General features: G+C 45.9%; 4 protein-coding genes and 1 long non-coding RNA gene across 10 annotated transcripts; 1 reads left to right on the forward strand and 4 right to left on the reverse strand.

Moving 5' to 3' along the window:
* Positions 1 to 10,177: 10,177 nt before the first annotated feature.
* Znf22 (zinc finger protein 22) lies at positions 10,178 to 14,202 on the reverse strand. Of its 2 annotated transcripts, none has more exons than XM_013110261.3 (2): positions 14,052 to 14,202; positions 10,178 to 12,355 (listed from the first exon to the last, which is right to left on the reverse strand). In XM_013110261.3, the coding sequence occupies exon 2, from the start codon at positions 12,267 to 12,269 to the stop codon at positions 11,556 to 11,558; it is 714 nt and encodes a 237-aa protein (XP_012965715.1). In that variant the 5' UTR covers positions 12,270 to 12,355; positions 14,052 to 14,202; the 3' UTR covers positions 10,178 to 11,555. The 2 variants fall into 2 exon arrangements, with proteins under 2 accessions (XP_012965715.1, XP_012965716.1); XM_013110262.2 differs by lacking the exon at positions 14,052 to 14,202 and adding an exon at positions 13,821 to 14,022.
* An 8,005-nt stretch (positions 14,203 to 22,207) lies between these two features.
* Rassf4 (Ras association domain family member 4) lies at positions 22,208 to 58,697 on the reverse strand. 4 transcript variants are annotated; one of them, XM_005066092.4, is made up of 11 exons: positions 58,576 to 58,697; positions 46,590 to 46,683; positions 43,516 to 43,591; positions 32,970 to 33,112; positions 31,312 to 31,403; positions 30,530 to 30,687; positions 26,980 to 27,081; positions 26,715 to 26,766; positions 25,549 to 25,670; positions 24,774 to 24,871; positions 22,208 to 23,623 (listed from the first exon to the last, which is right to left on the reverse strand). In XM_005066092.4, exons 2-11 carry the CDS (start codon positions 46,649 to 46,651, stop codon positions 23,563 to 23,565), a joined length of 966 nt encoding a protein of 321 aa, XP_005066149.1. In that variant the 5' UTR covers positions 46,652 to 46,683; positions 58,576 to 58,697; the 3' UTR covers positions 22,208 to 23,562. The 4 variants fall into 4 exon arrangements, 3 of the variants coding, with proteins under 3 accessions (XP_005066149.1, XP_021080447.1, XP_040593696.1); XM_021224788.2 differs by lacking the exon at positions 58,576 to 58,697 and adding an exon at positions 56,193 to 56,312; XR_005873849.1 differs by lacking the exons at positions 43,516 to 43,591; positions 46,590 to 46,683; positions 58,576 to 58,697 and adding an exon at positions 35,494 to 35,703 and having other exon boundaries at positions 24,698 to 24,871.
* Depp1 (DEPP1 autophagy regulator) lies at positions 35,838 to 37,930 on the forward strand. Of its 2 annotated transcripts, none has more exons than XM_013110517.3 (2): positions 35,838 to 35,993; positions 36,838 to 37,930. In XM_013110517.3, exon 2 carries the CDS (start codon positions 36,843 to 36,845, stop codon positions 37,455 to 37,457), a length of 615 nt encoding a protein of 204 aa, XP_012965971.1. In that variant the 5' UTR covers positions 35,838 to 35,993; positions 36,838 to 36,842; the 3' UTR covers positions 37,458 to 37,930. The 2 variants fall into 2 exon arrangements, with proteins under 2 accessions (XP_012965971.1, XP_005066148.1); XM_005066091.4 differs by having other exon boundaries at positions 35,840 to 35,993; positions 36,841 to 37,930.
* Positions 58,698 to 62,107: 3,410 nt separating the features above from the next.
* On the reverse strand, positions 62,108 to 98,912 carry Tmem72 (transmembrane protein 72). The gene is made up of 5 exons (XM_005065965.4): positions 98,580 to 98,912; positions 82,443 to 82,509; positions 78,823 to 78,894; positions 77,320 to 77,459; positions 62,108 to 75,995 (listed from the first exon to the last, which is right to left on the reverse strand). Exons 1-5 carry the CDS (start codon positions 98,647 to 98,649, stop codon positions 75,517 to 75,519), a joined length of 828 nt encoding a protein of 275 aa, XP_005066022.1. The 5' UTR covers positions 98,650 to 98,912; the 3' UTR covers positions 62,108 to 75,516.
* Positions 98,913 to 115,823: 16,911 nt separating this feature from the next.
* On the reverse strand, positions 115,824 to 120,686 carry LOC121136658. The gene is made up of 3 exons (XR_005873702.1): positions 120,391 to 120,686; positions 119,776 to 120,020; positions 115,824 to 115,911 (listed from the first exon to the last, which is right to left on the reverse strand). It is a non-coding gene; the product is annotated as an uncharacterized LOC121136658 (long non-coding RNA).
* Between the last annotated feature and the right edge of the window lie 22,842 nt (positions 120,687 to 143,528).

Raw genomic sequence — 143,528 nt, forward strand, 5'->3', positions numbered from 1 at the left:
ACCTTCATAACAGGACTGCTTATATTATAGTGGTTATGAAGTTAAATTTACACTTAAATATTTAATTTACTTTGGATAACTTGCATTGTAAGTGGTAAAGCAAATGAAACACACACACTCACGCACACGTGTGTGTGTGTGTGTGTGTGTGTGTGTGTGTGTGTGTGTGTGTATCTTGTGGAAGGATTAGTAAAGGGAATAAGAACAAAAAGAAGGGAATTCATTACCATAATTTGGAAAGCAGAACCTGAAGAAAGAATTTGAGTGTAAGGCCCAAATAAATGAAAGACACTCCATATTTACAGATTGGCATTGTTGGTTTAGCAATGTTCCTCTTGACAAATTAATATCATCTGTTGTGACTGTATGACAGCAACCCTAAGAGAAAGTTCTGGTACTAAGTGCCACATTAAAAACTTTGAGAGGTCTCGTATTAATAGTTTAATGACACACTTGAAGGGTTAAATAAAACAAGAAAAATAACTCCCACAAAGAGTTGATGGGAAGAAATAATCAAACTCTGGATGTATTAATAAACTAGAAACAAACACTAACAGGAAACAATACAAAAATCATTGAAATGAACAGTTGGTTCTTTTTTAAAAATCAAGATTTGAAAACCTTTATCCAAATTACCTATAAATTCTCAACAAAATACTTGTAAACTGAATTTAAGAACACATCACAATATTACCTACCATCATCACATTAGTTTCATCCCAGAGATGCATGAGTGGTTCAACACATGTAAATTGATAAGCATCATCTTCAGCCTAAACAAACTAAAAGATCAAAAACATAATTATCTCATGAGATGCAGAAAAGGCCTTTGACAAAATTCAACATTCCTTCATGATAAAAGTCCTAGAGACACTATGGGTATGAGAGACACATCTCAACATAATAAAAGGCATTTACAACAACCCAGAGCCAACATCATTCTAAATGTACAGAAATTCAAAGTATTTCCACGAATTGAACAAAACAATATTGTCTACTCTCTTAACACCTGTTCAGTATAGTACTTTAAATCTTAGCTAGGGCAATAAGACCCTTGAAGGAAATAAAGAAGATGCAAATAGGAAAGGAAAAAGTCAAAGAATTCTTATCACAAAAATTATGGTTTTATACACAGAAGACCCTAAAGACTCCACCAGGAAACTTATACAGAAGATAAACACTTTCAGCAAAGTAGCAGAATATAAAATCAACACACAAAAATCAGTAGCCTTCCTAGACACAGATGACAAACATACTGAGAAATAAACAAGAGAAAATGGCCAGGTGGTGGCACACACTTTAATCCCAGCACTCATGAGGCAGGGGCAGGTGGGTCTCTGAGTTCCAGGCCAGCCTGGTCTACAATGCAAGCTCCAGGACAGTCAGGACTTCACAGAGAAACCATGTCTCAAAAAATAAAAGTGGGGGGCAGCATTTCATAATGCTCTCAAAATTACATTTTGAGTTAAGTGAAAGACATATAAAAACTTCAAATCATTAAAGAATGAAATTGAAGAGGATATCAAAAATGGGAAGACTGACTATGTTCACAGATGAGTAGAATTACAATTGTGAAAATGGCTGCCTTACCATAAGCAGTTTATAGATACGGTTCTGTCTCCACAAAAATTCCAACACAATTCACACAAATTGGAAAAACACATCTTAAACGTCATATGGAAATGTGAAAACCCAGATTAGCTAAAACAACTCTGAATAGTAGAAGAACTGCATCCCAGATGTCAAGTTGTGCTACAGAATTATACAAATAAAAACAGCATGGTATTGGCATGAAAACATTGATCAACAGAATAGGATGGAAGACTAGACTCCACATACTTATGGACACCAGAATCCTGCCCCACCAAAAAAAAAAACCCTCACAAATACACCCCAGAGAAAAGATATCATCTTTATGAAATGGTACTGGCTAAATAGGGTAGCCATATGTAGAAGAATGAAAATAGATCCATAGCTAACACCCTGCACAATACTCAACTCCAAATGGTTCAAGAACTTCAATGTAAAGACATGAAACCCTGAATATGATCGTGGAAAAAATAGGGAATACGCTTAACTCATTGGTACAAGAAAGAACTTTCTGAACAAGACCTGTTACATTAGTTACCCTTTTATTGCTGTGATAAAACACCATGACCAAGGTGACTTACAAAAGGAAGGGGTTATTTAGGGATTTCAGTTCCAGAGGAATAGGAGGAGCCTATGGCCATCAAGGCAGGCACCTTGGCAGCATGCGGGTAGATGTGGTGCTGGAATAGCAGCTGAGAGTTCACATCCAGAGCCACAAACAGGAAGCAGAGAGCATAATGGGAATGGTAAGAGTTTTTTTAAGTCTCAAGCCACTCCCCAGTGGTACATCTCTTCCAATAAGGTCACACCTCTAAATCCTTCCCAAAGGGGTTACACCAACTGGGGACCAAGTACTAAAATACATGAGTCTAAGGGGACCCTTCTCACTCAAACCATCACACCTGGGGAATACATGCATTTCAGCATTAATAAATATTAGGTTCACCAAGCTCCAGTGGAAGGCCACAGATCTGTAACAGGTGGATAGCACTCATTGTACTTGGTGTTTTTTTTTAAGACAAATTAGATGAGTGGGGGATGGAGATGGATCAGAGAGGGAATGGAGATAGAGCAGAGAGGAAACAGGATAGGGGATGAATATGCTCAAAATACATTGTACAAAATTCTCTAAGGACTAATGAGAAAGGGAGACTATACACCAGGACCAAATAATACGTGTTTTTTTTTCTTTTTGAAAAAGATGCATTAGTGAAGCACTTTTTAGCATTACTTACAGAGAAAAGTGGAGTTTTATTAGGAAGATGCTATTTGGGGTAATGGTCCAAGATATTATTTGGGGTACCAGCTAAGAGATTCATACTGTTAGAACCAGAAAGCAGAGAGGGAAATGGAGGCTTTTATCACTGTCCACCCATCATACCCAGCATGGATGTTCTGCTATCTTATCTACTGTTCTGCAACTTGGTGCGGTGATAAGTTGTCTTCCAAACACAAAGGAAAATAATTTAATAAGTACTAACAACATACTTCTTGCTCATTATACCACTTCTAGCCAATTACTAACTTTCCACTTGTAGTGCCTCCAAATTTTGGACACCAATATTACCTGGAGAATTGTAAAATCACAGGTTTCTTGGTTAAAACTCAAGAGTTTATTTGTCTATATATGGCCCCCAAGAAAACCCATTTAAAACTATTTCCTATGGGAGAAATAGCTACTAGCCATAGAGAGCCTGTGCCCAATTTCATATTCCTTTGGCACTCATTTCAGTCCCCTTAAGTATAAATCAGTCTTTCAAGAAGATTAGCCACGAAGGAAACCAGGCTGAAGAATTAATGAAAGTCTTATGTTCGGGGACAAGGCAGGACATAAACAAATCAAAACACAAGTGGAATGTGTAAGAGCAAGCAGTAGGGCTGCTTGCAGGAAGTGTGGATTTGAAAGCATGAGACAGAGGAGAGGGAGAAGCCAACTTACTTTTGTTTGTTTTGTGCCAATGGCTTCTGAAAACCACGAACAGTTAGCAGTAATGGCAATGGAACACCTTAGGGAGTCAGTGCCATTCTCTGGAGCTTCCCAAAATCCCATCACACGATGTTTCACCTCCTAGTCACTACAGTGTGGTTACTCAGTGGATAATTAATCCCATGGGAGCTTTCAGTACTTAGTTTGACTTCAAAATGTTTTCTGTGAAACTCACACACCTTTGGGAAATCATAAAATTTTGCCCTCATCATTTGCCAATACTGTAAGTAATTAGAGAGGAGATGTAGTTACTAGGTATTTGCTAAATTATCTTAATGAATCTGACCTCGAGGTGGACTAAGGCAGATATATAAGTATTTGACAGTACATTATCAGTAACACCTAGTATAATATATACATGCTATTACAGTTCTACATATGATGAACTAGTGTTAGGGCTTCATGGAGGAAGGAGAGAAAGGGAACATCAGAGGTGTAAAAAATGTAAGATCCAATACTGGGTACAGGCAAAGGGTATAAATAAAGAATAAATGAGTAAGTGCAGGAGTCGGTGTCAGGAAATATGGAAAAATCATTTTTGGATACAGCTATAAAACAGAATGTATGAAGAAGCCACTAAAGCTTTTGAAAATCAACAGTAGTAGAAGGTTTGGAAAGAACAGCAGAATCAGAAATGCTATCAACTTAGTTGTAAGTTGACAATGGTTTCATCCTATCCAAGGACTGGATGAGGGCACAAACGGGCAGGAAGGAAGAGAATTGAGACCAGTTTCTCTGCTACAGCATGGTAAAGGGGGAACACCAGGAAGTTTATGTGCTGAGAATTAGTGATAAGTCAGGAAAAAGTGTAAGCAGTGCAATCATGCATGACTGAGTAAAGAGGCCAAAGCCAAAGAGAATAATGGGATTAATACACAACCAGTATTGTAATCTTTCCTCTAGGTCAACTAGGCTTTAGCTATACTAAGAATGCACTTCAGTATTGCCTGACTTAGAGTCACTTCTGCATCTCAGGTTTTGAAAATTGGGCCTAATTAAAGTAAAAAGACTATTGGGACTGATTTCTAGACTTCTGTCATTTACACCCCTCCCTACTCCCTTACAACATGATATCAAATTAGACCTACTGAGATGATGGATGGTGAGCCCATGTGCACACTGGGTGGCAGTATGAAATACCTATCCTGGCACTATGGGACAATGGGCAACATTGTAAAATGGTTAATCATCAATATATTCAGAGGATATTTTTTCATAGACAAGTGGAGAAGTCATCAGAATTGAAATAAGGTCATTTTGGGCATGGAGCTCTTTCTTGTATTTGGGAAGCTGAAACATGGGGTTATGAGTTTAAGGACCGGGGAGGAACTAGGCTTCATGATGAGACCTTGTCTCAAACCAACAAGATGGAGTTGTTTATGCCAGCTCTTCCAAAAGTAAGAGAAACCCAAGAAGTTATATTTAAAAACTGGTTCTTATACATGGCTACCTGACATTAATGAAATACTCAAACCTTGGTCTCTCCTTGCATTTGGTACCTCTTTGCATTCTGTTATGTATGTTCCAGATACAGGCATGTTCATCTCAATATTGAGGTTTTAAGACATAATAAAGACCTGTAACTGGCCTGACAGAAATGAAGATAGTCTAAAGACACACATGTCTTCCCAATCTGGTTATTAAAATAGTGAAGCCCAAGAAACAGCAATTGCCTAAGGAATCTCATCCACTAGAGGGCGAATATGCCTCTCAGCAAAAGATTTCGCATAGTTCTAATAACTTGTATTAGACCATGTAACAGGGTTTGATTGAAGCCTAGAAGATGATGGAGAATGCAGGGTGGGACCACACTTTAACTAGGAATGCTTAGATGCATATATCCCTGCCCTCCATTTAAAGTAATTGGTATTTCAGAATTTCATATATGCATACAATATGCTTTGATCAAAAGCACATCTCACCTCTTCCCTCCAGGTTCTCCCTATACCTTCACCACTATTCCCTCCTTATTTCATGTCTTCTCCATCTTCTTTAAAACACAGTCTACTTGGATCTGCCAGTGTGTATAGGTGCAGAGCCATCTACTGGATCATGGGCATCCTTGCAGGCTGCCAAATCCTTTAAGAAAGTTGACTCTATCTTCCAGAAAAAAATGATTGACAAAGCTCCTCAGCTAAGAGTGGGACTTCATGATCATCTCCCCAAAGCAGGCGAAAGAGTCAGAGATACTCACACCACCACAGTAAGGAGTCCCCCACAAAACAACAAGCCAACAGCCATAACATATATGCAGAGGACCTAGTGCAGGCCCGTGCAGGTGCCATGATTTCCACTTCAGTCTCTGTGACACCCCAGGAGCCTGCTTAGTTGATTCCTTAGGACATGCTCTCCAGGTGTCCTCAACCCTTCTGGTTCCCACAATTCCTCCTCCCCCTTTTCTGTTGGGTAACTAGATCTCTGAGGGGAGGGAGCCAATGAAGATCTCCAATCTGCTGCTCTCTCTCTCTCTCTCTCTCTCTCTCTCTCTCTCTCTCTCTCTCTCTCTCTCTCTCTCTCTCTCTCTCTCTTTCTCTCTCTTTGTCTCTCTGCCTAATGTTTGACTGAGGGTCTCTGCATCTGCTCCCATCAACTGCTGGAGGAAGTCCCTCTGGTGATGACTGAACCAAGCATCAATCTATGAGTGTAGCAGAATATAATTAGGAATCATTTATTTATTTACTTGTCATTTATTATCTATTTATTTATTTAGGTCAGTTGTGTTTGGTTCTACTCTCGGTCTCTGGGCTGTCCAGCCTCCAGTTCCTGGTCATCCAGGCAATATTAGGCATGGGCTCCCTCTTATGGCATGTGCTGCCTCAAATTGGAGTCATTAGTTTACCCCTCCCACAAGTTCCAAAGCACCATGGCCTCAGCACATTGTGCAGACAGGATGGATTGAGGGCCAAAGGTTATATGGCTGGGTTGGTGTCTCAGTGTGACCTTTGGAAGCCTTGCCTGTGTCGGGAAGATGGCTGGTTCAGGTTCTGTATCCTTCATTAATAGGGTTCTGTATCCTTTGGTAGGGTCACCCTCATAAATTCCATTGCCCTAGGTTTCCATATCACCCCAAAATGCCATCTAATTCCAGCCTTCTCTGCCATCTTCTCTCCCTCCAGCCTCTGCAACCTGGCCCCTCCTGTTCCCCTCCCCACCTGCTCCTAGTCCACCCACAAAATCTACTGTGTCCCTCCTTCCTGGAGAGATCCATACATCCCTACCAGAGCCTTCCTTGTTACCTAGTCTCTCTGGGGCGGTGGATTGTAGCATGATTATCTTTTACTTAACAGCTAATATCCACTTATGAGTGAATACATGCTATGTTTGTCTTTCTGAGTCTGCATTACCTCACTCAGGATAATTTTTTCTAGCTCTATCCATTTGTCTGAAAATTTCATGATGTCATTTATTTTTAACTGCTAATACTCCATTGTGTGATGTATCACATTCTCTTTATCCACTCTTCTGATGAGGGACCCACTTTTATTTATTTATTTATTTATTTATTTATTTATTTAAATTAGAAACAAGCTTGCTTCACACTGTTACTTTTTAAAAAATGTGTGTGAGGAGACATATGCAAAGAAGACAATTGTAAGATCAGTTCTCTCCTTCCATTGTGTGGATTCTAAGGATAAAACTCAGGTGGTCAGGTGTGGGGGTTAGCTCATTTACCTAATGAGTCATCTTGCCAGTCCAACAACATTTTTTTATAAAATGTTTCAAAAATACAAAATTATCTATGGTATTGAAAACAAACAGTAACAATAAAACAGTTCCATGCATCCCAGGCTGGTCTCAAACTCACTAAGTAGCCAAAAGTGACCTTGACCTTGCCTGGGATTACAGTGCTGAGATTATAGACATTTGGTACTTTTTACCAGTGTACCAACCAGTCACGATCACAGCCCAATAAGAATTTTCTAAGGTCAAAATCCAATGTACAGTGAAACTAGCAATTAACTCTGTGTCTAAAGCAACTAGCCTTTAAAATGCTATTCTGCTCTTAGAAACATTTATTTAAATGAATTCTTGGAAAATATTTTATTGCTTATTAAAGTAACTGCTGTTTCATGCTAATTTTGCCAGGCTTTTGACAACTCAGTAAACTTATCTTAAAAGTCTAAGTTCACTTAAGTTATCTGCTTAAGTCTCCTAGACGGCTAAAACAACCGTTTTAGGTGATTTTCCTACATTTAATGCCATCTAATAATGTATGTATCTGTGACTGGAAATGTGTAGATATACATATTCGAGCTTGATATGGGAGTTTACAGAGTTAAAGACATGTACTGAATGCAAAGTGACACATAACCCCATTTTATACAACAGGTCTGTCTGGATTTTGAACACATAAAATAGACAATGGATGCCTTTGACCGTGTTTGCTTTTGAGACAGGATCTCACATACACTAGGCTGGCCTCAAATGTGTCCTGTAGCAGAGAACCTTGAGCTTCTGTTCTCTTGACTCCACAATGGGTGTTTGACAGTACTTAAGACACTGCTCTTTTCAATTTGCTCCATTTGGATAAAAATAAAGAGACCGAGCGCGAGATAGCAATAGCAAGAGAGAGTGTGTGTGTGCTGCTTGCTATTTGAAAACCTGGCCCCCATCTATTTGCCTTTGTTTTTTGTATATGAGGCCACCTGTACGTAAGAAATTAATGTTTGTGATCACCAGCATTGGTCCCTGATTTGTAAGCATCCTAAGGTTTTGGTTTTCATCAGTGCTGTTGATTTACTAGCCTACTAAGTTAAAGAGTATGTTTGCTTCAAAAGCATACAGTAATGCATAAAGGACTTCTGTGTAGTTCTGTGTAATAATGCTGTAGCTGCCGCCTCCTTTACTTGCTTGTGTGTTCTACAAGCCTTCTATGATACAAAGCTTGGGACTCTTTACCAAGCTGGTGACCTCTGAACTAGAAGTGTTAGTGATAACATTACCCAGGTCCCTGTTCATTCATTAACTCAAACTAGTTTTCTTAAATATTTTTCTTGTTGTTTTATATGCCCCCGGTGAAACTTTCTAACTGCTGCTTGTTATATTGTGTAGAAGTACTTCTATCAAAAGGACTCAGCAGTATTTTTTTTTTGAGTTGTAGGGTATCACAAACAGGGCAGAACTGAATTTAACACCAGGCTCCAGGTAGACAGTCTAGCAGTCCTATCTGCATACCTCTAATATTTGCATACCTCTAGCTGCTTGAATGTGGCATTAATTCCTTTCTTAGCATCTGTTACCCTCCCACGTGGGACCAGTCTAACCAAGGTGGAGCTCATCCCCTTGACAAGGGAACATCTAGCTCAAGCTACATGACTAATCATTGATGTCTTCACAGTAAAGTGTTTGGGAATAGTGGTATTGGAGTCAAAATGGAAGTCATGCTGGCCCTGGCAGCACTCACGTGCACTTCTGGCAGCTGGAGGGCTCAAGCAAGGGAATGAATTTAAGGACAGCTTGGGCTTCACACCAAGACCCCACCACAGCACCAACAGAAACGGAGTCGGTGGAGCCAGCTGAGACGCACGGCTACCTCAGACTTTTAAACTACCTTCCTGTTTCTATTCTGTTTCTGCCCTTTGATTCAAGCCAAGCCACTCTTAACTCCACGCCTTACTCCCTGGGAAGAAAACATTCTGGGCATACTTAACCACCACGGAAACCAGAAACAAAACCCTGGAGCTTGTCTTGTTCTCCTAATAAAGTATGAGGCTAAGGAGTCTGATGGATGTGGGATGTGGCTCGGTGGCAAAGCGCTTCCTCACCACGCCCTAGGCCACTGTGGGTTAGATGAAGACGTCTGCAGCATGACAAGAATGGTGTTGAACACCTGACACTGGAAACTCAGAAAACAGGGGTTGAGGAGCACACGTTTTTATACAATGATGCTACATTCTCAGAGGTACTACCTACTAGACTCACATCGGTATCCAGTTTCTACTAGTGTATTTCCTTATTAACTTTACACAGCTGTCACCTTTCCATTTTATTAGTTTCTAAAAAGAAACACAGATACACTGGCTACCACCGAATACTCATAGAAATCACTGTCTTTGTTACCCACCAGCTTCAGGGTTTTCAGAATATATACAAAGCAAGTGGCATTGAAACTGACGAGTTTAATAAGGAACATAGGTAGATCTATTAGGTAAGGGTGTACGTTATCAAAACTAATAGAGAGGCCTTAGTGTTGCCGGAACCCCATGGTTGGCATCAGAATGGGAAATTCCCAGAACTTATGAAAATGGTGTAAATTTCCCCCACAGAAACTATCTCAGAGACAAATCTAACATTGACAGACACACCATAGGGCCCCATGGCCGTGCCCCTGCTATAGTGATGTGGCTATAATAGGACATCAGGGATCAAGTCTTTGGAAAAGATGACTGCAATACCTTTATACTTGTAAGACATTTTGTATATCGTGTTGGATATAACTATTGTCAATAGGCCACATGCTATGGCTCTCCATTTACATGCACAGGGGCAGAAGGGAGGTGAAGTTCAGATCTGAGGAAACCAGAAAGAGCAAACAAATCTAAAAGTGACTTGTTTTCTAACTCACTAAAAATAATTTCTCTCAAGAAAAACAGAAGATAGTAGTATGCAAAAATATCTCATTCTTTATTTTTAAGGATAATTGTCATCAATACAGGAAGAACTGATATTATAAAAATCAGAAAAACATTAGCATTCAATGAAGAAAAATCCAAGCTCAAGGCTAATCAGGAATGCATGTTTGGTATTGTTCTGATGGAAGAAGGGTGTATGCTAGTCTTCTTAAACAGCTGCTATGAAGTTATAGAGGTAAATTCTAACGGCTACAGTACGCTGGCCAGTAACTTGGGGACAAACATCTGCTTCAGACAGTCAGTATTATTCAAAGCGCAGTCTATGACATTGTAGATCTTCAGCCAGGAGCAAGCTGAGGCTTTCTTGGTAAAATACAGTTTATTCATGCAGGTGCTGTGTGTGTAAGAGAACAAGGGAATGCCAAGAGGCCACAGGCATGACTCAACGTAAGCCCAATCCAATGTCCAGACAGCAAGTGACACAGCAATGACAAGATCACAAACAGTATTAGGATGGGAGGTCCCGTGGTCTCTCATTTTGGATTCTTTAGACTCTAAGAATATGACAAACAAAACAAAAAAAGTAAAGAGAAGCCACATAGGGACCTTTTGTCCCCTTTACCCACAGAGTAGAAGGGAAAAAACAAACACAAGTGGGCTGTCACTAAAGCCTTCAAATGCTACGATAAACTATTATTTGTCCAAAAACAACAAAATCCTGTTTGGAGAAAAATGGAAAGAACTGGAGATCACTGTATTATACAAAGTCAGTCATACTCAGGAAAATAACCGACTACATTTTCTCTCATTTACAGCGTCTGGGGTAAACATCTTAAATGGGAAGGGAGCTGGCAGGAAGGAAGGCAGCCAGGAGGAGGAGAGGGTAAGAAGGATGGATACGATCAAAGCACCTCATATAGATGCGTCATACACACTGAAGAAAACAACTCTTACCTCATACAATATGCACTAACAAAAAAGAAAACTATGAACTTGAATGCATTTTATGTCAAATACTGAGTCAACACTTATACTAATGGTTAGTAGACTATAAAACATTAAAAAAAGTAAAATACAGTCTGTCCCAGAACTTGAAACTCATTCCTTCTTCATTAATGATTTCCTACAGAAATTCCTAAGAACAGAGTAATCATTGGCACACTTGTGAATCATGAGAACATGATAGTTTTTATCAAAACATAAGGGAGAAATTTCAGCTGAGGCTGAGGATATTATATTCTCACCAAACATGTTTTTCAGTTCTTTGTGCCCCATGTCACGTAAATGCATTATTATTTTAAGGAAACGAGGGCAGCCCCATGTCATGAAACCCCTTCAAGGGAAGGATCCGTATCTAAGTGCTCCACTACAAAGCAGCCTTTCTCAGGAGAGAGCGCCGGCCTCCCTCACTTCTTCTTTTTAAAAAGGCCTGAAGCAGCACCCTTCCCCTGGCGGAGCCCAGCCACCGCCTTTCTTCCTTTCCCAGCTTTCCAGGACACCGGGTGAGTTTTGGCCCTGGCGTTCTTCCCTCTTTTATGTGGCTTCTTTTCTTTGTGCACCTTCAAGTGCTGCCTCAGATGCGAGCTCTGGCTGAAGCATTTCTCACACTCCTCGCACTGGTAGGGCTTCTCCCCGGTGTGCGTTCTCTGGTGCTGAATGAGGTGGGAGCTCTGGCTGAAGCACCGGCCGCACTCATCACAGCTGTAGGGCTTCTCTCCAGTGTGAATCCTCTGGTGCTGGGTGAGGTTCGAGCTCTGCTTAAACCTCTCTCCACACTCATCGCACTTATAGGGCTTTTCCCCAGTGTGCACCCGCCGATGCTGGATGAGGTTAGAGCTCTGAAAGAAACTTTTCCCACAATCAGCACACTTATGGGACTTCTTCCCGGTGTGGATCTTCTGGTGCTGAAAGAGGGTGGAGCTCTGACTGAAACTCTTCGAGCATCTAGTACATTTGTAGGGCTTCTCATCCATGTTTCTTCTCCCTCTACTCAAGCCGGAGTCGAATCGAATGGTCATCCCCCATTTCTGCCGCTGGCGGGATGTCTTACGCTTGGTCTCATAGGCTTTGCCTTGGTTTGAGCTTCGAGAAATACCCCCTTTAGGCTTTCCTAACCTCATGGTGAATGGCCAGATGTATCGTCAAGAGATTCTATTGTCTTCTGAACTAAGGTCTCATATCCTAGAGGAACCCAGCTCAGAATTTTCTGCATGTAGAAAAAAGAGATTCCTGTTACTCAACTTAACACCTCTTCAGTCTATCAAAATTGCATCCATATTTAAATCAAAGCACACCTAGTACAAATAAAAATGCAATTTTAAGAGACAAATACCTGTCAGATAATTCTGACTCCACAAGTTAAACTTAAAAAAAATCATCAATTTTCAATTTTACTGTGTTTGGGCAGGCAAAACAAAGGGTGAAGAAAAACATAAATGTGTTAGGGAGCAGCAACACAGAGTATTTTGAAGGACTAAAAGGTAAAAACAAGACAAAGTTTCAGTGGGAATAGAAAAGTCACTGCAAAAGACCGTCACACTTTCTACCACTGAGTAATTCGTTTCAGTGTTGACTGCTAAATCTCACTTAATAGCAGCTACCTAAGACGTTCAAATTCGAAAGGAATGACAGATCATACTACTTTACCATAGATTCCTATTTGTTTAGCTATTTCTGTTGATGATAACCTAGCAAACTGTTGAAGATGGAAGCTACTCTGCAAAAAGAATAAAAAGTAATAGGTGAGAAAAAAAATCTGAAAAAACGACCTTACTCCTCCTTTCCTAGACTGCACAGAGCCAAGAAAGAAGGCACGATTCTAAGTTTTAAATTAATTTTATTTGTTTACATTTAAGGTTGTCTGGAGGCTGTTTAAAATGTCAAAATAAACGCCCCCCCCACTCCCCCGCCACACACAAATTCCAAATAGGTGGCAATGTGGGAGGAGTCGGGGCTGCAAAGCAAAACCTTTATTGTGTCTTGCTTGGGTTAGAAAGCCTACGCTTCCAAGTCAGTTATTGTCCTGAGTTTCTTTGCATACAAGCATACAAAGTAAATAAAACACAAAAGACACCCCCCCTTCATTGTTGTGTAATAATTCTCCAAGCGTTAAGAGTGAGCAGGACTTTCTCTGGGTGTTTAAGAATTTTTATCTGCTGCAGCTGCAGCAACAGAAAGAGCAAACTGCATAAAACACAAAGCAAGAGCAATCGCTGGCCGTTAACTGTCTCAGCTGTGTACAGACCGCCTATTACACAGGAGACACTGCGTGGGGTACACGGTACTCAATAAGTAGCTATAACACTAATCATCCATTTTAAAGCGCATCTTTTTAAATACTGAGGAAGTCACAACTCATTGGAAACTGATGGATACGGATTACCAAATCTACCTATGTACATTTATTGGGAGGGGGTTATACAGCTTTATGCCGTCATCTCCCTTTGTGGGTTTGTAAACACAGGCACAAAGCTAGTTAGCACACCCATCCCAAGCCAGGAGCCGCCTCGGGGGCCTGATTTCTCACTGGCATATCTGGAGGTCCATGGCCCCCTCTTCCAACACCAAGTCCGGTGTTCTGGGTTCTCCAGTAGGAGAGAGGCTCGGTAAAGCTGGGCGATAGAGCCCCGGTGCCGGAAACCTGTCTAGCAGGCATGCACCTGCTTCCTCACCCATTTATGAGAACAACAAAGAATCCACCAGCTCCTCTTAAGTCGCTCACAAAGGCCCGGTGCAGCCCAAGTTTTCCCACAATGGAGTCTTTCTCCGCGACAAGCGGAGGCTCCCGGGCCGAGGCTGACGCCAGGCCGAGGCCGCTCGCCCTGGCCGCTAGCACGGCTCCGTGCCCTGCGCAGCCTCGCCGGACACCCGGCCAGGCCGACCCTCAGCCCAGGCGCACTCACCGCAGGCCGCCACGGAGCTCGCTTTGCTCCTCGCCCGCCGGAAGTGCGGGCTGTTAGCGGCGCTGCCGGCCGCTCTAGGAAGCGGCGGAGAGACCCTCTATGGTCCCTGGCACACACCACCGCGTTCTGCGGATTCTTCCGGTGGTCCTTTTGTATTCCTCTCCCACCACTCAGGAAGCCCCACTCCGGGACCGCCAGGCCTGTTACCCGCTTTCCATGTAGTCCGGTCGACCTATACAGAACCTGGCAATGTTAGGTTTTTCTTTTGTTTTGGGATTTTTTTGTTTTATTTTTTTTTTCAAATCAACCTGTCCAACTTGTAAATTGCTTTCTTAGTACTGAGTATCTATCTAGTATAGAGAAATAACGTCAGCCTAAGTTGTTGTAGTCATGTTTTTCATGGGTCACCTTATATCACCAAAAGACCCTGTGAAATAGAAATTCTGGAGGCATTGTCTGCAGAGGCTGATTGACTGGTTAAAACTGCAGTGATGAAGAGTTGGAATGTTGCAGGTCCAGATCCTAATTACTATTTATCTTGGGCGGCGTTTGGCCCCTTACACATCCATTCATTCCCCGCCTCTGCAGAAGTACGTGTAACATCCTGACAGATAGAATACCTTTGCGGTGTATTACATAAGATCCCATTCTCCAATCAAAAGGCTAAGGACACTAGCAGAGAACATCTACAGCTGAGATTTCTCCACAGGGCTGGAACCCATCTCTAGTGTTTCCACAGATATGTTTAAAAGTGTCTTGACTTAGGACTTTCTTTGTTCTGTTACTTACTATAAAGCATTCACAAAAGGTTGGAACGTGAAATTTAGCTAATCTAAATGGTGTTCCCTGGGCCAGGGTCACTTGTGTTTGACTCCAGGGTAAACTGCTGAAGGCCTTTGAAGTCGGAGCAGTGGTTTTGCATCATCCACTCCTATCAGAAGGGAAAAAATACATTCAGTTTCCTGGGCAGGAACCTCAGCTGGGAAGGAAGCTTGTTCAAGTTCACACTGTGAGTAAACAGTCTGGAAAGGCCGTTTACCTCCTCCCCTGGGGAGTCCTTCCATGCCAAAGACTTCAGGTCCAACACGTGCTGCAGACTCCCTCACTGGCGCATGAGCTCAGGACCCCCAAGACCCAGTTCTCAACACAAAGAAGATTTATTTACCCTTAGAGGGACAAAGGACAGAGGATAAGAGACAAAGACAGGAGATAGAGGACAAGGGAGAAGGGAAAGGGAACAAGGGGGAGGGGTACAGGGATATTTGTCACAGGGAACAAAGAACTACCTCTGGATAGAGGGGAAATAGTTGTGTCCCACAGGAAAATGGCAGTTTATAAAGGTAAAGGGAGAAACCCTGTGTTAGGATGAGGTGTTTAATTTTGATTGGGCATGTTAATTAGGCAAGCCAAAGTGGGCTTTTGATTGCTGGGTTTCAATCCTTTGATAGCTGAACCTTGGTAGCCAGCCTTCTGCCAAATAAGGGACTATGAAGGGAAACTAGTCCATTAGAGCATGGCTCTGGCAGACCTCGCCCTTCTCCTCCATTCTCCCTCCAAGGTCTACTCCCTTATTTGGCCACTTCCTCCTTTTGTTGCTGCCTACCAAAGTCCAGCTCATTCATTCAGTTGGTTAGCTGCTGGGCCTCCTATTTGCATGTTCAGTGGGTATGACAAATCTAACACCTCCCCCCTCAATGGCCTTTAGCCATTCTGTCCTTTCAGCTACACAAGCCAAAATCCTCAATGTCATTGTTGTTCCTTTTTTCCCCCTCACTCTAAACTTAACAACCCTTCTGTTACCATCTAGGGCTCTTGGTTGGATTCATTTTTCTCACCAATTAACTAATTAAAATACAGCAAAAAAAATCTCAGGCACAATAGGAATCAACAAAAAAGGTAAGAAAACCTTTGGTGTGTGTGTGTGTGTGTGTGTGTGTGTGTGTGTGTGTGTGTGTGTGAGTGTGAGTGAGAGAGAGACAGAGACAGAGAGACAGAGAGAAATGGGGGTAGGTGTACAGAGAGAAAGACTCTCCACAAGGTAGAAGGCAGCAGGAAGTGAACTGGCTTGAGCTTCTGAGACCTCAAAGCCCACTCCCCAATAACACACTTCCTCCAACAAAGCCACACCTACTCCAACAAGACCACACCTCCTAACGGACCAAGCATGAGTCTATGGGGGCCATTCCTACTCAAACCTCCACAGACCCTGGGGTGTTTGAATGTAATTGACCCCCATAAGCTCACTGGGAGTAGCACTATCAGGAGGTGTGGATTTGTTGGAGGAAGTGTGTCACTCTGGGGGTGGGCTTTGAGGTCTCTCCTATGCTCATGCCACACCCAGTGTGTTAGACCACTTTCTTTTGCCTGTGGGTCAAGATACAGGACTCTCAGTTCCTTTCCCAGCACCGTGTCTGCCTTCATCCCATATGTTACACCATGATGATAATGGGCTAAACCTCTAAAAGTGTAAACCACGCCAATTAAATGTTTTTTCTTTATAAGAGTTGTTCTTGAAACAATAGAATGTATTTGCTACACTAGAGACTATGTAAAAAGCACTCAGAACTCGGGGCATGGCGGGGGGGGGGGGGCTGAAAACACTGAATTTTTAAATTCCTTGTGTTTCCAAATATGAGGAAGTTGCTGGTTGCTTCCTGTCTTTGAGGTAGGTTGGTTGTTTGACAGGCAGGATTCTGCCCTCCAGCCCTTTGAATTTAAAGGCAGTCTGTTAAACTTCAGGGTGCACTCAGCACCAGATGACCGGCCATTTACACAATCTGTCATATTCTAATCTTTAATAAAACAAATGATGATCCTACTATAGCAATGATATTTAGCTCTGAGACAGTGGAGAGACTGTCTCCTGTTAGACATGGCTCTTAACATCCATTAAAACAGAGTGCTTCTTTGTGATGGTGTATTTGCATATATCAGTGCCACTGGGGACAGTGTGCCTGCTGATAATGGCACTTGTAATGGTACTGCTTCTAAAGGTAGCAAAAAAAAATTCAGGTGAAGTACCAGAACTTTACAGACTCCTTACTCTTTCCTCAGTCACTGTGTTTAATGTTTGCCATCTCATCACTGGGATAAAGAACAAGAATCTTTGGGAACCCTGCCTTCACAAAGACTTAATTTTAAACACTTTTTCCTAAAATTAGTATCCTGATGCTTTCTAAAAGAAATACTTTATAGACTTTTATTCCACAGCAAAATTTCTAAATCTGTACAGAAACTTACAAAATTGGACTTATACTGGCGATTGTTTTGTAAAAGTCTTATGAATTGTGTATAAATCTCTGGCATTTAATACAAATTTATTTTAGCTCCCCTCCCCACCAAATAGCAACACTAACTAAGAGAGACTCCTTTTCCTAAGTGCCTGTCTCTATAGATCCTCATCCCTTACTTCACAGATGAAATTCTGTTGGGCCTGTATTCACAATATGTTCAGGATCAAGCCCCTTTCAATGCTCTACTCCTACAACCACCACAGCCTTGGTTCCCCAAGTCTGAATACTGCATTTGCTTCCTGACAAATGTCCTTTCACAGCTCAGCATGAGCCTCTAAAAACAGAGTTAGATCATGTCCTTCATGTGTCGGAATCATTCCAAAGTCTTCCCATCTCCAAACAGAAGCTGAGGACCTGATTGTGGCACACAGAGTCTGACATGGTGTGGAGCATTCTTTGTTGTGCCCACGTCGCTAAGAACTGTGCTCAGCAAGCAGCAGGTTCTCAGTACACATTTGTCCCAGGAAGATGCTTCTTCGTTTGCAAAATGCCTTTGTGTCAATTTTTTCTTTGTTCATCTTTTATCTCCAGTCCCACAAACCTGGATCACCATGTCTGTCATGGCAGATAGCTAAATGAAAGCCAGACAGTTGCTTCAGTTCTTATCCCTAGCTAAGGAGTTCTTGTTAGCAGGGAGAGCTGCTTCTGCAGATGACAGTCAACTGAGCTTAATGATATGTGCATCATGGGCATGAACGAAGTAATCCAGATACTACCTGGACTTTCTTAAAGATGATATGAAAGGTATGGCTTTGTCTTCGTTAGTTTTAATTGCCAAGTTGGCACAGTTTAGAGTCATCTGAGAGGAAAGATTTGACTGAGGAATTGGCCTGTGGGCATGTCTATGGGGAATTGTCTTGATTATTAGTTGATGCAAAAGACACAGCCTACTGTGAATAGCCCCATTCCCTGGGCAATGCTCTTGAACTATATAGGAAAGCTAGCTAAGAACAGGCCTGTGAGAGAGCCAGCAGGCAGCATTACTCCCTGATTTCTGTTTCAAGTTCCTGTCCTGACTTCCCTTAATGATGGACTGTGTCCTACTGGCCAACATAAACTCATTTCTCCCCTAAGTTGTTTGCAGTTAGAAACCGGGTCAGGAACTTTGCATAACAAATGAGAAACATGATCTGTTGTTAATTTTATTACTAAATTCTTGTTACATGTCATTGGTGCTGGTGGTGAGAGGAACAACAGCTGTGGGTGATGATGGGGTAGGAAAAAATTCAAGAGCAAAAATACACTGGAAATACCAGCTGTGAATTATAACTCTTTCAATGCCTCACTTAAAGGTAGATTATTCTTTTTCCTGCATAGGAAAACAACTGGACCAGCTACAGAAGACCCATAGGGAGTCAGTCAAAGGATGATGGATTTTTGAAAGGAGAAAAATGTCAGGAATGAAATGAACAAAGTCCATACAAGTGGGTAGAATGGGAGGTAAGCCAAGAGAGAGGCCTAGGCCAGGGAAAGACATGGGAAAAGGGAAAAGTTGAATAGAGCTTGAACAATCAAGGTTCTATCCCCTTAAGTCATGTGTTAGTGTAACAATAGTTTATTGTGTGCTACAACATGAGGAGCTATATTAAATGGTCACAGCATTAGGAAGGCTGAGAACCTAGTAAGGGATGTGTGCGTCTGCAGATAAGGACATTGTGAGGGGACTTAAACTGGCCAAGAGCAAGAATGGGTGCAAGGTACACAGTGCCCCCAAAGCAGCCTCGAGACACATGCTCCTGCTGTCACTCTGCTCTTTCCCTCTCCTTCAGTAATTGCATGGCCCAAGGAGCTTGGGACACAGGATGAGGACAGGTGTGGAAGTGAGTCACACGGACACACCATGGCCACAGTATAGTCCTACAACTTTTGAAAGAAGTAAAGTCTCTTGTGCTGCTGAGATTTCTGGCAGTGTTTGTTACATAGTAAAGCTATGACTCTCATTACCCTTGAGATAAGAGCTGTTATTACCCACAGCTTACTGATGAGAAAAGTGAGGTAAATAACTTTTGCAATATAGGTTTCAGTTCGACATGACCATAAGCATGTTCACCATAACTACCATGTTGCCTACCAGCTGACCCTGGCATACATCACCAGCCCTGTAAGACAAACAAAGCTGTTAAGATGCTCAAGCCTTCTGGCTTGTTGTTGGATAATCTTTTTGCCAAGGCACCTTCTGATTGGTTTAATAAAGAGCTTAACGGCCAATAGCATGGCAGGAAGAGGTTAGGACTTCTGGGCAGAGAGAGAACATGAGATGATGGAGGGGACACGGAAGATACAAGATAGAAGAGAGGTAAAAAGCCAGAGGCAAAACATAGATTAATATAAACGAGTTAATTTAAGTTATAAGAGCTAGTGGGATAGGCCTAAGCTATAGGCTGAGCTTTCATAATTAATAATGTCTCCATGTTGTTTTTTCGTGTGTTGGTGGCACAAAGAAAAATCTGTCGATATGTGCTAGTCACTAACCCAATATTTTTTCTTAGCTGATACTGGACATGTCAACAGCTTTGGAGAAAGACCTGGTATACACTGGCTAGCTGCAGCCCATGCTTATCTGGAGTAGTGTATAAACTTACTCCTACTTGAGAGAGGAGGGTTCCTCCACCTTGCTGCTGCTCAAGCCATGCAAGCCTTAAGTCTGTGACAAGTTACACTCTCTACTCCTGGGTCTACCTGTGCCTTTCTGTAGTTTCATAGCGCCTTCTGCTTTTGGCAGCCAGTTAATACACGAGGACCAGATTCTGTGAAACACCCAGATGTACGCATATACAGAGTTATGTTAAGTAAACTAAATTATGAAGAGCAGTGGCATGTGGTACTTAGACAAAAGGTAAGGGGACAAAGGTTAAGAGGAGAGGCCACAGCCCCAGCACCCTGCAGATCTTTCTGGGGAGTCTTGGTGAGAGAAGCTGGACTCCTCCGCGGGCTGTGGCTTCTCTGGGGAGCTACCCCAGAGGGCTCACTCATCCAGAGTGGGCTGGATATTTGAAGAGTTCATTCCAGAACAAAAAGTCTAGAGCAACAACACCACAAGCTGGGAAACAGCCTACCTAGCAAGGCAATGTCCCTTTCCTATGGTTTTGTTCCTTGGACCTCGTTTCTTCACATGTGTGTGTTCATGCACACACAGGTGCACATGCATGCACACGGATACGCACTGTATCACTGTGGGTGCTGCTGTCATCGGTATGATTGATCCACAGTCCAGATGCAGCGGGCTTGGTCACGGATGGCCTCAGTATAGGAACAAGGTCTGTTTATCCCAAAGTGGGTCTTTCCACACAGGACTCTGAACAATGGCTCTGTCAGATAAGTCTGAGGTGTTGTTTTGTTTCCTTTGGACTGGGTAGAAAAGGAAACTCTGGGAATTCCCCACTCCCCGCCCTGCAGAAAACCTGTTAGAGCCCTGCTGGCACGGACACTCCCCACCCCCAGGCTCTGTGAGGCTCCTGGCATGTCAACAGCTGGCTAATACCCAAGTGCAGTTCTTGGGGCCTAAATATAGTACCTGGTTGTTTTTATGCTTGCCACTTCTTGGCGGTGACCTGACAGGCTTGATGAGCGGCAGAGCCTCTGGGGGCCTGGTAATCACACGACCCCTGAAAAGGATAGCCCATGGCCTGCCCTAGCTGCAGCTGTGCCCGCACAACACGGTTGGCATAGCTCCAGCGCCTACCAAATCACCTGGGTAGATACATGAGCCCCTTCTCCTTTCCCTGGGATGAAGGAGCCAGATGTATCCTGGGAGAAAGGCTCTGTTTTGTCACTGAGAAAGTCTAAAGGTTATCGCTTTAGAAAAACAAGTCTCTCCACCCCCCACCCCACCTCACTCTTGTTTTCGTCTGTTTGGTCATTTGTTCTGGACAAACAGCCCTGTTTGTCCTGAGTTTGGAACTTTTGTAATCATGCAAATTTCATCCTGTACTGTTTTTATTCTGGGCTCTGAGGACAAACCTAACTTGGAAGACCCCCCTTTCTGACTGGGATCTTTACTTTGTCGCTAAATACCTTTACTGTCTGAGACAGGGAGGAATGCAGGAGAAACACTTTGAACTCCATAGCAGATGATAGCTCTAACGCGCTGTGAAGCCACAGCTTCTGCAATGTCAAGTTCTCTTATTGCTATGCCCTGGAAATGGAGTCTTCCAGTTGCCTCCAAAGAGCAAGTGTGATACTGTCGGTCTAACATTTGTGAATGCGTCACAGGATGCAGCAGAGGACTGCTCTCCTTGTCTTTGCAACTTGCTAGAATTTCTCCTGACTGTGTTATTCAGAAATGAGTTTTGATATTTTAAAAGTAACTCATAAAAGGGAGCTTTAAATAATATTTTGACAGCTGTGAAATGACACTGCTGGCTGCTGCTCCCAGGGGTTTCCTGTTCCAGTGGCTCCCCCAGCCCCAGTCCCTGTCCTGCCTCGGGGATGGAAGGTGTCTCAAGACTTTCAGTAGCACCCAGTCTTAGCTATCTGTTCAACATCTGGCCTGCTTCTCAGGTACTTAACTTTCCTAGAGTCTGACTGCTTCTCTGGAAGAGGAATCACCATGGTTCATTCTGCCTTTGTTCCTCCAGGATCCAGTACAGGCCTGGCATAACACAGTCAAGTTGGTTAATTATTTCTGAACAAAGTACAGACAGATTTCCTAGACCCTGAATCCTTACAGAGCAGCCAGGCCTCTGGCCTCACACCGGTCCTCAGCCCGTGCATGAAGTAAAGAAGTTCTGTCAATGTCAAGGGGTTTATGGTTTCTCTGCTATAACTCTTCATAGTGTGGTACAAGAGCTTCAGGGATTAGGAGAGTGGGTGAAGGCCATAAACACAAAAGGAAAAAGCACATGCAAGCTTAGCCCTTGCAGCTTCTGTTCAACACAAATCTTTATTAAGCACCTAAGAAAGTACAGTGCCAAAGGGAGAGAGGAGGCAGGAGAATTTAGCCAACTGTATCTCCATGAAGACAGAGCTGGGTCTGGGAAATCCAGCTATGACATCTACGCTGTCCAGTGGTTCCACACTGCACAGCTGTTCTCAAGCTCCACTCTTCAGGGCTCCCATGTGCACTGCATTGGAGATGGGGCTCCATCTCTGCAGGCCTTCATTGTACTTCTCTTTAAATGCTCTGTCCGCAGACCTCAGAGGCAGAAGCTGGTCTTCAGTTTGTTCTGTTAGACAAACACTTCCATGGCTGATGTAAATGGTTGCATAGTTTTACAAATGAAGTTTTCTCATTCTTTCCAGAAATTTCCATCAGTCAGCAAACAAATTGTTCTGTATCTGACCTGGGGAATTAGAAGTCTTTTGTCCCCAAACAGACATTTTCCATTATTGCCAGGCCTTTATAGGAAGCATTGAGAGCTGTCCCTACTCACTAGAGAGAAGCTCAGTCCCAAAGAAGGCAAGGGGCATGCAGGCATCCATAAGATGGCAGAGAAGGCGACTGAGCACTGCCTTTTGGAGCCCCTGCCAGCCAGTATTGTTTCAATGCTACACGGATCTACTCTGCAACATGATTCAATTGACATGTCTCTTGAAGACAGCTTCTTTCAAATATTTCTTTGGATCATACTCAGAAGTCAAGGCTGACCTCTGCTAAGAGCTGATGGGATATTGGTAGTCCTAGTCCTGATCTACCTCTAGGTCAGGACTGTTGGCTATGAAAGGAGGTTTGGAGGCTGGGACACCATGGTGAAGCAGTGGTTAGACTCACGACATGTCTCTCAGCTGTTGGCAGCTCCGGTTCCAGCAGAGTTCCTGAGCGACAATAAGAAGCAAGGGAAGATGCGGGTTTCATGGTTCACATGGATGATAAGGGCAGGGACTTGTGGCTATGCAGAAGCTCTGGGATAAGCACTGGGCGGGCAGATGAAGCCCATTCTCCGGCGGGGCTGGGTGTAATATTTCCCTCTCAAGCTGGAAATATGCATAGACAATTCTGGCCATGCTATTCAACCAGGCACCGTGGCTGGTTCCGCAGTTCTAGACCGGCTTTGCACATACATCCTAGCTAGCAAGTTCCTGGGTTTCTCCATGCATGCTCACTATGGTGCCAAGACTAGAGACGCAGGATGCTATGTAGTCTGTGGACAGGTTTGGAAGACGCATAGGTACTAGACTCCTTGGGCAACAGCCATTGGTCAGTAATCAGTTAGGGCTGGGTCCCTGGAGCTCCACGCACACTTGCTATCACAGGCATCCCAAAGGCAAGCACTGGCTAGTTACTTGGCCTCCACCAGCTGCTCCAGGCGCTGCAGCATTGTCAGACGCAAGGCTTGGAATCTGGAGAGAGACAAAAGCCAAAGGGTCTCATGTAGACCACGCTCCCAGCTTCTGGCTGACCAGAAGCTGTCATCTCTGTCCTTTACCAAGAATGCTCAACAGAATAGCAGACTGTGCAGGGTCTTAAAGATAAATGCTGGCAATTCCATTTCCAGACTCTCCACCAGGGACAGGAGTGTACTGAGATGCGATCAGGGCTATCGATCAGATTTCAGGAAGACAGTGTGCCAGCCAGGGCCATGCAAAAAACCTGAGCTGCATCCTTAGCCTGGCCCCAGACTGCTCTCCCCACACTGAATCTACTGGCCAGATGATTCCCAGGTCCTGTCCATCTTTAAAAGCCTACAGTGACGTCACCAATCAGCAGCTCACTCTCGAGTCTTCACTAACTTCGAGTGAGGCCCAGCTGCACAGAAGGGACCCCATGGGTAGATGTGGCTTTCCAGGAATTATTAGTGTGGAGCCAGAATCCAAACCACTCCCTACTCTGGGCACAGGGCATGTCCCAGAGTAGAGCAGCATGTCCTTCCCTGCCCAGCCACCGCCCCACCCCCGTGAATGTTCTTCAAACATCCTGTCCTATGTCACACATCTTGAATGTACAAACAGATCGCTAGCACCCAAAAGCATCATTAATGTCACAGCCTGTCCTCATGCAAGCTATGCTGTTGACCCTTGTTCCTCCAAACAGTACCCAGAGCTTGAATGTCAATAATCACTGCTTCCCACTGGGTTGAGACTTCCTGCTGGCACAAAAGCCTTGAACTAGGCTGAGGTTCTACCCAGCAGACTCAATGAGGTTGCTTTTCCAGAACTTGGTCACTAGTAGAACTAGAAAGCCAACCCAGGCCCCACCAGGCTCCTGTCTCTGCCTTTCCTGCCCAGTGTCTTATGGCCTAAGTTCCTCACTGGAGAAAAGGCCCAGGCTGAATGGGTGTATCATCTAATTCAGAAGGCTACCACCCCAGTACTGAATACTATCAATACTGAGTAGGTGTATAGGAGGCAGTACTGGGATGCATGGTCAGCAGGCCTCCCCACTGCCCTTGGTGTCCACAGAAGGAAGAAACCTGCCTGCTTGGACAGAGGTATGCCCTGCAGATGTCCTATAATGGCCAGGACCATATCTGGCTGATGAAGAGCTGCTTACTTCATGGTCAGTTTGATTATTTCTCTTTCCTCCTCTTCTTTTAACTTTTCAACAAAACTGTCCAGCACTGGCATTTCGAACTTAATATACTGGGCCACCTAGAAAATCCAAGAACATTAAAACTTGCTTTAGATGAGAAGTCTAAGATGTGCTTTCTCTTCCTGGCGTTTTCCATAGTGGTCAAGGCCAAAGTCCTGTACCCATAGGAGCCGTCTCCCTTCCCACCCTCTGCTGACATTGCTAGGCTCTGCATGGTGGGAGAATGGGAATTGCTCTTATCTCAAAGGCAACGATCATCCATTGGAGGAAACGCTGAGCTGAATATTAGGAAAAGCATTCAGTCCTGTGGCATTGTCACACGGAGTGTTCTATGCATGGGTGGGGAGTGGGAATATCATTGTGCTTAACAATGGAATGCAGCTGTACCAGCCCTGGGAAGCTGAGGGAGACAGCCACAAGGTCGTCTTGGGGACCCATACTCCACAGGCCCTTTATACCTATAGTTTGACCGTTGAGACTTAACACCTGTCACCCTTGAGTTAGCCCTAGTTAAGAAGTCATCTGTGGGTCTCTAATGTGATAACAACAAAAGCATACTACAATGAAGGAAAGGGCTTTTACTTACTGGGGTCTCCTAGGACCCCAGTTCTTCTGTCCCCTAAGCTGACAGGTCAGCTGTGGGGGCCTAAGATACATTGTCCAAGAGCTCCTTCAGGACCCTGCGTAGTCCCCTTTACCTCCCAGTACCTCCCCATGGAGCAGGCTTTCAGCTCACATCATAGGGCACTTCCTCACTCAAGTCGGCTTCCATCAAGAAGATCTTGACAATTTTCTCACAAGGCCCATGCAGGATTCTGGATATCAGTGGGTACTCACAGTCTTTTAATTTTGTCTGCTCTGAAATAGAGGACATTTTATAAAATCCATGGGATGTTAGGATCAGCCACCCCTTGTGTATTTATTTTACCAGGACAAGGTATGATAAAAAGCAGATGTTCAGGAAATCTTTCTCAGACCTCCATGGCTCTGCGTCTTAGGAGACACATGATCCTGCTGAAGGGTAGAACTGGCCACCCAAGGTCAGCTACCTGGACTCAGGATTGTGGCAGCAGAAGTGAGAAGAAACAGATGCCTTCCTTCACTTATCTGACAGCAAGACATAAATCTGTGGAAGCCTTTCCTCTACTTCCGACTAAAGACGGAAGATAATCACCAGACACAGCTCTAGACCCTGTTAGCCCAGAGGCAGCAGCAGAGAAATCCACACAGCTAAAAGCTGTCTTCATCTTCCATTAGCTCCAGATACTTGGCCTTCCCCTTGTTCATCATCCTGGTTCAAAGTTCTGCCTACCCCTCTCCATCTTCTCAGGTCTCTAAAACCTGATTTCCTTGCTATGGCAAAAGACTTCTGGGCACTCCTTTGAGTAATTCATCTCTCCCATGGTTATGTGATGACCCATAAACAAACCAGTTTGTTTTCCTGTTGTAAACCTGCACTTGGTTCATGTACTTTGTAGGTCCATCTAGTGAGTGTAAGCGGACACACACACACACACACACACACACACACACACACACACGACAATTTTCCTGTCCTATAGTATCACTAAAAAAACTCATATCAGAGAGAATAGGGACAGAGGAGACAGAGGGGACCACAGACTTGGGGATACTGGAGCTGCTCAGTGACAAGAAGCGCCCATGGGCTGCAGAGGGACCCGGAGGTTCCACAGGAGCTGATCCAGGCTGCAGCCATTGGCACACAAGCCCTACCTTCCTAACTGAACTATGTAATGGTCCACGAATGGGAAGAGCCCAGAGAGGGTTCATCTACGCTGTTTTAGAGGGAGCCTCGGGATGGAACCGAGTTTAATAGTGGTAAGGAAGGTTTGAGAGACAGATGGTAAGCTTGCTCAGTGAACACCAGAAAGCAGCACTTACCCCCAGACTCATGGACAATGTAGAGTGCGAACTCACTGGGGCCATCTTCCACCTGCACAGACCAGCGCGAGAAGTCAGACCACATTTTACTGGATGGGAGCAGACCACCCCAGACAGGGACACTGGCTCATCAGAGGAACTCTTGCTAGATGTCCCTGAGAGCCAGGGCAGCAATCCCACTCCTCCACCGCTCATCAAAGCACTTCCTGCTCCCTGGCAAGGCTGCGCCCCTGCGGAGGCTGCGCCCCTGTGGGGTCACACTTACCCGAAACTTGTTGAGCAGCAGGGTAAGCACCTGTTGGGTGGTCATTGTGCTGTTAACCCGGACATTGGTCACGGACCCATAGGCAGGAGTGAACACGGAGGTCTGTGAGAGCAGACGGATAGCTCAGGGCAGGCCCAGAGGAGACAGGCTAATGTAAAGTTCTGAGCAGACCCAAGCAATGGGGGGTGTTACTTCTCAGAACAGCTGTCCCTGCCCATTTGTGCAAACATTTGACCATGAGGGCTGTTCCTAGACCTAGGGACACTCAAGGAGCGATTATATACGTGTCCTCAGAGCACTCTGAAGAAGATGCTAAACACGCTACACATCCATCAATAGCAGGGCTCTGGATCTTGGAAATCAAGATCCCAGAAGTAGTTCACTGCATCAGCACCACGAACATCTGTGAATGTAGGCTGAAAGCTTCCACATCTACCTACTCTTCTCAAAGTGCTGTCCAAGCAGAGGCCTCCAGTCACACTGTGCAGTTTACCAACAGGCTCCTCTCTCTCACCTCTAGCATCCAATCCATACTGCTGCCCATGGTGCTACCATTTAAATACCCTTAATAACAAAGTGTGGTCTGGCCCAGCCTCCTGTAGTTCCTCCTTAGTCTTCCTACATCTCCCACTCCAAAAGTGATCTGCTGGTTCAGAAATTACCTTTCAAGAAGAATGCCAGGCCTGTAACATGTAGTACAGTAGCAGAATCCCCCTTTATAAAATGTGTGGAGGCTTCCCTCGGCCTGTATAATGCCTTGAGCATCACTGTCACTCAGGCACCACTATCACCACAAGCACCCCGTGCTCTAGCTGCATGGGTCTCTATAGTTTTTTTTTTTTTACGTAAGCATCCATAAATACTTTTTGAGACAGGTTTTGACTGTACAGGCCAGGTTGGCTTGGAACTCAAGACCTTCTTGCCTTAGCCTCCTGAGGGCCAGGATTACAAGTGGGCATCACCATGCTAAGCAGATAACTTTTATTCTTCTATAGCCCTGGAAATTGAACCCAGGGCCTTGCACAAGCTAAGTAACTACAAGTACTCCCCCACTCTGAAGCACATCCACAGCACTCTTTTATTCTAATTTAATCTTAGGTAAGGTCTCACTATATGTCCCTGAAGCAGTGACACAGCTCAAGCCGGCCTCAAAACAGGATTACAGTACTTCATCACCAAGCCTGGTTTATTTACAATTATTTTGCATGGGAGGCATGTTAGACTTTTGCCTATATCTTGCCTTTTCCTGTAACACATCTACACAGATGTGTTTATGATGGCATGACTCATAATCTCTTGACTTTAAAGACAAAGTAAAACAAAATGAACATTCATAAAAGCATATCTTAAAATTTAAATTTCAATCCTCCCATTTCTCCACTAGCATTTTGGAGTACAGTGACGCTCCCAATGCTGGGCAGCAACAGTGTCTACAGCTCCCAGTTGGAAACCTAAGCATGTGAAAAAGGAACCCACTGTGCTTCTGAGCCGTGATGTACTGTGGTTTGGGAACTACATACATTTTCACATCATGCTTTCAACTTATGATGAGCTTATCAAGACACAACCTGACTGTGAGTCAAGAGCTTCTGTGTAGAAAATGAACCAGGGCACCACCTGAGGCTCAGAAAGCTCTGTGAACACGTTAATCACACACTGAACTCGTGAAGCATCTTAGAATACTCTTCATTCTCACAACGGCCCTCTGAAGTACCTCCAACTGTTCCTGTTTTCTGAGAAAAGAAGCCTAGTGTTGGGAGGTTAAATAATACCCAGTCATGGTCACCCATCTGGAAAGGACAGTGCCACAGCGAAGGAGTCTGCAGTACTTGAAGCCTTATGTGCTGTCTACCCCGTTAATGCTGGTGCCTCCCAGCAAAACTGCAGGGGGCCTGCTAAGACTAGTTGAAACCCAGAAGCACTCTAGGTTATAGATTCTACTGGAAATGGCCTGTAATGCAGTGGTTCTCAACCTGCCTAATGCTATATGACCTTTTAATACAGTTCCTTATGTTGTGGTGACCTCAACCATAAAATTATTATTATTTTTATTGCATATACAGTGTTCTGTCTACACGCTAGAAGAGGGCACCAGATTGAATTGTAGATGGTTGTGAGCCACCATGTGGTTGCTGGAAATTGAACTCAGGACCTCTGGAAGAGCAGTCAGTGATCTTAACCTCTGAGCCATCTCTCCATCTCATAAAATTATTTTTGTTGCTATTTCATAACTGCAATTTTGTTACTGTTATTAATAATAACACACTATCTGTGTTTTCTGGTGGTCTTAGGGGACTCCTGTGAAGGGGTAATTCGACTCCCACCAAAAAGGTCACGACTCACTGGTTGAGAAGCACTGCTTTAGTGCCTAAGAAACACGGAAAGTTCACTCAGCTGCTTCAAGGAGAAGCAAAGTCTTGTCAACAAGGCTGTGTTTGTTCTGTGTAAAGCCTGTCTAGACATGAACCCAACCAACCAAGTAGAAACCAGAAACCAAGGTCCTTGGTTTCTTATCCCAGTGGACCACATCTGAATCCACGTACCAGGACAAAGCGATGAGAATACCTATGATTCAATGGGTCTGGGAATAGAATCCATGTTGTCAGTCATAACGGTGTGGGGAAATGATAAAAAAGCACTAGCACACAATCCTCAGAAGTACAACCTGGAACAAGTACCCCAGAAAATCAATGCTGGGAATTGCTATTTTTCATTGTTGCCTGTGGCTTAAGGAATCTGTACCCCGATTTCTAAGAACATTAATTGTGTACAGAGGTAGAAGGAGGTGAAAAGCTGTCCTTTTGTTTTGGTTGACGACTCTGTCTGTAGTCTGCGCTTCCTTCCTATGAATCACCCTTTGAGAGGCACAACTGCTCCAACTGCAAGTTTCCCTCTTCATCCCCGGCATTGCAGGATACGGACTGTCACATACACTCCAGGCGGGGCCGCACCCGGACAGCAGCGCATTCCGTTTTTAGTAACAATCGACTTCTCCTTTTATAGTTCATGTGTTAATGGAATGATGTAATTAGGGGAAGGTGATCTTTTCCTACGGTCAGTACAATGCATACTTGTACAAAAGGAGGAGAGCTGGGAACTCAGAGATCCCCAGGTTCTCTGGGAAAAGATACACATGCTCTGGACACACCTCAGCAAGCCAGCTTAATTACCCAGGGAGAGGGGCTGCAGGGTACGTGATGTTCCTGTGGAATGATCAAGTGAACCTGACTGGAAATTTCACAGGCCTGGGCTTATTAAAGATGAATTTGGCATTATTGTCTGCTTAGGGCTTCCTTGTCCCAAATTTATACAAATTAGAGAACTTAAATGTTGGCTGTGTGGGGAGCCCTGGCTGTGGCTGGGAACATTATGCTGTTGTGGCTTTGGGTCACCCTCTTGAGCTTCCAGCACAGGTCAACAACTGTTATCTTGAAGACTATTGGAGGATCAGGACTAATGCCGAATGTTATGGGGGCTGCTCTTCTGTGCTGAGAAGTAATTCCTGTTCTCTCAGCCTCAGGGCCCAGGAAAGAACAGATGGAGATGTCACCTTGTGGTTGTAAAAGTGCCCATTGATGGAGTACCGGTGCCGCCGTATCTTCTGGGCTTCACCGGGTGCCCGGGGCCTTGGCCTCCGCTGGATTATACAGCTGGCATCACTCTTTGTCCGCATGAGCTGTGGGACCTCCTCTTCCTCCTCCAGGGGTCCTGCAGAGAGAAACAGATGAAAAGGTGGGAGGGTGGAGGGCGGTGACAGCAAGTGTCATGGCTCCAGCAGTGGCGCTGTCTGTCGGGTTTTGTGACTCCCTGGAATCCTGCAGTCACAGCACACTGTAGTGCATTGTTCTGGTAAAGCTCATCTTTGTTTCAAGATGGGCAGGGGTTCTGCCAGTGCCATGGTGCATCTCACGGTACCCACTGAGGTACGTGGTCATTCTAGCCCTGTCCTCTGAGCACTCAGTCAGGGACAGGTCCTTCACTCGGTGCTAAGGAAAGGGGACAGAGCACAGATGAATGGTCACTGAGCATGAGGATGAGGTACTAGATGCTTGGAACAAAAGGGAACAGTACCCACCATTGAGCCCCTCCTTTTTATATCACAGCCCATTGCAGGAGACTCAGGCCAAGGCCACAAGGTGACACTTCTACAAGCCTCTATTTCCTTGTCCTTAAAAGGAATGAAGAAGAGTGTGTCGCACCTATCTCCTGCTGTACAGATGCTTAGCAAGAGTCTCTCTCTCTTGAGACAGGATGACAATTCTTCCACGTGGCTGTTCTTCTGAGACTGCATGTACCCCCAAGACAGGCTGGGGTCTTCTGAGCTTTACTTACCTGAGCTATCTCTGAACATCTCAGCCTTGTTTGTGGGCTGAGCACTAGGCTCCTCCGTGGGGACCTTGCTATCCTGGGGTGGAGCGTCCTTCCTGAAAAGAGAGAAACACAGTTCCCAAGTGACTGTGGACCAAGAAAGCAGGACAGAAGCGGGGAGCAGCAGAGGCTGAGTGGGCAAATTGTATCAGTATAACAGAAAGCGAGCCACAGCATCTATTGGAAGGCGTGGGAGTCTGGCCCTTAGAAAGAGCAGGTTGAGTCACAGACCACGTGCAAAGCCAATGCCCATGCATTCCCGGGATGCAGGCTCTCAGCCAGGTTAGTGCCTGTACAGTTGGGCACCAACAGAGCTTGCTGGGTTTGCTGAGGGTGTTTCAGGTCTGAGGAGTCAGGCAAGGTTAACGCTAGGGATCAAATCCCCAGGCCTCTTAGAAGTACTGATTCTCACCCCAAGCCAATAAAGGTACCATGGAGCTAGAGAAGGAGGAGGTGTAAGGGGAGTTGGTAGCATTCAGGTGGAAAGAATGAGAAAGGAGTACCCTAGACAACCTGGGCTGTGGACAGGATTGCTGACATGACTGCTCTAACTGAGGGGTGCAAGGGAGATGAGTCACACCGGCAGCCATTCCAAGGAGCCCTTATGCTTAAGTCTATGCGGCTCAAAATTCTGTGCCAGTGACTAGGGACACCTGGTGATAAGAGCTGTCATGTCAACATGCTCCATGCGCCCAGAGTACTCATTATCTGCATGCATTATCTTGTGAGATGCACTGGTTGATTGATTGATTGATTGAATTCATGTGTTTGTGTACTTGGCTATGTTAGTTTGTGTGCAGCTGGTGTTGCAGGAGTTCACGGAGGCCAGAGAGGGCACTGCATCCCCCTGAAACTGGAGTTACAGGCAGCTTTGAACCACCACAGCAGGCTGGGCACTGAACCCAGCAATTACTACTGAGCCATCTCTCCAGCTCCTCATATAGTATTTTTAAGGTAGTGTCAGTGTGTGGCCTAGCCTGAGTTTCAAACTCACAGTCTTCCTGCCTCAGTTTACCAAGCGCTATGATCTCAGACACACCTGTGTCACCACACCTATATTACCTGCATATTTGACAGGAACAAAATTCTGAATGTTTGCCTCTGAAAAGTCATTACATGAAGAGGCAAAGCTCAGCCTAACTAACTGCCTTTCTCCTGGTGGTAAAACGGGTTTAAATTCCGGTAAGTTCAGGCAAACAGAGTCTGTCACTGATGTAAAACAGAAGTAGCAGGATGCTGACATTCCCTTCTGAGGACATCCGTGTGGGCTGAGGACATGGTTTATTGGTATAGTACTTAGCCCTGAGTTCTGAACCCAGCACACACGTGAACCATGTGTTGGGAGCACGACTATTCCGGAGGAGGGAGAATGGTCATATAATCATCAACAGGGAGGGCACCCTAAGTAGGATTGCACATTGGGGTGGACAAGGTTAGAAAGGACTGAGGTAGCCACTGAATATGGGAGGACAATTGATCTGTGCTCCTGCGCCTCAACCCCATACAGCAGCAGTGGGGCATCTACCCCCAGGCTGAGGATACTACACATTTAGGCTATGCGGTGCTCATGATAATGGATGTCATGGAGGCCCCTAGTTCTGGCTCGTGCGCCAGGCACTCACTGGAGATAGCTGGAATGTTCAGGCATCCATGAAGCCGAAGGCAGGTGCACTCGCTCGTGATCATCCTGCATCTGGAGCCGGATGGGTCGTCTGAGTCCCCAGGAGATGTTGAGGAGTCCTTCGATGATCAAAGCCCCTTCCTCCTGTGGAGCCCACATGGGTCAGCCTCTTCACAAACAGCAGCTGCCCTAAAGGTGACCCCTTAGAAACAGGAGGCTCAGCCTTCCTACCCCACCCCCACCCCAGCGTACATGCTTCAGTGCATAAGGGCAGGGCCCCCTCAGGAGGAAGCAGGAGTTGTTCTTTCCGCCGCTAAGCCCAGGCAGAGCTGGAGCCAGCACGGAGCTGCTGAGTCAGGAGTCCCCCAGGACACAGCAAGTGTCAGGCAGGCACGTCCACACTGCCGCCCACACTTCCGGGAGGAAGCACAGCCCGGGGGAAGCGTGGCCTGGCCACTTGTACTGGGCGAAGCTCCTTGTGCACTGGAACAGAGAATCCCATGGTACTAGTGGACTTGGTGCCCCCCTGTGTACCCTGCCTTGTCCTCTGTCCACGCATCCCAACAGTGGCAGCACCAACCCCCAGTTACACTGCAATTTTTTTCTGCTGGTGAGTGCATGCATGGGGTACACATGCAGGGAACAACACTCATAGAATAAAATACATAAATATAAAAATTCTTTAATATTCCGGTGAGTAAGAAAGTAATGATCAAAAAAAAAAAAAACAGGCTTAGATGTGAAACTCAACTCCCATAAAATAAAAGGCTGGCATCGACCTACAGCTTCAAATGTCTCTAAGGAAAGTAGGAAAAGCCTGCAACACTCGTGGAAATTCTCAGTACCCAGCTCATCCATGGACACCCATCACCCTTAGTGCTACCTAAGGCTCAGAGACGGAGAGACAAGGAAGCCATGGCTTCACTATGAGTGGCTCACAGATGAACGTAGGAGGAGAGCTAAGGGGCGCGGGGCACTGAAAAATGCACTGGGCCCTGGATGGTAGTTAATGGGGATGAGATTGGGTGAACAGATGCCTCTTACAGCAGGTCTAGTGTTGGCAAAGAAAGAGGCAAGACAGCAGCCTGAAGACTGCTCATGAGTGCAGTGAAAGCTAGTGCGGACTAAGACACGGAGACGCCAGGCCGGGAGAGCACATGGGCAATAAACTCTTCCTCTTATTTCCTTCCTTTCTTTTCCTCCGTCCCTCCGTCCCTCCGTCCCTCCGTCCCTCCCCCCCTCCCTTCCTTCCTTCCTTTCTGTTTTGAGACAGGGTTTCTCTGTGTAGCTTTGAAGCGTGTCCTGGAACTCACTCTGTAGACCATGCTGGCCTCAAACCCACGGAGACCCGTCTGCCTCTGCCTCCCTGGGATTAAAGGCGTGCACCACCACCATCTAGCTGACTCTCAACTAATCAGCCAGCTGCTAATAACTTCTGAGAGCCAGAGAAACAGACACAGGTCCTATGGAGTCCTTCAGGTGTAAGCTGGGACCTGCCACCTGGCTTAAACGTTGTTGGTAGCTCCAGTGTCCCCATCTTTACCCGTGGCTCTTATGCCACGCCTAGAAAGCACGGACAAAGGACCAGCAGCTCTCCTTGAGTCTAGGGTCTGTCCAGCCCTCACATGTCAGACCTGAGCAGTACTGTCCCCTCTGACTCCCCTTCGTCCGGCTCCTGAGGGCAGAAGACAGATGTGTTCCAGGTGAGCAGAGGCACAGAGGCCTGAGAGGCAGACTGCTGGCTCCTTACAGGAAACGTCCCCAGGGTTGCCCAGTTTGCCTCCAGCTGCCACTGTGTTGGTGTCGCCCCTGGTTCTCCATAACCACCGTCATTAGCCTGAGCATGGCTTTATGTGAACCTGCCGTTGCGTTGGTGTCTTCTGCCCCCCCCCCCCCCCCATCTGGACCACACAGGCTCTGGCTGTCACCACCACCACCACGCACCCAGGCTCTGGCTGTCCCCTGAGTGTGCCCAGCAAGTACATCATCGTCACAGAGCCTTTGCATGTACTGCCCCACCAATGTCACCCCTTAGAGAAGGTGTTTCTGACAACCCCACCTACAGCACCAGCCTTTGACCCTGCCCCACAACCCTAGCGTAGTTTTTTTTTTTTTTATTTATTTTGCAGCCATCATGAGTGCTGAGTCACTGCACCTGACCACCTCGACTTGATTTTCTCTCTCACTGAGAAACAAGCTCCAGGGGTGGCCATTTGTCCACACTATTTACTATACCTTCAGCAGTCCAGGGCACACAGTAACACCACACACCTGGCAAACAATGACTAAGCAAATTTCCCCTTGAAAGCATCCCTTCTGAGAGGTTTGGAGAGCTGGCCAGACCCCCAGGCTGCCCTCGAGCTTGCCTAAGGGGGCGTCCCTCACCTTGCAGCAGGCCCAGGAAGACTCCAGGCTAGAACCCTGCAAGGCTCACGTGTTAGTAAGGTCGCAAGTGCAGTCCTGGTGGTCGACAGAAATTAGGACAAGACCAGCATGCCACAGAATCATAGGTGCTGTTGTAATACCTGCTGTGCCACACCAGGCAGGGGCGGCAGACCTTTAGGCTCCCTGTGAAGGTCCCATGGTGCCCCCAGGCTCTCCCAGCACCCGGTAATCTGGCTTTGGTCTCTACCTGTAGAGAACTGTCTAAGTCGTGGGGAGGTGGCTGGCCGACCCCTCACCCTGCAGGGTAAACATTTCCCTGCCTCCCACAGGCACATACATAAATACCAGGCTGGCAGCTGGGCCAGCCCCGCCTTCCGTGCTGTTTTCCTCTGAGAACCTTCCTAAGCGCTGCTATTTTGAGCTTTCCTGACAGTGATTGATGACTGGAGGAAACATTTAAAAGCAGCAGTTGGTGTCTGGGTTTGCCAGACAGCACAGGAGAAGAATCCACGGCACAGCACCCTCTTCCCAGTGACTGAGGGCTGGAGACGGGCTGTGACTGCTCACCTCTGGGTATTTCCTTTGGATTAGACAATCTTTTCTCATCCAGACCCTCGCCACCCTGTCTACTGACCCACAGGTAAGAGGAGGGACTGTCCTGTGGCTCGAGGCTTTTAAAATGGCATTTCTCACCCTGAGCTTCTACAGCCTGGCTACTGGATGGAGACCAGGGTGGTGGGTGCCACTGATGGCTGTGATAATATGGTGTTTGCCCAAGGCTTTCGTGTTTACAAAGAACTCACAGGCTGTGGTGTCAAAGCTATGATTTCATGCATTTCCCACAATATTCCTGCCAGTGGGCTGTTCATAACCCTGTTTTTCGGATGGGTGAGTAGAGGTTTGGAGAGGTGACATTGCCAAAGGTCTCTAGGTCATTAAGTGATGGATGGGTTTTAAACCTGGGTGTCCTCAGATCACACTTTAGTACCCTCAATTCTCTTATCTGTTCATTCTCTGATTTAAAGTTTAAAATTAATTTATTTTACTCTCTTTGTGTGTGTGTGTATATATGTGTGTGTGTGTATTTTTCCTACACAAATGTATGTGTACTATATACTTGTCCATCAGATTTCCTGGAACTGAGTTTATAGAAGGTTTGAGCCACCAAGTATGTGCTAGGAATTGAACTCAGGTCCTCTGCCAGAATAATCACCGAGCAATCTCTCCAGCCCCGATTATCTGGGCATCCTTAAACTACCCTAGTGATGAAGTCTTAGCATATGGGTTTTGATGTTAACAGGAAGGAAGAGCTGGGGAACGACCCTGGTCTCAGACTCACACGTTTCTTACTGCTTTTCGGGTACCCGAGTCCTACATAGCTTCTATAGTGATCGGGAGGAAGCAGAAGGATGTCGGGAGGGTGTCAGGATAGCATGGTAGTCTACCATTTTCTCTTGACCAACAGCTTGTTTTTGCTTTGTTAGCAGCAATGAGGTCCAGGCTTCTGCTGCCCGTGCCACACTTGCCGACGATTCGGGAAACTTCTGAAGAGTTACCACATGGGGCATCTGGACAGGAACCCCCAACTTCTCCCAGCCTGGATGACTATGTTAGGTCTATTTGCCAGCTGGCACAGCCCACCTCAGTGCTGGACAAGGTCATAGTCCGGAGCCGACCTCATAGACCCTCCCGGCCAGCCTGGACTAGAGAGAAGAGGTGCCAGGCTGAGTCTCTAGCAGATAGTTCTCTTTGCGCCAGGGGCCTACAGCCCCTGCTGCCCTCTCCTGGCACTGACAACCCTCTGGACTGGCTCTTCGGGAAGTCCCAGGAAGAGCAGGCAGACAGAAGAGATCCGCCCAATGGGCCAGGCTCTTCTCATCACTCGGGTGTGCACAGACAGAAGGAGCACACGGGGAGGCTCTGTGAGGTCAGGCTACCTGAGTACTCTCCAGGAAGAAAATCGGGGCCTAGGCAGCAGACGTCCAACCGGAAAAGCTGGACTTCCGGAAAGTCTCAGCAGGCCTTAGCAGCTGTCTCCCGCCCTCGCCCCAGCAGAATTCTCAGCACGCTCTGCCTGCACCTGCCGGTGATCCGTGAACTCTAACCCCTCTCCAGACAAAGCTCATAAAGACTATGGTGGGCCCCTATGCCCCCCAGCCTCCCTCTCCTGAAGACACCTGCCGACAGGTCTGCAGGGACTGGGCAATTCCTAGTGAGACCCACTGCCAGTCTGCCTCCGACAACCCGACTAGAACCATCTGCTTGTGACTGGCTGGCTGGTGACCTTGTAGGAGTGACTTAGTGTCTCTGTTCCTTGGGCTTATCATGGTTGAAATGGCTGTGAGAGGAGTGACCACTTCCTGGACTGTGCTAGTGAGGAAATACGTGCTGTACTCTGGGTGGCTGTCAGTCTCACGTGAAACCAAGAGTCAAGGGCCGGGGGCGGAGGCCGTGGGGGGGGGCAGTCTCAGCTCCCTAAAGCAGTGGTTCCCAAACGTTCTAATGCTGTTACCCTCTAATACAGTTCCTCGTGTTGTGGTGACCCCAACCATAAAATTATTTTTGTTCCTACTGAAATTTTGCTGTCCGTGTTTTCTGATGGCTTTAGGTGACCTCCGTGATAGGGTTGTTTGACCCCCAAAAGGGTTGCAACCCACAGATTGAGAACAACCATCCAAAAGGCTCCCAGGTAAGGGCCTGGCCTCCAGCCTCCACCTTGAGGCACACATTTCCTGAGGCCCAGCAGAATACACAAGGTCTCAGCAGATGTACCACCGTGCTTGCTAGGGACTGTCACCTGGGCACGTGGGGAACCTGCTGTCTTGGCTGCAGTGCCCAGACCTCATTGTAACAACAGACACATGCTCAGGGCCACAACCGAATCCACAGCGCACAGTCTAGAGGCTGCCACACGCCTGGAACTGGTGGCCTGATGGCTACTTGTCCTTTGGTGTACCCGCCATCTTCACCCGAGTGCCTGTTACAGGAAGGGGCTCCCAGCAGGAAGTTGTCCAACCACCTTGTTCTAGCTGAGTCCAGATGTCCTAAGGCACTGGAAATCCAGGCCAGCGCTGGGTCCCCACAGCCCAGAGAGGGCCAGCTCCCGGGGGTCATTTGATGGGGAGTCTGGGTTGGGAGAATTTCCTTTCTCAGAGAGGCAGGTGTGTTCCCAGAGAGCAGAAAAGAGTCAGGAATCAAGGCCTGGCACCAGTTCCCTTGTCCTGGGCTGGAGCCTGCTGGCCACACTCAGGATGGAAGGGCCCAGGACAGAAGGACAAAGCTGGGGCTGCATCTGGGTTTGCTCGGTGCACTGCCAAACACACACACACACACACACACACACACACACACACACACACACACGCTGTGTGTGTGTGTGTGTGTGATTTTAACCTCTTTGTTGTCTTCTTTTGCATGTACTTTTTCTCAGAAACAGAATGTAAGCCACATACCCAAAAGAAAATGTTTCAGACAAGCAGTCTATTCAGTTTTCTTAGTCATAAAATCGGGACACCCTTAGCAGGACTGGGAAAGCCGGATAAGTGGGCATGGACAGAGGCAGTTTACTTCTGTCAGCCTGCTGGGCTCCTCAGTAGCCTCAACTTGGCCTCCCAGAAGGCATCCTTTAGGCAAAATGTCCCCATGTGTGACAGGAAGGCTGACCTACTGCAGAGTGTGCACCTGTCCGGGCAAGGCTTGCTTCACCCTGCCCGGTCGAAAGCTGGGCAGGAGGGAGCCACGTGGCGATTGGCGTGGCACTTGTGGATGTCCCACATGCTCAGAAGTCATGCTACTGCACAGGCACGGAACTTGCTCCAATATTCCCTGATGTGAACGATGCTAATTGTTAAGAAGGTGCTCCAGGGTTCCAAGAGAGGGGGCAGTCCAACCCTTCTAGGGAAGTAAGATTGTTTCACACACTGTACTCTAGTACTGCAGAACTGGATGCAGTGTGGCACATGGCCACCAGGGGGTGACTGTTAACCACTAAAGGTTTAGTGGTTGGGAAAACCCAGGTCTGACGCCCTGGGTGGGGTTAGTACAAGTCTGCTTACACGGATAGGTTTATACGTCAGCATTTCCAGAAAGCCACCAATTTCAAAAGGTACTGCTTGTTCTTAGAAGTTACACTTTTCATTGTGACGGAAGCAAAATTACCCCAAAAGCAGTTTTACAGTAACCTGGCTGACCATCTTCCACAGAACAGAATTGCTCTCCCTAGTTCGTAGTAATTGGGAGAAAGGTCATTGGGAAACAGTTGTCCCAGGTTGTGGCTCCACCCACAAACATACCTCATCTCTCTACAGGCATCCTACGTTCAGTGAAGGGTTGTCTCCAAACTGTACACCTAGTCTGTAGTTGCTATCAGAAGGGCTTATGGCCACTAGGAGGGTCTCTTCCAGGGCACACCCAAGTGGTGAGTGCTTCAGCAACTTGAAGGTTTAGCCTGGGGATCAAGAGTAACAAACTTCCGGGTGTCTGAGAGCTGTTCAGTGAGACCCAATTCAGGCCTCCAACGAATTCTAAACCTGGAGTGGTGCCAGCCTGCCTCAATTACTCCATGCCCTGTGACTTGAACTGTGCCCTCCAGGAAGGAGGAGGGGAGGGTCAAGAGGTTCTAAGTAAACAAACTGTATGACTGGGAAAGCTGAAACTCAAGATTCACAAGGGCCTCCCCAGGGTTATAGATGCAGTAAACAGCTCCTGGGAAGGAGACTCACCAGCCAGCTGCAGAGGGGTGAGCCTTCCCTCCCTATAAGTCGTGTAGAGCTTCTAAGGGTGCAGCTTCCATGAACTGTCATTCCTGAGGGGGGGGGCTCTGGCTGCTTTTGAGTCATCCCCGCTCCTGTAAGTAACCACTCACCGGTACTCCTGTTAGGACTCCCTAACAGGTTCATCACACTGGACGTTGTTGGGGAATATTATCTTAAGGTGTGCTCCTTTTGTTTATGCTGCATTTGTTTAGCTCTGTAAAGCTGTGTTACCGTGCCTGTCTAAAATGCCTGGTGTTCTAGTAAAGAGCTGAATGCCCAATAGCGAGGCAGGAGAGAGAAACAGGCAGGGCTGCCAGGCAGAGAGTATAAATATGAGGAGAAAAGGAGGTCTTGGAAAGAGATGGAAGGAGGAGGACTCCAGGGGCCAGCCACCCTGGTACACACCCAGTGTCCAGCTACCCAGCCACCCTGCTGCACACCCAGACACAGAATAAGAAGGAATAGAGAAGGATTAAAAACTCCGAGGCCAAAGGTAGACAGGACAATTTAAGAAAAGCTGCCAAGAAACAAGCCAAGTTAAGGCCGACATTCACAACTAAGAATAAGCTTCCATGTGTAGTTTATTTGGGAGCTGTGTAGTGGGCCTCACAAAAAAGCCAAAAGAGTAAAACATCACACAACAGGACAACGGTATAATTGTTACTTGGTCTATAGTGGATTCTTTTTCTGGGGTGAGAAGCCATGTGTACTCGCTGTATCTCCCCAGGAAAAGTTGCTAAAACAATACAACTAGGAGCAACTTCTGAGGGCCTCATTTTTCTCTTCAGGAACAGGTCCATGGTAATAATTAGAAGAAAGGCAAAGTGGTCAGTATATCTGACTTCCCCTGGGAACTGTAGCTTCCTCCATCTGCCTGTCCTTGTGATGCCTAAGAACAGGCGTTCTGGGCGTGTCCTACAGTGAGTGCTTGGGACATGGGGTCCCGGATGGTCAACTGCAGGTCGGAGACCCTTGCACTGGGTGGCAGGCGAATCACAGGGACTGTGATGTTCAGTGGGCATGGGCACCCCAGGGGCCAATCATGCCAAAACGCCAGAATTCTGGGATTCTGGTTGTGCAGGCTTGCTTCTATGACGGTTGTTACCTTGAAGAAGCACACGCTTCCTCAGACTGCCCACTCTGAGTCTGTTAATACTGCAGAAGGTTTCTGAAAGATATCTATTTCCTTGTTCTACAGAGGTCAGGTCAGTTTGCACCAAGGGCTTGGTTAGAAAGACAAAACCCCTCCTGTGGTTAGTTAGCTCTCTGCCAGGAGGAGAGGCCGTTAGGGATGAATTCTGCCAGCCGCACAGTTCGCTGATTTTCAATCTGGACTGTCCCCCACAAAACCCATGACATGCTCAGCTGCACAGTTCACTGATTTTCAATCTGGACTGTCCCCCACAAAACCCATGACATGCTCAGGGCTGTCTAGCCCCACCCCACAAGCCGCCCCCACAGAAAGGATTGCCTTGGGGAATGCCCAGTGACAAGATCAGGGTCTTGTCATGTAGCTCAGGCTGACTTGAAACTTATCAGGTGACACAGGCTGGCTGTGAACTCATGACAATCCTCCTGCATCAGCTTCTGAGTGCCAGCATTAGAGGAGTGTGTTATTTGTTCTCAAACTTGACCTTCTATCAGAATGCCCTGAAAAATTTGCTAAAACATTAATGGGAGAAATTTTTTCTCCGTGTGTGTGTGTGTGTGTGCGCGTGTGCGCGCGCGTGTGCATGAATGGACATCCAAACATGAAAGATTTCTGTTTCCAGTCAGTTCCCTAGTGATACTGAGGATGTTGACACAAGGGCCACAGCAGAGAACCACCTCAGCCTTAGTAACATCAGTTCCAGAAACACCCAAAGCCAAGAAAGGGAAACCCAGCCAAGACCCACTCCCATACCCTGTGCCTGTGCCAGGGACCTGGGGTGGGCACAAATCCCTCACTTTAGTGGCACAGACCAAAGCCGAGACCTCTCTAAGCCATCTGTCTGCCTCCCTCTCTTGCTGCCAATCACACTGGAGCTTGTGACATAGGATCCTTCTCTCCTGCATGGCCCAGGCCTACACCCGCCCAGCTGTGTACGGCGTCTGACCTGGTATCTGCAGAACCAAGTGGGGCCCGGTCCCCGCTCCCAGGAGTCCATCCACGTTGGTGAGAACTGAGCCAGTGGAACCTAAGATGGCAGGGGTGTAGGACAGGAGCCAGGCCAGAGCAGTAAGAGGTATGTGGAGCAGGCAGGGGCTTTTGTTAGAGATGTCATAAGTGACCCCGGCCCTGCGTGGACTAGGAACCTGCAGCCTCTCCCACTCTATGTAAGTAGAGGTATCAAACAGTGCTGTCCTGGCCCATGGCCTGCCATGGTGCCTGCTTGACACTGTTTGGCCGGCTCTAGTCTTGTACCACAGAAGGTTGAGGGCTGATAAATCCACAGGATGAGGGACGTTCAGGAACCCAGCAGCTACCACCTGGCAGAGGCCTCTGTGAGTTTCTGCTGTCCCACTGAGAGATGGAACATACCCAGGAGCCAACTGGATCTCAACTATAGAAATCCCCTCAAATAAAACTATCACCCTTCTCATCAGACCATAAAATCTACAGGACTAGACTTAACTGAGGAACCCTTGTGAGGTTATGGATGGTGGAAGTCCAAGTAAGGCTCCATTTGCCCTCAGGTAGATCCCAGCCTGGACCCTGCTAGAGACTCCCTGGGGTGTTTCAAGGTTTACAAAATCCCTCATGAATTCCAGATATCTAGTCTCTTCTGAAAAACCAGTCCCGCCAGGGCCACATTCCCACACTGTAACCATGGGTGACTGTCACCTTTAACTAGGACCCACTCCCCATATGCCCCTTGTCATATGAGCTTGTGCCCCAAGATTAGTCGAGACACCACTTCTCAGGAGAGGGTGTCTCTGTGAATGGGGACAGGTGAGAAGGCTCAGGACACCTGGCTGGGCTGGTCAGGCAAAGCCTGTGTGTGGCAAACTCATTAAACTGCATGTCAAGAATGCCTCCTTCAAAGCATGGACTAAGTGGGAGCTAATATGCCGTGGTCTGTGACATGTGAGAGGAGACAGAGGACCAAACCCCCTCCACCCTCTCACCGAGTGGTGTGAAGGTCAGAGGAAGCAGGAGCAGACAGGCCCCCAGACTTCACACACGCTCGGCACTGCGTGGGTAGAGGCGATTTGCTTGCTAGGAACCCTCACAGGAACACCCCAACCCTGCCTGTTGGTAGCCTGGCTCTTGACCAGGACGTTTGACAAGATCCAAACCGGCACACACGGAGCATGAAGGGGCTAGGCTGCACAACTCCCCTGGAAACAACGGGTGCACACCTCAGCAGCACACATGCAAGCCAAGCAAACGATGACCCTACAAGCACAGAGCGTTATAGGTCTCACCTCACGGTGTCTTAGCTGGAAGCTCCTGCCCTCATGGTAGCAGTTGTAGGTTTTGAGCAGGCTCAACAGTTCTGACCTAAAAAGACACAGACACATGTGCACACTTGAGGAGTTATGGCATTGCCACCACAGACCTCACTTTCTTCATCTGCAAAATAAGTGTAGAAGTGTACGTTTTTGCCAACCACATCCAGTCACCCGAGAGACCTGATTGTCCCATCACGACACTTGCTCTTTCATCTTCCAGCAGCCTCTGCATCTGGGCCCTTGTATGAGCTGGAAGAGGAGGGTAGTCAAGGTGCGGTGCTGACTAGGAAACAAAATTCCCAGGGAGGTTCCCATCCCACAGGCAATGCCTAAGGTATGTATACATTCACTGTTTCTCTGAGCACCTAGGGTATGTTTACATGTCCACTATTGCTCTGAGCACCTAGGGTATGTATACATGTTCACTATTGCTCTGAGCATCTAGGGTGTGGACACACATTCACTATTGCTCTGAGCTCCTAAGGTGTGTATACACATTCACTGTTTCTCTGAGCACCTAGCGTATGTTTACACGTCCACTATTGCTATGATCACCTAGGGTGTGTACACACATTCACTATTGCTCTGAGCACCTAGGGTGTGGACACACATTCACTATTGCTCTGAGCACCTAGGGTGTGTATACACATTCACTGTTTCTCTGAGCACCTAGGGTATGTTTACATGTCCACTATTGCTATGATCACCTAGGGTGTGTACACACATTCACTATTGCTCTGAGCACCTAGGGTGTGGACACACATTCACTATTGCTCTGAGCTCCTAGGGTGTGTTTACATGTCCACTATTGCTATGATCACCTAGGGTGTGTACACACATTCACTGTTTCTCTGAGCACCTAGGGTATGTTTACATGTCCACTATTGCTCTGAGCACCTAGGGTGTGTATACACATTCACTGTTTCTCTGAGCACCTAGGGTATGTTTACATGTCCACTATTGCTATGATCACCTAGGGTGTGTACACACATTCACTATTGCTCTGAGCACCTAGGGTGTGGACACACATTCACTATTGCTCTGAGCTCCTAGGGTGTGTTTACATGTCCACTATTGCTATGATCACCTAGGGTGTGTACACACATTCACTGTTTCTCTGAGCACCTAGGGTATGTTTACATGTTCACTATTGCTCTGAGCACCTAGGGTGTGTATACATGTCTACTATTGCTATGATCACCTAGGGTGTGTATACACATTCACTATTGCTCTGAGCACCTAGGGTGTGTATACACATTCACTATTGCTCTGAGCACCTAGGGTGTGTATACATATTCACTATTGCTCTGAGCACCTAGGGTGTGTATACACATTCACTATTGCTCTGAGCACCTAGGGTGTGTATACACATTCACTATTGCTATGATCACCTGGGCTGTGTATACACATTCACTATTGCTCTGAGCACCTAGGGTGTGTACACACATTCACTGTTTCTCTGAGCACCTAGGGTGTGTATACACATTCACTATTGCTATGATCACCTGGGCTGTGTATACACATTCACTATTGCTCTGAGCACCTAGGGTGTGTACACACATTCACTATTGCTCTGAGCACCTAGGGTGTGTATACACATTCATTATTGCTCTGAGCACCTAGGGTGTGTACACACATTCACTATTGCTAAGAGCAGTGCTCACATCCTCCCTTGGCTCTCCTCTGAACTGTTGCCTCCAAAGACCTCAGTGGCTTGGATTACCAGCTGCTGTGGGACCACAAGAAACGTGGGACTGCCTTATTTGTGTCTTGACTGTCCAGAGGTACAATCCTGGGATGAGGGTGACAGAGCCCAAGCAGGCCACTCTGCCCGAAGACTTTCTCCCAGCACACTGGGAAGTCATAGTGCCCTAGGAATGGTCAGGACAAGAGAAATAAGTGTATCATTGGTACTGGCTGGGGATTATGGGGTGTGAGACACGCAGGTGATGTTCAACCTCCCGGTAGGTTGAAAGGGAAGAAAGGCAGGTAAATTAGCATGGCATGAGTTCCAGAATGCTTTCCTATCAACATGGAATCAGTGCGGGGTGGTACATTATTGTGTGTGAAGTAGTTGTTACCTAGTGTATGTTCTGTCCTCCTGGCCTTGGTCCCCTGCTGGACCCCAGTGCTCTGTCAGCTTCCCCACACCCCCCACACACAAAGTCAAAAGAGGACAGTGGCATTCTGGGGCTCAGGCGGGTGTGTGTCCTGTGTATGATGTGGAGATGCTGGAAACCAACAGGGGCAACAAAGTGCAGCTTAGTGACAGCAGCAAGCCAGGGAAGGCTCCATCTTGCATTTGTCCTGTGCCCACACATAGCTAAAGGTTGGACACGCACGAAGTTATTGGGAAACACAGGTTATGTGAGGTTAATCAAGCCCGTGCGTAGAAAGTGTTCACACTCAGCACTCAAGATGCAAGATAAAATGGGGAGAAACTTTAAAAACAGAAATATGCCTCTCAGGTTGGCAAGATGGCTCAGCTCATCAGGTAAAGGTACCTCCTGCCAAGCCTGGTGAACTGACTTTGAACCCGGAGACCCGCACGGTGGAAGGACAGAATGTTTATCAAAAGTTGTCTTTTGACCTCCACCATAGTTGCTGTGGCAGGCATTCCCCCACCCCCAGAGACAGACAGAAAGACAGACAGACACACACACACACAAATATGTAAGAGAAAATATTCCAAGTAGTTTTTATGAGACAGCGTGAATAAAAATAAACAAAGTTAAAATAAACTACACCTTTTTCATTAAAACCCACAACCAGATTTTTAAGGTGTTTTATACAGTAAGAGTTTTCATATGATTCCAGTCTTTAAACAGATTAAATACTGTCACTGTAGAGCCCCATGGGCATCTCTTTCTTGCTTAACCCATATCCCGAAGAATACCTTGATCTCCACAGAAGGTTGCCCCCCAACAAAAGCACCTACCGCCGCCCCCAGGCACAGTGCCACATCTAAAGAGATCTACCACCCACATCGTGGCCTCCACAGGTGGTACGGAGCACCCCGGCACCCCAACACTGCCACTCACACTTACTTCAGAATAGACTTGCTGTCGCTGATGGGCACATGAGAACTGGATGAGCAATCTTCCTTCATCCTCAACTCTTGTCTTCAGACCCAGAAGTCACCTGTCAGAAAGATAACAAAGGGTGCTGTCTTAGTGAGGGCTTCCATTGCTGTGATGGAATACAAGAGACTTGGGGAGGAAAGGGTTCATTTGGCTTGTACTTCCATATCATTGTTTGTCATCGAAAGAAATCAGGACAGGGACACAAGCAGGGCAGGAAAATGGAGGCAGGAGCTGTTGCAGACAGAGGCCATGGAGGTATGCCATTTATTGGCTTGCTCCCCATGGCTTGTTCAGCCTTCCTCCTTATAGAACCCAGGATCACCAGCCCAGGGATGGCACCACTCACCATGAGCTAGGCCATCCCCATCAATCACTAGTTAAGAAAATGGCTTACAGATGGATCTTATGGAGGCATTTTCTCAGTTGAGGTTCCCACCTTTCAGATAACTCCAGCTTGTGTCAAGTTGACATGAAACTATCCAACTCAGATGTGCTGATGAGGGAGCCAGGAGGAGCCCCAGCCAGTGTTGTCCAGCACCCATAGCCCTGGTATTTTGTTTATCCACACTAGGGTCATACTTGTCCAAGGGCAGGGTGGTTAACGTTGCAAGTGTCAGGTCAAGGAGCTAGCTCACCTCCCTCTGGAAAGTTCAACAGGATCTCCAAGGTCCTGGATCAGTACCTAAGCATTTTAAGCCACATACTCATTTCTATTGGGTGAACATTCTAGACAATGGCTTATTCTAGGCTTTTCCCTACCCCTGTCCTCTCTCTTCCTTTCCAGATGAGCTGGGGCAGTGATCCATCAATGACTTTGGGGTCTATTCCCTTGGGCCAACTCTCCCAGTGGGGACTCGTCTGTATCACACTTATTCCTTCTGGTCTAGTCCTCACAGTAACACTATGAGGCACTAATCAATATTTACATTTTATGGTGAGAAAAAAGGACAGAGGTGAAACCCAAAGCCAACCAATGAACAGGAGTAAGGGACTCTTCAGACACAAGAGTCTGGGTGCCTGATCTTGGCCCCTCAACTCTTCCTCTCTATATCCTCTTGGCAAGTTCTTAACCCTTTAAGCCATGTGGAGCTGTGTCCAGCATCCAGTTTCTGTGGCAGACTCACATTTGAAGTTCTCTGTGTCTCCTTCCACCCAGGAAGCATGAGGGCCTTCAGGCTGCCCACATATTTTCATGGAAGATAAGTACAAGAACCTCTTTCTATCCTTCTAGCATCTTCTGAGTTATAGTTATCCCTAGCATATGCAGAAGTATGTTTCCTTCAGTGGGTTCCTGTAAAATGTACCACATCCTGAGATTGAAGGCCTTCTCAGCTTAGCTACACATCTGTCTGGGCTATGGCCACAACTTGTAGAGTTTTTGCTGAAAACAAAACTCACATGGATTCTTTTTCTGTCAGAAAATTCACAGGCTGAAGACTAATTTTACCAGATCCTAGCAATACAATATACCACTATTTCTTACTCAGTGGAGAATTTGCTCCCTTCCATTTGTCTTTGGTGTCTGAATAGACAGAATGGCTGTCAATTTAATAGCCACAATTATTAAGTCAAACAGGCAAAGCCATGGTTTCTTAACTCAAGCACTGACACTTTGACAGTGAGTCCAATGACAACAACAGCTACTAGGGGACTCTAACAGGCATCGTGCTCCTTGCAATGGCATTCAACTTAAAACTTACCAGCTATCTATTTCTAGAAGGTTCCACTTAATAATTTCAGATCAAAGCTGCCCCAGTTACAGAAAGTAGAGATAGACTAGAGCTACTGCTTCCTGATTGAGGGCCTCCCCGATCGATGGTCCTTTATATTTGCTGGACAGCAAGATGAAGCCCAGCACACCCTCAGTACTGATGCAAGTTCTACCCTTTATCTCTCTGGCCCATCCAATATGCTCCTCCTCTCCCTGCCTGATACCCACAAGATGAATATCATCCATGAATGGGCATTTGATTACAGAGGCAGGTAAATTACTGTTGGCCAGGAGAAATGCAAGGATGTGGGGGAGGTGGGCTTAATGGAAATTTTAGAACTCTGCCCACTCTAAAGAGAGACCAACCGTGGCCTGCAGAGAAGCCAGGAAGGACAGGCTTTAACCAACATAGTGACGCAGCACTGCCCCTTGGGATCAGAGATGGGGACTCCTGTGTATTCTTGTTGGCCCAGCAACAGGATTTTCAAAATAGAGCAAGGTTTTCTGTGCTTGGCTTGTGGAAAGAGTGAATGTTCTCCATATCTGGGTAGTTCCTTAAACTTGCCAGAGCAGAGAAGTGTTCTGCCCAGGGGAATGCCCTGTGTTGGGGTTTGTGGGTTGACACTGGTTCCACAAACATGCATAACAGTGAAAAGTTTTGAGCAAGCTCATGTCAGGAAGGGCTGCAGTAACTGCGGAATGATGAGAAGTGGGGTTTTCCCTTGCTGTCCCCTGCATCTTCAGCCAGCTTTTTCCCATTTTCTGCATGAAGCCCCAGCTTTGCCCAAGCTTGACACTCTATCCTCCCAGACGCCATTTGCTGTGTTGCAGGAAAGTCTTCCTCTCTGCCTGTCTTTACCTGCCCCAGGACACCAGTTGTAGAGCGAACCCTGGCCAGGGAAGGGTGAGATGGAGGAGTTTCCCACCTGTGGTCTCATCAATATTTATAATCCCGCTTGACTAAGTGATGCTCCCGGGGGCTCCAGCGCACAGTGGGGTTGTCACTGATGCCTCTGCTTCACCCCTTGTCTCTGGTACCAAGAACGGCTCAACACTTTATGGGGTGAAGTGAGTACAAGATTCATAGGCTCACCCACAAGTCAGCTCTTTCAGAGCTGTACATACATACAGCAGTATGTAAATCAGACTCATTCCTGTAATCCCAAGACAAGACAGGAGACTCACTGCAAATTGAAGTTTGGTGTGGCCTCCAGAGTAAGTCTCGGAAAGGGGATAGCTTAGTTAAGGGACGGTAGTCATAGAGCCCATTGAGAGTTGGCCTCTTCGAAGCATAGGTCTTCTTGATTACTCATAGGAAACCAGAAATCTAGGTTTTTAATGGGTCTATGCACCACTACTTAAAGTTGGGTGCTTCTCACAGGAACACTGGCTATTCCCAGAATAATTATGTAAAATGATTAGCAATCTTCCCAGCTCCCTGGATGTGGGACCATGTTACCAATTCTGGCCTTTCTGCTACAAAGGGACGTGTGTGGATCACCTTCCTGATGGCATTAGCAAGCAGTTTCCCAATGTCTACCCACAGTCACTCTAACATGAATGCACACATATTAAAAAATAGAAACCAGGATCTGCATTTGAGAGCAACTGGACAGCATTTCTCTCTCTGAACCTGGGCTTCCTCCTTTAATGTAATGTTTTCCAGTTCTGCCCATTTTCATGAGACTCCCCACACATGCTCTGGATTTTGGAAGCTATCATAAGTGATGCTCTCCCTTCTCTGGTTTCCTCCTTGGCAAGTCTGCTATGATTCTATAGGAAAATTACTGGCTTTGTGTGCTGACTTTTTATCCCATCACTTTTGTGAGAGTGTTTATTAGTTTGAGAGTTTTCTGAAGAGTCTTTAGTGTCCTTCAAGGACAGGGTCAAATTGTCTGTAACTGGGAACTAATTGGCTTCTTCCTTTCCAATTGATATCCCCCTTTCCCTTTCTCTTGTCTTACTGTTAGTTGGTACTCTTGTCTTGTTACAGATTTTACTGGAAATGCTCTCAATTTCCCCCATTTAGTACAGTGTTGGTTATGGTTTGTTTATCAAGGATTGGCCAACCTATTACAATTATTTCACAATAGTCAATGTTGTGAAAATGGCTATATTACCAAAGATTATGTGTATATTCAACACAATCCTCACTCAAATCTCAATGACATTCTTCACAAGATTAGAAAAAAATAATAATTCTAACATCGATATAGACAAAGATAGCCAAGGCAATCCTCAGCAGGATGAGCAGTGCTGAAGGTATAAATGTACCTGATCACAGTATATCACAGCCACTGAGCATGATCACAGTACATCACACAGTCACTGTGCTCATCACAGTATATCACACAGTCACCAAAGTTTGACAAAGGTGTCTGTCAAAACCACATTGAAGAAAAGACAGCTTGCCTCACAAATGTGCTGGGAAAATGAAACTCTCATGTGTAGAGAAGAACGACACTAGAACTTACTGTGAGCCCGCAACTTTTAAACTGCTAGAGAAAAATGAGTAAAACACCTCAAGTCCCAGACATAAGCAAGGACTTCCTGAAAACCTTTCCAACCACTTACGAAATAATCCCAAGAACTGACCTATGACACTACATGAAAAGGGAAATGGTAGAGCGAAGGGACCACCTACAGGATGAGGGAAAATCTCTGCCAGTTACACACAAATACACTGATGCCTAGAATACAGAAAGAAAGAAACAAAAACTTAAACACAGAAGTCCAAATCATCCAGTCAACACATGGCCTAATGAACTAGAAATATAAATGGTCCATACATACTTGAAAATGTATTCAACATCCTGGGCCCTTGGAAAAATGAAAATTAAAACTGCTTTAGAGTCAACTTACCCCAGTCAGAATGTCTGTCGTCAAGAAAACAAATGCTAGCAAGAATGTGGGAAAAGAAACTCATATACCACTGTGTGTGTGTGTGTGTGTGTGTGTGTGTGTGTGTGTGTGTGTGCACAAGAGGAGGCCAGACGCATCAAATCTAATTGAGCTGGAGTTACAGACAGTTGTGAGCTGTCCAACATGGGTCCTGGGAGCTGAACTCCAATCCTCAGCAAGAGCAGTATACACTCTTAACCACTGAACCCTCTACCTAGCCTCCCTAAATCTAAGTATCTTTAAACTAATTTTAGACTTATTTACTTAAATTTATATGTATGAATATCTTTCCTGCATGCATGCATGTATGTATGTGTGCATGCATGTATGTATGTGCACCACAGACATAGTATCCATGGAAGCCAGAAGAGGGTATCAGATCCTCTGGAAGTGGTGTTAACAAATGGTTGTGGCTCACCATGTGGGTGTGGGGAATCAAACCCGGGTCCCCTGGAAGAGCAGCCAATGCTTAAAGCTGCCGAGCCTTCTCTGCAGTCCCCCCAAATTCTTTCTTTTAAGAAAAAGAATCAGTGCCCGTCTATTTCCATAGTTAGCCAGAAAGCCACGTGTTCTAATGATGCTGAGTGATTCTGTGGCTCTGCATCCTTGACCCATCCACGGCGATATACACTTGGAAAGAGAAGTAGTCTCTACTGGGCTAAGACACTGGTGCTCCATGCATTTCTTACTATAGCAGTCAGGGTTAAATAGTGAATTTAAAAAAGAAAGATAAGAGGAAGAAACAAAGCATGGAACACACTTGCAAGACAAACAGTCTTAGCTATGGAACTTGTTTGTGGCTTTGGACTCATGCCCTCCTTAGTTTACAATAGCTTTATCTCCCTCAGAATGAGAATACTCCCTTTCTTTTACTATGCAGCAGGAGCACCTTTAAGTGGAATTGCCTTTAAGTCAGGCGGTGGCTGCTTATTAACGGAAAGGCCTTTCTAAGGGGCTCTGGGCTCGGAACTAAGACCTGGGTGGCTGCATATGCAATGGCTTGTCTTTTGAGCCTTGATTTTCCTATCTGTGCATTAAGAATATTGCCCACCTTGATTTTCCTATCTGTGCCCTAAGAATACTGCCCGCCAATGGCTTTGACATTTCCTCAGCTGCAGAACTCTTTATTCAAATGGGAAATTTATGCAGGTAAAGTTTAAGGGGACTGCTTTGGCTGACAGTAAGGCAGTTGGCAGGGAGCCCATCCACTAGATCGCTTAGGGTTTAGTGAGACACTGTCTTCCCCTGCTTCCTTCAGCAGGTCCCTGAGGACATGCCCCCGTAGCTGGTAGTATCTCTTGTTGTAGTGAGGTAGCATCAGGTGCTCAGAGGAGAAGGGGTAGAATGGGGAGGGGCTGGGTTTCTTATAGGGCAAACAAGCTTGACAGGGAAGGAGTATGCCCATACCATCCAAAGGAGGGCAAGGGGGCAGTAATCATGGGGTGGGGGGATGAGAAGGGGCAGTTTCAGCAAAACAGGCCCTTCCAACTTTCCATAGGCCATAGCTGTCATGGGGGAGGAGCCTTGGGTCCTTAGAAAAACATTCTCTGTACTAGAGCAACACGATATTTCGTTATTTCATTGTCCTCTTCAGCTATGAGGCCTTCAGTGAGTCACTTGTTTTCCCTGGCTGACAAATGCCTCCTCTCTGGGTGGTAGGGGGTACTCCCTGGGTGGTAGCATGTACTCCATCCCCACTGAGCCCCAGAGTTTGAGCTTTGCCATGTCTCATGGAATCCCCCCTTCTCATTCATTTAATCAGCCTTAAAGAAATGAAGATATTCTAGAGATACTTTGTGTGTTTCAATCTGACTATAGTACTATTGAAACAATGACCTCCAAATAAATGGGAATTTCCTCAGTAATCTCATGTTGGGAGAAGGAAAGGACAAATAGAGAGGAACTTGTCTCCCCAAAAGAGATTTCATATGGTCCTAATAACCTGTCACGCAACCTTACAAGATCAGACTGAAGCCCAGACAGGCTGGGTCAAAGGTGGGTGGGACCACATCTTAACCGGGACTGGGTAGATGAGCATACCCATGACCCACTATTTAAACTTCCACTGCCCTTCAGGATCCTGGAGGTGTTGTGGAATATTATTTTAACTAGGCAAAAGTGTGTTACATTTGTTTATGCTGTGGAATATTACTTTGATATGTGAAGGTGTTTACGTTATTTTCTGATGCCTTTGTTAACAATGTAGAGATGGGTCATATTTGCTTGTGCTGCATTTGTTTTACCTTGCCTGCCTAAGGCACCTGATTGGTCCAATAAAAAGCTGAACAGCCAATAGCGAGGTAGGAGAGGGATAGGCGGGGCTGGAAAGCAGAGAGAATAAGTAGGAGGAGGGCTCTAGAGAAGAAAGAAAGAGAATGAGGGAGAAGGAGAGGAAACCCCCAGGGCCAGAAGCCAGGCAGCTGCCAGTCAGCCAGGCTCGAGAAGCAGTGAAAGTAAGACATACAGAAGGAATAAAGGTAAAAGTCCTGAGGCAAAATGTAGATGAAGAGAAACAGGTTAAGTTGTAAGAGTAGCAAGAAATACGAGCTAAACTAAGCTGAGTTCATTCAAAACTAGAAGTCTCTGAGTCATGATTTGGGAGCTGGCTAGTGGCCTATAAGAATGCCTGCTCCACTGGAGGTAAGACGGACTTGCGGGGCTCAATGGCTTCCTTTGTCCCTCTTCCCAGTGTGACCACATTGAATATACCTCCTTTTTCTGTTTTCCACTTCTTTCTTTTGTTGGGGGGAGGCAGGTTTAGAGACACGGTTTCTTTGTGAAACAGCCCCAGTGGTCTGGGCCTTCCTATGTAGACCAGGCTGGCCTTGAACTGACAGATCTACCTACCTGTCTCTGCCTCCCTAGTGCTGGGATTAAGGTGTGCATAATTACACTCAGGTTCTGTTTTCCACTTTAAGTTTGACTTTTTTAATGAACTTACTGAAGAACCGCGAGATCTGAGTTGGAACATGGGTTGTGACTCCCACATTGGATAACATGTGAACATTGTTTCGCCTTGTTTTCCTGGGACTGCTTCCCTAGTGCGAATGTCCCTGTGCAAGATATCCAAAAGCAAGCATCTTCAGTGGCCTCGTTTCAATCCTTTTTGTAATAAAGAACTATGGTCATAATGTTATGATCATAATCTTAGTTTTTGTAATAAAAACTATGATCATAATTGTAGATCATAACTCAGAACTGAATCTGAGGCAGAGGCTCAGTGTGCAGATAGATGCTCCTTGGGAGAAGTAGATGGAGAGAGGGTGCAGCTGGCCTGGGCTGCCACCCCCGGCACGTCTGAGAGGCAGCCACAGATGTGACTGGACATAAGGGCTGCTCCCTTCCCCCGGCAGCCTTTGTCCTGGTCCTCCCCCTTCCCCCAAGCACACAAAGCTCAGACTTCCAAGCTCACTCCTCGGGCTGCTTTCTGTGCTCCACAGAGGGGCCTCAGGAGGTAGTATACCTGGTTACTGTCCCTCAGTGAACTGACAATGAGTGAGTTGTCCCCACTTTCCGCTTCAGCGACTGCTCTGTTCAGTCAGGCATGTGGACAGCAGACACACAGCCTGCCCTGCGTGGAGTGACAAAGACCACAATTCCAAGGAGATCTAGGCCTTTGTCCTTTCTCTTCACAGAAGAAGGCCAGTTCTGATTCTCTAGGTCACTGCAGGACCCAGTCCCTCTGGACGGGTGGCAGGAGGAGCAAGTGGGGACGCCACTGGAGTGGAATATTCAGGAAACAAACCTGAGTGCACCTAATGGCCTTTCACCGAGAGCCTCTGTGTGGCTTGCTTTTCAGTCCCAGAGGGCCCTTCCCATGCTGGTGAATGGACGTACTGACCTTAGCAATATGGGCAAAGGGTCAACATCTACAGGAAAATGTAGGTTGGTCAGTGAAACAGGAGAGCTTGGCTGCCTCTGTTTTACCTTTTCCTGGCATGATTCATATTCAGGTGTCACTCAAACCAAATAAACAAAGTGGCTTGACCCGCAAGCAAAGGAGGACACAGCCAGGCCCAGGCAAGCGCCTCCAGCGGGGCTGCTAGGCTAGCAAGCAGGCAGGTGCAGGCTACACTGCCCTGCAGCCCTGCACAGCTGGCTCCTAATGCGGGGACAGGAGCCCAGGCTCTGAAAACAATGAGCCTCTAAAAGGCCCTTCCAGCACCTGTCAGCCCTCACAGGGCAGAGCTTCCCCAGAGGGAAGCCAGCTGTCTGCTGAGGGGATCTGGCTGGAAACAGGCTGTCTGGTCTGTCCCCAGCAGGACAGTCACCTAGGTAGCCAGCTAAGCATAAACAGCAGGCAGCCACTTAGCAGCTGCGGGCCTCTCGCATTGTCCAGTTCCCAAGTCCCCTCTCCTCCCCTCCCCCGTCATTACCCACCTCTGGCTCAGCCATATCCCTCCCACTCCAGTCCTAGGCTGCTCAGTCCCACCAGCTGGGAGGCCCTCAGAGCACGTGTGTGTGTGTGTGTGTGTGTGTGTGTGTGTGTGTGTGTGTGTGTGTGTGTGTGTGTACACTGCCCTTAGGAGGTGATGGGAGTTCAGGGAAGACAGACAGAGCAGACACACCCATTGCCATCTCCGCTCCTGCTTGATTATGGCTGACCACCCTATCCAGGCCATCTCTGCTATACATCCCCTACAGTCCGGGCCTCCTTGACAATGCTCCCCTTCCTCTGAAGAGATGACTGGTCCTTGTCCTTGGTCCCTTTGCAGACTGTAGGCCAGTCATCTCCCTTCTTGTGACTTCCTGATGTAAACTGCAGCCCAGAGGCAGGGCCTCACCCACACACCTGCAGGGCAGGTTGCTGGTTTCTGCCCTTGCCCTCCAGTGTTCTTCCCAGTAAAATTGAGGCAATAAAATCATTCCCAATCCTCCCACTCCTCCTAATGCAATATGCTTACACTTCCTGGCTATGTCCCCATCACTCCAATCAAGGCTCACGCCCTACTTACGGAAGGGAGGAGTCATGGAAACTGTTATCCACACAGCTATGGTTTGAGGGTCAAACAAGCACTCAGATGAGCCGGGTCCAGGGGCCATCAGTAGGTCTCGGGTTAGCCAGCTGTAGTGGCAGCTGGTCTAGAGCGTCCCTCTTCTCAGGACTGAAGCTGGGGATTTTACCATAGCCCACATCTCTGATACTAAAGGTCAGGCAAGGGGATGGGCAGGGCTCCAATTCTATCTCAGGGTGTGTCCCAGAGGAAGTCCCTTTGGGTAGGAAGGAGATTCGGGGAACCACAAGTGTGGGAAACTGAAAAAAGCCCTGGGCAAGCAGCCACTTTCTAGTTGTTGAGCATTTGCTTTTAAACAGTTTCAAGGGCCAGCGAGGTGGCTCTTGCCACCTAAGCCTGAGGACCCAAGTTCTGAGTTCCTCAGAACTCCTGGGAAAGTGGATGGAGGTATAGACTCCGAAAAGTTGACCTTTGACCTTCACATGTACTGCATTGCACGTGACCCACAGCATGCACATGCACATGCAATCCACACACACATATACCACTAATAATAATAATAGAGAAATGCTTTCTTCATTGTACTTTTAGAGGTTAAACAACTCAGCCTTTCCACAGTCTGGGCTCAAAGCTTACCCTGCCCCCGTTGTATGACCCTGTCAAATCCTTTCTACTTTCGAACTGGAGATCCTCACCACTTAAACAATTATGACCCTTTCTATTTTCGAACTGGAGATCCTCACCAGTTAAACAATTATGACCCTAAGGGTTCATCCATAATAACCACTGATGACACTGGGCTGCAGGCCCCAGGAAAAGAGCAAGGTTCTAAGAAGGGAATGTGGATCTCAAAGAGCAGGGCTCCTAAGAATCAGGAGATAGGTGGAGTTAACCCTGAAACCGGGCCTCGGGTCTCCAGGGGCACAGTGCGGAGGGCTTGCTGGTAGACCCTGTAGCCGGGCTGTCTCCTCTGAGACTTGCTTGCCTAGGGGCTGAACTTCTAGTTCCACACTCCGTACTTCTCTGTCTCACAGTCCCGTTGACTCTGACTCAGGGAGACCTGGACTTTAATCCTGCTCTCAATCTCACATCATCCGCCAGACGCTCCTGGGTTTCACACGGACACTGCAACCTGGGCATCAGCCTTAATTTCAGCATCAAGTCTGCAAGTGTGAGCACTACAGAGTTATGAGTCAAGCTGATAACAGGCCAAACAAACACAACGTGCTGAAACACACCCCGGCCTAATTTCCAGCAAGCAATACTTTGATCTAAGATGAATTTCATCTTCTCTTTTCTCCCTTCCTCTCTTCCTCAGGCCCCTCCTTCCCTCTTCCCTCTCCCCACTTCCAGCCTCCTGGGGGAACCGGAAGCACAGGCAGGTCTGTGTTTACCTGTTCTACTGTGCCTTGCAACTCTGTTTCCCATGGCTTCTGGCAGCGAGTCCTGAGTGATAACCTAGTACCTGCAGGTGAACTGCAGCTAGGGCACCAAGGATCTCTCCTGCCAGCTTAGTGTGTCACTCAGGCTGCCTGGGTTCAATTCCTGGATCCCAGCCCTTACCTGCTATGTGAATTCCTCTAATTCCCAGTGAGGTGGGATTTCTAAGCTCCCTTAGGTTTTTTTTTAAAGGTTGTGGCTGTCTTGGCACTGGCAGTCTACGAGTTGGGAACACAGGTGAACCACAGTCCAAAAAGTGAAGTTAGGGGGGGGCGTGGAGGTACAGTTCCCCAGCGCTCTACCCCGCAGCCCGTCCCCTCTCCCCGGCTTGATTTACGCTATGCTTGGGATAGACTCCAGGCTTCATGAGTCTACACAACCACTGTACCAACTAGGCAAGAACCCCAACCCATGTAACGCATCCAGCTTTGATTTCACATTTGAAAATGAAGATAAAGAAAGCAGTACTGTGGCCTCGCAGTGAGGAGTGAGCGGCAAATTTTGTTAAAGCCCTTTGCTCACAGCCGACCATTACAGACAGGGACGGAGAAACAAGTGCCATCATCCTAGCGCTGGGTTTCCATCTGTGAAATCACACAGTCGGGCTGGAAGCTCTCTTCCCGCCTCTAAGAACATGTCTCTAGGAGTCCGGCTGAGAGGAGGGACGAGGTGAGCACCACTGTAGCCGGCAGTTTGGTTCACGTGTCTTGCTAAGATTTAGCCCCTAAAGTGCCTTATCCTAGGAGATGTCAGGCACAGTGCCACTCTCAGCCCTAGCTGGAGTCCCGCAGTGCGCCAGGCTGGCAGGGGAGGAGACTCGTGCACAGCGGCAGAAGGGCACAAGTGCTCAGGCTCTAGCGCGCTCTGCCTTATCGCCGCCTCAGAGTCGAGGGTAGAGTGGTCCGCGAACGTCCACTACCTCTGCTGCCTGGGCATCACTCACCGTCCAGTCATCGCGTGGTCCAGAGGCCACCAGCAAGGTAGTCCCTCCGCCTGTACCAGAGTTGTGCCTGCACCCGACTCCAAAGCCGGGCTTCTGCTGCAGGGGGTCAGGTCCGCCCCTGCCCGCCCTAGACACACCTCTTCCCGCCCCCAGACACGCCCCTCTCTGCCCTAGGAACGCCTCTCTCTGGTCAAAAGCAAAGCCCATCAGCGCCTCTCCTCCCTCCTGGGTGCTTGCTACAGTTGTCCCTCAAGAAGACCCCGTGCATCTGTCCGCTTGCTTGATTGATCTCCATGGACACCACCGAGCGCTCAGCTCGTCACTTAAGTTCCCAATCCTCGAGGGCGCCTCAGGAGGCAAATAGAAAGCAGCCGGGCAGGGCCCTAGGGGCTCGCCGGTCTACAGGCGGAGGCCAGGGATCCTGGGTAACACAGACCCTTGGGTTTCAACGAAGGCCTCTGCGCAGGCGCTGCAGCTTCTACTGTGTGCATCCTGGGGAGGGTGTGTGTGTGTGTGTGTGTGTGTGTGTGTGTGTGTTGTGTGTGTGTGTGTGTGTGTGTGTGTGTGTGTGTGTACACGCACGGGTGAAGCCCGCAACATTTATTTATTGAACAGGTGGCACTTGCAAGCAAAGGCGTGCCTTCTGAGAAAGCGCCATTAAGAAATCTGAGCTGGTGAATTTAAAAAGTTAGCTTCCTTTCTCTGGCGCTGTCCTCTGAGCACCGATTTGCCAATACTGAGGGAGAGCCTCAAACCGTAGGCCACTGTGGAAGTTTAAGGGGGCTGGGTGGCCCGGGTGCTGGACTGTTGGGCTGGGGGAGCTTTGTCGGCTCTGTTTTATGTCACTATTCCCAGTCCTGACCTCAGGACCTCTTGGCTGCTCCGGCAATGTAAATCAGCTCAGCTCAGTCCTTGGTTTCTAATCCTCAGGGTCACATGGCCATTTAGAGTATGATGTGGAGCTTCTAAAAGTGTAAGGTGTTCTCGTATTTGAAAACAACCTGGGGTTTGAGTCCCAGGACCCCGATTCAGCGGATTTTGCTAGTTATTGTGGATGGTGACTGTGAGCATAGTGATTGCACTTTGTCCTTTCCTTCCTGGGTGGCAGACTGTCCGTGTCTACTTCCCTATCTGCAGGGGGCTAAAGGTGACCAGCCCGGAGTCCCTCTCCAACTCAGCCTCTGCTTGTATTCTTCGAGAATGATCCATTCTCTCTGCCAACCTGGGGTTCCTATGGCTGCTGGCCTGTTGGAATACGTGTTTCCTTCCGCAGTCCAAATGCGGGGCACCTTAAAAACTGAGACCAACATTTGGGTGTTTCTAAGAGCTTTCACAAACCAAGTGCATGAAATCCACAAAACTCCCAATGTGTCCAGTCCATTCCCGCCCAAGTGAGGCAGTAAACAGGTGACAGGGTAAGTCTCCCTGGGGCTCTCCAGCATGAATCATGCTCTCTGGCCCGGTTCATGCTGCTGCCTCACCTGGTTTGGGACATAGGCCTCAAGTGTCCTGAGCACGCCTTGTAGGTGTGACACGTGCTGCTGGTCTGGTCCTCCTGCAGCTCCTTGGCCCTCAGCTGCACTGGCTGCTGCTCATATTTCATCTGGAGTACGAGGGGCTGCCCTGCTGCCCAGGGTTGGCTGTCTCTCACTTCGGGTGGTTCCTGACAGTTGCCTACTGAACGCCTACTGTCTTGTTTGGAAAAGGGAGGGAGGGGGAGAGGGGGAGGGGAGGGGGAGACAATAGAGAGAAGCCCACATATTAGGAGCAGCAGCTTGCTAGTCCCTGGTGATGGATCATGACAGCCTGTTACTTATTATGCTACACTCACAACAGAATGGTGAGAATTTAAACATGTGACTGGTAAAATATCAGTGTACAGTACACATTGTATGTTGTACTTTGTAGGACTTTTGCTTTGTCATTTATGTTTCAGTGGTGTAATATAAAATGCGTACTACAGTGGGGAAAAAATGAGAACAGCAGTTTCATTCAATCGTGACAATCCTTGTCATGGCTTTCCCATGGCTTTTTGAGATGTGGCCTTCACACTCACTTTTGGATATAGAGAGGAGAAAGAATTCATAGAAGAAGGGATTAGAGGGGAGGGTGGAGAAAACAGTTTTCTTAGTAGAAAGACAAGCTGACTCCCCTCCTTTCTTGTCTCATGATATAATATGCAATGTGTAGAGCACTAGCAGCCAATTTGAGATCATAACACAGTATGTCCACATGCTAAAGCTAGTGGATTATAAAAAAAGGAGGCTTGGTCTTAGAATTTCTGCACTGTCTTCAATAAGGTTTCACAACAATGATGGTGCAATATGGGTGACATACAGGCCAGTGTGACAATTCCTTCCCAGTCGGCCTTGCTCCCTTAGCTTCCTCCTGTTCTTCCCCCTCTGGTCTGGCGACACTGAATGTTCCTCTCAGCCTTCGCACTGGGTGTTTTGTCTCTAAGTCTCTTCTCCAGATCCTGTCAGGCTGACTCCTCACCTCCTGTGGGTTTTGAGTCACCTCCAGGTCTTTCCTGCCCTTAGCACATCCCTCCCAACCCACTCGCCCCCTCTCTGTGTCCCATGCCACCTTGGGCTCCCTAGCTGAGGGGCGCTCTTCCCTCAGCTGCGGAGCACCTGGGCTGTCGCCGGGTTGCCTTGTACTCATGGTGCTGCTGGCTTGCTCTCCCTTAGACAGATTCAGGAAAGATGCAGATTCTCAGAGGCCCTGGCCCCATTCCACATGAGGCATGAGTGATGTGGGATTGGGGTTCAACTTCTGGTGGCCCTGTATTGAGGGGTGCATTTGTGCCTCCAGGAGTGCGGCTCGAAGGACCTCTTCAGGCCTCAGGGGCTGAGGTCTCACAGAAATCTGCAGCACCACAGCAAAGGGGACTTTGAGGGATTCCTGTGAGGAGCTGAGCCCTGTTCATGGTTGGAGGCCTATGCTCACAGCATGGACCATCAGGGTAGCTTTAGGAAATATTGTGATTTTTCTAACAGTCCAGGCTGATTTATAGGGCCTGTAAAAAGGCAAATAGGAAATCTCCTGGCCCATTCTTTCACACAGGACCCTGGAATAAAGAACTTGGGCTCGATTTGTAAATGGGGAGTTTGAGCCACAAGGAAACTGCTAAAACCCACAGCATAGTCCAAGGTGAGGCTGCTACCCAGGAACCTACCCTGCTCTAGATTGGCTGGAGGCATCTTGGCACCAAGCTCTCTTCTAAAGCAACTGGACATAATCTTTGTCCTCTGTGCGGGAGCTTGTGTGCTGAGATATAATTTAGACAGACACATGGGTTCTGAAACATAGACTAATAGACTTTCATATAAATGATGTTAAGGTAAAAAACACTTTACTCTTTCTTTTAAGCATTTTTTTTGGTTTTTTGAGACAGGATTTCTCTGTATTGTTTTGGAGCCTGTCCTGGAACTAGCTCTGTAGACCAGGCTGGTCTTGAACTCACAATGATCCGCCTGCCTCTGCCTCCCGAGTGCTGGGATTAAAGGCGTGTGCCACCAATGCCCGGCTCTTTTAAGCATTTTATTTATTGTGTTGGGGGGGCATGTGATGTGTGCATGTGCATGTCGCGCGCGCACGCGCGGGCACACACACACACACACACACACACGCTTGTATACATGCATGGTCTAACACACACCCATGGAGGTGAGAAGACAACAGATGAGAGTTTGTTCTCTCCATCATGTGGGTCCCAGAGCTTAGGTCGTGGGGCTTTTTCCCCATCCAGCCTCCTTTTAGAGACAAGGTCTCATATAGCTTAGGCTGGCCTGGAACTCATTGTGTCTATGTAGCAGAGTATGGTCCTCTTGCCTCCGTCTCCCAAGTGGTAGGATGACAGGTGTGCACCACAGTGCTTGGCTCTGAGAACCATTTTCAAGGCCATTTCCTTAGAAGAATATGCTGGACTTTTGAATTAAAATTAGTGATTGATTTCCTAGGGCCCTGGGCAGATGACTTTGTGTGATCCTTTCCCCTCATCATCTCCGACATGAGATTCAGAGCAAATGCCTTCCCCGAGCAATTGCTCAAGAACTTAGTGTGACCTTACAGGGACTTCTGTGGCTGGTGATGGTGCCTGATCTGCTGGAGAATCAGTCACACATGGCTGGTGCTGTTTGCTTGGGTGCGGTCCCTCAGTGATGAGGGCATTGCGTGCTCTGAGTGTGCAGGAGGCTTTGTGAGGCTTGCCCTTAGATTTCATATAATCATTCCAAAATTCGGCATACCACCTACCCACCTTTTCTGTGTCACATGGTTCTCACCACCTTCGGTGATGTGCAAATAACAGCTCTGGGCTAATGTAAGAGACTCTCACCCCATATCAGAGCCAGGCTGGAAATGATCATTTCTTCCCGTAGTAGACATAAATTTCAATGACATGTGCTGCACCGCTGCCTTCTCATTAAATGTGCACATGCTCACAGACTTGGTGGTGCTTTTTTCCTTTCCAGTAATGTTCTGGGAATGCCTTTGTGCCCGGAGCTGCATAAATCCTAAGTGCTAGCACAGGGTTTCCCAGGAGCCTTTACCAGATCACATGGCCAGAAGTGCTGCTGCGACTTACTGTAGAGCAGAGAGAACTGCGTGCCTTGAGCCCTTTCTCCATTTAGTCCCGCTGGGAGGGGACAAGTGTGGAATGAATAGCTGCTCCCAAAGCACGTGGGAGGGCGGGCTGGCTGTAGTTGTACCTGCTCACGTTCCTCACCTTGTCTTCCTGATACTGGAAATGCAGCACACAGCTGGAAGAGGCTGTCTCCATCCGATAGTCTAAATTAGAAGGCCAAGGGTTGCCTTAGCTTTCTGAAGTTCCCCCTGCCTTCAAAGCCTTTGCCCAGCACCATCTGAGACCCTCTCCCCTCAGGACCACCTCCTCACACTTGTGCGGCTTCCCCAGGTATCCATACTTCTGTCACCTTCAACCCCTGACAGGGCTCCAGGAGACCGAGGCAGTGGGGGACTACTGAACACTATTATCAACATTGCTGTTGCTGGGAACTGCTGTACCATAACAAGAAGATGCAACAGTATTGCTGTGCATGGCTCCCCAGGGTACTGCATTCCAGAAGATCATTTGAGTGACTGCAGAACATGACTTCATGTCGTTCCATATTTTTATTCCTTCCACAAACCACTGGGCTCAGGGAGCCACAGGAAACAGTTCAAGGGCAGGAAGGCTTGCAGAAGGACACTGCTCTTCACAGAAATCCTCAGAGGGGATTGTCCAGTGCCCCACAAAGAGCCTGGGGTTGCCTGAGAGCCCTCGTTCCTGATAATAGCGAGCCTCTTCCAGAGAGGCACAGGAACCAGGGTCTTTCCTCAAGTCAGGATGTGAAGCCGCCAGAAGATGAAGAGACCTCCCAGAGGGAGAGACAAGGAGCCCGAGGGCACACAGAGCACTCACATACACAGGGGCCATCTGTCCAGCTCTGAGTGTCTCTTAACACAGAGCATCCTGGGGGAGTCACTAAAACTAAGATTCTTCTGAGGAATGCCAAACATTCCTGGGGCAGGGGCAGGCTGGCCTCTAGCCTGTGACCTTGACATGGAGCCTTGCCACTAAAAGAAAGAAAAGATGCTTCAGTTGAGTTGACCTCTCCACCCCTGCCAAGTTGCCTTTTGAGTCTTTGGATCCCAAATACTTGTGTGTTGGGAGAAGGCCTGAGCCATAGACTTGATAGATTTCTAATGCTTTGTCTCTGTTTTGGAATGGGCACTGGCTTTTCATCCTAAACGTGTTCTCAGTGAAAGGGATGGATGTCATTACAACTGTGAGAGGAGAATGACCAGTGTGTTTCTCAGGATTCCCCAGAGAAACAGTACTGATAAGAAGACATGTATATAGCTGATGGTTGGTATCTGTGCTCTCCACATCTGACCATCTGGAGTTCAAACACATGCAGAAAAAGCATTGCAACTGTATTGAACCTTTACAGTGTGAGAATTATATCGTGTTCACACCGTTTTAGGGAATGAGATCTTTCAAAGCATGTAGAAGCATACATGTGACTTACATGGAAATTCCACACCATTTCATTAAGGGTCTTGAGTATCTGCATATTTGGGCATTCATAGTGGACTGGAACCAGTCACCCAAGAAAGTGGCTCAGGAGATTATGGATCGATGAATCAAAGGTCTGTTAGGCAGGACCCACAGGTTGGATATTAAGATACGGTTGACGTTGCAATCTGAAATCTGCCCTCCAGTGAGCTGAGAATTTAACAGACTGCTGTGCAAGATGGCTGGCCGAGTCATAAAAACTTCGCTCAGTCTTTCCTCTGAAGGCCACAAACTGATCAAGTGAGGCCCTACCCCACATCACAGAGGCCAATCTCCTTTTTCAAGGGCCTTTAAAGTTATGTGTCAATATCACTTAAAATACCTTCACTATGGCAACTTGATCCAACAGCTGGGCCTTTGGGCCCGTAGGCTAGCCAAGCTGCTACCTGCAATTAGCCATCATAGGCGGCGCTAGCCTACTCTGGAGTGTGACCAATAGTCCAGATTGCCTCATGTGCCCCATGAGGACAGACTCCATGCAGAATGCGAGGCTGTAGCAGACCTTCCAGGACTCCAGATGGAGCCAGCCTCTTTCCCTGCATGATGGTTAGAGTCTCACTGTGTAGCCCAGGCTGTCTTTGAACTCACGATCAGGCAACCAAATGCAGCTGGGGTTTACATCAAGCTTTAATGTACCAGTGTCGCCTGTGGCAATTCAGGGGACTTTTGTTCCTCCTCGGCATCAAGAATGTATATTAGGGATCGCCAAATGTTCTTTGTGAAGGGCAATGAAGTGGTTTTCATATTTTCAAGGCACCGCACATCTATTGCAACCACTCAAGCAAAAGTAACCATAGGCCATAAGGGAATGAATGGGTGCTGCTTCAACAATAAAACTTTATAAAACAAGCAGAAAGCCTGATTCTGTCATTTTTTTCTTTTTGCCAAAGCTTCAGAAGGACACATAAGCTGCATTGTGGCTTAAGATTCTTTTAGGCATAAAGAAACAAAACAAAGACGACTTCATTATCTCATGTACTGAAAAGCCCAGATCCCGATAGTCTGAAGCCTGCTTTATTCAGTGTCTCACAGTCATTTTTAGGGACTGTAGTCCGTAGTCCGCCATCCTCAGTGCATTGGTTCAGTGACTCCTGCTGCTTTCCAAAGGCTGCTGAACTTCCTGAAGACACGTTCACATTTGGGGGCAGGAAGAGAGCGAGGGAATGCTGTAGCAGTATTCCTGTTAGTGCTGAGGACATCTTCCAGAGGCTTTCTCTCATTGCCACTGACTCCCAGCGGCTGAGTGAAGTACACATTCCCCCAAGGGGCAGGCGGGTGCCTGGTGAAACTTAAAATCCACAGGTAGCAAAAGCAGCTCAAAGCAAGAAGCCCAGCAGGAGGCAAGGCTGGGACTCCTGTTATGCTGAGCAAGAAGGTGCTGAAGAGAGACAGGAACTGACTGGATAGACAGAAGTCTCAAAAGATACGTCCTTTGCAGATCACCAAGCCCAAGGACCACAGCTCTAGGGAACTGAGAGACTCCTAGCTAAAGCAAGGCAGTTCGACCGTGGGGCACTGAGAGCCACCCACAGTCACAGCATTGGGAACTGAAAATGCCTGCAGGAGAATGAGGAACAGCCACTGGGGTTAAGGGGAGGCTGTTGGGGTGGGGGAGGGGGCTAGCCTGCAAGCTGGGGGGGGCAGGAGCATGGGATCTTGGAGATGTTTAGGCTGGTGTCTCTGTCAGCTTGGTTAGCGATCCCAGGACTTGGAGGTTGCTTCTTACAGGCATGGGGCTGAGGAAGCCTTGCCAAGGCAAGGATCTTAGTCTAGGAGATGGCAAGAGCAAGGCCTGGGGTAGATGGAACACGCTTTCTGCCAATCAGAGACGGGGGAGGGACAATCCACGCATGTGGGTGCCAGGAGGCTTGTGATGACAGCAGGTGGAGGTCTGGTTCTACTTGTTGGGGTGTGGGCCAACAGCTGCTCAGCATGGCATAGATACAGAGGGCTGTGAACCAAGTTCCCTAAGATGCCACACCTATGTTGAAGGTTTTATAGACTGACTAGACAGAACTCCATGATTGCAGAGTTTGACTGTGACAGAATCAGAGCCAAAATTATCCTGGGCTGTCGTAGTCTCCTTACCACCAACCAGTTCCTCTCCCACCTCTGTCTCTGGCTTACCATCACTTACACCTTCACTGTGAGACCTGCTTTGTGTCTATAATCCACAGAGGTGAAAATAGGATAAGAGTCAACACCTTCTCTGAGAGCTTTTGGCATGCCTAGTTCTACCCAAGCTGGACATCCTGACCCCTTTACCCTCCTTATTAACCATTTCCTGTCCTCTTTTTCCACTCCTTGAGAAGAATGAGGCCACAGGTGACTTAAGTAAGAGGGACAGTGTCTACTGTGGAATGAGTATCTGTGTCCACCACCCCAAATTCATCTATTAAAGTCCTGGTCCCCAGTGTGATGGTGTCGGGATGTGGGGTCACTGCAAAGTGACTGGGCTGGAACCTTCATGAACAGGAAGAGTGTCATGGTAAGTAGAGACACAAAGAGATGGTTTCTAACTTGGAAGCTGCATGGACCAGGAAGCAGGCCCTCCACAGCCCCTTCTCATGCTGGAGTCCTGATCTTGAGCTGTCAGAACAGCCAGACATCAGTGTTAGCTGCTTAAGTCTGGTCCTCATTGTTTGTCTTTGCTGCCTGAGCCAAGACAGGACATTAGGTTAAAACTCTCCTCACTTGGAGATGAAGGGAGATGAGAACAAATGTCTGTCCACCCCAGATAGGATACCAATGGCAGACCACGAAAACAATCCCACCATGTTTGGCCTAGTGAACCAGCAAGGTTACAGGGTTACTTCCTGGAGTGTAGACTCAAAGGCAGCTGCACAGCCCAGGCTAGCATCAGTGATGACTCACGGATGCTGTATTCCTGGGCTCCTCACACAGCTCTAAGGCAGAGTCTTCTCCCTCAGCACCACTGCTTCCACAGGGCTGGGGAGGGGCCAGTGATAGCACAACTCAGGCTTTCTGGGTCTTAGCCTCTGGGCCTCAGGAGCCCCAGCCTCCCCTCTAGAAGGGAGGCTTTCAACTCCAAGGAGACTCCTTCCCAGCAGGAAGACTTTCTGAGTGGACTCTGGAGCCACCAGCAGGTGAAGCCTGTGGTCAGCCTCAGTCTTTGGTTTATCTGCTGGTGTTAGGGCCTGAAGCCCAGCAGGGAAGACACTGTAATGTTTTCAGCCGCAGGCCAATGTGTACATGACTAAATTCTTCATGCTTTGGCTTCCTGTCCACAAGATGGGACTGTAACAGACCAGGACTTCTAGTGTACCAGGACTGAAGGGGACGAAGTGTTCAAAGCAAGACACACATTGAGGGCTTGGTTCTGTCAGTGGTCATAATCCTTGTGATTCACCTTATGTTTCTTCACACAAGAAACATCTTTATTAAGACTAATCTGATGGCTTCAGAGCACTGCCCTCTGGCCACACTTCCCATGCCTCAAGATTGGTGTATCTGGCCAGAAGCCTCCTCTTACGCTAGAGGGAGGTCCAGGAAATGCATGAAGGAAACAAAACTTTTCCAGGTCCAGGGAAACCAGGTCAGGAGATTCTCAGGGCTCCACTGTAAGGTTACACAGGCGGTTACCAGCTGCTGAGGGAAAACAACCCTGGCAAGCCAGACTGCCTGCATCTGTGACTGAAAACTCCCGAGATGTCGCTTCTGTGAGTCCTCACCCATGATACAGGGTGATGCAGCCCACTTCTGAGTCATCTGTGCTCCTGCAAGCAACTCCCTCTCTGAAAGTAAAGCCAACCCACTGACTTGAGAGGCTAGACTTGTGTAGATTCGAGGCTGGACCTGTGTGGATGCTTGTCTGTTGTTGGTACCCTTGTTCACGTCTCCCCAGGCAAAGTCGCATAACAGATACAACCCAGTTCTTCTTCCTCCATTTCCAAATGCTGCCCAAACTTATCACTCAGCATAATTCATTGGGAGGAGGCCCTATCTGTCTCCTGTTACCCACACTTAGCATACAACCATGGGATCTGGTAGAGTGTTAGACTTAGCTCTTTAGCCTCAGAACCTCATATGTGCTGAGCTAAACTGACTTCTCTTAACACTGTTTTCAGAGCTCATACTGGACTGATGGTCTAAAATAAAGGAACATGCTTGTTCCACTCTGGAAAGAGGAACCAACACTTGGGGCCTGAAAATATCTCTCCCAGTTTCCTGGAAGCCGGACACTCAAGTGACAGCGGTCTGGAGGTGGGGTGTAGCCTCAAACAGAGCAGCTGCTTAGGGACAAATGAATCATCTCCCACTTGTCTGCTCTTTGAAGGGCAGTTTGATTTGAGACTTGCGGGTGCTTCCATATCTGTGAGCTGGTAAACATTTCCTTTGAAAGACTCCTGAATCAGCCCCAGGATAAGTCTCTACTCACAGGTTTTTTTAGGAGATTACCCAAAGTCCTAGAAGTTCTTTCTATTTAAAAAAAATTCATGGCTTATTCTAGACTCTGGATGCCCCCTGGGCCTGCTCTGTTGCCCGTCATGAGTTCCTTTTTAATACCTACAATTGGGTGCTCCAAGCATTAGAGCAGCAGAACCCTTAAATCTTAGCAGACCTGTGTTGTTCTTAGCCTTTTGCCTTTGGGTGGCCCAATCTCTCCACAGCTGTTTCTCTCTTGTCAAACCATGGAACCCAGACTACAACATCCACTTAACTGAAATTCCACTCAACCCCAAAAATCCATTTCCTGTTTCCATGGGCAGCTTGGATTTTCCTCTCTTTTCCTACAATGACAATACATTTAGCCACTTAGGTAACCATGAGAAACCTCATTCCAGCCATGGTGGGCAGTCCTTGGCCCTTGAAATTTCATCCTTTCTTCCTCCTTCAGCTTGTAAAATACCTTACTGTCCAACAGCAGGCCAGCAGCTGGTCCCAGAGCTTTGAAGGCCAGGTGATAGGTGAAGCTGTCTACATGGACAGCTTGTAATTCTGTATATACAGCATATGGGATGAAAGGTTTATCTTCCATTGAGAATTCAACAAGGAGCAGTGTGAGAGAGAACCCAGGAAGAGAGGCTCAGCTACTCTCTCAGACAAACACACCATGGCTGGGATAAAAGAAAGCAGTGCTTGGAACTTGATAGGAATGCCTTGCAATCTAGAGAGATTGTTGTGGGCCAGCTGACTGGAGAGTTGACTAAGAAGGGAGCGCATTGTCTTAGAGTAGCCTCAGGCTCCCACATCCCAGAGAAGTGGCAATGGAGGACAGAGGGATCCTGTGAAGACTTCCCTTGTGTCTTTGCATCTAAGCCTCTGCCCATCTCAGGGAGAGATGCTACAATTAACCCCTCTTTACAAACAGAGTGGAGGCTTAGAGGAGATCCATAAGCTCTGGCCATGTCACTGGTGAAGAACATAGAGCTCAGGTATAGGGCTAGAGTATACGATGGGGGAATCCTCATCAACGCTCCATGTTCTCACAGTCATAGATGTGAGTGAGTGAGTGAGTGAGTGAGTGAATTAATGGAGCAACTCTCTTGCTTTGATCTTAGAGCAAACCTGAAATGTAAACCATTTAAATCTCTGAGAAAGGTAAGGGTGCACAGTACATGAGAAATAGTCACGGAATGTCAATGGCCATTGAACCCTGACTCTCTCACCATCTGAGGGACTTCTATTGCCCTCTCCTTTTCTGACACAGAGTCTCATGTATACGATACCCAGCTAGACTGGAAATCATTATACAAAGACGAAAATGACTTTGAACTCCTGGTCTCCTGTTTCTGCCTCCCTAATGCTGTGTTGTAAGCACGAAGCAATGGAACTGATTTTATAAGTCACCGGGACTGAATCCAGAGCTTCACACATGCTAGGCAAGTAATCTATCAATGAGTTACACCCTTAATCCCCCATTTTCTGCTGTAAGCCATGATCCCACTCTGAGAGGAACAAGATGCTGTGTTCCCCATGTCTCTTGTCTCTGTGTTTCTGAAGTTCCATTCCAGGAGGCCTAGCAGGATGGTGGAGCGTACCACACAACCCAATGCAGGGGGTTCACACCTTGGTGAGGACAGAGGCAGACAAACACAGCTAAGACAGAATAGAGAAAGATTTACTACCTGCAGCAGGCAAGGAGAGCATCAGAGTATTTCAAAATTGATGCCCTTCTCAAACCGAGGGAGCAGATGTTCTCTTTAAGGTCATGATTTGAGAAGGAAAATAGTAGATCTATTTTTTTAGGTCATGTTCAGTTCAAGGCCATGGTAAAGAGGAAAAAAACTAGGGGGACATTAGGAAAGGAAAGGCAGTCCTCACCTGGAGACCTAGTTGGTGTTTAAAGAAATTCCAGTACAACGAATAACACTGAGATAGCTTTCAGAAATGCCGACTTTTAAAAAGACATCTCAGGAAAAAATTCTCTAAAGCAACAAATCAAGGGCCAGGGCATTTGTAACCTTGAGTTAGGCCCTATTAGCACCCCTCTCTCATCCCTAAAACCGAATGATACACCTCATAAGTTCACCTTGTAATTTCATCTACGTAAAGGGATTCTTTAACATAAGACAAAGTAAGTAAGCCAGTTAATATGTTTTTATTTAAATTTCAAACTGTTTAATTTTTAAGCCTTGCTTACTTGGTAAACGTTGCTGTTAAGTGATGCTTTTTGAGCAATGTGTCGTAGAGAGAGCTGAGTCCTGCCTGCAGCCTTGGAAAGACACTCTAGTAGGCAGTAGGGTCTCTTTCTGATAAGCCACAGTCATCGAGTATCAGTTATGCATTCCTAAGTCAGTCAGGTGCTCTCTGTCTGTGCGTCTGTCTGTCTGTCTGTCTGTGTCTCTGTCTGTCTCTCTCTCCCCCTGCCAGCACTTTTGTATACATGAAGTGTGAACGTGCACTATCCTTGTTTTTACTTAATTAACTTAGTAATTTTACTCTACTCTGATTTGTTCTGACAGTCTTTACTGTAGTGGAGTCAATGTTCTGGATTTACCTGAATGGAAGCTCCCAAGGGAAGGAGCCCCCAAGGGAGGCAGCTATTAAGCAGTAGACTCCTTCTACCCCCAGCACCTGCTTTAAGGGTCTAAATGATAGGGACAGAAATACTTCAGGACACACTCAACTTGTATCATAAAGTTTTAGTTTAGAATAAGGAAAAAGGAACTTTTTATATAGAATCTGTTCTAATACAAGAATTTGTCTCTAATGCTGCTTGTGTCCCTTACTGTGTCAGGCATTCTGAGCCCCTAGTCATATCTAGAAAACTCTATTGCAAGCTCAACAGACTTACAATATGACTGCTTTGACAGCTCTATCTCATCTGACTCCTGTGGTAGAGGCTCCCCATTGGGAAGGACAAACCAAGACTATAGGAGCCTGCTTTCCCCTATGCTTACCCACCCAGGAAAGGTATCCCTCAGGGAAGCAGCCAGCCAGCAATCACTCCTCTGCATGGTTGCTGAGGGGTTGCCCAGGAAGAAAGAATGAAAAGTCAGAGCGCTGCCTGGGGGAATGACCTCATTCTGAGCAGGATGTGAAGAATTCCATTCACACTGAGTTCTCAGGAACATTGTAAACACATCTTGGGGAGTATAAATAAAAGGGTGTTCAGAACTCCATGGTGCTGGTGGCAATAAACAAAATGCTGAACCCTTATTTAATAGAGAACTGAAGACATAGACAGCCAAGGGGGACCCTCTTGGGATCAGCTCATCTTGGGAGTTGGGGACATTGCTGCTAAGTCTAGCACACAAGGTCATGTCTTCTTAGGAGCACACAGAGGCTATGGAGGTATTTGTCCATGACTAAAGGCAGGGGCAAGTGTAGACCTGATTTATAATGGATGACTCCAAGCCCCACCCTCTCCCCATCTCATCAGCAAAGGATGTCTAATTGGTACACAGGATTAACAATATTGACCAATAAATGACTTTTGCAGACCCAGGAGAAATACCTAGGTAACCACACTAAAAGATCAAGGGAAAAAAATCCAAAATCCAAGTAGGGACATCAAAGGTTGTACACTGTGGAAAAAGTAGATTGGCTTCACAGGACTGTTCTAGTCAAGTCAGTAAACAAATGGATAAAGAAGCCAGATACCAGGTTGAGAGGAAGGCAGAAGCAGTCCTCAGAGCTGTAGTATGCAGTGGCCAAGAGGCCCAAGTGCTAATAAAGAGTTTTCATGTACACAAAGAACCAAGAAAATATGATACATGATCAAAAGAAGAGGGTAAGAGACATAGCTTTTAAGAAGCCCCAGATGTTGGATATAGTTGACCAAGACTCCAAAACTACCATTATATATTTGTTCAGGGAACTAAAATAAATAATATTTAAAGATTAAAAGTAAAGAACTATGGAGAGAGAAAGAGAGAGAGAGAGGGAGGGAGGGAGAGGGAGAGAGAGAGCTGATGAAGATATTGTGAAAGAAAAGGACAGTGTTATAGGGTATTATATACTTTAAATTATGAGTACTTAGAAAAATCAAAATTACAAGGACACAGGCAGATTAGTGGTTTCATAGGACAAACTGGGAAGTGAGGAGAGGGTCTCAATGGTTACTTGGTTGGGTTTCATTTGGAGTGTGATGAGTATATTATGAACTAAAATGGTGGTGAGTATAATCAACTCAGTTTATAAATACACTAAAACACATTTAACTGTATGCTTCAAGTTGGTAAATTTTATGACAGTGAACTATATTTTAATAAATATGTTTAACAAAGAAAACCCAGCTAACCAACCAAGTAAGAACTAAAGATTTTTAGAAATACATGAGAATTGTCAAAATGGCACCCATAGGCTTGTGTTTGAACATTTGTTCTCCAGATGGTGGCACTGTTTGGGGAGAGTTATGGAACCTTTAGGAGGTGCAGCTTTGCTGGAGGAAGTGCAGCACTGGGGGTAGGTTTTAGGGTTCATAGCCTCATGTGACTTCTTCCCCCCCCCCCACCATTTCCTGTGTGTGGATGGAGTGTGACTAGCTGGACTCTAGCTCTCTGGGACTGTAGGCCACATTCACTCTTCCTTAAGTTGCTTTTGGTCATGGTACTTTATTGCAGAAACAGACAGTAAGGCACAGGAAGAGGGTCAAGGCCAGTGGCTCCTCCCTGTTATGGGATTTGTTTCCTCGGCCTCTGCCGGAAGCTCTGTTCCAGGGGCTCCAGCCCTGAAATCCGGAGTTAGGGTGGTCTCTTGGGTCTGTACTGGCCTTGCCTCAGACTAATGCGTGGTGCCATGATGGTGTTTCCTTGTTCTTCCTATGAGGTCTTATAGTAAAGGAACACACCCACCTGTGCCCATATCCCATGTTTAAGTCTCCCCTGACTGCACTAACAGCCCTCACTGGTGAAAGTCAAAGAAGTGCTTTAATGCCCCTGTGGTCAGGGCTCATAGCAATCCACCAGATGTCCAGCGTTGACTTGCTACCTACTCCAGCCTTCCTAACTTGCTCTCTGCCTTCACTTCCGCAGTCTGAGCAAAGACATTCTCTATTGCAAGCAGCCTTCTGCCCATCTGGAACACTGGCCATGCTAAGCCCCAGGCTGACACCACCTCATTTCCACACACTTCTGAAAAACATACCCCATAGATTTATAAAAGTTATACAATGAACATGTTACTTTTCTAGACTATAAAGTGTGTGCTTTGAGGCTGAGCCCTCAGAGAACCCTGAAGGGAGTCCCCTCTCCAGACACAAACTATAGGGCTCTTGCTTCCTATTGCTCATGCGCTGTGGTCAGCTATGAGGAATAACATGTCTGTTCTTCCTGGTAATATTCCTATGGACGAAACACACTATTTAGAACTAAACGGTATGTTGCACATCTTTTTACTGAGAAATATCTACTCAAATTCCCCATCACCTCTGTAATCCCTGGATGGAGAGCATGCTTGTCTGCACCCTCCCCTCCCCCATGTGCCCTTCTTTCCTCTTCTCCCTTCTCCGCTCCTTATTTTAAGCAAACATCTGTTTATCACTCATCCTACCCCTAGGCACCTAAGCATGGCAGATGTACTTCCCTGTGCTGTGTGGCTGTCATAGGACAGTCCCCTGGGCCCTGACCTACAGTGAACACTCTATGCTACGTCCTGGTTATTCCTAGTCTTGGTTATTCCTACCTCAGGCTCTCAGACTCTTTTAGCTTGTGCTATCTGCTTGGAATCTGAGCACTGCCCTTATAGTGGGGGTGGGGTGGGGTGGGGTGGGAGGAAGTCCTTAGTGATCCTTCTGGAATGAGAGATGCTCTTCTGGCCAGTTTTCCTGGCAGTGAGCACAGAGTGGCATTGTTTCCCTGGGTGATTCTGCAATGCCTGCTGCCCAGCCCAGGCCCAGAGTATGTTGAGAATGCAGCCCGCCGCCAGGCTGTTCTCACTTGAGAACTGAAGCGTCCTTTCCCATATCTACCCTGAGCAATCTTGCTCAGGATTCATGGCCACTTCATCCAATACCTTCTGCTGAGATGCTTACACTGCTGATACACCCCTGAGCCTTCAGTAGGCTGCACTATACCCAAATGTACCATGGGGTCCTTGCTGAAGGCAGAGCCCTTTGTTGGGTGCAAGCGAAGCTGAGCTGATGTCTTCTGTCCCTTTAGGGCTTAGCAAGTTGGGTCTGCAGCCTTGTGGGGAATGGAGTCATGATCTGTTTTTCCTCCCCTGACCAAGAAGGAGGAGCCTGTGTTGATTCCATGTGGCAAAGTCTCATTTGTGCCGTCCTGGAGGTCTCCACAGATCTGGCTAGGTACACTATCTCACAGTTCTGAAACCCCGGTCACCACTGAGAAGTGTACAGCAGCTGGCCAGTGGATACCCTGAGTTCTCTACAGGGACCAAGGCTAGTAGGAGTCCTCTGGCAGGCCCATCCATCTGTGGAGCTTCAGCTGCGAAGCTCAGCACAGGTCAGTGGCCATGAGAGAAGGCAGAAAGAGTGGGGTCCGGGAGGAAGGGATGATGGGGGTCGTGTCAGAGGCAGTTTCCTCCGGCCCACTGTCACTGTCACCCGGACCTTCAGTGACAGATGGGATGATTCTCACCGTGCTGTCTTCAAAGTGGACCTGCTTCTTCTTGGCCAAGGAGTCGGCTGGCTCCAGCGCCAGCTCCATTAGGGTATCTCGGGGCTGCCGGACACGTGGTGTCTTGGTCCCCTTCATGATGCTCTTCATGTGGATGAAGAATGAGCCAGGCCCCTCCCTGAGGGCCCCGTGGAAAGTGTAAGTTTGCTCAGTGTCCCCAGAGCCTGTGGTGCTCACAGTGCTGCTGGAGGGGTCTGTGTACTGCTCTGTGGGGGCCAGCACCTCTGGGGCAGCCTTTCTTTTCTTCCGCTTGCTCAGCAGGAAGTAGGCCAGGCCAGTGATGATTAGCATGGAGCCTGCAAGAGATCTGGGAGGTCAGAATACTGCACAGACACACCATGGAGGAAAAGCAGAGGCTGGGCAAGCCTTTCGCTCGATGGTGCCACTGCTATACCATGTTGAACAGCCGTGACCGGCACCCCAATAGGCCCAGCCTTCACACACCCACATCAGGCTGACACAACGACACGCCAAGGCTAAAAGGTTAAAACAGGCCCAGTGCTATGGGATCAGGCTACCGAAGAGGGCTCTGTCTGCCTCTTTAGGGATTCTCCTGATCTCCGTGCCCCAAGTTCCCCTCATATGGGGAGCTGGTCTTCATACTGACTCCCTGCCTTCCATCACTGTTCTCTGCTTCCTTCTCAGGGGGGATTATGGGGCAAGGGATGTGATGGCTTTGCTAGATATGGACGCTGTTGTGGATATTGAACATTTTGGCTGTCTTTTCACTCCTAGGTATGTGGAGATTCCCCAGTTCTCACCCAGTAATCTTGGGGAGACATGCATCTCTCATGTTCGGTAGCACAGAGAATGCTGGCCATGGCTCATCTGTGCAGATTCTCTGCTGTGGTCTCCCGCAAGGAGCACAGCCCACCTATGGGAATCCAGGAACCTGACTGTCAATGCCCACCAGTTCCGGGGGCTCTAAGTCTGCCTCTTCAGGGGGCAGGGCTTGTGGCTCATTCAGTGTCAGGGTGAATCCTCCAGTGACTTTCTTCAGGGTCCCAGGCACATATGCTAAAGAAGATGGCAGTTTATTCTCCTTCTGTTTAGTCTGGAGAGGGTTTTGGTATTTTAGATGGGCTCTGGGAGGGGCACAGTGATTACTTAAATAAGGAGGCAGGAAGTGGAGGGTTGTAGAAAAGAAGGTGAGAGGCTAGAGCAGAGGCGAGGATGCCAGTTCTGGGGTGAGAAATTGAGTCCCATGCAAGGCACTAGGAGGAGGAAGAAGAGGTAAGGCTGCATGTTGTTTGGGGGTCCCACAAAGAGTGCCTTCCTGACCCAAGCCTGGAGCTTAGAGCTGAACGGCCTGGTGCTGTGGGGATGTGGAAGGGTCTGGGCTGAGGATTAGCCACCCCATTCTTTGAAAGTGGTCAGTGAGAGGACAACCCAGGGTCCCATCAAGAGTCCAGCCTCCAGATGGCTATGTTCTGAAGGGGCTGCACCTCAGGATGTCCCTGTTGCTTGGTCAGTGCTGTGGACATCTGGCAGTCATTCTCACATACTGGGCCAGAGAGGGCAGAGGGGCTGGTGGGGGCTCTGGGAGACAGGACCTGATCCTCCTGCTTAGAGCACATCTGTGCAGGGCCCACATACTTCCATTACCCCTGGCGCTCCTACCTGGAATGGTCACATGCCAGACCAGCACAGGGTGGAGGAAGCAGGCCACAGACAGCAGCACATAGGCTAGAAACTTCTGGAAGCAGCCCAGCCAGTGGGCCTTCTCCCTTACTCTGTGTGCCAGAGACCCTGGCTGACACCTGGGGGGAGGGGATAAGATTAGCAGGTTAGTAGAAATTATTCCAGGAAAGTCCTGGCTCCACAGAAGGCTGTGGGAGCCTGGGACTGAGCCCTGGAGTACCTCTGATCTCTGCAGTGGCTCCTATCTGAGTATCTGAGGGGTTGGAGCCTCAGACCAGGATCCTCGCTGTGGGTTCTGTGGCTAAAGAGCTTCAGTTATTCCAGAGGGTCCATGGGGTTTCTAAAAGGCTTCCGTGGCTCTTGTTTTTAGCTGTGGTTTTGGTCAACAGGAAAGGAAAGTTGATGAAAGTCTCGTGGCTTTTTTGGAAGTCTTAAATGGACCGGTAATGGTGTGCAGTACAAGAACCGCCTCCTGGGACCACTGTGGGGACTGAACCCAACACGAAGAACAAGCAGATGGAACTCCGTGGCACCATGCTTGCTGATCTTGCCAGGCCCAGGACACAACTGGCTTGGAAAAACTTCATTTTGTTCCTGACACCCAGGGACCACCCAGGGTAAAAATCAGAGCCCAGATATGCTGAGCAGAGTTCTTCAGGGATCCTGGCTCCAGGTTTCAAAGTAAGCAATGCCTGTCCTCTGGCACTGGGACCTTGCCTAGAATGGCTCATTGGCGCCCTCTGGTGTCTGTCCGTGGGTATATGTGTATATGTGCACAAATACCAGCAGGCATGTTCTTGTGAACCCATGTAGAGAGGATTCTGGGACTAAAACATCCCTACACCAAGAATCCTTTGAGGCAGAATTCAGAAGAAGTGGCGGGGGGAAGGGGGTACCACCCAAGGGTTGAGCCTGGGAAGTAGCTAGTGGCCCCCTAAGGTGCTAGGTTTGGCTAGCTGTATCTGAGGGCTGGCTCTCACTGACCATCTGGGGACTGACTATGTGGGCTGTTATCCACAGTCTAGGTTCTGAGCCCTTACCACAATGATGACAGCTTCACACACCGAGCACTGTGGACAGCAGCAGGGCCTTTGTGCTGTGAATGCTGGGAGAAGAGCCAGTTCTCACACACTGCTCTGTTCCCCACAGGCTAAGCCTCCTGCTAGGTCCTCAGCCTGTAGTGGACAGTGTGAACACAGGCCCAGAAACTGAATGTCCTGAGGAGGGAAAACTGACTTTGCCAGGGAGTCTGGTGAGAGTCAGGCCCTGACTGGATCTGTCCGGCTGGACACAGCAGAAATCCGGTGGCTGGGCCATGCAGACCTAAGACATCTCCAGGCTGGGGCTCGAGACTTCTGGAAGGAGACCCAGGCTATAGTGGCCTCAGAAGCAGGGCAAGCTGAGCCGTGGCCCCGTAGGTGAGGTACCTGTCTGGGGCCGGAACAAGAGGCACTGCAAAGGTCACTTATGAAGACTACTTACTTGAAGCAGATGGCCAACAGTTGCGCCACAAAGTAGGTCCCTTCGCACACGGAGATGGCGACTCCTGTAAACCTGTGGGGGAAATGGAAAAGGTGAGGGAGCCCCCATGAATTTAGTGAGGATTCTGCTTGCAGCTCCTCTGATTCCCAGACATTTCCACTGATGCAGGGACTGTGGGCCCCATCCCCATATATTCATGTGTACCAGTCACACATCCCTAGTGCTGCCTGAATGGCATCTGGGTCTGTCCTGCTGCTAGGAGGCAGAGGGAAGGAAGAAGCAGAGGCCAGCAGGTGAGGCGACTTGTACTTGGTATTCTGAGTGGACATTGGAAGGCATGTCTGCCTGCTGGTTCAGCCTTAAAGCCGATCACTTGACTCAAACTCCAGTGACCTGGGAAGAAGGACCTTAATTAAGAGGATGCCTCCATTGGATTGTCATGTAGGCAAGTCTGTGGGCAGGTGATCCTGGGCTGTATAAGAAAGCAAACCGAGAAGGCCATGGAGAGCAAGCCAGTAAGCAGCACTCCTCCATGGCCTCTGCTTCAGTTCCTGCTCTGAGTTCCTGCCATGACTTGTCTTCAGATTGGATTCCGATGCGGAAGTGGGAGCTAAATAGACCCTTTCCCCCATGAGCTGTTTTGGTTATGGTTTTTATCACAGCAAGAGAAATCAGGACAGTCCTGATGAAGAGCCTGCTTCTCTGTCTTTTTTCCAGTTTCCCACCCACCAAGAGCTGCTGGGAGCCTTTCTTAAACACCTTCAGATTCTTTCCCATTTTCTCTGGCCTCATGTGCTCTGCCCTTGGCCTTCCTGACTCACTGGCCTGTATCTCCTCCTCCACAGTCACCAGCCTCCACGGGTTCTGTGACACACCCATCTGAAGGTGCTTGCTCTGGACCACACATTCTAAAATCAGAATCTCCCAGGGCATATGTGAAATCATAGGTTTCTGCCTAGCCTCTCAATTTTGTATATCAGAGTTCTTGTGAATAGAATTTCAATTTTTGTTTGAAAGGGCATATCATTTAAATCTCTTTACAAATAATACCCCCATTGTCCTGAGTATACAGGAAGTTAGTAGGCACCACAGGGCCTTTGAATAAGCTAACCCTTCTTGGAAATTCCACCCCCCTCTGATGTCTGTTTGATGAACTCATGTCATGGAAATGGCCAGAGTCACTATGAGCTTCAAAGGATTTTCCTGTATGATTATCATGTAAGACCTGGACCCACCCTGGGCAGGACTTACAGGAGAGTGCCCTGTGAATACCCACCAGAGTGAAAGCTGGCGAGAGTAGATACAACAGGGTACTCAGGCCACTGAGTCCTCAGGGTCACAGGTCCTACTTCTGTTACTGATCAGCTGTGTGAATGTAGATAAAAGCTTGGCCTTCTTATGACTTAGTTTCTCTCTTGTAAACCAGGGGTAACTTTTAGGCTTCATCAATACAATTGTTAAGAATTAAACAAGTAGATGTCTACATGCCCCTTGTAGCTGTGCTTGGAACGTAACTACCCTTAAACTGCTTTTTTCTCTGTGTGTGATTGTGGCGGTTAACCTCTACTGTCTCCTGCTCTCCCATGCTCCCAGTATTTGCCCAATTCTTACCCCTTAGTTGTGAAATGATAGGGGCATAATGATTGATGTGTGCTGATCACAATTCTAGAAGCCTTAATAGAACCAGAAGTTCTATTAATGCCAGTTATGGATGAGGAAACTGTGGGTAAGACCCTTGCTCAGGTCTACACAGCTCATCAGTGGCAGGTGCAAGATGGGAACCACCCCAAACTTTGGAGGCCACGTGACTGAGAAGTATTCAAAGGTACGTGCTTTGCAGTAACTCTCTGCAGAGCTGTTTCTACATCCTGGGGCAGAGCAGACTTGAGGCTTGGTGAGTGATTCATTCAGATTTTCTGTAGGGTGTTAGTGAGTGAATGGGGCGGGGATGACAGGATAGGCATTGGTGCTGATCTGCGGCTGTCAGAGAGCAAGGCATGAGTAGAGGAGAAACTGAGTGAATGAGAGAGGCAGGGAGACTTGGGCTCAAGAATAACCACCTGGGCATTGAGTCCCCTCAAGACAGGACAGAGTCCTAAGGAAGATGTGACTCTGAGGGCAGAAGGCATCTGCATTACTTGACTCGGAAGAACTGCAGTATTTGGACAGAAGGCAGCCCAGCCTTGCTGCAGGGGCCCAGGGAGACAGCGTCCCAAGGCTGATGAGATGTGGGGTGTGTCCTTGGGTGCTCCATGGGCACACATGGCACGAAGGACAGGAAGTGGGGAGGGCCAGAAGTCCCCAGGTATAATCAAGTGTCAAGAGGAAAGCTGGAAGTACAAACATGAACTCAAAAAGCAGAATGCAGCGGGGAGGCGGCAGGCGGGAGGAGATTCCAGGACCAGCAGAGGCTACATTGAGGTAGGGGGTATAATGCTACCCAGGTCATAGGTCAGTCACCAAGGTGAAGGGCAGGTCAGTGAAGGGAAGGACAGGGCAGAAGATGCAGCCTGAGATCTTGTGGGCAGAAAGAAGCTATGGAGCCCTTCTATTGCTGGGATGCGGAAGTCTCCTAGGCATTGGGAGGGAATTACTAGTGGCCCAGGGCAGGGTTGTAGAGACGCTGAGTCACACACCCAGAGACCCCTAACTTTCTCACCACTTGTGACACCTCTGCACAGCCATGCTTTTCCCATTAGGGTGTATTGGTAGGCACAGCTGGTGGTGGAGAGGTAGAGTCAGCTTGGGAGGCAGAGTCTAGTGTCTGAGCATGGTGCCTGCTGCTCACTAGCTCAGTGACATGGGTTGGCTGCTTTATCCCTGAATTTGATCATCTCTACAACTAGGCCAATGTGTACATGCTAAGATAAATGACATCATGCAAATAAGACAGTGAATTGCAGTTGTCATGCAGGAATATATATATATACACATATATATGTGTGTTCTCTAATCATATATGCATATACATATACATCTATATGTAGCTATAGATGTGTGTGTATATATGTATATATATGTATTGATGTTTGTTAAATAAGGAAATAATTATAGGGATACCTGGATGTGTGAAGGTCTGGGTAAATGGGTAGATGATGCATAGAGTTGGTGGGTGAAGGGTGGCTGAATGGGGGTGTGGGTAGACGGGTGGGATGGATATATGGATGGATGGATGGATGGATGGATGGGTGATGGGGCAATAGGTGATTAGGTGAGTGAGTGAATAGGCAAGTCTGTAGATGGGTGAATGGGTAGGTGGAAAGGTTGGTGGGTGTTTGGATGGGTGAATAGATGGATGAGTGATTTGATGAGGGATAGGCACACTGGTACATGGGTGCATTAGTAGGTAGAATGTGTGGATGGATAGATTCATGGGTGGGTGATGGACAGGTGGATGTATGGAAGGTCAGGAAGATGCATGAATGAGTTATGGAAGGATGTTGGCTAATTTATGGGGTCTTCCCAAACCAGGACTTAGAAGCTTCTGTGGCTCCACCTCTGGGATGGGGTGGATTTATCATGGGAAGTGGGTTTCTCTGTGTTACTCTGAGTAGTAAACAGACATGGGGTGAGCTGGAACAGAGCATGCAGGCAGGGAAAGCACAGGTGTGCATACTCACAGCAGATAGAAGGCCAGGCTTTTGAACTGCCCTCGGAGGAAGGTCTCGGTGCCCACTCCGATCAACACTGCAGGGGAAGAGAAGACGGGAGAGTGGGTCTGGGTATACCACTCCACAGAATTTCCTAGGAGGGCTCTTGACTGAGGTATGGGCTTCTTCCTGAGGTCTGAGGGTCAGGATGGTCCCCTTCCATGTCTGACAGCTGTGGCTAGGTAAAGAGAGCAAGAAGACTTCTGGGTGGTTCCCCAAATCCCATGAAGAGCCTGGAGACCTCTCCAGCCCTACAGCAAGAAGCCACAGTCTGTCTGTGTGTGCCAGAGACTGCCTGAACTAGAAGCATTAGCTCTGTAGGTTCATGGCTGCTCTCTGTGATGACTTCCAAGACTCTTGCCATCCTAGCCCAGGCCATGGTATGTGTTTTGTACCTTGCCATTTGTAAAAGTTGCCTAAATTCCACTTTCTTGCTGGGATCCCTGATCTTGTGGCTCTGCCTAGAATTAAAGAGGTATTCATTCTGAAGGTGGCCGTGATAATCAAGAACATACTCTCTCAGAATTTAAAAGGATGCTCACTGTGACTTTAAGGTGATATTTACCCCATGTTGGCCTGAGCCCTCTGAGCCCCTACAGAGTGACAGAGGGTGACACACGAGACATGGTGAGAAGTATGGGACTCTGGGCTTTTATACTGAGAAGGCTTCAAGAGGACCTAAGGTGGGAAAATCAATGAGCAATGTCAGTGAATGATGAAGGGCTCTTTGTCCACAGTGAGTATGTATGTTAATGAAGTAGACTATGCAAACAGGCATGTTCTTTCCCCTTGAAAGGGCTGAGAAGAATAAACTAGCTCTTATCATAGTTCCATTAGCCATTGTCTACATTCTTACAACACTCCATCAGGTATTAAAACAGAATGCCTGTCAACGCCATGACTTTCCCAGAACAGGGCAGGGATGTTGAACCAGTTGATGCCCATTCACCCAGATAATAAGGGTTGTTAACACAGACGAAGTTGCAGAAATTCTAAGCATGGCCTGGAGGCTTCCTGTGTTCTCAGATCTATGCAATAAACACAGTTGATTCAGGATTGAGAAGCAACAAGGGAAAAGGTCTGGATTTATGGTAGAAACTTCTGGACATTCAGTTGGAGATTTCAAGGAAACGTTGGTATTTATCATTCTAATCAAAATGTTTGGAGAGAACTTCCTCATGACAGTAGAATTCACCCATTTTATACTTGATTGTTTTTCTTTCCATTCCTTTTTTTCTGTTTTTCATTACTGGGGAGCATATGCTAGGCAAACTCTTGACCACTGACCTACATTACCAGACCCCTAACAGATTCTTTAAACATGACCCACAGGTGAAAGACATCATTTGAGGTGTCTGTCTTGGTTTTAGCTCAGTAACAGTTCCTGGGAATACATGGCAATTGTGCCTCTGGCCCTATGCACCTCTTGGTATCCACACCTCTCATGCAATTTAGCACCTGTCTATGGCAGAGAGCTGCCTCTCTCTGACTCTGGCCTCAACAATGTGACTTCCTCTGAGCCATACGATTTTCTAGACACAATGCAAATAGAGACAAAAAGTGTATTTGAGAACTCGGCTTACTCTCTTGTGTCTCTGCCACCACTAGTCTTCTTACTGGAACATGAGAGACCAACCCGTGGAATGGGATTGCCTTATCATCCCAATAAAGGCCAGGCTAGATAAGCCATCAGCTCTCTGGCTTCCAGGCAGAGAAACAACATTGGCAAACAACATTAACAGAGCTGCTGAGCCTACTCACCAGGCTGTGAGAACACCTAAAGCTTACTGTTGTATGCCTCTGAGGTTGTCAGATGTTTGAGGATATCATTTTAGCAAGACAGCACATGCACTTTCAGCGATAGCTTTAGTGAGCCACACTTGGCCTCCACCAAATGCCCATGTTTAAAGTGCAGTCTGATAAGCACTGACATATGTCTTCACTCATGAAAGCATTACCACATGAAGAAAACGGGCACCATTAGTAGCCCAAAGTCTCCAGGTGTCACATCAGTGAAATCTTACCTTCTCTTTCCTTGGTCCACCCCTAAGCAGCTACTGATCTACTTCTATCACTAGAGATTAGTTTATGTTTCCTGTGAGTTAAGATAAATAACATTGGATATTTTATAGTCATGTTTGACTATTTGTTACTTTCACAAAGTTACTTCCAGATTCATTTTTGCTGTAGTGTGCATTAGTAGTTAGTGCCAATCTATGCCTGATTGATAGTGCAGACTAGTGGGGATACACCTCATTTTGTTTATAATTAACACACTGATGAACAATTGGGTTGTTTCTGGATATTATGAATTGAGCTGCTATGGGCATTTATATGTAGTTTTTGCATGGCTGTATGCTTTCGTTATTCTTGGGTAGACAGATGCTTGGGAGTAGGATAACAATTCATATGGCAGCTTTTGCAGAAACTGTTTCAAGTGAGTACTGTTTGCACTTCCACTAGTGAATGAGAATTTCATAGCCTTGCCAATGATACAGTCATTTTAATTCTAGGCATCCTAATAATACATGCCTGGTTTCTCACTGTGATATGGATTTGCATTTCTCTAAGGGCTAATGATGTGGAATGTCTTTTCATGTTTGCCATCAGTTGTATTTTGTGTTGGCTTCCAATACTGTAGTTTAAAGGGAAATGTTTTTAAATTTTGATAGGATCTAATCAGAAGAATTTTATTAATTCTTTTAACAACGGACTGAACTTTTGGTATTGAACTGAGAAATCTCAGCCTAACTCAACACAGAGATTTTATACTATTGTCTAAGAGTTTTATTGCTTTGAGATTTTTAGGTCTATGATTTATTTATAGCCCTTTAAAATAATATATAAAGTATATATAGGTAATTTTGTAGAATGTATATTTAATTGTTTATATGTATTATGCATTAAAGAGGAACCTTTAATATACTAGTTGCCTTTGTTCTTTTAAATTTCTTTTCCTGTTGACATCTTCATTGAATTACTGTGCTGGCTAGAGCTTCAACACAGTACTGACTCTATGTGATGAGACTGGACATCCTTGGCTTGCTCCAACCTCAGAAGAAAAGCACCTAGCCTAAAACTTTCAGAGAGCTGCATAGTTTTGGTTTGTTTGCTTTTAGATGCCTTTTTTTTTTGCCCTTGAAGAAACATACCCTATGACTACTGATAAACAGTATTTTATTACAGAAGGCTAGAAAAGGGTATTCCAAGTAAATGGAGCTAAAAAACATGCAGGCTATTATAATATGTGACAAAATGGACTTCAAACCCACGCTAATCACAATAGATAAGGAGGGATAGATTATACTTATTAAAAGTAAAACCTGGCAACAGGATATTATAATCCTAAACATATATGCACTGAATAAACATGTTTCTCAATTTCATAAAAGAAATACTATTCAATTTAAAATCATAGACTTACTCCAACAGACAGATAGTAGGCAATTTCAATATCTCACTTTCACAAATAGACAAGTCATCTGGAAAAAAAAAACCCTCAATAGAGAATGTGGGGTATAAGTGACCTGGTAAACTAAATGGACATAATGTTTATCTACAGAACATCCCACTAGAAAACTAAAGATGACAGAATCCCCTCATTAGCCCAAGGAACTTTCTACAAAATAGACTGCACATTAGGACAAAAAACAAGTCTCGGCAAATACAGGAAAACTGAAATCATATCTGGCACATTAATCTGACAACCATGGATGCTGGATACTAACAACAGAAGAAATAATGGAAAGTACACAAACTCATTTAAGCTAAATATTACACTACTGAATCAAAACGGGGGTAAGGAAGACATCAAAGAGGAAATGAAAAATACCTAGGACTTAATGAAAATGAAAACGCAACATACGAAAATCTGTGGGACATGATGGAGACAGTAATAAGAAGAAAGTTTATAACATCATGTGACTACATAGCAGTTTTAGAGAGATCTCCAATTATTAACTTAATGATGCACTTGAAGCCTTTGAAAAACAGGAACAATTAATACTCCAAAATAGTAGAGTGGACTAGATAATCAAAATTAGGGATGAAATTAATGAAACAAATGATTAAAGCAATACAAGGAATCAATGAAATGAAGAGTTTGACAAATGTTTGGCCAAACTAACTAAAAGAAAGTAAACTAACAAAACTAACCAAAAGAAAGAGAGGGGGATTCAATGTTAATCAAATTAGAGAAAAATGGAGACATCGTAATAGAACTGAGGAAATTCACAGACTTATAAAGACACACTTTAAAAATTTACATTCTACCAAACTGAACAAAATCTTTAAAAATGGATGAATTTCTAGATATATATGATGTACCAAAGTTAAATCAAGATGAAGCCACTAATTTAAGTAAACTTATAATACCAAGTGAGCTAGAAGTAATGAAAAAATCTCCCAAATTACAAAAAAAATCCAGAGCCAGATGGGCTCAATGTAGAATTCTACCAGACTTTCAAAAATCAACTAACACCAATGTCCCTCAAACTATTTCACAAAATATCAAAAGGAGAAACATTTCTAAATTCTTTTTAGGAAGCCAGTATTACTCTGATACCAAAATCAGACAACTAACAAAAAGAAAATTATACGCCCATATTTTTTGATGAGCATAGATGCAAAACTTCTCAATAAAATGCTTGCAAACTTAATACAAGTACACATCAAAAGAGATTATCCACTGTGATCTAGTCTGATGAATTCCAAAGATACAGGGTTGGATCAATATACATAAATCAATAAACATAAACCATCACATACAGAGACTAAAGGACAGTAACCATGTGATCTTTCTTTTGATTCAGAAAAGGTCTCTGATAAAATCCAACACCCCTTTGTAATAAAAGTTCTGGAGAAAATAGGGATACAGGAGACATGTCTCAGCATAATAAATGCAACATTCATGAAGCCCATTATCAGCATAATCTTAAATAAAGAGAAACTCAAGTATTTCTGTAAAACTCAGAAAAAAAAGCCATAGGTGTGCATTCTCCCTACTCCTGTTCAATACAGTACTTGAAGCATTAGCTAAAGCAATAAGAACAAATATAAGAACAAATAAAGGAGACAAAAGGGATATACTGGGAAAGAAGGAAGTCAAATAATCTTTATTTAGAAATGCCATGATTCTATAAATAAATGACCCTAAAGATTCCATCAGAAATCTCCTATAGTAATAAGTACACTCAGCAAAGTTAATTATAAAACTAATGCACAAAGCAGTAGCCTTCCTATATACAAATGACAAACACACAGAACTAGGAATCAAGGAAACAATACCATTCACATTAGCCTCAAAAAAGTCTTTGACTAAATCTAACCAAAGAAGCAGAAGACTTGTACATTAAAAGCTTAAAGATGCTAAAAAATTGAAGTAAATATCAGAAGATGGAAAGATCTCTCATTCTTATGGATTGGTAGGATTAATATTATGAAAATACATCCTACCAAAAGCAATCTACAGATTCAATAAAATTCCCAACAGAACTTCAATTTTTCAGAGAAACTGGAAAATAAAAAGGAAACAACAACAAATTAAATATTATGTATGAATACCAAAACAGTATAACTAAAACAATCTTGACAAAACAACAATAATAAAATACTGCTGGAGATATCACCACACAGAGTTCAAGTTATTCTACAGAGCTATAATAATAAAAACAGCATGCTATTCATATAAGAATACTTATTGAACAATGGGATATAACTGAGGACTCACATAAAACCCACGTCCCTGAAGTCATCTGATTTTTGAGAAAGAAGCCAATAATAAATGAATAAAGACAGTGTCTTAAACAAAGAGTGTTGGTCCAAGTTGATAGCTTCATGCAGAAGAATGAAATCTGATCCTTGTATCTCATCCTGAACAAAACACAACTCCAAATGGATCAAGGATCCTGACATAAGACTTAACACCTTAAATCTAGTAGAAGATAAAATAGAGAATACTTTCCTGGACTGATTGTACAAGAAAGGCCTTTCTGATTAGGAGCATTACAGTACAGGCACTAAGATCAACAACTAGTGATTGGGAACACATGATCATAAAAAGTTTCTGAACATCTAAGGGCAGCATTACCAGACTGAAGAGGGAAGCTTCAGAATGGGAAAATTCTTTACTGGCTATACATTGGACAGAGGATTAGTGTCTAGGATATATAAATAACCCAAAATTAAAAATTAAGAAAACAAATAATGCAATTGAAATTGGGGCATGGGACTAAACAGAGAATTCTCAAAAGATGAAACACGAATGACTGAGAAACAGTTGTAAAAAATTCATATCCTTAGCCATCAAGAAACTGCAAATTAGAGCTACATTGTGACTTCATCTTACTCCAGCCAGAATGGCTAAGATGTAAAGAACTGATGATGACAAAATCTGGTATGAATGTGAGGAAAGAGGAACACTTTTTTACTGCTGTAGGGAGGGGACTCTGGTGGAGCCACTATGGGAATCAGTGTAGAAATTCATCAGGAAGCTAAAAATAGATCTACCACAGGATTCAGCAATGCCTCTTGGTATACTCAAAGAATTCTATATCCTGCTACAGAGAGACTTGCTCATCTATGCTCATTGCTCCTCCATTCACAATGGTCAGGAAATGGAAACAGGATAAAAATCCATCAACTGATGAATAGATAATGGAAATGTGTTATATTCACATAATGGAATATTATCCAACTCATAAGAAAAGTAAAATTATGAAATCCACAAGTATAGGCAGAGCTGGAAACAATAATTTTGAGTGAGGTAATCCAGGCCCTGAAAGACAAATGTTGCATGTTTCTCTCATTTGTGGACATTGGCTTTGAATCTTTAGATGTGTGTGCTTCGTATGGAATATACGCAGAGGTCAGGGAATCATTAAGGACCCATAGGGAAGAGAAGATAGAATGTGCTGGTCAAGATTAAAGAGAGTTATGAAACAAAGGGGTAAACCGCAGTGGGGGAAAGGATGGCAGAGTAGAAGAGGGAAAGGGATAAATAACTCTAAAGATTGCAAAAAAGGCATATGGAAGCTTACTATAGAAGCTTCCTAAATATGTCTATACACATACATAGGAAGAGTCCAAATCGAGTTATCCAACAGTGGATAAACAAGGTCCCTACTAGATTCGAAGGACTAATGAATACAAGCCCAGAGCCATGAATGGATTACTTCTTTTGCAGTTGTTAGTGAGAATCCAGAAGTCCACAAACATTGCATGCTGTTGCCAATGAAAACTTAATGACAAGACCCTATTGCTGAAGAGACCGCATACTTGAGTCATACATAAAACATGGAGAAATCAAGGTGTGCTCGCCTGGAAGATACTATGCATGTTATCAACGGAGAAAAATGATCACCAGTCTTACCCAGGTGTGATCCCTATAGTCCAAAAATAACAACAGGGCTGGAAAGACATGCTTACTGGTTCTACAGCAGCACAAGTACCATGGGAGTAACCAACCAGTTTTTAAAATTTGATAGATGGTCTGTTCCAAAAGGTGAAACAAATACCTGGCATATTTACCAGGCCAAGAAACTGTGGCTAGAGAGACCATAAACCTTAGGAAAGAACCTACAAGTATTACTTTGATAAGCAGATGTGGCACTGAACCAATTCTAGTGACCTATTATTATACAATAGATTAAAGACCCTTTTGGTTCTCATCAGGGAAGCTTCTGATTGCAGTAGTTGACGGGGCAGGGACTCACAACTTTCAAGGTGCAGAGAATAATAGACCAGAATGCCTATCCCTAAATGTAACACATAAAACGTAACCCTTCCTCTAAAGACTCAGGGATCATTGTGGAAGAATCGTAGAAAGTGCAAGAGCCAGATATGCTGGATGACTATAAGAAACCAGGATTTTCTGAACACAGCAGGATAGCTGCACATATGAATTCATAGCAACTGGGGCACCATGCCCAAGCCAAAACCAGCCCAAATGCCAGCTTGGAGAGGGGAGTTGGGCATGTAGTTCCACCCCTACTCTCAGAGTTCTTGGCAATTCTTAGTTTCTGGGAGAGGAAAGTGTAGCCCCTGATAAGTCAACAATGCCCCAGTGGAAGACCAAATGTATGTGAATAATTTAGGGAGTACAAATTGGCCTTAGTGCAGGAGTAAAAACACCAAAGTTGTATGGGAAGGGATGGGCAGAAGTTCTGAGAAGAGTGGGGAGGTGAGCATAACCAAAACATTAAATTCTTAAAGATATATTAAGAATTAATGGGGCAGCCAAATTAACAGATGACCAACTAATTATAAACTGATGATTTAAAGGTTAAAACAATCTGTATTCCTACTGCAAATTTTACTTGGTTATGGCATACTATCCCTCCCATATATTCTTATTGTGTTTGCTACAGTTGTTTGGAATGGTTGCTTCTGTGCTGATACCAGGAACTGGTCTCTAGTTTTCTTATAACATTTTTAATTTTGGTGCCCATGTTGTTCTACTTTGCTTTCTGTTGCTGTTTTAAAAGCAAGACTCAAAAGAAACTTGAGGGGAGAAAAGGGCTTATTTCATTTGATAACACACATAGCATCACTGAGAGAAGCTGAGCAGGAAGTGAATCAGGGACCACAAAAAGGGCTGTTTACTGGCTTGCTTTTAGGCTCATGGTCAGCTATCGTTTTTTTTATATAGCCAGGCCCACCTGCCAGGGGATGGCAGTGCCCACAGTGAGCTGTGTCCTCCTACACCAATCAACAATCAAGAAAACTCCCCCAATGCCAGGAGGTGGTGGTGTATTCTTTCAATCCCAGCACTTGAAGGCAGAGGCAGGTGAATCTCTGTAAGTTCAAGCCATCCTGGGCTACAGAGTGAGTTCAGGACAGCCAAATCTACACAGAGAAACCCTGTCTGGAAAAAGTAAAACCAAACCAAACAACCAATCAAACAACAAAATTGCCCCCCCCAGACATGTTCACAGGTCAATCTGATGAAGGCACTTCCTCAGTTGGGGCTCCCTCTTTCCAGATGTGTCAAGTTGACAACTGAGATTAGTTGTCACGTTGTAAATGCCAATTCTACAAAATGAGTTGGAAATCACTCCCTCCTTTCAAATTTTTGTAGGTGTTTACCTGGAATCCATACTATGTCTTCATCAAATGTTGTCAGAATTCTCCTGTGAGGGTATCTGGGAAGATATATCAGTTTTTGGAGATGAGACTGCTGTGTGAGACCCTGTGTGATTCCTCAGTACTTGAGGGAACTATCTCCATTAGGACACTATCTTCCATTTGAAGACTCAGAAAACACTTTCTTCTTGGCCTTGCCTAGGGATACCCAAGGTATATATACTTCTTACTTACTCTCAGTGTTAAAAGACAATGTGTCTATTTGTTCTTCTGAATGGCAATTTTCTTGGTGCTAGAAAATAATGATTGTGGTTCCACAGCATGGATGCCATGTTTCTTCTGACCTTCACCTTATCTATTACACAGTTCTTTCTGCTCCCCTCCACCTTGGGCGCTGGCATGCAGCTTACACACAGGGCTCTTTCTGCTCTCTCCTCCACCTCGGCACTGGCGTGTAGCTGCACACTGAAAGAACTACTAGCTCAGGAAATGCAAATCTAAACCACATGAAGATCCTAACTCACCCCAGAGAGAATGTCCATCAGGGACACAAATAAACGCTGATGAGGATGTGGGGAAAGAGGAATGCTTATGTAGTGCCAATGGGGATTGTCTTAGTTAGGGTTTTATTGCTCTGAAGAGACTCCATGACCATAGCAACTCTTATAAAGGAAAACATTTAATTGGGGCTGGCTTGCAGTTTCAGAGTCTATTGTTGTTATGGTGAGAAGCATGGCAGCATGCAGGCAGGCATGGTGCTGGAGAAGGATCTGAGAGTTCTACATCTTGATCCACATGCAACAGGAAGTGGCTTGTCTACCACACTGGGGATAGCTTGAGACCTCCCATATGCCCATGTACACACACAGTATGAAAATAGAAGGAAAATGTGGAGGTTCAGTGGACCAAAGAGGGGGAAGACAAGAGAGACTAACAGGCAGATGGATACGGACAAAGTATGTGATATACATGTGTGTACATGTGTATATTTATGTATGTATAAAATTTACGATGAAACCATCATTTTGTGCAATGAATACAAAGGGGATAAAAAGAACTAACTGGTTTGTACACGGCTTGTGGTATAGAAACAGCTACACTGGGGTGGAGGGGTCATACCTGTAATCCCAGCACAGGTGAGACTGAGTCAGGTGATTACTAGAAATTCAAGTCCAGCTCAAGCTACACAGTGAGTTCCAGAACACCTTGAACTACAGAGTGACATCCTGTCTCAAAACAGGCCACCACCCCAGCTGAAGCTGTGATAGGGAGTATACAACTGGATGGGGCCTTTTAAAGCTCATCCCTCCTCTGTCCTAGTCGCCTGGGTCACTCACACACCTTGTTTCCTGAACAGGGTTCTGGAATTGACCTGCTCTGACCTTGAATTGACAGCAGCAGTTTTCTTTCTGAGTCATTGCTTCACCGAAGTCTCAGGGTAGAGTCAATGGCAGTCCTTGTTCTGTAGACCGGAAATCAGAGCCTAAAGAGCGTATGTGGGAAGCGGCAGTACAGGTCACAGAAGCATGAGGTGGTGGAAGGTGTTCTGCCTCCCTGCTCAGACCATGTGCAGTGCCCTGGGGTGGAGGTCTTGGCTCCTTCATATATGCACATTGCATAAGATGGAAACAGCAAACTTTTGCAGAGGAAATGAAATGAATCATAAGTAGCTGTCCAGATTCCAATTCTAAATCTAAAAAGGAAGACACATATATGAAGAATAAGGAAAGAAACAGGTGACTCAAGTCCTGTGGTGAGGCAGGAGGGAGTGAAAGAGGCAGAGAGGATACTCATCAAGGCACTCAGACAGGAAAAGAAAGGGGTTCGTTTGGAAAAACCAGAAACACGTTTTGTTTTAACCTCACTGGGACAAAACTCCCCTGCAGACATGTTGGAGCACATGATTTCTTCAAGGGCAGGAGGTGGTCATGCAGATCTGCATTTAAAGGTGGTTGAAATTAAATGTGGTGGAGATGGGGAGACTGGAAAGATGGCTCAGCAGCTAGGAGCACTGGAAGCTCTTGCAGGAGATGGGTGTGTGTGTGTGGATTTCCAGCATGTGCACAGTGCCTTACAACTTCCATAATTCTTGTTCCGGGGATCTCACATCCTCTTCTAACCTTCAAGGGGACCAGGTACACATGTGATGAACAGACGAATATGCAAAGCTAAACATTCATACAATAAAGGTAAATAAATATACAAAATTAGAAAAAATTAGCTTGCAGGGCCCTAGACAGTTACCTGTTTTTGAATGCTTTGAGTGGATAAACTTTTAGCATAAGCCTTGTTGTACCCTTTGAGAAATGAGAACACCTGGGCCTTAAATGCTGCTTTTGTCCTCATCCAAATTTGTCATTCATTTGTATATTTGAAGGGTATGTAGTAAGGAATGCTGCTATTTAGAATGTGTTGTGTCTATTAAATAAAAAATCAGGTTAATGGGTGATAACAAAACTAACAAACAAGCAAGCAAGCAAGCAAACAAACAAACAAACAAAACCAGCCTTGAGTGATTCCTGTATTGACTCCAAGGAATTGACTTGATTTGGGAGAAGTTCATTAGTTTGACAAACAAGTTGACCACTCCATTCCTTTGGTTGTTCTGCTATGTCCAGCCCTTAGATTATTCAGAGTGGGGAACCAGCAGATAGCTTAAATACCAGCGTCTTTAGCTTCAGAGAGTGGAAAGCACTTGGTGTACTTGACAGTATTTTATTATTGCTGCAGTACAGTCACGCCTATGACCCAGCCCCACTCCCAGTCTGAGTCTGTGCACAGTTGGACTGACTCAGGGGAAGGTCATAGGGTAGACAAGGAGGAGCTCTGACTGGGCCTCTCTACTGTTCTTTCTGAGTGTTTTCCTATATCTTAGAGTCATTAAAATACAGAGAAATGCGCCCTTTTGAGACAGAAGACTAAAATTGATTGGGAAATAAAACCACAGTGACTAATCTTGAATTGAGCTACTTGTAAAACTTTAATCTACCAACAAAGAGGAAAGTCAGGAATGGTGCTGCCCTGCTTAGCTATAATCCAGGTAACTGCAATGGGATAATTGGACTTTGGGGAGGTTGTTACTCCTGAGTCTTCCAGTATGCACAAATTCTTGTGATTCTCCACTCAGTCCCTGGTGCCTGTTTTGAGTGTTGAGCCTGGTTTTTCCCAGTCCATTTCCCTTGTTTAGACAGAGGACACTGATTAAAAGTGGGGTATCAAGAATAGACTCTGTCTCCCGGCTTCCTTGGAGAAGACTTTGAACAGAGTGCTTCAATTCTCCAAGCCTCAGTGTCTGCCCCTGTACGATGGTTATGGTGATGAGTATAGTGTGGCCTCAGTTGATAATACAGAGGATGGAATAAGGTTTTGCACTGAAAAAAGTAGCACAGGGCTTGGCCATGGTGAAGATTCCAGCTACCATTAGCCAGAGACTACAGGAATCAAATAGAGAAACAAATGAAGGCACACGTGCACTTGGAGGTTGTGGATAGGGAGTAGGGAGGTTGGGTAGAGACAGTGTGAGGGTCTGAGTGGATAGGAATGGGGTGGGGTGAGGGGACAAACCTTCAGCATAAACCTGAGGTAGGTTGGGAGGCCCTAACAAGTATTGATAATGACATTCCCCTCCTCCAGGGGACAGATCACTCTTGGGAAAGTCCATGCCGATTTGAGTGTACTGACAGCCAATAAAGCATCCTCCCCAGATAAAGACCCAAAGACAGGACTCCCCTCCTTCCTGAATTCCACGCCCTGGGGACTGGGCAAGGCACCTGTGCATTGTCTTGGGAGCCTCCTCCTTTTCTGGCCTGTGCAGGGCTGAGAAGAGGCGAAAGGTTACTGGGAGTTCCCTGAGAATAAGCGCTGTACAAGTTCAAAGGAGAGCAGGTCTGCCTCTGTCCAAACACCGGGGATGAATTCTACTAGACAGCCACTTCCTATGGGGCAGCAGGTGCCTTACCCTGTCCACTTAGCATCTATTTACCAGGTCCTTTCAGGTGCCCGGCTTATATAAACAATCACATGATGGGTGAGACAGTCCACAGCTATAATCCCAGAGACTAACATAGGAAGGTAGCAAATTTGAGGCTAGCCTAAGCTAAATATAGAGCCTGCCTCAAAACAAAAACCCAACCAACCCAAACTATAAGGTATCGCTTCCACTAAGTCTCTGGCTCTCATACAGGGTATGTTTGCCATGTTTTGGGAGAATGCGGTGAAAGCCTGCTCTCAGCGATGGATACACAGATCTTCCCACATCTGCACAGGGTGGGCAGAACCTCTTGGTCTGTGCATAGTTTCTTAGTGTGTCTGTGGCAACAGGAGCACTTAGAGGTCACACTCACACATTCACATACTGAACACACAGCCCTCATGCCCCCATGACTTCTAAGGCCAGGGAAGTGCTTTGTAAGATCACGTTAGAGTAGTGTGCACGTGTGTGCGTGCGTGCGTACGTGCATGTGTGCGTGTGTGTGGTGATTAAGAAACCACGTGACTGTTCCAAGGGGCAGGATTTCCTCATTTTGAAAATACTCTGGGTGGGTACTGCCTGTCTACTTTGGCTTGCTTGCTTTGGGCTGGCTGTAGTGTCTGTCCTGAAAACCACTTGCAGTACAGGCCTGAGCAATGCTTCCTGAAGGGAGTCGGGTGGAGGAAGCAGTGTAGTGAGCAGCCCTCTCCACGGAGCATGCCTCAACCACAGCCACAGGAAACTGCTGTGTCATGGAGCACTTGGAGTCTAAAAGCCCTGAGCCTGTCTCCAGGGTCCACAAGGGAGGCTTCTGGGGCAGAAGCTGCCACCTCCCAGGATCTGCAAATCCCCGGAGGTGATACCTTGAGAGGTTTTGTTCACATCCCTGCCTAACATCCGAACAATCCATTCTGTCTATATACAAGGGAACCTCATATACCCCACTCCCTTGGGTTTCTGCAAAATGCTGATTGGTCTCTATTTCAAATCTCATTCCCCCTTTAGGAGCAATGTTCCTATAATGGGGCCTGGACTTTTCAACAGAGGATTTCAACCAAAGAGGCTTAAGGGAATAAAGAATTTGCAAATCTTATGTACTGGACAGAGGCCCGAAGGCCAGTGATGTCAGGAGAAACCTGAGATCTGCCAGAGAGCACCAGTAGCACTCTGGAAAGCCCAGTGGCTATTCTTTGAAAGCTTGGCCCTAAAGGCAACTGCAGCCTAATTTTAGCCTGGATCTGTATCAAAGCCAAGCAGGAGGACCATCTTCAGCATTAGCAGCAAACTCTTTGCAGAGATGAAGGTTGTGGTTAAGATGTGCAATATGCCTTGGTGTGCACATGTGCTGGGGGGTGTGGAGTGAAAGGCTGCCTTTAAGTTGAGATGAATTAGACTCAGTAGTCCATTAGAAGGGCAGATATGTGCATCTTAAGCAGCTTCCTGGCAGGATGGAAATAGTAGCTCTGTATGGCTGTTTAGTATATGTAAGATTCCTGGTAGTCTGAAGGGTATAGTGTCTATATTTAAAAGTCAAGGTGCAGAGGGAACACAATGAACTTGGGGCACCAGTGGGAGATGATAACTCTCAGTCTCGTCATGGAGAAGTTTTAGGGTTACCTTGAGGGCTTTTGTGATCATTGCCTTTAATTAAGAGGCATTGTGCTTCTAAGGGGAGCTAGAGCTGGCTCTTCCACCAGGCCTATCTACAAAGGTCTGAACAGACCAATTCTTTTGCTGGAAAATTCAGGGAAGGCTTTGTCCAGCACTGTTGGGAAAAATCCAGAAATCAATATTCCAGGTTACTGATGCTCCAACTTCTTGTGTGACCTTGGCAGGGTCACGGCTCCAATCTGAGTTCATTCGCTCCATCACATAGCAGGAGGGCTGGAATTTGACCCTGCCTGCTGTTACTCATAGCTCTGGTGCCACAAGAGCCCAAAAGCTGGTACCCAACCTAGTACCCCCAAGAATGATTTGAATCCCCACTGATACTGCAGTAAATCACAAGGGCATCTACCAAGAACCTCTGTCCACATGCTGTTTCTCTAAGCACTACCTCTGTCAGAACTCTTGGCCAGCAGATCCATCCATCACCATGGTCAGGAAGCATGACTTCAAAGCTCTACAGGGCTGGACCAAGGTTGGATACGCATGTGAGGCCTGAGGCTTGGTTCACATGGCTTTGATTTGAACTGGAGGTCCTTTCCATTGGGAGAGAATCTTGAGAAAGGTTTTGTATAAATGCAAAGGATTTGACATGTATCTCAGCCTTTCCCCCAAGGGACTTGGTGCACTCAGCTAGGGGCTCAGATCACTGCTGCTCAGTTCCTCAGCTTAGGTTCTCTGCTTCTGGATGATGAGGCTAAGGTCAGGGTTAGGGTCAGAAGTCAATTCTTTGTTAACCATCTGAAATCCCAGTTAGTGGAGCCGCTCCGGTGAATTCCGGTCACCTGAGTCCCACTCCTGTAGATGATGCATAGCAAAGGGCTGGTTTCCAACAATGCATTTGTCAGCAGGGTGTGGGAGGGCCGGAGGAAGCCTGCCGGGAGATACCCCATGCATCTCCCGAGGACAGAGCTGCCCGGTCAATGGAGTTCTTTCTGATTGGATAGGGCTATTGTTGAACACAGCAAGGAGAACTTAGGTGACCAGTTTCGTAAGTACACAATGGTACAATTCTCACACTTTTCTGGCCCTTTACACCTTCACCTCCAGTCCCTACCTCAACCTGCTATCCTCATAGCCCTCTGAGGGCAGAGGGCAGACCCCTTAGCTCGTTGCAGAGTGCTGAATGCTGAAGGTTCCCAAGGTCTCACTAGAGCAGGCTGCCACTCAGTCTCAGCACCAGACCCAAGACTCGCTCTTCTTCAGCTGCCTGAGGCTTATTCTGCACCTGCTGCTTTCCCACAGTAGAGGGGGTCCGAGGGTCTCAAAAGAGAAACTGGAGGGCAGTTATAGCCAGATGTGCCTACCGTCTCCTGGCTGGAAACCATTTCTCTTGTAGCCTTCCCCGTTGTACCTCTGAACAAGGATGTGTAGATAAGGTAGGATCTTACCTGCAGCCGTAGCGATGCCCAAGAGCCGGCAGGTATATTCCAGCCCAGTCCAGAACACCTGGAGCTCCATGGTGCCCAAGGTGTGAGCAGACCGCACAGATTCCTCTGGATCTGAGATGCTCCGGATGCCCCTCACAAGCAGGGGGCGGCTGGGGGCCCCGGACCTCTGGGCTCTGCCTTCCCGCTCCAGTTCTCGCCGCCACAGCCTGGCTGAGGTGTGAATAGGGCTCACCTTCCTAGTAGCAGCCTGTGCCCTTGCCAAGTGCTGCTCAGTTTAATCATTATCTTGGAAGAATGCTCTCCCTGCTCCACACAGCCCTGGCCTGGCCTGGAGCTGCTTCAGCCCTGATGCAGAAGCCTGAGATCATGCTGATTAGGGTTGGGCTGGAGGCAGCCTCAAGCTGGCAATTAACTGTTTCTAGCTGGGAGGAGGGAACAGGAAAGCTGGAGCCCAAGCCCTTCCTCACCAGGCCACACCAAGAAAGTCAAGAAAGTCACACCAGCACCTCACACCTTCTGGGGTCCTTGAGAAGACTGGGTACCTGCTAATCTGGGGTGGGAGATAGAAGGAATATGTCTTGAAATCACCAGTGGGAAGAGATTTTGAATTGAGTTTGAGGCTTTTCCCTTCTGTATATAGGTGGACTGAAAATATTTCCTCATCTGGTAGATTTGAACTCCGACAAGACCCTTTAGCTCAGACCACAGCACATAGAGACCCTCTTCTGTTTTTCACAGGCATCTGGATGTGAGATGTGGGAAACCACTGTGTGTGCTGTGTGAATAATTAACTGGGTGACCTTGGGGAGACCCAAAGGTGTTCGACCTTGATAACTGTGGCAGGAGATAAAGAAGAAATATAACTGTACTGCTGTTCTCAGAGCCCCACTGACGCACTCGCCTCAAAGATCGGTCCTGGGTGGCTTCGCTGGCTCTTACTTTACAATTGATCTAGTGGATTGAACAGTATTGCTTTTTAGTCTTCCTGCCAGCTCTTTTCAGAAAACTTCCTTGTCCACTCATGTGGGGTGAAAGGCAAAAACAGACAAACTGACCAACCCTAATAATAGCAGAAACTTTGGTGTAAGCATGCACCTTTCTTTGCTGTTTAATGAATTGGGATTTTATTATTAAGATTATTATAGTTTGGTCATTAATTTGTATCCCATAACTCACTTTGTCTTGTAAAAACCTCTGTGCTCATATGATGCTTAAAACGAGGTGTAGAAATGTATCACACACACACACACACACACACACACACTGTGGGTGGGGAACACTCACCGAGTAGTATTATGACTTGGCATATTTACTTCTCCACTGATTAGACCATTTATTATCAGATTATTTTTCTATTAGCTGAGTATCTATTCCCAGCGTTCTGAAATGTGATATGTCTTGGCAGACAGCACCCCCTATGCCAGATGCAGGTTAGGGCATCTCTGTGACACACAGAGTTGATCTGAGGAAGGAGCTGGGGCCTGGGCCACAGTAGCTCTGTGACTCACAGCCTTCTCTGAGAACTCTTTTCCTCTGTGGAAAACCCCTGTCACACCACAGCTGCCACTTGCCTCTCCCCAGCCATAGTGGCTTATTTTGCTTTGTGCCTCACACTCCTGTGCTCAGAAGGGGACTTCTTCCTGGCCTTGGCTGGTAAGGACAGTTTAGTCCACTGACCATGGCCATGGCCTCCCCTTCCCAGTTGATACTTTAGGAATAAGGAGGTGACCCAGTTCTGGGCCAACAGCTCAGATGGGGCACATGCGTGGGGGATTCTGGGGGAAGTCCCTCTTACTTCTAGCAAGGGGCTCATGGGCAGGCTGCACTATACCTCTATAGATCTCCTAGTCAGGATAAGAGTGACAAGGGCGGAGTCTGTCCCGTGAGACAACAAGCTGCAGTGGGATGGCTTTGGGAGCTGTTACACTGGAGATCTGCGTCATCACCTGGTTACAGCAGGCTTCCAGTAGTTACAGTAGGCTTCAGGTCACGTGGTTACAGCAGGCTTCCAGTAGTTACAGTAGGCTTCAGGTCACCATGGGATGCACTCTGCCTGACAGAATGGGCTGTTTCTGAACTGGTTGAATGCACAGCCTTTTCCTGTTTTAAGCTCACAGAGGGACAGGTAGAGAACTAAAGGTCATAAAGTTAGGGCATTCCTCAAAACCCAGAGGTGCCCCTTTTCACTGAGCTGCCCTCTTCAGGGATCTGGAAAATGGCACTGAGGTGATGGTGTGAGAAAAGAAGAGTCCCTTACAGAAGCAAAATGGAAGAGGGATCCCGGTGTGAGCCCTTTGGAAGAAACCACAAAGTGGGTCTAAGACCGTTTAATCCCATTTGTGGAACCCCGTGGGGCAGAAAGAAGTCTGTCTTGGCAAAGTTCCCCAGATCACTTGCAGTTTAGAGAAAAGACTGCTGGGAAGCCGTGGCTAGCCCCTAAAATAGGACTTGGATGAGAAAGAAGAGAGGCCCTAGACATGCAAGTCCGACCCTGCATCATTAATGTGCCCAGAGGAAAAATAGGGCAGGGCTCCCTGAGCACTTAGCGGAAGGCCCAGGAGTTTCATTTTCAACAGGCCAGTGATAGGCAGAGGATGGAAGGACAGAAGGAAGGCAGAGGAACTGAAGTGGCCAGGGGTTCTGGAATCTGTGTGGATTCTGGAAAAGTCCTGATGACAGAAAGTCTTATTTCATCAGGAAGTCATAGAGAATGTTCCAGGCAGGGTCCCCATTGCTCAGGACAGTGGTGGGATGTGTATAAAAAAACAAGCCATTGTCAATTTTGACTTTGTCCTGTGGAGCGCAGTGGTTGGAAGTTGAAACAGAGAGAGAGAGAGAGAGAGAGAGAGAGAGAGAGAGAGAGAGAGACAGAGACAGAGACAGAGACAGAGACAGAGACAGAGAGAGACTCCAGTTCCAATAGGCTCTGAGAGAGGCAATGGTCCCTGGATGGTGTGGGGAAGTTGAGCTGTGGATATACATTTAAAGGGACCGCTGTAATCTAAGCACTTGACAAAAAGTGATTTAAAGGGACCGCTGTAATCTAAGCACTTGACAAAAAGTTGTCCTGCTTCCAGGGCTTGTGAGAATGGCTGTGAGGCTAATGCTTGCAGTGAGAGCCGATGCTTGCTCAACACACCTATGTTCCAGAGTCAGCGCTGCACACATATGCAATCCCATTCTTCCTCTCAGACTGTGTCTGTCTAGGTGAACGTGTTCGATATCACAAAGGAAAGAAATGAAGGTCACACAATGTGTCTGGTCCTGCCTCTGGCTCAGACCCTCTGCTGCTCTCTCAGCTTTTGATTTATAGATACTTTCATCATGAAGCTGCCCCATGAGAGGAGACTCGTCGAGGAACTGCGGAGATGATTTAGAAAGACTTTTGTCTGAAATCAGCATTTGGAGCCTCTCTCCTAGATTTGAGGACTTGGAGGTTGATTCACTGAAAGCTCCCATCTTCTCTGGAGGTGGTCCACAGGAGCGGTGTACCAGCTCGCCGAGGCTCCCTTTCGGCTTTGTCTGGAGCTTCTGTTTGTTACTATACAGGGGTGTTTTTCAGACACCCCAACCATCTGGGATGGACATAAATTGAACACCACTGACAGGAACACAGAATTTCCAGATGTGAGGAATGGCTCTGGGGATCTTGAGAAGTGAGGAGAAGATGAAATGTGAGTATGTGCTACTCTTTAGCCACTGGGCTTGAGGAAGCTTCCACAAAGCAGTAGAGAGATCGTGGGTATAACTCAAATCTGTAGCTGTCCCTGGAGTGATGTCCGGGCTGATTTAGATGACCTCTTGATAGTTTATATCCTTCCTTAGATTTTATTTCCGTGACCCTCAGCTGGGTGTCAGTAGAAGAAAATGATAGGGCATCACAAGTTCAGTTGCCTAATTCTGAGTTCATTTGGTTCCTCCCACTCAGGCTTATTAGCATATGAAATCTCCCTCTCTTTCTGGAGGATCTCCCCCATTTACACTGTCCTTTTGTGTTTATAATTTGGTCTTATCTATGCCGATTATGGGATCTTCTTTGTTTATTGTCCTCCTGTCCAGTGATCTGTAGTTGCTGTCTCTGAATTTCCTTCTGTGGTCCCCTCTCTTGTACTGTGATACGGTTGTGCTGTGTGACCCACATGACAGAAGTAGCAATTCATCAACCCTGATAGGTCAGAAATGCCTCCACCCTCTGAGAGTAAGGATAAAGGTGCATCTCTGTGCAGTACTGACTTCCTGGAATGTGGGCATGTTGAGCGAGCACATATCACTGCTGTTTTCACAAGCCCTAGAAGCAGGAGGAGGAGCTATCCTCTCAGAAGGAAGCCAGATGTAGTGTAACAGAGAGGAAAATCTGAAGCCTCCTGTCCATAGTAGCCTACTGAATGAGTTCTGGTCCTTGTCGAGCCTCAGATGAGTCCAACCCTTGCCAACAGGTACATCTGTGGAGACTCTGAGCATGGGCAGCCTGCCAAGTGGCTCTCAGATACACCCAAGCCCAAGAAATTGTGAGAGAGTAAATATTTACTGTTCCAATTTCTAGGTTTTAGAGTGATCTGTTACACAGCAACTACTATCTAGTTCATCAAGGATAATCCTCCATTCTTTCTTCAGCTCTCCACTCTGGTGGTTTCCTTTTCCACAGCGTGAACATTACAAATATGAAGATAATTCCCAGAAAAACCTCAGACTTCACCTCCCTTTCCTTATCTATGGCACTAAAATTTCAACTGTGTCAAGGTCAGTATGTCCCAAACAAACTAGGTGTCCCTCTCAATTCCTTTCTGTTTTTTCTCTGTTCTTAGATCTCAGTCTCATTACTACCCTAAGCATAATCTGGAAGCACTAGATTCAGGGTCACAGCTCCTCGTCATTCCTGGTTCTGTCAATTCCATGTTAACTTCTTGTTGGCCACCTTCTCTTGTCTGCAGTGCCCATTGTCCCCCAAGCCTCTGATGGCATTCCTCTTTCCCCTCTCACCACCGGCTACCCCAAGTTACATTGGGTAATGTAGATCTTTGTAAGTTACCTCCTTCAAAGGGTGTTCATCTCCTACAGAACAAAATCCAAGTTTCTTCATCTAGAATTCCAGGCCTTAGTAGCTGCCCAGGTCACCTCCTCACCCTCTGCCCACTCTAACCATCAAGGTTCTCCGTCTTAGACAAGGCTTCCTACTCTTGTTCAAGCTATCTTGGTTACATCTTTTCTGTTTCATAGTTTCTTCTCATTCCTGTTGCACTCAGTATTCAGATTTAGCTCCAACTCTTCCCTCTGGTCACTTGTTGATGTCTGTGTTACCTCTCCTCCAGCCTCCAGCACTCATCTCACAGTATCTGAGCTTTCTACATTCGTGTCAGCATCTCCCACCAGCTGCTAGATTTCCTAGGCTCAGGAATGGTGTGTGACTGAATAAATGGAGGGAACTTGAGACCCTTTGTACTTTAGGTCTCTAGGATGAATTTATAGAGAGCAGGCAGGCCATATGCTTCGTGGTAGGACAGGTAAAAATGGCCCATTTCTGGACTGATTGGTTCGTCCCTCATCTTTTCCTCCTTGCCTTGGGTAGATGTAATCCACATTTCTTCATACAGCGGAGGCCGAATCAAAAGTCTGCACAAGATATGTGTTCCTGGAAAAAGAAGAAAGGTCATGTTACTGTGCGTGGCAACCCCAAGAACTGTACCACCAGCTGTTATTGCTTCTCAGGGCATTGGAATCTCCCCATATCTCCCAGCGTTGGTCTGTATGTGATGAAAAACCGTTCTTCAGTGGGACCACGGGGATCCATGGGGCAGTCATTGCCACCTTGGTCCCAGCAGATGTTCCAGTTGATGTTAGTTGTCAGTGTGAGATTGGGCCACCATGTCTTCCAGGTTTTTCTGAGTTTACAGTTGACAGTTGTGCCGGATCCATATGAACCAAAGAAGCTGGGGGATCTATCGCCACTTACTGTATTTCAGTTAAACTATCTTGACAGAGAAGACTGACAGGATGAGAGATTTCCAGGAAAGGCAGGGGTCAGCAGTAGACCAGCTCTTTGCTGAGTAAGCCTCACCAGACATTCCTTCCCAGCATCTTAGTCTCCTGCAAGGAGTATCAAGGCACAGATTTGCATTGTGTGTCCATGGGAGATTTTCAGCATTCTCTAAGCCTGACACTCTAAAAAAGATGGCCGTTTAGCAATTGGTGTCTGAACTCCAGAGGACATAATGAGACTAAATAGCTACACAGGTTTGCAGCATGTAGGCAGTTAAATCCCCAATGCTCAGGAGTAGATTCCAAGATGGAGAGGAAGCAATATTTCTGTGACAGATAGCAAGTCACCATGGACAGGATGCCCTTCCATTGTTGCTGTAGGGAATCTCTTCATTAATCAGAAACTTGAAGGGTACAGGAGCCTGACTCAGGAAAGAAACCAGGTGCTGCGTGAGGGTCCTGGGTGAACTCTAGGAAGGCATGTGGCTCTGGACTCAAGGATGGTGTAAAGTTAGGGTGTGCAGCAGATATTTCATGCCAGTATTTCCCCAATGATAATTCTGATTAGTCTTAACTTTTGGTTTAAACTAACCCCCAAATAATTTTAAGGTTTTATCTAGAGAAAAATGAGAACTCCATCAGTAAATTTTGGAAAGAAATCAGCCTAAGGGTTAAAATCATGTTCCTCTAAGTTCATTCTGCCACCATTGTTCATTGTTAATCCACATCTGAAAGACTATATCTCCAAGCATAACTAAAAACAAAGTCAAAATCAAGCTTATTTTGAAACCTGGGGCTTCTATATAAATTCAGCTGCAGCCTGGCAACCATGGTGGCTCCTCCTCAGTGGACAGTTGTGTGAGAGTTAAAGGAGGGTGCATCCTAGGGACACAAAAGATGATGGGGGTGATACTGGCGAATGAGGACGGAAGAATGATGCCAGACTAGGCTAAACTCAAGAGGTTCCTTCACCTGGCCTGCAGGAGCGGCACCCATGAGCTGTGCTGGCTATACAGGCTTGCAAGCATCCCACGGCGCTCAGCACCAGGGACACCAAGAAGCTGGGAGCGAAGATCACACTTGAAACTAAAAAAGAGAGACAGCTGAGAATCTGAACATCGGCTCTTATTAAAATGTTGGCTTATGGTTTTCCACCTCTGCAGTGGTGTGAGAGACAGGTGCACATTCAACATAAGTGACCCTGAAGTTTGATTTTTGCTTGTATAACTGGTCTGTGGTATCTCCAGAGGACCAGCATTCCTCAGAAATCAGGCTGATAATTCTTGTAAAGTAACAGGATCCAGAGGGTCAAGCAAGAAGAACTGAACAGCCCCTAGAGGCTAGGCCCCTGAGAAGCGGCCTGGGTCCCCTGTAAGGAATGGATGAGGAAGAGGCTCCAAAGATAGCTGCAGTGAAGATTAAGTAGTAGATTTCTTCAGGGCAGGATATGGGACCTCTCTTCATGGGGTCCATCCTGCAGGGATGTTCCCTTCTAGGGAACAGTATGTATGTATGGAATTAAGCAGGGCTAGCAGGCACTCGGGTCCTTTAACCTCCGTTCCTGAAATGTCACCTCAAACATTGCTCATACCTAGGTGACCCTACCTGGGTGACCTCTCAGAAATCCTGATGTCCAGGTCCCATGGCATCAAATTCAATCAGTGTCAGACTCAGGACTGCTTTTTACTCTCTCTAAGTGTTTCAGGATACAAACAACATGGAAAATGACTTGTCTAACAATGACTCCTAATCCTGACTGCATGGTCAATAGAAAACAATAAAAAAAGAAAATTCAATGAAGAGCTTTCCCAATCCATGAGTCAGAGTTGCGAGGCCTGAAGTATATAACCCTGCCCTCAGGTGCTTCTACTGAGGCCAAGCCAGCCATGAAACTCCCCAGGTTGATAGGATAAGAAGCTGCCTCATGTGACTGTGTAGAGTCCCTACCATGAAGGGTTGAGACAGTCAGGTTTAAATCCCAATACCTGGAAATACAATACTTGTCTTGTCGTCTACAAATGGGGTCTTAATTGTGTCCACCAATGAAGACTGAAGCAGAAAGAAAGGTTGGCCCCCATGTGTAAACCCCAAGAGTCACCCCACAGGTGGCCTGGGTAGCTGAGCTTGCTTCTAGACATTTGAGACAGGATCTCATTGTGTAGCCCAGGCTCACCCGGAATTTACTGTGCTGTCTAGGCTGGCCTTACACTAGAGGTTTCCTGGCACCAGAATCCCACATGCTAGCATTCCAGATCTGTGTCACCACATTCCACGAGAAGGTTTTGCTTTTCTAGTCTATTTTCCTAGCTCTCATATTTTAATAGATTGCAAAGAGAGTATCCCAGTGTCCTTCTCTCTTCCCACTCAGGTTGATCTGTATGGTCCACACAGAGGAAATGGTGACCAGGTGTCTGAAGAGTGGCTGAGGCTCATTGATTGACATATTGAAGGATCTGAGTGAACAGTGACTTAGGAATTGGGCAAGCACCAAGCTAAAAGTGGCCCTGATGAGGGAGGAGGAGGAGAGGGTCTTCATTTCCAGACCTGGCAAAGAAATGACATTATTGTTTGAAATTAAGCAGTAGCTTCATTTAGAACATTCCAGCAGACAGTCCTTACTTCCAGTTTTCTGATTAGTTATGTTTAAATAACAGAATGTCTTTCCTGGCAGGTTGCTAGTGTCTGGCTGGCCTAAAAGATGGCTTTTTATACTGAGTAGGTTTGTTAGTTATCCTTCTATCACTGTAATGATAAAATCTGATGTAATTAACTCAGAAAGCCTTTATTTTTTGCTCACAGCTCTGGAGACTTTATTCTGTGCTGGAATCATTGTTCTTGGGCTGGTGAAACATTGTGGACAGCTTCTATGAATTACACATCCAATGAGGTATTAATCCCTGGGAGATGCTAATTCTCCTGTCTCTGAAATCAGTAGCTGTCTGTAGTTGTCAAGGGATGGAACCCCATGAGATCTCTCTCCTGTGCATTAGCCTGTCTCTTTATATTGCAGCCATTTCTATGAGGAACTATTTCACAGCAGACACCCTGGTATCTGGGCCTTAGAATTTTTCTTCCCCAATGCTCCTTAGTTACAGGAGCTGTGATGTGGATGTATCCACTGGGGCTTGGAGCCTCATGATCTACTGATCTCTGCCTTGTGTCTAGGTGTGGTTTTATGTTGTGGCCTCTATTTCCTGTAAAGACAGGCTTCTTTGATGAGGGGTGGGAGTTACATCTGTCTGTGGACATAAGGATAAATTTAGAATGGAGTAAGGAATTATGCTGGTCTGGCAAAGAGGCCCCTTGCTCTCAGGTAAGCTGATGGAAGAGAACTTGATGTGCTCTCTCAAGCCTCACCCAGCAGCAACAGGAGTGAATCCCAGCTAGGCTGCTTGAGGAAATACCCTTCTATCACTGTAACAAAATATTTGAGATAACCAACTTAAAAGGAAGGACGTTTATTTTGGTTCACAACAGTACAAATTTCAGTCCATGACCACTCGATTCCTGTTTTGGTCCTGTGGCAGCAACGAAGAGCATCATGGCGGAGTTGTATGATGGGGGACGTCTATTTACCTCACAGCATCCAGGAAACAAATGGGAGTGGAGGAAGCTAGAGTTTCAAGATCTCTCTTAAAGATACAACCTAAATATCTTAACTTTCTCCCAGTAGCCCTGCCTCTGGAGGGCTCCATCACTTCCCAATAGTTACATAGCGTAGGGACCAAGCCTTTAAACTTGTGGGTTTGGAGGACTTCTTTAATGTACAAATTATAGCATAAGAGCTATAAGTTCACACCTGTCCCATCTGTGAACTTATCCAAGGTTCTCTAGGTTTCTGCTGACACTGATACAGCATCAGATATTCAGGAGTCACCGCATAGCTGAGCCTGGCTGAGATCATCAACCAGAACTGTGAGCAAAATTGTTCCTTGGCATCTGTGGGGATTTGGCTCTAAAGCTCAGATTGCCTGACAATCTCCAAATCTCTGGAGGCTAAAGCACCTATATAGCATGGCAAAATGTTTGACCCTCACCTACTCACATCCTTCAGTGTCTTTATATCATGTCTAGGTTATTTGCAGCACAGAGATGATGCAGCCTATACCGCACCATTTAGGGTGTAACAACAGGAAAGTCTATATGCTCAGCAAAGACTCCAATCTTCTGAAGGGATGCATATTTCTTTTTAACGTAAAAATGTGGATCCAGCCGGGCGTTGGTGGCGCACGCCTTTAATCCCAGCACTCGGGAGGCAGAGGCAGGCGGATCTCTGTGAGTTCGAGGCCAGCCTGGTCTACAGAGTGAGTTCCAGGACAGCCTCCAAAGCCACAGAGAAACCCTGTCTCGAAAATCCAAAAAAAAAATGTGGATCCAGAGGATACAGACCATTAATTAGAACTGTGTTTTAAGTCATATCGCTTTAATTGTTTGTTATTTGGGTCTGACTGACAATAGGAGTCTGGCTTTTCTAGTCTCTGCAGTCCTAGCTGCTAAGTTTTTTAGAGGGACATCCCACCCACCTGCAGAAACAGGAGTACCCCCATTATCTCCCTCAAGAGCCCCTTGTTCACTCTCAGTCAAGGCTGCTGTTATCAAACTAGAGCCTAGAGGGGCTGTCTTTCTTCTGGATTCTATGGGACTTTGCTGTTGTTCCATGGCCACAGTACAAGGAGTGGTTACCTTCTCAGAGTAAGAGACATTATGCTGCTCAAACTCTGTAGTGAGGTAAAACACAAGTGACACAGATAAAGCAGGTAGGTGCCTGCCTGGGGTTGATGAGGGAAGCTTGACTGTGCTGGTGACTGACTGGTGACTGGGCTTTGCCGTTTTCACATTTGCTCTGTCACACAAGATTTCGCAGGTCTCCCTCCTGATGCCTCAGCGGTTGGGACCAGCAATGTAGTCTCCTCTGGCATCTGATAAAGAACAAGCAGGCTCGGGGACTCCTGTCCACCTGGGGAATGAAGCTAGATCCAAATTCACACTCTGCAGGAGGGTCTCTAGATTCTTCAGGAGTTAAGTGCTTGTGTATTGTCACTGGTTCAAAAAAAATTCTCTATCGCCTCTAGAGAAACTGGGGTGCACTCCTTTTCATTGGGGGTATAGGAACAATCAAGACTCAAGCATGTCTCTAAATCTTCAGACAGTAGTGAACCCAATTCATGCTGTTTTTATATACATATACATACATATTTATATACAATGTTTAATTTATAATTATTACAAACAATGAAAGATAAAGCATTAATAACAATATACTGAAAGAAAATTGCCATACTAGCAATTTTTTGTGGCCTGGGAGTATTAGTAGGTAAAATGAAACTTACTTGGACAAAAACACTAATACCACAACAGTCGATCTGATCGCGAGCAAGGCTGCTAAATGATTCATGGGGCAGTAGTGCATAAATGTGTCTACACAGGGCAAGGGGATGAGTTTTATGTCCTCAGAGGGACTGAGAATGATGGCTAGGACTTTAGGGTGTTACCCAGAATAGCATAAGACTTACTGGCTAGGAGTTGTTTATTTCTGGAATTTTCCATTTACTATTTTGGCCTGTAATTGATTATTGATAACTGAAACCATGGAAAGTGGAACAGCTCCTAGAAGCCCACAACTTGGCAAAGGGAGACCAAGGGGTCTAAGTGACCTTGTTATAGGGTGGCGGGGAGTTTGCACCACTGAGTTTCCTCGTATGAGGCAGAGTTTCATGGAGTGACAGGCCTGGTTCCCCAAGATGACCATCAGTCCTCTCGGAACTTTCCTGATTTGAGTGAAACAGAGTGGACTCGTGCAGCAGAGATGGGATGCTGCTTGTGCGCTTGTGGACCTCCCCAGGGGTCATTCTACTTCCTATGTGCTTGTATGCTTGGGCGAGCAGGGGATGTGTGCTCTGGCGGGAGGGACTTCTGCAAGGGAAGTTTCTCATGCCTTGCTAATCCTGCCCGACTTACCATTGAGTTCCTCATGTTTGGTTTCCCTCCTTGAGACTGCTGGGACACAACAGTATATTTCATATTTCTGCTGCAGGAGTATCACATACAAGCCCCCGCATTTTTGTTTCTGCCAAGTAAATAAGCTGGGATTCAGATATCAGGCCGTGAGCAGACTTGTCAATTGGAATCACACAATAAAGTCCTACGTTTGAGGAAGGGCAGGTACACTGCTGAGTGTGGAAAGATGAGATCCACAGGCTGTGGGATCACTGTGCGGTGCAGCTGACAAGTGTCCTGCAGACCTGATCCCTAACAGCTATAAAATGAAGGTGAGCACTTGCTGGGTAGGACAAATAATCTATTAGAGCAAGGCTCTAGAAGCCTTCTCCGAGTCCCCTCTGAGACTTTGCTGAGGTTCCTATAGGCCCTCTTCACGGTGTTTTAAGATCTATTGGCATGTAGCTCATTAGCCAAGGAAAACACCTTCTTGCTTATTCTTCTCAGATGGAAGAATGTCAGCGTAAGAACAAGCTGGGATTTATGTCCACAGTGTTGACCGCTGTTTGGCCCTTGCTTGGATTTCACATTGTAAATTACACTTCTGAGTATGTCCTGCTCCAGGATTTGGGTAATTTATTGTTTGAGGTTATGCTACATGGAGGATCAGATGTAGTGATTCTATAAGTCTGGTGAGGGACATTTTGCAGAGCCTAGTGTTCTTGGCCTTGCTATCCTCCTTGGCTCTGATTAGGGCATTCTGGTCTGGAGTGCATGGGTATAGCTGGTGGTGGCATAGTTCTGCAGCTCACTGTTGGACTTTACTGGCAACAAATGATGAAGGTTTGTAGATTGGCTGGCAGCTTCTTTTGTCCTCTGTTTCTGTAGAAGGAGGCATAGACACTTAAAACATACTTCTTGGGACTATATTCAGCAAGTCTACAATTTTCCATAAAGTATAGAGAACACAGTCTGGTATACAGCACAGATATGTGCACAACACACAAATATCTATTGCATGTAGGCAATGGAGAGAGTGCTATAGTTTGGGTACAATTTCCCCCTAGAAGTTCATGTGCTAGAAGCTGAGTTTCCAGCATGGTGCTGAGGTGGTGGGAACTTTAGGATGTGGGAAATAGTAGGAAACAATTAGCTCATGGGGGTTCTACCCCTAAATGAAGTTAGTTATAAGTTGTACAGCATTTAATCCCAGTACTCAGGAGGCAGAGGTAGGCAGATCCCTGAGTTCAAGGCTAGTCTGGTCTACAGAGTAAGCTCCAGGGCAGCCAGGGATGTGCAGAGAAGCCCTGTCTCAGAAAAAAGGAGTTAGTTGTAAAACTGCAAGGCCTTGTCTCTCCTGTATGTGTCTGTTTCTACAGATGCTTCTCTATGATACAGCCAGGGACCCTCAACAAGATGACAGTGATGCTCTGTTAGTCTTCAGCCACCAGAATCATGAGACTGACAAGCCTTGGGTATGACAAAGACACACACTAGTTGTCTTAGTTGTTTTCTGTGACTGTGATGAAACACCAAGACCAAAAGCTCCTGGAGCAGGAAGACGTTGTTCACAGTCCATCACCAAGGAAGTCAGGACCGGAACTGAAGTGGAGATGTGAAGAACATTAGACTTTTTAAAATATGATCCAGGACCACCTTCCCACATCAATCAACATTCAAGAAAATGCCTCAAACTTGCCTACAGGCCAATCTCAGGGAGGCAATTTTTCTCAGCTGAGGTTCCCTCTGCCTAATGACTCTAACTTGTGTCAAGTTGACAAAAACTAGCTATCATTGCAAGGTATATATGAAATGAATACACATGCAAGATGTAATCCAGCAATGTTTAAATTGCATTAGAAAGAATAAAACACAACTTCACACCCGTTGAAACTGTTATTATCAGAAAAATGGGGAACAACAACTGTGCATGAGAATGCGGGGAAATCAGGACTTCTGTAGACTGTGGGTAGGAACGGAGAATGGCACAGTCACTATGGAGGAGGTTGGTGGTTCCCCAAAAAGCTAACCATAGAACTATCATGTCCACCAGCAGTCTGAGCTCCAGGAGAAGCTAGGTGGGAAATGCTGTGAATGCAGAGGGGCAGGTACTGCATGACCCCGCTGACGAGAGAGCTCTAAACCAATGACAGTCCCAGAAACGGGAAGTGAAACCCATTTGTTGTAAATTTGTGAGTGTGTGCTTAGTGTGCACGGAGATCCTTTGTGAGAAGATCTCTGGAGATGGGTGGTGCAATGGTTGCATACAGTGTAAACAGGTGCAATGCTATGCCACTTACGTGTTACGATGCAGTTGAGATGACACATCTTACTCTATTTTGTCACAGTCTTTACACACGAGAAGTCAAAGTACATGGAATCATTCAAATGGCCTTGTGTCTAGCTCATTCCATCTGTCCTTCCCCATGATACTTTTGGGTAGATAATATTTGGTGATACCATTGGCTACATTTTAGAGATAAGTAAATAAAGGCACAAGGACTCTGCCTCTTAGTCTATTATCCCCATTAGTTTTCTTTGTGGCATATACACAAGTATTGTCTTTTATTTGTCTGCTATCACTTACCTTCTACTGGCATATGCAGTTTTCTAAAGGCAAAGACTTGTGGGCCCTTCATGTCAGTATTCCCAAGGCATAGCGCACACCCAATGTTTGTACTGAATGAGAACAAATGTCCTTCTTCACCTGGCTAGCCTTTGAGCTGGCAAAGAGCAGGCACTCCTCCTCCTCTTCCTCACCCTCCTCCTCCTCCTCCTCCTCCTTCTCCTCCTTCTCTTCCTTGTCATCATCAGTGCTCAGAGTGTGTGGGAAACCCCACGAATGTGAGAGTCCTTCATGCTCCCAGGGCAAATAGCCTCATAACATCTATGGTTGGAGCAATGGAGACCCTTTTGAAATCACCCCATGTTACTGGCTCGAACTCTTCCCAGCATCTTACCTTACCCTATCTTAATCCTTGCCCCAGAGACAGCAGGTGACCTGGGCGGTACGATTTCTCCAAAGGCTGTTGTGCCCTGGACACCTCCATTACTCACCCACCTTTCCAGCACAAGGTGCCATCATGAATGAGCTTCTGCAGGGAGTACATGTACGTACTCCTCCCAGGTTCTGTACTGCCTGACCTAGCCTCTCTCCTGCTGTCCTTCAGAGATGGAGGGCAGGAACTCTGTCCTGTATCCAGCAGCATGGAGTGGTAAGGACAGCTGGGGCCTGCATTCAGTGTCTTATAGCATCCTGCAGCATGGCACAAGCAATACCTGACATCACTTATTTCTTGCAAGAAATAGGAAAAGGACACCTGAAACAAAATTCAACCTACCCAAACAAAAGCATTGAGTTGGCACATCAGCACAGGCTGTCATCAGGAAGCTGAGATGACTGGAGAAAGTAAGAGGGAAGGAAAGGTCCATTCCCACCATGGCACCTGTTTATACTGTCAGTTTCTTGGAAGAAAGCAGTACTTATGTGTGGAGTCAGGATAGATGGGTCCCAGTGACTTCTACACTGTCTAAGTTCAAGTGGATTAAAGCCTCTAAATAGCGTGGCTTCTTGGTCTACCTCATACCTGCACACATGTGGGAAAGCCACACTCTGATGTGGATTCAGGACACAGAGAGAACCAGGGGAACATCCCAGAGTCTGGGAATCCACAAGAGACCATCTTTAATCTCAGAGTGAAGATAGTTATCCATGGAATTGAAATTCAGAGTATTATACACTTAGTGTTGAGTCTTGAATTCAGGCATCTTTTTTTAATTTATGGAAACCAGAGAACAGATGGCTTTAGAGAGCTCCTGGAGTCTGATAAAATGTCATTCAATGATTGCTCTTTGGTTTCCCATTATGAGAAATCCAAGGAATTGCTAAGATTTATGGTAAGCAATATGAAGATCATTGCCAAAGAATTTTTCTTTGCAATCAATTGACTGTCTCTGTTATTCATTTCAAAGACATAGAGTTGAAATGGGAGCAGAGAATTTTGCTAAAGAGGGAAAAACATGGCTTTTTTTGAGGGGTGAGGATGGCAGTGTAAGCCAGTGACTTGGCTTGACCATGGGACTAGAATTGAGTCCTTGGCACATCCCCTCAGTACTCCAGAAGGGAGTCTGACCCTTGGCAGACTTTGAAGACTATTCTCATTAGGGTAGACATTTTCCTTCTCTCTGCATTTTGTATCTTTGCCCACTAGCTTGCACATCCCCACACCTTTGAGCCCTCCTTAGGGTACTCCAGAGACAGGGATGCTTATCTTATCTTCTATGTTCCAGAGGACCTTGTCCATAGTCATGTGATTACCTTATCTCATGGTAGGTGTGCTGGTTAATTTTTGTGTTTGTTTTGTTTTGTTTTTGGTCAACTTGGCACAAACTAGAGTTACCTGGGAGGAGGGCACCTCAGGGGAGGAAATATCTATCAGGTTAGCCTGTAGGCAAGTTTGTATGGCATTTTCTAGAGTGTTGATTGATGTGGGAGGCCCAGTTCCCTGTGGGCGGTGCCACCCCTTGGTGGCTATATGAAGGGTATCTGAACATGGCCTGGGAGCAAGCCAACAAGCAGTATTCCTCCACGGCTCCTGCTTTCTCCTCCTGTTTGAGTTCTTGCCTTGCCTTGCCTCAATGATCAACTGCTGCTGGAACATGTAAGCCAAATAAACCCTTTCCTCCCTAAGTTTCTTCTGGTCATGCTGTTTATCACAGCAATAGAAAACAAACTAGGGCAGTAACCTACAGTCTACCCATAGGACAGTAGCAGTAGAGACATTAATATTTCTAGATACAAGGAGCCCAGGCTCAGACTTCTGAATGCCTTTTTCTTTTGTTGTCTGAGCACAGGGTGAGTAGGAACCACGTTTAATATACTCTAGTTTCATTGTTCATTGTGTCCAGGTTAACAGAAGCTTGATTTGTGATTAGGGCCCTGAAAATATTTGTTAGAAGAAGTGGCATGAGTTAATCTGTTACCACGGCATTTACAAAATCAACTTCATTCTTATTACTTACCATTTGAAAGAAGTGGTGTTAATTGTTTATCCTTTGCAACCACACCCACAGTACACTTGCTAGGTCTTCATCTCAGCTCCTCCTGCTTTTCTGTTGGGCTCGGATTAGAGGACATATTGGACAGTTGTGATCAGAAGCTCCTTTGTGTGCAGTGACCTTCCCTGGCCCAGGGAATGATCATTGTGTATTTGCTTCAGAGATTACCCTTGTGTAATTATCATGCTAAGTTGCTATCTGGTCTATTCCTATTGTCATAACAAAATATCTTAGATTGGGTATTTAATAGAAAACAACTTTATTTCTCATAGTCTCACTTGCTGTGAAGTACAATATCAAGAAGCTGGCCGGTTCAGTGTCAGGCAAAGGCTGCTTCCAAATGATACCTCTTGACTTCATCCTCATGTGGAAGAAGGAAGGCACCATATTAACAAGGGGAACAAACAAAGTCCCTCAAATATCGCTATAAGGTTTTTAACCCCAATTGTGAGGGTGACAATCTCATGATCCAATCACCCCCAAAGGTCCCCTTCTTAATGCCATTGCCTTAAGAATTAACTTCCAACCTGATTTTTGGAGAGATACAAGCATTCACATCATACTGTTGAATGTCGTAAGTAAGTACCCAAACTGCAGAGACTAAGTCTAAATGCTAAAACTTGTAAAAATTACTTCCATATATCCCTCACAATCCATGTGGAAGAAATAATCTTTTACTTTCTGGCTCAAAATGCTCTCCTGTCACTACTCCTCCAGTTCTAAGTAACTCTATCATGTTTTAAAAGTTTTAGTGTATGTTGCCGATTCTCAGAGAGCTGGAGTCACTTTGTACTGCCATTATAGATTACTCCAGACTGTTATCAAGAGCAGAACTTTATTTCTCACACATATGGAGATTGAGAAGTCCAAGACAGATGTCTCAGAAAGTTAAAGCACAGTGTCTGCTCGCATGGTGGTGCCTTGTCTCTGGGTTCTCTGGAAGAGGGGCGCCATGTCCTCATGTTGCAGAGTCCAATTCCACCAGCCCTCCCTTCCTAGAAGTGTACCACTGATGATCTAAGCATCCCCCCAAAAGCCACCCCTCCCAGCATATCTTGCCTTGTTTCAACATAATAATTCTGGAAGGAATGCACTCAAACCATAGAAAAAGCTGGAGAATGCCTCTCATTGGTGTTTCAACTGTCCCCAAAGGGTCTCCTTCAAGCTGTCAAAGGATCCTGGGAATCACACAAGAACCTTCCACCTGACCTATAGTAGAGACTTTCCAGGGTCTGCTGAGAAGGTCTTTGGAACCATGTCTTTAAAGCAGGAGTTACAACCTTCCCATATCTCTCTCTTCCCTCGACTTGGCTGCAAAAGAAGCTTTGGGAAAACAAAAGAATGATGGATGAAAGAGAACTTTGTGTGGGTTTTAAAGTAAATAATTTCACATGATGTCATACCTGACTGTAATTTCTTACTGGAAGGAAAGGGGAAAAGATTAATGAGAGAGATAGAGAGATGGGGAGATAGAGAGATAGAAAGTGAGACACACACACACACAGAGTGAGTGAGTGAGAGAGAGAGAGAGAGAGAGAGAGAGAGAGAGAGAGAGAGAGAGAGAAGAGAATTGATCATTCTCCATCTTCCTCATTTCTATACTTTTCACACCCCCTGTGAGGGATTCACATGTGATTTCCCTTTGGTATACAGTAAGAGAAGAACTTTGGTGTACAGTAAGAGAAGAACTTTGGTGTACAGTAAGAGAAGAACTTTGGTGTACAGTAAGAGAAGTACTCCATATCTCTCACACTACCACTGCATAATAATGTGCTCCACATAGCTCATGCCTCCACAGATCAACCATAGCATCACAGCTGTTGCAGACTGTGTGTCTCACTAGGTGTCTGGATGGGAATGGACTTTTTGTCTACTTCTTAAAAATTTATTATTCACTTACTTTAGTAGTTATTCATTTATTTATTTTTGACATAAAAATTTGATCATTCATTCCAGGGTCATTTCCAGAGTATTGTGTTTGTTTGTTTGTTTGTTTATTGATAAGAAGAAAGACACTATGGCTAACAAGTACAGTGTTATTTATGGAGGCAAGGTTTTAGTTCTGTGGAGACCAGAGTGCAGACTACATCTTAATGGTTCCATGTTGTGTAAAATAGTGGCTTTGAGGCTGTGTGTTGCCTTTGGTGACTCCATTTCATGAGGTATCACTTGGCTACATTTTGAGTGTAAATCTGGAGAAAGGATGGCTCTGCATCTCACTGTGTATGTTAATACCACTGCCAGTGGAGTTCCAACCAGGTGACACTGAGCAGTAATAACCCATTCCCCAAAGTAAACAAAACAAGACACACCCATAAACCTGCCAGTAAACATAAGGACATATTATAAACACGTCAGAAAACAAACAGGTGTAAGAACCCAAGGAGCATAGCAATCGGAGGCAGACCATCACCCTCAAGGTGACCTGTCACCTGACTACCTAGTATACAATCAAGAGAAGGACAGTCAGGGGACTTCTGCCTTCCCTCAGGGCTTCGGCACAGCCTGCTCTCCACTTCTGACAAAGCCTACTTATCTGCTTGTTCATCTGTTCCAGTCCTGTCTTTCACCCTCCTGGTCTTATTCCTTGTGTCATGGCTTCAACTTAGTCCTGTGGCCAAGGATCCAGCCCCATGGTCTTGCAGCGGCTCCAAATTCCCTAGAAGTTCTTAGGTAGTTCTTTAATATTTTACCCACCCCACAGTCTCCTCACGTCTGTGTCAGCATCTGCCCGTGCCTCCAGTCAGGCCCCTTTACTCCTTGAACTCTGGTGGGAGCCGTGTCTTTAACTTTTGTGTAGCCTTCATGGATGTACACACCTAAACGTGTGTGTGTGTGTGTGTGTGTGTGTGTGTGTGTGTGTGTGTGTTAGTTTCTGGAATAGCATGCTTACCACAGGGCTAAATGTCTACAAGTGGAATTGTTGGGTCACAGGACAAATGTATGTTCAACTTCACAGAAGTTAACCCACAATGCTCTGAAGTGGGAAGACCATTGAACAGAGGGGAGCTGAGTTCTAACTTGAGTGTGAATGAATGGGTGTCTGTTGTGAGAGCAGTTTGCTCAGCCAATTTAAAGTCACACTTGTTTAGCACCTCACAGAATGCCTTTCCAACAGTGATGTCATGGGCTGTTAATTTTACAGAGTGGGAGCTGTGGGTCAGGGTCAGGCGGGCTGCACAGGCAGCCAGTGTGTATCTGGCTCTGGTTGCGGTATAAAGAAGGTGTGCACTTGGTCTTTGTCTTTTTGGTGACACCTGTGGAATTCCCTGGGTGCTGGACTGTCCTTATCACTGCCTTTGATCTTCCCAGGTTATGCTAATGAGGGGCTTTTTGGTGGACCCGAGAGAATGTTAAGATGGGAGCTGGCCAGATTTAGTCCCATCCACTGACCTTTCAGGTGGCTACATAACCAAGGGGTCAACATTTTTTAATAAAAAATTAAATTTTCACAATTTTATATATGCAGACATGTATTTGAGCATATTCATCCTCCATTATCTCTTATTTTCTCCATACCCTTCCTGATCCCTCCTTCTTCCCCAATTCCCCCCCTTTTACTTTTATGGGTTTTTGTTGCTGTTGGCTTTTTATTTATTTTTATTTATTTTTTTTGTGATCCACTGGGCTTAACTGTGTTGCTTGCATGAGCAAGGGCAAGGCTCATTTACCAGAGCATGGGCAGCTCACCAGTGGCCACACGATGACTCTTTGCAGGCAACCATTCACTGCCTAAAACTCCTTAGAGAAGTTCAGGGTCTCATGATCCGCTCCCAAGTCTGGGATAGAATGCTGAGGGGCCTGATCTTGCGCAGGTTCCATAGCTGCTATGTGTTCATGATTTACAGCAGCCACATCATGTCTAGAAGACAGCATTCTACACCATTCCTTCCCTTCCTTGGACTCTTCCTACATTCTTTTCAAATCCTTCTTGCCCTTTATTCTCGGGGCCTTAGAAGAGATGCTGTATATGTGCCATTCAGAGCTGAACATTGAACAGTCAGTTATGTTTAGTGCTTTGAACAGTTTTCAGTCTCTGCATTAACCACTGCCCACTCAAAAGGAAGCTTATTGGAGAAAGGCCAAGAGTGGCACTAGTCTATGTGTATAAACATAAACATTAAAGGCAGGTTGACTGCATGTCCATTTAGCACGCATCAGTAGCAAATTCCCTCTATGGTTGGTAACCTTCTAGGATGTATGCTTTTCATCAGGTTCAACATACCAAGGAATCCTCTTGTGAAGTGGGCCTCAGTTCAATAAGAAACTGGTTGGTTATCCCCCAGACAGTCATGCCGTGAGTGCAGCAGAGAGCACATCTTGCCTGCCAGTTCCAGGTTGTAGCATGCAGGGTTCATAGCAGCAAAAAAAATATTGATGGCTTTTCTCTTCCAGCAGCTTGCATAACATTTTCAGGCACTAAGAACACTAAACAACATTTTCAGCTCAGTTACATCTTCTCTTCGTGTTCTGTAACCAAAGAATGTGCTGACTTAATAACATTTTACCATCTAATTTTAGCAGGTAGTGAATAGCGATGGCAGTAGCTTGTACTTGGGCACCTTTGAGAATTCTCCAAAACTAGAGTTATTAAGGCAAACGCTTGTATTCCAGAAGCTCCCAAAAGTTAGGCTCAGCCCTTGCTCCCAGCATGCTAATTATAAAAACAAACAGTGGTGAGGAGCAGAGGTATTTATTCAATGTGGCCATATTGGGAAGAGGAACAAATAATACAGTCCAGTGCCCCAAGTCCATTACTGTGGCACTAACGTGAGCTTTGGGCTCAAATAAAGGGAGAGCTAGGGTAAGAGATTATCCCATAATTGCAGTTCTGACCTACCTTCTGTCTCTTGATGACTGTACCACATCTGGGTCATGCAAGGTCGTGAAGGTGGTCTGAGAAAGTTCTTGTTGCTTTAGGAGACAAGGTAGTTCTCAGGGATTATTGCTCTCGTCTAGGGTATAGCCTCACCCTTGTGAATAATTGTCTTTACCTGGGAAATAGAGTATGTCCTTTGTACTGTTTCAAGAATCCCAAGAGACCCAAGAGGGAAGGTTAAGGACAATAACTTATTTGCCTTCAGATAAAAAAAGGAGGCAGAAATATACAAAGCAAAGGCAATGACCTCAGGCCCAAGCAAGGAGTCAATGTATTTTAGAAAAGGCAACTTCAAAATGCATGTTTCAAGCACTGGAGACAGGGTTCCATTCATAGTGATCTCATCAACCAATCAAAGTGATTTCATCAGTCACAGTGATCTCATAAACCATGCCTATGCCATAAGCTCTGAGACAATGCAGTATATGGGTTGGTGAACACACCCATGTGTAGAGAAGGTCCTTCCTGGAGAGGCTGTGGTAACTAGGGAGGGCATCAAGGTTCTGTGAAGAAATATCCCTGTCATAACCCACTATGTGCATATGAACTGGTGCTTGTGTGAATGCAATAGCCTCAGGATGTGATCCAGGAGCCTGCGGGTTTGCCAAACTTTTATAAACCTTCTTAGGACACATATAAAGTCTAAATTCCAGAATGTGTCACAAAGCCAATAAAGCAGAAGATATACATTGCCAACTGTAAGCAGAAAGATATGACATTGGAGAAATCCTGAACAAAGACTTTAGTGGGTATGTAAATATCATAAATGAGCAATACTAAATGTTCCTGGAGTGATAATTGATGGCATTTAATGAATTTTGTTTGTGTATTCTAAATATGACTTATAAGAACAGAGTCTCTATTTTGGTCTTGTTGTTTAAGCAAGATAAACATATCCATTAAAGTCATGTGGAAATTTTGCATATGTTTCCTAGGGATATGTCAGTTTCCCTCTGCTGTGCTGAGTTGCTGGGCCTGAGGTCTATGAACAGCAGAACTTCCAGTGACTTCATCAGGGACACTGAGCTACCAAGGCATTTTTTCCTTGCTCTTCCCTAGAAAGCAGAAGTGAGGACTCTGGTGCATTGAGTCTGCTTATAAACACCAGCACCTATCAGGAAGTGCTGGAGGTTGGGCAACCAGTTCTACAGATTTTTCTAAGAAGTGTCTCTCCACACCATTTGTCTTACCTTTTATTGGTAGATGAGACACTGAGTTTTGAGATTAAGTCCTTGCTTTAGTTAACCTGATCTCCAGTAGAAGTGTGAGAGACACATTTCCTTGAGTATTTGCTGCCCTCTGGGATGAAAGCTGTAGGGTAAACATTGCCCCTGTGAAGAAATAAGAACTGGGATATCTTAGAGAAAGGATACACTGCACTGATTCAGCACCCACTCAACTCATGACAGGCATCCAGAATCCCCTTAAACAGAAGGAAAGCAAAGGCTTGAGTGCAGAGATAAAAGTTCTCTCTGGTCAAGGTCAAATTGATGAGAGGCTTGGGGAGGGCATGCCTGTGGTATGACCTGTGTAGTACATTCTGCCCTACTTTGGGTCCAGGTGGTTGACCTTATTCTTAGTGTCTCCATGATGACTGAATTTGGTTCTTTCTAGTGTTACAAATCACTGGGATCTCTAATTTATATTAGTCCTTAAATATTCAAGGGTCATTTTCCCTTTGTCCTGTTGGAGATGTTCAAGCTGGCTCTGGAATATATGCTGCCATTTTCTGCAGTCTAAATTGGGACTTAGAAAAAAAGGATCCTAAACATTGAACATTGCTGTCCTAGGATGATGGTGCACAATATGGTCCCCAGAGTACTGGAGGAACTGATAGCCTCATCTTGGTCCAGACAGTGGTGCCATTTACTGTGGTGTCAGAAGTTGGCACTATATTATTTTGTGCACTTTCCTCCATAGACATCTGTCATACTGGGGTCTGAGGAGCCTTTCCTGCCTCAGAAGGGGCCATCCTTGATCCACTAATTAACGGCAGCTACCTACCACCGTCCTGTCTTCTCAGTCCCAGGGCCAGAGACCAGAGCATGACTGCTTATATTCAGATTTCCTCAGCTTAGATACACATCTGAATTTCCAGAGAGAAAAACCAAGGCTCTGGAAGGAATAAGAGGCCACACCAACTATCTGTTGAAGTGTTTTGTATGGCTGGAAAGAGAAAGAAATCTGTCCTGGGTTTCAGAATGTGTTGGTTTGACTGTTCAAGGAAGGTTTATACAAGATGATTGGTAAAACCCCTTGCCTAGGACCTCAGTTTCTCCTGTTCATTACTGGATATGCAATGAAGATCTACACACTGACTCAAGACCTACCTGACCTTTGGATGCTAATCTATGCTCTTAAACTCATCACAGAGTTCATGAGTGCAGCATCCTTTTCGTATATAGGTGATACAATCTCACAATAGATATTGTAGTTATCTGGATGTTACAATTTACCCATCCCTCAAGTTCTGTAATGTTCCCTGAACCTTAGGTGTAGGTGATGTATTTTAGGTGTATCAATTGGCATTGGGTCATTTGTCACAGTCATTTGTTCTCTACATTTTGACTGACTGTGTCTTTTTCTGTTATGCTCTCCATCTGCTCCAAAAAGAAGTGAGTGTTACAAAATATTTTCTGTGCGTTTGACCTGGGTATTGTTGTTAGCTGTCTTCTTCTTCTTCTTCTTCTTCTTCTTCTTCTTCTTCTTCTTCTTCTTCTTCTTCTTCTTCTTCTTCTTCTTCTTCTTCTTCTTCTTCTTCCTCCTCCTCCTCCTCCTCCTCCTCCTCCTCCTTTTTCTCTTCCTTATTTTTCCTTTATTGTTACTCATCCTCTTCTTCTTTTTTACTGATTACGCATAGATTTGTCCATTTTCTAGTTAGTATCCCAGAGTTCCTGAATGTTCTGTTCCAGTGTGTTTTCTTCATTTAACATTGTCTTTTGGGGGAGTGATCTATATCCATCTTACCTTCAAGACAACACCTGTTATCTCTTCCCCTTGATCCAGTCTTTTGGTGAGACTTTTCTCTGAGCTTTTTGTTTGACTTTCCTGAGTGAGCTTTTCTTTCTTTCTTTCTTTCTTTCTTTCTTTCTTTCTTTCTTTCTTTCTTTCTTTCTCTCTCTCTCTCTCTCTCTCTCTCTCTCTCTTTCTATCTCAGTTTAAATTTAGATAAGAAACAAGGTTGCTTCACAAGTCAGTTCCAGGTCCCTCTCCCTTTCCCTCCCCTCATCCCGTGCCCTCCCCCCAAACCCCCCATTATCCCCTCATTTCCCCAGGGAGGGTGAGGCCCTCCATGGGGGTGTCCATAGTCTGTCATTTCATATAGGGCAGGGCCTAGACCCTTCCCCAAGAGTTCAGGGTGAGAGTGCACCTCACATTGTTGGATGGGAGTCCAAAGTCTGTGTGTATACTTGGGATGGGTACTGATCTGCTGCCCAAGGCTCAATAGATTACCTAGGCCTCCTCACTGACACCCAGATTCAGGGGGTCTTGATCAGTCCCATGCTGGATTCCCAGGCTGATGCCTGGGATTCAAGAGTTAACCTTTGTCTGGTCAGCTGTTTCTGGGGGTTAAACCAGCCCAGTCTTAATCCCTTTGATCATCAGTCCTCCCTCTCTGTTACTGGCTTTCTTGAGTTCAACTCAGTACTTAACCGAGGGAGTCTGCCTCTTTTTTGATCAGCCACTAAATGAAGTTTCTGTTTCCCAGACTCTCTGGCCATGGGATTGTAGGCTGGCACTCCCCATATCTATGTCTAAAATCCATCTATGAGAGAGTACATGCCATGTTTCTCTTTTTGTGACTGGGTTACCTCACTCAGGATGGTTTCTTCTAGTGCCATCCATTTGCCTGCAAATCTCAGGATTCCATTGTTTTTTTTCTGCTGAATAGTACTCCATTGTGTAAATGTACCACATTTTCTCTATCCACTCTTCGGTTGAGGGACATCTAGGTTGCTTCCAAGTTCTGGCTATTACAAATAATGCTGCTATGAACATAGTGGAACAGACATCTTTGTTGTATGAATGGGTATCTTTTGGATATATGCCTAAGAGTGGAGTTGCTGGATCTTGTGGTAGGTTTATTCCCATTTTTCTGAGGAATCTCCATACTGATTTCCAAAGTGGCTGAACCAGTTGGCACTCCCACCAGCAATGGAGGAGTGTTCCCCTTTCACCACATCCTCTCCAGCATAAATTGTCGTTGGTGTTTTTGATTTTAGCCATTCTGACAGGAGTGAGATGATATCTCAGAGTTGTTTTGATTTGCATTTCCCGGATGGCTAAGGATGTTGAGCACTTTCTCAAGTGCCTCTCAGCCATTTTAGACTCCTCTATTGAAAACTCTCTATTTAGTTCTGCAGCCCACTTTTTAATTGTGTCCTTTGATGTTTTGGAGACTTGCTTCTTGAGTTCTTTGTAAATTTTGGAGATCAACCCTCTGTCAGATGTGGGATTAGTGAATATTTTTTCCCATTCTGTGGGCTGCCTTTTTGTCTTGCTGTGTCCTTTGCCTTACAGAAGCTTCTCAGTTTCAGGAGGTCCCATTTATTAATTGTTGATCTCACTGTCTGTGCTAGTGGTGTTATGTTCAGGAAGCTGTCTCCTGTACCAATTCGTTCAAGGGTACCACCCACTTTCTCTTCTAAGAGGTTCAGTGTGGCTGGATTTATGTTGAGTGAGCTTTTCATTTCAAGTTTTATTTCATTTTGGCTTTTCTTCAGAGATCTCATCTCTTTATCAAATTCCATCTTTACACCTTGAATTGTTTTCATTACTTCATTCATCTGTTTATGTTTTCACCATCCTTATTTGGGAATTTGCTTATATCCCCTTTGAGTTCCTCAGAAACACTTACAATAGATGTTTTGGAGTAGTTGTCTTGTGGATTAGCTAAGTTGCTTTTCTCAGAGAACATTACAGCAATGGTGCTTATTTCTGGACAAAGAGGCGTACTGCCTCAGGTATTCTTTGGAAGACTCCTTTGTCTTGTAAGTTTATGAGCTTTCTGAGCCTTCTGAGTTTCATTAGCTCCTTGTAAGCTACCCTACTCCCTCGAAGAAGGAATGTTTCATTTTGAAGAAATGATATATTACCTGTTGTGTAGTCAGTATGATATCTAAGGTGGATACTGAGTGACAACTGGGTAGATGGTGTAGAAACACAGAATAAAGTAATGGTCATGGCTAGGATGATCACAGAGATGCATGATTTCATCATGTTTCTCAGAAGAAGTTATGAATTGCTTACTTGTAGAATCTTTCATGTATTATTTCAAAGCATGATTGGCTTCAAGTAAGAAAAGCTCAAAAAAAGTAAAATAAAATAAAACTGCAATCAGAACAACCACAGCCTGTTTGAACAATGGCCTGCGTATTCAATATTCTGAGGGAGAAACAAGCTGTGTTTGCTTAACATGGGACATTGCTTTGAACATGAGATGTTTCAGAAATGATAGGTTGTACAAAAATGTTGCACTTTGATTTTATGATCGTGTGTGTGTGTGTGTGTGTGTTATCCTTGATTTTTAATGTGCTTTCTCTAAGTACATGTAACCAAAACTGGCCTGGACCTGACTACCTCGGCTTTAAGACCTGATCTCAGAACTGTGATATAAAAAGGAAGTAGAATTTCAGTGACATAGTTCACACAGAGCTTTAATTAAGCCTTTTGGAAGGTTGGCATATGGGGCACTCAATACACAGCAAAAGATCTCCAGCCCTCCTTAGAAATGTCCACTGTGGTTCTTGCTGGTATGGCCTCCTCATTCTCTTTCAAGGATTATGCCCTTTTTCTTAAATCCCCCAAATTTATGGTTTCATGGACATGTCCTACCCCTTACAGCTCTCCCCAGTGTGCACTCCACCCCAGCTCTAAGACCTCCTTGAGTATCATAGGCATTCAGGGCCAAGTGTCTACTGAAATCAAGTAGCAGAAAAGTGATGAACAGTTTGTACTGCGTTTGTTGTTTTTGGTACAGACTGCAAAACCCATAAAGCACCATTTGGACCATATACCCTGAAGGTGCTGAACACCATGAGAAATTGTCCATTAACATTTTTTGTGACACAGGGCTGGGAATTTTAATCTCATTTACTGAGAAGGCAACAAGATTCTGGAAAGAATTTGATCTGCCCAAATCATAGAGACCTCAGGGTATAGTAGAGAGATTTTCTCCCCTTGTCAGAGGACCCTCCTGGTATAATAGAGAGACCCCTTCCTTTATCACATAGTCCTCAGCGAATAGTAGAAAGGTCCTCCATTTTCTTTTCTAGCTTCAAGTTGAAGGCCAGGCTCTTTAACTCTCAGATAAGAGCTATGCGTTGGTGTTGATCTCCAAGTCCCTATCGGTGACTGGTTCAGTGCAAATCACAGTTTCAAGGCGTATGAAGGTGATTTGTTTTGTTCCACAAATTGGTGACATTTCCTACTGGTGGAAGGATGATCAGGGCCTTTGTGCCTCTGATCAGGTGACTCCTTCTCACTTGCACCATCTGAGCTCACACACAATGTGAACCCTGCTCTAAGGTGGCTGATTCTCTAGCACCCAAAGAGGCTTTTCTCAATGGAATGCAAAGCCTCCCCTTGCATGGGGCCCTGCCAGGCCTGGACAGATTCAAGGTGACTTTCAGTTCCAGATTAACTGACAGGGGAACAGTTTTGCTGAAGATGAAGAGGCCTTCAATTTTATTGTTTGTTTATTGATCTATCCATTCATTTATTTTCCCAAACTACAAAATAACCCTAATGACACAGTTCTGGACTCCTACACATGAGATACACAGGCTTTGTGGCTATTATTCACACAACAGGTCTTGTCATATTTTTAATAATGATGACATCATCACATAATTCTCAAAGACATTTTTGTCTACAAGTTAGATCTTTTGCTGCTGGACAGCCCTATCTACTGTTCTGTGTGGAACTGAATCAGGCATAGAAAGACCTGTATAAGCAGGAAACTAGGTAGGAAACAACCCGAGTCAATGCCCCCATCTCATTGCTGTGAAAATAGTACTGTTGGATGAAAATAAAGGAATGAAGGGATCTGACTTTTTCCACTTGTACCAATTATGAGAATCGTGAGCTCTCACAAGCTAGATGGTCCAACTCCGAGTGTCGTTGACTATATTTAGCTATTCCTAGGCAGAGCAGGGTGTTTCATATCCATTATGTTGGGATATAACTTAAATGTATGAGGAGATCAAGGCTGATTAGATATTTTTCTGAGGGTTCAAAAGATTCTTGTTGCCAACTTACAAGTTGGAAAATCTTCACACTGTCATGCAGAAGACACAATTACAAACCCTGCATCTCTGTGATGACTGTTCATGATGCTGCATGTCATCACTTAGGGTACAGTAGTGATGACATCACACAGTGGGGATTCTTGGCACAACCACTGGTCCAAAGCCATCAGTACCACAGAGAACATTCACCAAAAGGGTTCTGTTCTCCTATTCCAGAAGTTAGGGATAGAGCACTCCAGAGCACACACAAACTCAATTTGAGATCTGTTGCTATTGGAATGCAGTCAGTCCTAGGTATCTGTGGGAGACTTGTTCTAACCAATACTTTTCAGTACTTGAAAGTAAATACCCCAGCCAAAAGATGCCATATTAGTTACTTTTCTATGGCTGTGATAAAACAAAAATAATGGCAGAAGAAGAATTCATTTGAAGTATGGTTTCACAGGATTTGCGTCCATCATGGTGGGTGTCATGGCAGAAAGGGGCAAGCATGGCAGCAGTAGCAGGAGGCTGAGAGGGAACTCTTTTGAAGTATGGGCAGGTCATATAATGTCAAAGCTTGACCCCAGCGATGTACGTCCTTCTGTGAGTGTACCTCCTAAATCTCCCCAAACAGTACCACCAACCAGGAACCAAGCCTTAAATACTAAAGTCAACGGCGACATTCTTCATTCAAAGAATCACAGATGCTCAAGTCATTTACATAAAGTGATGTCATATTTGCATACAACCTATACCAATTCTCTTGTGCACTTAAAATCATCTTTAGATTAATTATGATAGCTAATCTGATACAGATGTCATGAAAATAGTTGTACTCTGTTATTTAGGGGACACTGGCAGGCAAGAAGGCCCAGGCATGCTCCAAACACACATGGTTTTCAAATAAATATTTTCAGTATGCAGTGAGTTAAATCTAGATGCAGAGGGCTTACCACTCTTCCTTCCTGGTCTCTACTCGTGTAATGGCTAATTTTATGCATCAAAATAGCTAGGATATGATGACCTAGTGATTGGCCAAGCAGTGGACTATAGGTTGCTTGGAAGGTAAATTTTTCAAGATTTACAGCAGACTACTTTTTTATAACGTGTGTGGCCTCATCCAGCCCATCGAAGAACTTAACAGAAGTGAGGTGGTCCTCTGGGGAGATCTGTCTTAGACTCCCTGGAGTCCAAGACTGCAGGATCCCTTCCTGCCAAAGCTCCCAGTCCCCTAGTCTGATTTGCAAGGTCAGGTTTGCCGGTCCCCACAGTACAAGATCCACCCTGTCTCCTTTCTTCACTTGTGCACAAGTATTTCTCAGGAGCTCTGTTTCCCTGGAGATCCTTGGAGGGAACATGAGATTCTGATCTCTGAGGTCTCCTCACTTGCCTAAGCTCAACTGCATGACCTGCTTCCCACTGGGCCTCAACTGGCTGCTCTCCACAGGGGGATTAGCGCAAACATGAAAATTAATCTCAGCCTACGGTTCAGAGAATTAATGGGGGATTTGGCATTTCATAGATACAACTGATTTTCAACAGCCATTTGGTCCTAGACCATTTCTTTTCATTAAAGCCTCTTAATTGAAAAATTCTAGCTTTCAATGAGCAGGGAGAAACCAGATGAACTTTAATGTGAATCCTGATGCTGTTATCCTCTGTCCAACTTTGGGGAGCTGCTTAGCCTTCACAAACTGTGCTTGCCCTTCAACAAAACCACGACTTTTCTTTTCCTGGCTTTGTTTCAGATGGCATCTTGCGACTTGTTCAGGTTGGCCTTGAACTTGGAATCTTCCTTCCTCTGCTTCCTGAGTGCTAGGACCATAGGTGTCTAACACCATTCCCATATTTCTAGGTGGCATACCCAAAGTGCCAATGTCCACGAAGTTGGTGGTAGGTGCTGAGCAAGTGGTAGCTATTATGACTGTGGCGTCACTTAATCATGGGTATGCAGGGAAGATGTTATTGCTAACTGGTGTTTGCTTGGCTGTTTTCTGGTTAATTTTGAATTTATGGTAACAGAGAAGAGATAACACAACCAACTGCAGTCAATATGCCAGTGTGTTTATTCTAGGAAGGAGCTAAGTACAAACTGGAGGCAATAGCCAGCAAGAATGGAAGGAAGGAAGGAAGGGGGAAGGGGGAGAAAAGAAGGAAGGAAGGGAGGAAAGAAGGAAGGAAGGAAGGAAGGAAGGATGACAGACTTTCAAGGGAACAGGGGCTTCACAGTTTGTAAGAGTCTTATAGCTATGTGTAGTTCTATTGATGGTATTAAGAGTGGTCAAGCAACAGTTTTCCTATTTCCTGGTGGGCAGAAAGTTGCCTACTCAGGTGAGCAGAGCAGAGGGTGAACAAAGTCAGTTGTATTTTCCCCTTCCAACTACTTAACACTAGATAAATGCACAATTCTAACATATTTGAAATATAAACATAATGGATAAAAGTTTGGACTTAGAGTTCAAGCTGATTTCCTAGAACTTTCAGCAAGACTTTAAATAGAAATTATGTGTGGCATTCTTACCTTATTCTTTTACTTAGAGCAAAAACATTCAAATTCTTGCAAGTAATTATAATTTAAATAGATTTTTTAAGAAATCTTTATTAGTTTCAAAAAGCTTTAATTCTAGTTGTTTCCTTCCTCCCTCCTTCCCTCCCTGCCTCCCTCCCTCCCTCCCTCCCTGCCTCCCTCCCTCCTTCCCTCACTGCCTCCCTCCCTGCCTCCCTCCCTGCCTCCCTCCCTCCTTCCCTCCCTGCCTCTCTCTCTCTCTCTCTCTCTCTCTCTCTCTCTCTCTCTCTCTCTCTCTGTCTTTCTTTTTTGCATCAGGAAAGTCGTTAATGTTTTGAAGATGCTCTCCTGTGTTATTGCGATACCTGAGACTTTTCTTTAAGTAGAAGAACATAATGAAAATACGGGTGGATTTTCAGGTTATTAACCAACCAGCCTTTGCATCCTTGGCATGTAACCCTCCCAGTCATGATGCATTGTCTTGTATATTGCTGGACTTGACTCCAGACAGGCTTTGCATGCATGTGGATGTCTAGCTGCAGTTTCCATTGCTTGTAAAGGCTTTTGGTTGTGTTCTCGGTAAAACAGTCTCTTCCAGTGATCTGAGAAGTAGTCTATCCCATACGTGTTCCTGGAAGAATTTGTGTGGATTCAATATTAGTTATTCTTTTAATGTCAGATGATGAAGTTGACACAGAGATTTCTTTGTGGACTTTAAAAAAAAGCATAATGTATAAGAATAGAGATAAGATAATTTATTTGTTTTTGTTTGTTTGCTTTTGTTTAGTTTTTTGAGACAGGGTTTCTATGTGTAACAACCTTGGCTGTCCTGGAACTCCATCCTGGCCTGGAACTCACAGAGATCTGGCTGACTCTGCTTCCTGAGTGCTGGAATTATCCTATCTGGTGAGTGAGGTAGGATAATCTAATGTAGTGTGCTTCACTGTAAGTACAGATATTTCTTTAAAGGATTTTGCACTCTAATTTATCAGTGTCTTAAGTTTTTCATAACGTTCTCTTGTTTCCCCTTGAACATCTGCAGAACCTACGGTGCTGTCACCTCTTCCTACCATTAGCAACTGGACCACACTTCCCTCCCTCGCTTCCCTCCCTTCCCTCCTCTTCTCTCCCATCCTTTCCTCCTCTTCATCACCTCTACGCTCTCCCCCAACAATCTCACCAGGAGGTTATTAGGTTTTTGTTTGTTATTCAGTTATTTTTGAGACATGAACTTTTTATGTAACCCTGTCTGTCCTGGAACTTGCTCTGTAGACCAGGCTACCCTCAAACTCACGGAGATCCTCCTGCCTCTGCCTCCTGAGTGCTGGGATTAGAGGTGTTCATCCCCATGCCCCATGGTCTTTATTGATTATGTAAAAACAAAACCTCCATCTGTTAATTTCTTGACTCCACTGATTTATGATCTGATTTTGCTTCCCCTTTCCCTCCTGTTCTTGTTTTGATCTAATTTGCTCTTTGTCCCAGGTTATAAGGTGAAGGGGAGGCCATAGATTGGAGACCACTTTTGCATTTAACCTAATTCAGAGCTATAATTTTCTTTCCAAGATTTGCTTTGGCAATCAGTTCATTGAGTCTCCTGCTCATCTTGCTCTTTGGAGGACGTGGGCGCTTTTTTTTTTTTTTTTTTTTTTTACTGAATGCTCTACATTATTGCTTTTTCTTTATTTTGGGTTGGCTGTTTTTTGTTTTCCTATGTATACCTCTGAACTGGCTGTGAACTTCACTCTTGTCCTGACCACAAATCAATCTACCCAGGTCCTTGCAGGACGCCTTAGGACAGTGGTTCTCAACCTGTGGATCGCGACCCCTGTCGGATCCAAAGACCATTTCACAGGGGTTGCATATCAGACATCCTACATATCAGAGGTTTACATTATGATTCATAACAGTAGCAAAAATAATTTTATGATCACCACAACATGAAGGACTGTTAAAGGGTCGCAGCATTAGGAAGGTTGAGAAGTACTGAGTTAGGAGGACCTGTGTTTATTCTAAATTCACAGCTTGGCTGATGGTGAGGGCCTCTGTTCCTACCCTGGCTTTCTGAGTCTGAATGCATGTGGGTTCTCTTTCCCTCCCGTTTTTCCATAGCCCTCCTAGTTATCCCCTTTCCTGCACCGACCGAGCAGTGCTGCACAGGGGCTCGCAGGGGCCTCTGCATGCCCAGTGTCTCTGTGGCTCCCCCTCTCCAGGTTCCCCACCCTGCCCTGGCAAGTGCTCTGTCACATGCAGCCATAAGCTCTGTCACAGTCACATTCTCTGAGCTGTGGAGGATTGGATCATCTCTGGTCAACAACATGGCTCACTAAAGCAGCTCTTAGTGCTACGATTCAGAAGTTCTTACTTCAATAATTCTTTTTTCCCTTCGTTCTTTCAAAGGGGAAGGTCCTTTTTACCTCATCTTGGCTATTTAGTCTAATGACAATTTTACAGGTGACGAGGATTGTTATTTTTCCTACTGTACAAACGACAAATACTTCTACTGACTGCTTTACCTGAAAGCTGATGAGTCTGGGCAGGAACAGGGCTTTGGTCTTTTTAAGCCAGAGCTGCAAACCTTTTGTGTCTACAGTGTCCGCTAGGGGGCGGCAGAGGCCTGGTGTGCTGTAGCTGATCCCTGGGTTTTTCCTTTGTCTCCTCCCTCTGCTGCTAATTCTAGCAAGTCCTCTTCTCTGGCGATTTCTAAGCTCAGAGAGGAGGCTTCGCTTCTTGGACCGAGAGCTGATACACTCCTCACAGCTTTTTGTTGCAAGTAAACAGAGAACAGAAGTCATGATGGCTTGGCAATGAAGATGTGCAGAGACTGGCAGCTGTGTCAGGACGTTCACTAGTTTTCTGGCTGTCTTCTCTATGCTTGGATTGTTTTCAGACTGTTGTCTCTCTTAGTCCACCAGCTGCCTGCTGCTGTTCTAGCCTCCCATCAAACATGCCGAAAAAGAAAGACTCTTTCTCAGGCCTTCAGAAAGTCTTGGTTCCTCTTGACGGGATCAACTATGGGTACACAGGCTTCCTCCAAACCCTGCAAGGGTTGGTTTGGGTCAAATAATATTCCATAGTCAATGTCTGCTAAACAGCACGAAAATCTGCTCTGAGCTCAAGCTAATGAGAGCTGACCTTAGGGGCTGCGGTACAGGCTAACCCCCTCTAAGCATACCAACTGCAGAGTGTAGGAGCAGCTGAGGCTTGCCTGTGAGCTTTTACAGACACTCTTATGGTCCAACTCAGAGTCCACAGAGTGTCAGGGTCAGACCAAGAGCCTAGCAAGTGTTGTCTGGATGAACTCCTACCTAAGGACTGACTGCGAAGATGCAGAAGTAGTTCACAGCCACAGGGGGTTTGCAGTTCCTGCCCTGCAAAGCCAGTGAAGTGGGGGCTGGGATATGACTGACCTATTTGTAGTCTGGTTTATCAGCTGTCACAAAATAGGTTAATTATCCACCAGACATAACGCTAAGACTGAGAATGCCAAAAGGTGTTCAGAGGACATATTCATTACTAGGTAGGGAAGAAAGCCAATACAGCACAGGGCTACAGTGCCCGTGGGAGACACACACACACACAGACACACAGACAGACACACACACACACACACACAGACACACACATAGACACACACACAGACACATACACAGACACACAGACACACACAGACACTCAGACACACACAGACATACTCAGACACACACAGACACACTCAGACACACAGACACACTCAGACACACACAGACACATACACAGACACATACACAGACACACAGACACACACACAGACACACAGACACACAGACACATACACAGACACACAGACACACACAGACACACAGACACAGACACAGACACAGACACACACACAGACACACAGACACAGACACACACACAGACACACACACACAGACACACAGAGACACACACACAGACACAGACACACACACAGATACACAGACACACACACACACAGACACACAGACACACAGACACACACACATACATAGACAGACACACAGACACAGACACACAGACACACACACAGACACACACACAGACACACAGACACACACACACACATAGACAGACACACAGACACAGACACACAGACACACACACAGACACACACACACACACACACACACACAAACGAGACTAAAGGAGCACAGAGTAAAAGCATTTTCTTGAGAGGGGATCTTCAAGATTTGAGGGATCAGGAAAGTGAGCCACGCGTGGGTAAACGTCTGTCAGTGGTTGGAGGAACCTGAGTGAAACACCAGAAAGTCAGGAAGTCGAAGCTTGTTATTTCTTTGTCTCTGAAACATGTATGGATTCCTAAAATACTGAAATGATAACAAATAAACAAAACAAAACAACAACAAAAAACCCAAACCCTCCAAACCCACAAAAACAAAACAAAATAAACAAAAGTGCACCGGCCCCTGTCTCTGACTAAGGCTTTTGGTTCCGGGTCCCCAGGCACAGGGAGTGGGGCAGCTGCGTGTCACAGGCGGGTGGGCGTGTGCAGTTAAGTTCCGTTTCCCTTTGCACGCCTGTGTAATTGCCCACATTGTATACCATTCCAGAATCGGCTGGCTTGCCAATGAGATGGATCGATCTCTGGCTCTTCAGAACTCCAAGTTATGACATCTGAAAGGTAGATTGGTTTCTCTATTCTTGAAAAAAAGGGGAATGGGGTGTGTGTTTCCATAGCCTAGTGAAATATACACACATGGTTCGGTGCTATAAATCCCGTTTCTAAGTTGGTGGCACAGTGAACTTACCAACTGGCTACTTGGTTGAAAACCCTGCAGTGCAAACACACCATCCGCCACCCGAAGGGGCGAACTTTCTGAGCTCTGAGCATTGCCTCCTTTTTACCAGAAGCTTTTCGTTACACACAAGGACACACCCTAGAGGGACAATGCACAGTAGAAGCCACCCATCTAATTCACCTAGGTGTTGTTGTGACCACGATATCTTAAGGAAGGAAGGGAGGGAGGGAGGGAGCGAGGGAGGGAGGGAGCGAGGGAGGGAGGAAGGGAGGGAGAGAGGGAGGGAGGGAGGGAAGGAGGGAAGGAGCGAGGGAGGGAGGGATCGAGGGGGGAAGGAGGGAGGGAGGGAGGGAGCGAGGGGGGAAGGAGGGATCTATTTTGGCTCATGGTTTGGGGATGTCAGCCAGCAGTTGCCTGGCCCCGTGCACTGGAGTGGAACCGCATGTCAGCAGGGCCATGTGTGGAGAACAGCTGGTGGCATCGTGGCACACCGGGAGGTCGTGAGAAGGGACTAAATGAAGGACCCTTTGCAATCTTCAAAAGCTCCACCCCGAGGGTCTAGTGAATGTCTCTGTCAGTCACACCTATCTAAAGGTGAGACAAGCCGTGAAACAAGGGTTCAAAACACAAGCCTGTTGGGGACATTTTAGTCTCAAACCATGGTACCATTAGAGCCATCATGGGATGCCAGAGGACACCTGAGTCCTGATACATGTGCTGTCGTCAAGATCACACCCTTCTTCTTTGATTCCAGTGGGGTCCTCTTTGTGTTTCATATTGCCTACTCAGATTGGAGCTATCATGGATATGCACTCTTGATTCAACTTAATGGGTTAACCTTTAAATAGCTGATCTTTATTGAAACTATTTGGGAAAAATGAACCTGTATGGAGCATGTGTAGACCTTTTCCCTTATCATGATTTTGTGAACAATGGATTATAAAGGCGATCACAGAACACTGGTATTGTATTAATGATTATCAGCTATCCAGAGGTGATGGTACATGGGAGGATTGCTCAGGATATATGAAAACACTGTGACACTTCTTTGTAAAGGGAACATGAGTATCTCCAGGCATCAGTACTCCTGGACATGAGCATCTCCGGGCGTCAGTACACCTGGACATCCTAGAGTGACTCCTTCATAGATGCCAAGGATGACTGAACATTCTTTCCTTCTAAAGCCGTGGCATTGTGATCTCAAACACTTTCCAACATTTGTTGTAATTTACTCATTTATGCAAAACTATTTTTATTGCTCTGCTCTGTTTCTTATTGTATACAATACTGAGTTACATAAGGGCATTCTCATCTAAGTGTGCAATGTACTTGGAGCATATTTCCCTCCATAGCTCACCATCCTCCTTTTTTCCTCCTCTTTTCTCCCATTAGCCTTTCTTTGTACCCATAGACAATTTTGGTTCTACTTTAATATCTTATTGTATGTATCTGATGTATCTGTATGAAATCCAGGAGTCATAGATGAGAAAACATATTTGTTAAAACTGACTTGTTTTTCTTAATATGATCATCTTTAGTGCCATCCATTTTTTTTGTCAACAATACAACCTCATTCCTTTTTGGAGCTAAAATGGTTCCAGCATGTAAGCTACACCACATTTTCCTTAACCATTCCTCTGTTGTTGGACACTAAGGTTGGCTCCATAGTTCAGCTACAGCTACAGCAGATACTGACATGCAAGTGTCCCTAGAGTGTTCTCACTTGGAGTCCTTTGAGAAAAATCCAAGGGATACTTGTAACACAAGTTCTAATTGATCTTAATAATAAAAACCCAGAGATGTTAGGGGGTGAAAGCTCAAAGGCCTGAGAAGCAGCCAGCCACTAGAGCTCTTACCTCTATGAAATCCTCAGACTGAAAATAGACTGAGTTCCTGTCTCCTCCTGTCTATATTCCTCTCTCTGCCCAGCCATCTCACTTGCTGTCTGGCTGTACTGACCTCTAGACCTCTATGGTTAGCTAGTGGCTAGCTCTGCCCTCTCCTCCTCAGGCAAGCTTTATTTGTACAAACAAGATATCACCACAGATGGTAGAGCTGGATCACATGGAAGACCTATTTTTAGCTTTTTGAGAAATCCCTGCAGAGATTTCCACAGTGACTGGACTATTTATAGTCCAACTGGTAGTATCCAAGAGGATCCCTTTGTTTGCATCCTTGTCAGTATTTTTAGTTGTTTTCTTAATGGCTTCCATCTGAGTGGGCTGAGAGTCTGGTAGACTCTCACTGTATTTTAATTTGCATTTCTCTGCCAGCTAGTGATACCAACCATATTTTATGTCTATTGGCTATTGTCTGTTTTACTTTTTGGAGAACTGTCCACTCATTCTATTGGCTCATTTGTTTATTGCATTGTTTGATATGGTATTTAATTTTTTGAGTTCATTGTTGATGTTAAACTTCTGTCAGATATACAGCTAAGAAAGGTTTGTTCCCACTTCTATAGGCTGCCTCTTGGCTCAACTGTTTCCTTTGTCATGCAGAAGCTTTTTATTTCATGAAATTCCATTTATTAATTATTGGCATTATTTCCCAAATGATCTTAACATAAAATATAAAATTCTGCAACTCATAGAGGAAAAAGTAAAGAAATAGTCAAGAAAAATTGAGTTTTATGCTGTACGTTAAGATCTTTGATCCATTTGGAATTTATTTTGTATGGGTAAGAGATAGAGATCTAGTTTCATTCTTCTGTATGTGGAAATTCAATTTATGCTGAAATTATACTGTGGTCCCTGTGGTCCCATAGTGCACAAAACAGACACAACTATGTTCCCAGAGATCCATGTTATTCTGTGAGATTGGTACCCAAAGTGGGGGGTGAGCAGAGTCTTCCTAGAGAAATGGGATTTTAGCCTGAACGTGGGATGAGGGAGGCCTACAATGAGCAGAAACCTGCAGAAGAATATGGAGAGGTGTGCAGTGGACTTATGAGTCTTCGATTCCCAAAGCCACAGGGCTATGGTATCTGGACTTGGTGGGATTTTGAGCAGAAAGCCTTCATGTGGAGACTGGCACCTTAAGCCTAGGAGTGACTTACCTGCGAGGTCTGGAAGACAGGACACTTACAACACAAATCCAGGAAAGATGGTCTCTAGTTACCCAACAACATCAGTACCAGTTCTCAAGAGGCCAGACAGATCTCACGTGGTCACAGACAAGCAGTTTCTCCTTTCACTTCCTCTGTATCCAAGGGTTGATCATTGCAGATGGTCCTAAGCCCCTAAGCGATGCTTTTGTGCTTCAGGCACATCCCTGAGTTGCAGAGGACATCATGAGGGTGACAACAGACAGTCTTGAAAACGATGCTTTGAAAAAGCTACTGAGTCTATATCTTGTGTTCACTGCTTAATGGTTCAAGCTTGCCTCCAGGTCTCAGTTTTATCCCTTGAAAAGCAGGGATACCAACAGTATAATCTCCATGGACCATATGAACATCAGCAGTGTTCTTAACCTATCTGTTTCATGTAGGTCTCATGATTTCTGATTGGTATAACACTAGTAATGAAAGTTTTGTTATGCATTAAAAACAAACAGAAAAATCATTAAGGGATTTGGAAGCAACATAATTTTACTCATCATTTTAGCAAATGGTAGTAGTTTCAGGTGTCACTAAGAACAGAATAATGTGACACCAAGTTGACTGGTTCTGTGGCTATGACCACACAGGCAGAGTCAGGGTCTGCTCAGAGTATAACCTCCTGGGACCACAAGCCCCTGATCCCAACCAAATTTTGTGAATCTCAACACATTCCAATAGCCACATGCATGGGGGAGGGCAGGGAAGGCCGGGCAGGGTGGGACCAATCCCTCCTTCTGACTGGAGGATGGGCCTCATGCAGATACAGTGATGGATTCTGCCAGTCTCTGTCCCATCTAGGAGGTGACTGGGCCCATTTCACTTTCTTCTCAGCCTTTAGGGTGGTGTGTAGACCAGAAACCTCTGATGGCTTGTACCCCTAGTCAGGGGGATGGTAACAGTGAGATTCTGGGAGTGCAGATCTGGTAGAAACAGCTTCCCAGTGAGGGTGGAAACAGGAGGGAAACACTTCCAGGGCAGTATGGAGTCAGGGGCACAAGGCAATAGCTCTGTCTGGTGTGACAAGAACTTCCATTTGGAAACCTGAGGAAGGTACCAATGCCTGGAGCCCAGAAACAGAAGCTGCAGGTCATAGCCCAGCCTGTAGCGCAGCTGATGTGAGGCTGAAGCTGGGAGCGGCATCTGAGCTTGCACATCAAGGGTCTGAGAGTTCCAGATGGTCCACAGTTCCTGGTTTCCCAGTGCCAAAGGCACCGTTCTAAACGCTGTTCCCATCTTAGCTGTTACTCACCATGGAGAGTGTAGGAGGCATTATCTCTAGTTAGTAACAAATGAAGGAAAGGATAACACAGCTATCCAAGGAAGGAGCTGGCTGTATCCTTGGTGACACGGAGGCTGGTATCTAAAAACCTGTGGAGGATGCAGCAGGCGTCCTGCAGGCGCTTCTGGAAATTTCTTATTTACACACTCTGAGTCTTACCTGAGGTCAGCTGAGTGATAGCTCACCGTCTTCACGGGTCCACCTTCAGTAGTCTCGGGCCTTTGAACCATCCAACAACCACAGGAGACAATCAGCCCGAAGGGTGTGGGGGCCGTGACTCAGTAGGAAAGAATGTCATTAGACAGACGGAGCCTAGCAAATACTGTGTTGTGTGTGTGTGAATACGCCCAGAAAGGACAAACTCCCTTGTCAAGGACTAGAAGTCAAGAATGCACACATAGACACACAGACACCCCCTCTCATTGCTTGTTTATTTCCTCTCAGCTGTTATAACGGAAGCAACACTGTCCCTGAAGCAATACATTTGGAAACAGCTTTTGTATTTTGTGGTCTTACTAGCATTTTGACATTTACTTTTTATTTTTGAGATTATAATATAATTGCAACATTTCTCCTTTCCCTTTCCTTTCTCCAAACCCTCCCACATACCCGCCCTGCTCTCCCTCAGATTCATGGCCTCTTCATTAATTGTTGTTACATGCACGTATGTATTCCCAACCCAGAGATTGATAGTCCATGGTTTCTGGGGTTGTCTCTGAGGCGGGCCTGGAAGTGATTTGTGTTGAAGCAGTAAGAACAAGCCACCCTTCTCTGCCAGAGGCTGAGGGAGGCACAGAGGCACATCAGCTGCTGCTTGTGGGGATGGGACAGCACCTATCCTGCCCTTCTCACATGCCATACTCCTGGTTCAGGAAAGTAGTGAGTTTAGTTATAAGTCTCTCCCTCCCTCTCTCCCTCTCTCCCTCCTTCCCTCCTCCCTCCCTCCCTCTCTCTCTCTCTTTGTCTCTGTCTCTCTGTCTCTCTGTCTCTGTCTCTGTCTCTGTCTCTGTCTGTCTGTCTGTCTGTCTGTCTGTCTGTCTGTCTCTCTCTCTCTCTCTCTCTCTCTCTCTCTCTCTCTCACTCTTCTCCTTCATGCCCCTAATACCCTATCCTGCCTTTCTCCCTCCATGTAGTTCCTCTTGTCAATCATGGGCTGGCTTGAGGAAGGCGGGGCTTCCCCAGTGTCCCTGCCTCATGCTGTAATTCCCTGACCTCGTTTGTCCTCAGTCTGAGCTGAGCTTGATGCTCACCACCCCACAACTCATCTGCTCCCCATCCTCCCCAGGGATGCTGCAAATTCACTGTGTTACTTGTGTCTGTGATAAGACACCACAACCAAAAGCGACTCATGGAAAAAGGAGTTTATTTTGGTTTATGGTTCCAGAAGGAGACACTGTGATTGTGGGAGAGGCCCGGCAACAGGCAGCCAGAGCTGAAAGCAGAGAGATCACATCTTCCACCATGAACACAAAGCAGACGAAGCAAACTGGAAGGGACAGGAGTCTGTAAACTGTCAGAGCTAGCTGCCAGTGGTTTTCTTTTGTCCAGCAAAGCCCCATCTCCTAAAGGTCCCATAACCTCCCAGACGGCACCACCAGCCATCAACCAAGTGTTCGAATACTTGAGCCTGTGGACCACACTGTTCATTCAGACTAGCACGTTCAGGCCAGTGACAGCTTTTAGAAGCTCCCACCAATGCTCCTATTACCTGTCCCAAACTTCTGCACTACCACAGAGTTCATAATTCCCCAGCCCCTAACCTCACTCCAGCCATGTGTTATCAGTGCACAGATAGCCACGAGTAAGCTTCTGCCCCTCCTAACTGCCCTGATTCTTTCAAAAATCCAGTGAGGGCAATGAAAAATTCTTTGGGACCTGCAGTGTTGAGACCCATTACTCTATTTTTCAGGGCTGGGACTGAACACAGGTCTTTGTACATGCTAGGCAAGCACACTTCCATGGACATATTCCCTCAGATACTTTCCTATCTTAAGACAGAGCCCAGCTTAGCCTTGATTTCACTCTGTAACCCAAATTTAGAGATCTTCTTGCCTTAGCTTCCGTGCAGCTTAGCTTGTCTTAGCTTCCTGGGTAGCTGGTCCTGCAGATCTGAGACCCCACTTACTCTTTTATTCATGGTTATGAGATTTTCTTCCCTCCAGGAGAATGTGGGAGCTTCTTCTTCCCTTTACCAGCCCTCTGCAGTTCATGATCCTGGCTCTAGGTGGCAGAAGTCCCTTCGAGTCCCACCTATTCCTGGGGTCCATGCAGTAGGTCAAGTCAGAACTGAGATTGAAGTCAGAATGTGGCTTAATTAGCTGAGCAATTTGCAGTGTAAGTCAGCAGAGCAGCCCCAGGGCAAGCACAGTGTCTGAGGCACATTCCTATTTCCTGATCAAGGAGAATGTTTGCAGTCTCTTCTGTGCTGCTGCCTGAGGCCATACCATCCAGACACTCTTTCTCTTCCTTCTCCTTCATTCCTTCTGACCTTTCTTTTTATCCACCCTACTTTGCCCCAGATGCACCAATGGGTCTAGTCAGAGTGAAAGACCAACTGTCCATTGGAATAAAGAGGCTTCTGTGCCCACTGGCTGGACATTGGCCTCACTGTCCACACCCCGTTTGGCCACAGCCTGACTCTCTTACAAATGTGTGAGGGGTCAGAATGAAAAGGGCTCAGACAGAACATTTAGTCCAGTGGGCTGTTTGGACAGGGGTCAACTGTGTCCCAAGAATGGAGGCATGAAAAGGGTGAGCATTTATTGATCACCTGCTGTTTGCAAGTCCTATCTATGCCAGCTATTTGGTGACTCCGACTACTTTGTCTGATCATCCTAGGGAGGGACAGGCAAGGACAATATATTTCAGAAAGAAAAGTATTTGTTGCTCTTGTGTGATGATGATGAGTACCTCACAAACAATTTTTTGGGGTGTCTGTTTTGGTTCATGGTTTCAGGCGGTTCAGACCATCAGGTGGGAGATCATGATAGGAAAAAGCAGTTAATGTCAAACCACAAAGCATGGAGGAGAGAAAGCTGTCACTCAGCCGGCTCCTTCTGTTCCCCCACCGCACAAGACTGTGCCACTTACAGCCAGGGTATGTCTCCTCCCTCAAGTTAATCTTGTCTGGAAATGCCTTCACAGGCATACCCACTGGTGTGCTTACCATTTGCTAGGTGATTTAAAACCAGCCAGGTTGACATCACATTAAGGCCATGGCTCCAGGATGAGGGCAGGCTGTTTGGTTCATGAATTTATTCTGTGGGTTAATATGTGTCAAGGACCAGGAGAGCTGAACAAACATGACTTGGGAGACAAGAGTCTGCTGCTGTCCTATGGCTCCTCAGCAACTCGTACAGCTTTCTGATAGACTGTGAAGACACAACACGACACACACACACACACACACACACACACACACACACACACACACCCTCAGAAAGATAAAGTCTTTCTTCCTCATAAGTTCCCCTGCCAATAACTCCTCAGTAAGACAAATAGGCATCACTAATTGGACTGAGTGGTTGTCAAATAAGAAGCTATGAAGGAGAGAAGAGGATGTGTTGCGGAGAACTTGGGAGGAGGTGGAGGGGCAATGGGGGATGGATATGATTGTATTCATTGTCACATGTATGAGATTATCAAGAATGAAAACAATTTATCTTTAAAAGAACAGGAAGGCACTGCTTCTCAGTGTACACTTACGCCTGTGCCATTACATCCTAGTCTGTGTTTGTCTAGTCTTGGACATCACAGTTCACCCATCTGGCGTGAGGGTTTTGGCACACACTCACTGTTGGGGCCCCGGTCTTTAGCGATTGTGTGTGGCTCGGAGATGTATCCAAGAGGCACCTATAACTGGTCTTGCATGCCACCACGAGTCACTCCCTTCATGGGCTGCTTCCTCTGTTTCTGCTGTTTCTTTCTTGGCCAGTGTGTCTGCCAGTGTCAGATCTGGTGCTGACTAGTCTTCTTGCTCACTGTGACAAGGGTCTTAGATTTCTGGACATGAACTGCTCTCCCAAAGGGCCACAGATAAACTTCTGTCCTCCTGCTAATGACCATGACTGGCACAGGCTCAGGAGAGGAGAGCTCTTACACACTGTCCTAGTCTGCTGTTATTTTCTTTTCCTTCATAATACCTGAATGCTGCAAACTGAACACAGAATGGAAGTTTATTTATCTTTCTGGGACTGGAGGC

Source organism: Mesocricetus auratus, unplaced genomic scaffold (genome assembly GCF_017639785.1).
Source record: "Mesocricetus auratus isolate SY011 unplaced genomic scaffold, BCM_Maur_2.0 Super-Scaffold_100676, whole genome shotgun sequence".
In the NCBI taxonomy this organism is placed as follows: domain Eukaryota; kingdom Metazoa; phylum Chordata; class Mammalia; order Rodentia; family Cricetidae; genus Mesocricetus; species Mesocricetus auratus.

Coding starts and splice junctions, on each gene's coding strand:
- Rassf4 (XM_040737762.1), bottom strand. CDS start 35,688: ATGTGCCTGTGGGAGGCAGGGAAATGTTTACCCTGCAGGGTGAGGGGT. Junction 27,082..30,529: donor GGCACTTTTACAACCACAAG/GTGACATCTCCA, acceptor CTGCTCTCACAG/ACCTCCGTGTTCACTCCTGC. Junction 25,671..26,714: donor CATTGTCCATGAGTCTGGGG/GTAAGTGCTGCT, acceptor CCTCTATTTCAG/AGCAGACAAAATTAAAAGAC.
- Tmem72 (XM_005065965.4), bottom strand. CDS start 98,649: ATGGAGCTCCAGGTGTTCTGGACTGGGCTGGAATATACCTGCCGGCTC. Junction 82,510..98,579: donor GGGCATCGCTACGGCTGCAG/GTAAGATCCTAC, acceptor CTTCCCCTGCAG/TGTTGATCGGAGTGGGCACC. Junction 75,996..77,319: donor CTGGCATGTGACCATTCCAG/GTAGGAGCGCCA, acceptor GATCTCTTGCAG/GCTCCATGCTAATCATCACT.
- Znf22 (XM_013110261.3), bottom strand. CDS start 12,269: ATGAGGTTAGGAAAGCCTAAAGGGGGTATTTCTCGAAGCTCAAACCAA.
- Depp1 (XM_013110517.3), top strand. CDS start 36,843: ATGAGGTCCAGGCTTCTGCTGCCCGTGCCACACTTGCCGACGATTCGG.